The following is a 144179-nucleotide window of genomic DNA, read 5'->3' as shown; positions in this document are numbered from 1 at the left end:
CTATAGAAATAAAATTTTGGCAAAATTTCCTATAGAAATAAAATTTTGGCAAAATTTCCTATAGAAATAAAATTTTGACAACATTTTCTATAGAAATAAAATTTTGACAGAATTTTCTATAGAAATAAAAGTTTGACAAAATTTTCTATAGAAATAAACTTTTCACAAAATTTTCTGTAGAAATAAAATTTTGATAAAATTTTCTATAGAAATACAATTTTGACAACATTTTCTATAGAAATAAAATTTTGACAGAATTTTCTATAGAAATAAAATTTTGACAGAATTTTCTACAGAAATAAAATTTTGACAAAATTTGCTTTAGAAATAAATTTTTGAGGAAATTTTCTATAGAAATAAAATATTGAGAAAATTTTCTATAGAGATAAACCGTTCAGAAAATTTTCTATAGAAATAAAATTTTGAGAAATTATTCTATAGAAATAAAATTTTGACAAATTTTCTATAGAAGTAAAATTTTGACAACATTTTTTGTAGAAATAAAATTTTGAGAAAAATTTCTATAGAAATAAAATTTGGCATCAATTTTCTATAGAAATAAAATGTTGACAAAATTTTCTATTGAAATAAAATTTTGATAAAATTTTCTATAGAAATAAAATTTTTACAAATTTGTCTATAGAAATAAAATTTTGACAAAACTTTCTATAGAAATAAAATTTTGACATAATTTTTATAGAAATAAAACAATTTTGACCACTTTTTTATCCTATCCTAGTCTGTACTTTCCCATTAACTTGGATAAAGCACAATTTTCTGGATTGGTTTCGAATATAATCACAATATAGCCAAAAAGTACGCCCTTTCTCCTGATACCAATATATCATGGACAGGATTGCACTGTGGGACATTTTTCCTTATTATAATCCATCCAAGGTATTCTTTTTCCATTAAATTGGATAAAACACAGTGTGCTGGATTGGTATTGAATATAGCGACCTAGTACTTTGACAGAAAGTACTTCGTACTTTCTCCTGATACAAAAATATCCTGGGCATGATTGCACAGTGGTCCGATTTGATAAGAATTACAATTGTTATTGTGTTTTTCTTCTATGTGATTTTATTTTCTCCGCCTTTGTTATGGTATCAAACTTGTCTCATAGTCAATGTATTACTGGTCAAGAAGTAGTCAAAATATATATAACCATGTTTTGGTCGCCTTAGTATAACCCAATTAACACACTCGGTGCGTGACTAAATCTGTCTGGTTTGTGTCTTAGCTATTAAGAAATAACTTCACGTACATGTAAAATATTCACAAAATTTTCTATAAAGTCAATATTAATTCACTATCATTGTTGTTGTTTGTTTGATTTCAGCTTAAAACCATACATTGACTAAACTACAAGTGTAGCTCACTATCTTTACAAAAAATTAATTTTCGTTTCTGGTCATACTATCAAAGTTTCCATTTTTATAGTTGTAGTAACTTTCTCAAGTTGGTACAAGCAAAAAAATTAAAACCGACACATTTCCAATTCAAGGAATATTTGTACACCAAACAAAAAAAATTGTCGCTAATAGGAGGACTACAAAATAATAAACAATTCCTTTACAGAAAAAAAAAATATTTTTTGTCTTCAATCACGAAATTAATTGATCCAATTAATTTTCTAATTGAAATGTCTTTAATCACCGAAATGATAGTATCAATTAAACAATTAATTAAAAGTCAATTAAAAAATTAATTGATCCAATTAAAAAATTTATTGATACTATTAATTTCGGTGATTGATTTTTGTTTCAATTCAAAAAAATTGTTGAATCAATTAAAGTTTTAATTGAATATTTTTTAAAACTCAATTAAGACTTCAATTGGAAAAATTTTCGTGAATTTTGTTTCTTTGTCAGACGAATTTTTTTTTCATAATACCACAAAAATTTGATCAAACTCTGCAAAATAAGATTTTTTTGGTATTTTTTTAGCTACAAAGCTAATCTAGAATAATTTGATATTATATCGAAAAAATTTTGACTGATTAACTAAATTCTTTATTTCTTTCCAGGTATTGCACATTTTCATATATTTTCAAGGTATGTTTATTTATTGATTGCATTAGAAAATTGTCGTATAAATGAAATCTTTTAAATATGATAAAGTTTTACGATCTTTGTTACCGTTCACAAATGGAAAACTTAAAATAGAAATAAATATTCACAGTCACAAATGTAAATTGGAGATTTTTTTAAGCAAACAACTTTGGGGAACAGTGGGATTTTCATAATTTCGAATCTATTTCTTTGGATATTAAACCAGTTATATTCACAATTACACGGGAGTGATACACTTCAAAATAAATTAAATAAAATTAACAAATAAAATTTAAATGAAATTTTAGACTATATATTTATGTTGTAAAAACATATATTTAGTTTAATTAAAATAATAAAATATTTATTTATTTATGTGATTAACTCAAAATTAAAATTTTTAACTAATTGAAAGCAAGGAGCTATACGAAGCCAGAAGGAGCAGTCTCATACCCGTCGTACTAAGTTAGTATAAAAGAGTTCCCCTCTTATCTATAATATTTTTCTGTTTTTACTTTGAGTCACTGTACTTTGTTGAAAATATCACTTAGTTCGACATAAAACATGTCGTTACATTTGATTAGACGGGCTTAGTGAAGGTGGTACAGATGACGGCATCGAGAAGATTTCAGAACTTTTTGGTGCTTCTATTGGTTTTGGTGATTTTGGGGACCAATGGCATAGAGTTTCCCAAGAAAAAACGTAATTTCAATAAAATTTTTTTATTCATATAGAATTTTTTGTTTGTTTCTAAATACCTCTTTTTTGTATTGTTTAGCAAAAATGATATATTGTTACTTCACTGTAAACGCCACTATACGAGTGAATTATAGGATGGAACCAGAACACATTCCCGCCGATCTTTGTACACATTTGGGTTATGGTTTCTTTGATGTAAATGAGGAAGGAGCTATAAGCCTTCAAGCTATGCAAGCAATTCATAGAGGGAGGAGTAAGATTTATTACTTGCCAATTGTTTTATAAATAACTGCGGTGGTGGTGGGATAAGTAACATATTTAGTTTACAAAACAATGAAAGCCATTTAGTTTTCACTCATTGCCCATGGCTAAGCGATTCGTCTACTTTTTTAACCGGTCGGGAAAAATACGAATTCTCGCGGAGTATTAAATAGGCTTCCGTGATATTCTCATTGGCCTGATAGTCAGTGTGAAAATTAAAGAAAATCGTGTGGGGCCAAAGTAGGAGAATCCACAGGAATTGACCAGAAGTTCCTGGCCCTATTGGATAAATTTGGCCGTGCTAAGGCGGTTAAGAATTTGTTCTATAGAAAGAAAATTTTGAGAAAATTTTCTAGATGAATAAAATCTTTAAAATTTTCTATAGAACTAAAATTTTGAGAAAATTCGAATAAAATCAAATTTTGAAAATGTTCTATTCTTAATAAAATTTTAAAAAAATATTCTCTAGAAATAAAATTATCAAAAAATTTTCTATAGAAATAAAATTTTGAGAAAATTTGCTATAAAAATTAAATTTTGAGAAAATTCTCTATAGAAACACAATTTTGAGAAAATTTCCTATAAAAATAAAATCTTGAAAATTTTCTATTCACAATAAAATTTTAAGAAAATTTCCTATAGGAATAAAATTTTGAGAATTTTTTTTTATAATTCAATATCAGTATGGAAATAAAAGAAAATTGTACAGAGCCAAAGTGAGAAAATACGGAGGAATGGACCAAAAGTTCCTGGCCCAATTGGATAAATTTCTTCAATTCATCGTCAATTCGTCACAATAATTGGCTATAACATAGTATCCGTGTCTTAGCTAGGTTAGGTTAGGTTATTATAGGCAGCTCATCGCTAAACCCCCTTAGGGATTGCAAGCACTGTTGCCACAGTTGGTAGAATTCTACCAAATATAGTAGATTTTTTACTGTTGAGTAGATTGGTAGAATTCATGATCTTTTGGTAGATTTTGCAAAACATTTCGCTCTCAACTTTCTGTATAAATGGAATTTTGAGAAAATTTTCTATAGAAATAAAACCTTGAGAAAATTTTCTAAAGAAATACAATTTTGAAAAACTTTTCTGGAGGAATAAACTTTTGAAAAAATATTCCATACAAATAAAATTTTGAAAATTTTTTCTATAGAAATAAAATTTTGAGAAATTTTTCTAGAGGAATAACATTTTGAAAATATGTTCTATACGAATACAATTTTGAGAAAATTTGCATAGAAATAAAATTTTGAGAACATTTTCTATTTTTTCTCAATTAAATTTTTAGAAAAGTTTCTATATAAATAAAATTTTGATAAAATTCTTAATAGAAAAAAATGTTGAGAAAATTTTCTATAGAAATAAAATTTCGATATAATGTTCTATAGAAATAAAATTTTGAGAAAATTTTCTATAAAAATAAAATTTTGACAAAATTTTCTGTAGAAATAAAATTCTGACAAAACTTTCTATAGAAACAAAATTTTGACAAAACTTTCTATAGAAATAAACTTTTGAGAAAAATTTTCTACAGAAATAAAATTTTGTAGAAGAATAGAATTTTGAAAATGTTTTCTATACGAATAAAATTTTGAGAAAATTTGCTATAAAAATAAAATCGTGAAAATTTTCTATACTCAATTAAATTTTTAGAAAATTTTCTATAGAAATAAAATTTTGATAAAATTGTCAATAGAAAACAATGTTTGACACAATTTTCTATAGATATAAAATTGTTGCAAAATTTTCTATAGAAATAAAATTTTGACAAAATTTTCTATAGAATAAAATGTTGGCAACATTTTCTATAGAAATAAAATTTTGACAAAATTTGCTATATAAATAAAATTTTGACAAAATTTTCTATATAAATAAAATTTCGACAAAATTTTCTATATACATAAAATTTTGACAAAATTTTCTATACAAATAAAATTTTTACAAAATTTTCTATAGAAATAAAATGTTGAGAAAATTTTCTTTAGAAATAAAATTTTGAGAAAATTTTCTTGAAAAATAAAATTTTGAGAAAATTTTCTTTAGAAATAACATTTTGAGAAAATTTTCTATAGAAATAAAATTTTGGGAAAATTTGCTATAGATATAAAATTGTTGCAAAATTATCTATAGAAATAAAAGATTGACAACATATTCTATGGAAATAAGAATTTGGCATTATTTTCTATAGAAATAAAATTTTGAAAAAAATTTCTAAGAGATAAAATTTTGAAAAAAATTATATAGAAATAAAATTTTGACAAAATTTTTTATAGAAATAAAAATTTGACAAAATTTTCTATAGTTATAACATTTTGACAACATTTGCTATAGAAATAAAATTTTGACAAAATTTTTTATAGATATAAAATTTTAACAACATTTGCTATAGAAATAAAATTTTGACAAAATTTTCTATATAAATAAAATTTTGACAAAATTTTCTATATAAATAAAATTTTTACAAAATTTTCTATAAAAATAAAATTTTTACAAAATTTTCTATAGAAATAAAATGTTGACAAAAGTTTCTATAGAAATAAAAATTTGAGAAAATTTTATATAGAAATAAAATTTTGAGAAAATTTTGTATAGAAATAAAATGTTGAGAAAATTTTCTTTAGAAATAAAATTTTGAGAAAATTTTCTTTAAAATTAAAATTTTGAGAAAATTTTCTATAGAAATAAAATTTTGAGTACATTTTCTATAGAAATAAAATTTTGAGAAAATTTTCTATAGAAATCAAATTTTTACAAAATTTTCTATAGAAATAAAATGTTGATAAAATTTTGTAGAAGAATAGAATTTTGAAAATATGTTCTATACGAATAAAATTTTGAGAAAATTTGCTATAAATAAAATTTGAAAGACAATTTTGATAAAATTGACAATAGAAACCAATGTTTGACAAAATTTTCTATAAATATAAAATTATCTATAGAAATAAAAGTTTGACAAAATCTTCTATAGACTAAAATTTTCTATAGAAATAAAATTTTGACAAAATTTTCTATATAAATAAGATTTTGACAAAATTTTCTATATAAATAAAATTTTGACAAAATTTTCTATAGAAATAGAATTTTGACAAAATTTTCTATAGAAATAAAATTTTGACAAAATTTTCTATAGAAATAAAATTTTGAGAAAATTTTCGATAGAAATAAAATTTCTTCAAAATTGTCTATATAAATAAAATTTTAACAAAATATTCTATAGAAATAAAGTTTAGCAAAATTTTCTATATAAATAAAATTTTTATAAAATTTATAAAATTAAAATTTTGAGAACATTTTTTGTAGATATAAAATTATAGCAAAATTATCTGTAGAAATAAAATTTTGACAAAATTATCTATAGAAATAAAAGTTTGATAAAATTATCTATAGAAATAAAAATGTTGACAAAATTTTCTATAGAAATAAAAATGTTGACAAAATTTTCTATACAAATAAAATTTTGAGAACATTTTCTATAAAAGTAAAATTTTAAGAAAATTTTCCATAAAAGTAAAATTTTTACAAAATTTTCTATAGAAATAAAACTTTGAGAAAATTTTCTTGAAAAATAAAATTTTGAGAAAATTTTATATAGAAATAAAATTTTGAGAAAATTTTCTTTAGAAAGAAAATGTTGAGAAAATTTTCTATAGATATAAAATTGTAGCAAAATTATCTATAGAAATAAAATTTGTCAAAATTATCTATAGAAATAAAAATTTGACATTTTCTATAGAAATAAATTTTTGAAAAAAATTTCTATAGAAATAAAATGTTGACAAAATTTTCTATAGAAATAAAATTTTGAGAAAATTTTCTATAGGAATAAAATTTTGAGATTTTTTTGTTATAAATCAATATCTTTAATAAATTAAAAAATAAATTTTTAATAAGTCGACTTATGTGAAATTCATTTTCATTCGACTGTTTAAAAATTAAAAAAAGTTAAATCTTCGACTTTTTTCAAAATTTGTCTTCTTTGGAGTATTCGAGTTTTGCATTGCCCGTTCGTGTGACAAATGACTTCGTCATTTTTATTAACTATCCTGATATCATGAAAAAAGTATTCTTTATTTTCATCACATTGTAATTAACGATATTATATGAAATCAAGCAAATATCTTCTGAACTTCAATCCAAATAATGTTTTTATCATGTTTGACCTCTCCGCAGACTGGATCAACCGTGTGATTGATGTGAAGAAGAGAGATCCCAAATTATTGGTGCTAGCTGTTGTTGGTAGTGACCACTTCAAAGAAAGATCAGAGTTTTATAAGAGTATGGTTAATAATACTGAAAAACATGATATTTTTGTAGACTCAACCATAAGACTCCTTCGGCGATTCAATTTCGATGGCCTAGATATGGCTTGGATTATACCAGTTCTAGAGAATGACGATGAAATTAAATGTCATTTTGTCAAATTGGTGAAAAAATTAAAGGAAGCGTAAGTTATATTCCGATGGATGTGTGAGAAAGAGTTAAAGTCATATGGAGATCCTCCTAGGGGCGAGTATTTCCTGCACCAACTGGAGATTGTAAAGACATTCAAAATGTCGACATTCTGACATTTCCAAAATTTGATCTTGTGAAATTTTCAATTTTTTTAAAATATGAAAAAAGTCGACTTTCGTGTTTTTCCAAAGCTTTATAACAATTTGAAAATGTTGACTTGCGACTGCACAACAATTTGACTTTCCGAAATTTTCTGAACTTGAAAAAGTCGATTTTTCGACTTTTACAAATTTGAAAAATCCAACGTTTCGGTCTCTTTCCAAATTTGGACAAACTCAACCTTCGACTAATCCAATTTTGAAAGAGTAGTTTCCAAAGTAGATATTCCGACATTTTCAAAAAATTTGACGTTTTAAAAAATTATCTTCACATATTCAATTTTTCTAGATTATCAGCTAGGAATTTACTTTTGGGAATTTCGGTGTCTGCCATGGCAAAAAATTACAATGTGAAAGCTCTAGCAAAATCAGTTGATTTTATCAATGTCTTGACATTCAATTTGGGAAGTCCTTTCTTTGCTACATTTTCATCACCACTCTATGGACAGGGTAAATTTAATGTCCATGACTCATTAAAATACTGGGTCGATAAAGGTATAACACCCACATATGGCATGGTCAATAGGCTCTATATGTAATCTCTAAATTATTTCTAGGTGCCCCTAACTTAAAAATAAATATGGGTATATCGTACTATTCCATGGATCTACAGTTGTTTCATGCGGAGCATAATAAGCCTGGTCATACTACAGCGAAACTTTTAAGTGAACGTGAATATTTTGACTATTGTCAGGAGTTGCGTAGTGTAACATCAACTTTTCATAAACCAACTGGCGGTATTTATTGGACCCGTGGAAATCGATGGACTTCATTTGAAAATGGTCAAACTCTGGAAATGAAATATGATTATCTCTTGGAAAAATCTCTGGGTGGTGTGGCCATATATTCATTGGATGCTGATGATATTGTACCAAAATGTGGTGAAGTTTTTCATCTCACGAAATATACGAAAAGAAAACTCAGCGGTAACTTTGAAAGTCATGATGGGGTGTCCTGTAGTAAAACTAGAGGTGGAAGAGTTTGCTATACAGAATATGAAATTCCGAAAACGAAAATAAAAGAACTTGCCGATAATATGGCCAGTAATGTACCAATTAGATATCAAAAAGTTTAATAAAAATTTTTAGATTTGAATAATTTGCAAGGAATTTGTTAGTTTTATTGTTTAAATAAATCAGAGAATACCAGTTAGGTCTTAAGTGACCTAAATTTTAGTTTCATAGAAACATTTTAGATATATAGAATTTTTAAAATTTTATTTCTATAGAAATTTTTGCAAAAATTTTATTTTTATAGACAATTTTGCTAATATTTTATTTCTAAGAAAATTTTGTCAAAATTTTAGTTCTATAGAAAATTTTATAAAAAAAAAATAATTTCTATAAAAAGTTTTGTAAAAAATTGATATCTATAGATTTTCTCAAAATTTGATTTCCATAAAAAATTTTGTCAACATTCTATTTCTATAGAAAATTTTGTCAAAATTGTATTTCTATAGAAAATTTTGTCAAAATTTTATTTCTATGGAAAATTTTGTCAACATTTTATTTCTATGGAAAATTTTGTCAAATTGGAGCATTATGGTCCATCGCTGTGTCAATCTTGGTGGTATAGTTGTAGGCCAAGAAAATTTTGCAAAAATGTTATTTCTAAGAAAATTTTGGTAAAATTTTACTTCTAAACAAATTTTTGTAAAAGTTTCATTTCTATAGAAAATTTTGCAAAAATTTTATTTCTATAGACAATTTTGCTAATATTTTATTTCTAAGAAAATTTTGTCAAAATTTTAGTTCTATAGAAAATTTTATAAAAAAATTTGATTTCTATAAAAAGTTTTGTAAAAAATTTATTTCTGTAGAAGATTTTCTCAAAATTTGATTTCCATAAAAATTTTAGTCAACATTTTATTTCTATAGAAAATGTTGTTTCTATAGAAAATTTCGTCAAAATTTTATTTCTATGGAAAATTTTGTCAACATTTCATTTCTATGGAAAATTTTGTCACAATTTTATTTCTATAGAAAATTTTGTTAAAATTTTATTTCTATGGAAATTTTTGTCACAATTTTATTTCTATAGAAAATTTTCTCAAATTTTTATTTCTATAGAAAATTTTGTCAAAATTTTATTTCCATAGAAAATTTTGTCAAATTGTTATTTCTATAGGAAATTGTGCCAAAATTTTATTTTCATAAAAAAGTTTGTAAAATTATTATTTCTACAGAAAATGTTATCAAAACTTTGTTTCTATAGAAAATTTTGTAAAATTATTTCTATAGAACATTTTGTAAAATTATTATTTCTATACAAAATGTTGTCACAATTTTATTTCTATAAAAATTTTGGTCAAAATGTTATTTCTATAGAAAATTTTGTCAAAATTGTATTTCTATAGAAAATTTTGTTCAAATTTTATTTCTATAGAAAATTTTGTTCAAATTTTATTTCTATAGAAAATTTTAGCAAAATTTGATTTCTATACAAAATTTTAGCAAAATTTGATTTCTATAGAAAGTTTTGCAAAAATTTTATTTCTATAGAAAAATTTGGTGAAAATTTTATTTCTATAGAAAAATTTGGTGAAAAATTTATTTCTATAGAAAATTTTGTCAAAATTGTATTTCTATAGAAAATTTTGTCAAAATTTTATTTCTATAGAAAATTTTGTCAAAATTTTTTTTCTATAGAAAAATTTCGTCAAAATTTTATTTCTATAGAAAATTTTTGTCAAAATTTTATTTCAATAGAAAAGTTTTGTCAAAATTTTATTTCTATAGAAAATTTTGTCAAATTTTTTTTTTCTATGGAAAATTTTGTCAAAATCTTATTTCTAATTAAAATTTTGCCAAATGTTAGTTCTATAGAAAATTTTGTCAAAATTTTAGTTCTATAGAAGATTTTGTCAAAATGTTATTTCTGTAGAAAATTTTGTCAAAATGTTATTTCTATAGAATATTTTGTACAAAATTGGAGAAAATTTTTCTCAAATTTTTATTTCTATAGAAAATTTTGTAAAATTTTTATTTCTATAGAAAATGTTGTCACAATTTTATGTTTTTTATTTCTATACAAAATTTTAGCAAAATTTGATTTCTATAGAAAGTTTTGCAAAAATTTTATTTCTATAGAAAAATTTGGTGAAAATTTTATTTCTATAGAAAAATTTGGTTAAAATTTTATTTCTATAGAAAATTTTGTCAAAATTTTATTTCTATAGAAAATTTTGTCAAAATTTTATTTTTATAGAAAATTTTGTCAAAATTTTATTTCTATAGAAAAATTTGTCAAAATTTTATTTCTATAGAAAATTTTGTCAACATTTTATTTCTAAAGAAACTTTTGTCAAATTTTATTTCTATAAAAATTTTGGTCAAAATTTTATTTCTATAGAAAATTTTGTCAAAATTTTATTTCCATAGATTATTTTGTACAAAATTGGAGAAAATTTTCTCAAATTTTTATTTCTATAGAAAATTTTGTAAAATTTTTATTTCTATAGAAAATTTTGTAAAATTTTTATTTCTATACGAAATTTTTGCCAAAATTGTATTTGTCAAAAGTTTATTTCCATAGAAAATTTTGTCAAAATTTTATTTCTCTAGAAAATTTTGTCAAAATTTTATTTCTATAGAAAATTGTGTCAAAATTTTATTTCTATACAAAATTTTAGCAAAATTTGATTTCTATAGAAAGTTTTGCAAAAATTTTATTTCTATAGAAAAATTTGGTGAAAATTTTATTTCTATGGAAAAATTTGGTTAAAATTTTATTTCTATAGAAAATTTTGTCAAAATTGTATTTCTATAGAAAATTTTGTCAAAATTTTATTTCTATAGAAAATTTTGTCAAAATGTTATTTCTATAGAAAATTTTTGTCAAAATTTTATTTCAATAGAAAAGTTTTGTCAAAATTTTATTTCTATAGAAAATTTTGTCAAATTTTTTTCTATGGAAAATTTTGTCAAAATCTTATTTCTAATTAAAATTTTGCCAAATTTTAGTTCTATAGAAAATTTTGTCAAAATTTTAGTTCTATAGAAGATTTTGTCAAAATGTTATTTCTGTAGAAAATTTTGTCAAAATGTTATTTCTATAGAATATTTTGTACAAAATTGAAGAAAATTTTCTCAAATTTTTATTTCTATAGAAAATTTTGTAAAATTTTTATTTCTATAGAAAATGTTGTCACAATTTTATTTCTATAAAAATTTTGGTCAAAATTTTATTTCTATAGAAAATTTGTCAAAATTTTATTTCTATGGAAAATTTTGTCCAAATTTTATTTCTATAGAACATTTTGTCAAAATTTGATTTCTAAAGAAAACTTTGTAAAAAGTTTATTTCAATAGTATTTTTTTTCTATAGAATTTTTGTCTAAATTGTATTTCCATAGAAAATTTTGACAAAATGTTATTTCCATAGAAAATTTTGTCAAAATTTTATTTCCATAGAAAATTTTGAAAAAATTTTATTTCCATAGAAAATTTTGTCAAAATTTTATTTCTATAGAAAAATTTATCAAAATTTTATTTCTACAGAAGATTTTGTCAAAATTTTATTTCTATAGAAACTTTTGTCAACATTTTATTTCTATAGAAAATTTTGTCAAAATTTTATTTCTATAGAAAATTTTGTCAAATTTTGTTTCTATATAAAATTTTGTCAAAATTTGATTTCTATAGAAAATTTTGTCAAAATTTTATTTCTATTGAAAATTTTGTCAAAATTTTATTTCTATAGAAAAACTTTGTCAAAATTTTAGTTCTATAGAAAATTTTGTCAAAATTGTATTTTTATAGAAAATTTTGTCAATATGTGATTTCTATAGAAAACTATGTGAAAAGTTTATTTCAATAGAAAATTTTGCCAAAATTTTATTTCTATAGAATATTTTGTAAAAAAATGGAGAAAATTTTCTCAAATTTTTATTATATAGAAAATTTTGTAAAATTTTTATTTCTATAGAAAATTTTGTACAATTTTTATTTCTATAGAAAAGTTTGTAAAATTTTTATTTTTATAGAAAATTTTGTCACAATTTTATTTCTATAAAAATGTTTGTCAAAATTTTATTTCTATAGAAAATTTTGTCAAAATTTTATTTCTATAGAAAATTTTGTCAAAATTTTATTTCTATACAAAATTTTGTCAAAATTTTATTTCCATAGAAAATTTGTCAAAATTTTATTTCGATAGAAAATTTTGTCAAAATATTATTTCCATAGAAAATTTTGTAAAAAAAATATTTTCGATTTAAAAATAATTACATTAATTAATTTCATGATTGAATCTAAAACATATTTGTTCCTGTGTAATTTTAAAATAAAGGGTGATTCTTTTGAGGTTAGGATTTTCATGCATTAGTATTTGACAGATCACGTGGGATTTCAGACATGGTGTCAAAGAGAAAGATGCTCAGTATGCTTTGACATTTCATCATGAATAGACTTACTAACGAGCCACAACGTCGAATTTTCAGTGAATGGGCCCTAGAAAAGTTGGCAGAAAATCCGCTTTTTTATCGACAAATTTTGTTCAGCGATGAGGCTCATTTCTGGTTGAATGGCTACGTAAATAAGCAAAATTGCCGCATTTGGAGTGAAGAGCAACCAGAAGCCGTTCAAGAACTGCCCATGCATCCCGAAAAATGCACTGTTTGGTGTGGTTTGTACGCTGGTGGAATCATTGGACCGTATTTTTTCAAAGATGCTGTTGGACGCAACGTTACGGTGAATGGCGATCGCTATCGTTCGATGCTAACAAACTTTTTGTTGCCAAAAATGGAAGAACTGAACTTGGTTGACATGTGGTTTCAACAAGATGGCGCTACATGCCACACAGCTCGCGATTCTATGGCCATTTTGAGGGAAAACTTCGGAGAACAATTCATCTCAAGAAATGGACCGGTAAGTTGGCCACCAAGATCATGCGATTTGACGCCTTTAGACTATTTTTTGTGGGGCTACGTCAAGTCTAAAGTCTACAGAAATAAGCCAGCAACTATTCCAGCTTTGGAAGACAACATTTCCGAAGAAATTCGGGCTATTCCGGCCGAAATGCTCGAAAAAGTTGCCCAAAATTGGACTTTCCGAATGGACCACCTAAGACGCAGCCGCGGTCAACATTTAAATGAAATTATCTTCAAAAAGTAAATGTCATGGACCAATCTAACGTTTCAAATAAAGAACCGATGAGATTTTGCAAATTTTATGCGTTTTTTTTTAAAAAAAGTTATCAAGCTCTTAACAAATCACCGTTTAGAATGTGATTTAGTTGTTCTAAGCAATTTTTAATTATGCAATATCATGGCCACAATGACTTAGTTTTAAATGGTTTAAAAATTAAAAAAATATATTTATCTAAAAGCACAACTAAGTAGGACCACAGGCAACTTTCTTGTGGGAGTTGTAAATCTATTTAGACTTAGATTTATATTCTAAGAAAATTTGGATATCCCGGTTGCTGTAAAAATTTGTTTAACCCTTAAGCATAAAATATGACACTCTTTATTATTTATTTGCTAATAATATCATGTGCAGTTCCGATAATCTATGGCGAACAGAGTTTGTAGCGAAAATTTTCCTATCATAAAATTCATAATATCATCCGTGTAATTTACAGAAAAAATGGTCAATTGTTTTATTGATGCCTGGGCTCTAAGTAATATCGATAGATTTGCTACGAAACAATACCCTACACTTCGAGATCTGTGTACTCATATAAGCTACTCTTTCATTGGTATAACAGAATCTGGAGTTGTTGATGAAGAAAGTTTTAGAAATCACACAGGCCTTGGTAAGAGTTGGAAAAACGAGACGTTTGCCAACGATAAAGCATGCATGTTGCTTTATGGTTTTCTTTCAGATTTGCTAAGAGAAAAACAACCGTATACACCTATTATAGCTGTAATCCGTGATACAAATCATAATAAAAAACTGTATTCATCGATAGCGTCGAATTATAGAAGTCGTGAAAAATTCATTGCAAGCGTATTGCAATTTGTCGATAATAACGATTTCTTTGGTGTAGATTTACACTGGCTGTACCATAATGAAGATTTTGGAAATACGATTCAGGAAAAGCGACAATTTGTGCAGCTATTAAGACCTTTGCAAGAAATGTAAGTCACTCTAGTCAAGACAATGTTTGCAGTATCTATTGAGATGGGAAATTTAAAATGCGAGATTTTATGAAATGCTTGAGATTTTATTCCCAAAAAAATATAACAGACTGATCAATCGAAGTATTGTCTATCGCTAGCCACTACTTTTTGACTGAATCCGCTGAATCGATACAATTTTTGTCTTCCTCATAAGAACGAAAATATCCTTCAGGTATCCGTGAATATATTCATGTTCTTTGGTCTCATGTTATTGCTGGGACATTTAGCATATTCCGCATTGACCGCATCGGCAATCGGATTGTTATCCTGATGTTTGGACCCACCACATCTTTACCAGACTCACCCTCTTTCTCATCTTCGATTCATCAGTGTAGCAACTTTTCCACCTGATATTTTGTTCTTGGCTTCCGAACTCCCAAGACAGATTTAACACTCAGCGGTCATAGTCACTTTGATTATAAGATCGTAGATTGCCGCTGCATCAGTCACTACTCTCCCCGTTTCCCCTAACATCCTTTAAGGGTTTGTCATATGTTGTATTCTCGACCATAATGGCGGAATCTCCATGGGTTTGGACCACGGTTGCTAGAGGTGGGAACCACGGTGGTGCAATGGTTAGCAGATATGATGGATCTCGACGTTTGGATCCTCCATACCTTCAACAGACTGTCACCGATTCTTTGAACCCCCCTCCAGGGTAGCAACTTTTTACAACTGGTATTTGTTCTGGACTTCCGAACTCCCAGGACAATCTTTCTAGTGTCAAAATTTCACACTCAGCGGTCATAGAGACACTTCGAGTAAAAGATCGTTGCTTGTCGCTGAATTGGTCACTACCCTCTCCGCTTCCCCGAATATCCGTTGTGGGTTCGTCATATTTTGCGTTCTCCACCATTCTCCCAAAATAATCAGTCCTATCGGTGGCATGGCTACCTCGTTTTTGATCGTTATTGCGATGGGTCCTAAGGTGGGAACCACCATGGTGCAATGGTTAGCAGATATAAACGATCTACACGTTTGGATCCTTCACGTCTTCACCAGACGATGCCCCCTTTCTCATCTTCGATCCATCAGTGTAGCTTCGATTTTCCAACTGGTATTTGTTCTGGGCTTCCGAACTCCCAGGACAGTCTTTCTTGTGTCAACATCTCACACTCAGCGGTCAGAGTCGAGTATAAGATCGATGATTGCTGCTGGATCTGCCACTAATCTCTCCGTTTCCCCTAATCTACTTAGGTGTTTTGTCATATTTCGTATTCTCGACCATTCTCCCACTATCCTTAGTCCTATCGGCCTCGCTTTTAATTGGCATCTCTATGTATTTGTAGCATGATTGCCACATTTGGTAGAAATCTGCCAAAACTGATAGATTTATTACTGTTTGCTAGGTTGGCAACCCATGGAAAAACTTTTGAACGGCGTGCACGTTTCTAAATGATCCGTTCATGAAAGTGAATCAACACACATGTGGTGTCAAACGGAGAGCTGACACCGTCTCCGACACCCATAAAATGACACTATGCATTCTCAAAACGACCACCAGCGTTCATTTCGAAGAATTTTCGTTCTTTTCCCTTTTGGGTCCAAAGATTTTTCGTCCCTTCCCTACTTCCTTTTTAAGACTTCAGAGATGCTGATAGTGTATTGCAACAAACTTCAGGTTGATATCAATTCTAAAGCGGTCTTTTGATAGCGGCCAGATTAATTTCAGAGACAGCTCATTTTATTGTTTACAAAAGTATTTTGATCTATTGCATTCAGAAACAAAATTATTCGTGATGGAATTCAGGCGTCATAGTTTGATTGTTATACCCTGCGCCACACTGTGGAATAGGGTATTATAAGTTAGCGCATATGTTTGCAACACCCAGAAGGAGACGAGATAGGCACATGGTGTCTTTGGCAAAAATGCTCAGGGTGGGCTCCTGAGTCGATATAGCCATGTACGTCTGTCCGTGAACACATTTTTGTAATCAAAGTCTAGGTTGCAGTTTTAGTCCAATCGACTTCAAATTTGCCTCAAGTATGTGTTTTGGCTTAGAATAGAACCCTATTGATTTTGGAAGAAATCGGTTCAGAAAAAAATCTGCTCCCTTTTTCTTTTCTTAAAAAAGTGCCACATTTTTAAAATAAGTTCTCCATCTTTTATTGCGAATGATGGCTTTATCGGCCACTCTTTAGAAATTCTCAACGTTAACGCTGTGGTGGAGTTGACTCCTATTTGGACCTTTTTTTAGAAAATAGAAGGACAAGAGTGGTGACCCAGCCGGATTAATGGTACCGTTGTGCCACTTTAGTAATAAATTTGCCACTTTTTCTAAGCGGTGATACTTTTGTGCCACTTTTTTTCTTGTGGCACTAAATTTGTGTCACCTTTTCGCCATAATGCGCCACATTTTAAATTGTTTTACGTTTTATACATTTTGATCCCAAATATTGTTAATCGAATCCCAGCAAAAAAGCTACGCCTAAAAATCAGTGAAAATGTTCTTTCTGGATGCGGAAGTGGTGCAAATTTGATGCAGAAGCGATGAATTTAACATGGGCTTGTCATAGGACGGATGTCCACCATTTTAATAAACGTTGCACAGAATTTACATCACTTCCAAAATCAGTTTTTGGATGTGGATTAAAAAATTTTGTAGTATTCTGACAAATAAACAATTTTTATATTTATTTTATCATTTTTAATATGTTAACGCTTGTCTGGAACGTGTGACCTAAAAAATTCGCATTTTTTCTACAATGGATTCAGCACTTTTTTCGAAAAAAAAATTAAATAATTTGTACCATTTTATTAATTCTTGCTTTATTTTTATCCTATTTGAAAAAAGAAAAAATTAAAAATATGCATTAAAAATTTGGAAAAAAGTTTAAAAAATTGTATGTACAGGACTTCCTACACTCAAAAAAAAAAAAGAAAAAAGTTTACTTGGATCCAAAGATTTTGACCTTCCCTTAAGGATTTTGGTATTGTTTCCGAGCTAAAGATGCGGCTTCTTTAAAATAAAGAAATTTTTTAGCGACCTGTCTGGCTTAAATTCTAGGACCAATAAATCTAAAATTTGGATACAGATCTCATTTATCAAATTTTCATACTCTTGTCGTGGTTTATAAATAAAGGTACTCACGTAGAAACAAATACCAGTTTAAAAATCCAAATTATAACGGATAAGTTATATTAGTCTTAGCCTATATTTGAAGCGTTTTTATCTTAAATCTAAAGTTTCAATATTTCATTTAATTTAAGGACAATTTCTTTAAATCAAACATGTGTTTCTTTACTTTAGCCTTATTTCAAAGACATGCGACTTTAACGGAGGGACGCAAATTTACAAAATTTGTGTCCTAAATTTAATGAAATTTTTTTTTGAAACAAAGATTATAAACTTTATTTTAATTAAAATTTCATTATTTTAAAGAAATTTGTCCTTAATATTTAGTAAATTCCGCATCGTAAAATTTAGGTTGCGTAATCTTTAATATCATGTAAATATTTTTGTCACTGTATGTAGTTAAAATTAAGAACATCTTTGGGACCACATTTTTGGAAGTTTTTTAAAGTCGTGCCTGTAGAAGAATTTTTTTTGCTGGGATACTAAAGCCGCCTAAAAGTATGCAATAGAAAATTTTCTATTGCAAAAAACCGTGTTAATCTTCTTTATATTAAATTTCAAGGAATGATTTTAAATAAAATGGATGTAAAACGATTGTTAGGTTTGTGAGGATAAAAAAATTTACTTTACAATTCTATATAAAGCACTGACATAAATGCGTTTAATTGTTACTTTTTCTTTATAACAATATGTGTACCCCTTTTTTCAAATGAATGCGCTACCTTTTATTGAGAATGACACTTTTTGTGCCACTTTTCAGAAATTTTCAACGGTAACGCTGGGCCAGATGATGTGGGTCTAACAATACCATACAAAAAAACCCTACGGATGGTTTGGAATTGGAGAACCGTTTCGAAGTAACTTACTTAACTTAGATTAAATATTTTCATTTCTTACGGTCAATTTCATGTAGCTCCTTTTGGGCTTTAACTGCCAGTTAACAGAATGTAAATTACAAATATCTTATCTCCGGCTAACTTTAACTGAAACATTTTCCACAGTTAAATTCCTAACTGGCTATGGAATATACAGGCAATATGATCGATATGTCCATAGTACGTTTTAAAAGTTCGTTAGCTTACATAGCACTAACGGAACTTCATGAAAATGGTGGTTAATCGCGGTATTGTAAATTTAACAAGTATATACGGCCGTAATTTCGGCCAGGCCGAATCTTATGTACCCTCCACCATGGATTGCATAGAAACTGTCATCCACAATCGAATTACTTGGGTTGTGGTATCTTAAAACTTCTTAACATCGTTTTCTAAATTGTGAGTTAGTCCACGTATGGACAAAGGGTGATACGGTCAAAATTTGGTCAATATAAACTTGACGTATTTCTTTCAATTTTGCATTTAAAAAACCTGAACACCCCTCATTTTGAAGGTGTGTGTGTACAATGTTTTGCAATTCATTCTTCAGTTGTCAAAATGCCGTCCAAGCAAGAAGAGCAGCGTATCAAAATTTTGCTCGCGCATGGCGAAAATCCGAGCTACTCGCACGCAAAGCTGGCAAAATCGCTAAAAATTGCCAAATCAACCGTTACAAATGTAATTAAAGTGTTTGGGAAAGTTTGTCGACAGCCAGGAAGTCTGGTTCGGGGGGAAATCGAAAACCGGAAGCCGCTGAGACGACAAAGAGAGTTGCCGGTAGTTTCAAGCGAAACCCTAACATCTCTCTCCGAGATGCCGCAAATAAGCTGGGTGTATCGTCTACAACCGTGCATCGAGCCAAAAAACGAGCCGGACTATCGACTTACAAGAAGGTAGTGACTCCAAATCGCGATGATAAACAAAATACGACGGCCAAAGCGCGATCCCGGAGGCTGTACACGACGATGCTGACGAAGTTTGACTGCGTGGTAATAGACGAAGAAACCTACGTCAAAGCTGACTACAAGCAGCTTCCGGGACAGGAGTTTTTTACGGCAAAAGGAAGGGGAAAGGTAGCAGATATTTTCAAGCACATAAAACTGTCAAAGTTCGCAAAGAAATATCTGGTTTGGCAAGCCATCTGTACCTGTGGCTTGAAAAGCAGCATTTTCATAGCTTCCGGGACTGTCAACCAAGAAATTTACGTGAAAGAGTGTTTGAATAAACGTCTGCTGCCTTTCCTGAAGAAACACGGTTGTTCCGTACTGTTTTGGCCGGATTTGGCATCTTGCCATTACGGTAAAAAGGCCATGGTGTGGTACGCTGCCAACAACGTGCAGGTGGTTCCCAAGGACAAGAACCCTCCCAACACGCCAGAGCTCCGCCCAATTGAGAAATACTGGGCTATTGTCAAGCGGAACCTAAAGAAGACCAAAAAACTGCTAAGGACGAGCAGCAGTTCAAGGCAAGCTGGCTTTCTGCGGCGAAGAAGGTGGACAAGGTGGCTGTACAAAATCTGATGGCAGGTGTCAAGCGTGAGGCCCGGCAATTCGGATTTGGAAAAGCGAATGCCTAACCGAATATTTTTCCTGAATTTTATGCTAATTGAACTTGAAAAAGAAATTTAATTTGATTTTTTAAATAAACGATTTCACCGATTTACACGCGTTTTCCCTTGACCAAATTTTGACCGTATCACCCTTTATGGGGGTCGCTTATATGGGGGCTATATACAATTATGAACTTGATATGGACCAATTTTTGTGTGATTGGGGATCGATTGATCTGAGGGCTATATATAACTATAGACCGATATGGACCTAGTTAGGCATGGTTGTTAACGGCCATATACTAGCACAATGTACAAAATTTCAACTGACTCGGATGAAATTTGCTCCTCCAAGAGGCTCCAAAACCAAATGTCGGGATCGGTTTATATGGGGGCTATATATGATTATGGACTGATTTGGACCACTTTTGGCATGGCTGTTAAATATCATATACTATCATCACGTACCAAATTTCAATTTTGGACCGATTTCGACCAATTTTTGCATGGGTGATTGAGGCCATATATTAACACCACGTACCAAATTTCAACTGAATCAGATGAATTTTGGTCTTCCAAGAGGCTCCGGAGGTCAAATCTGGTGATCGGTTTATATGGGTGCTATATATAATTATGGACCGATGTGGACCATTGTTTGCATGGTCATTAGAGACCATATACTAACACCATGTACCAAATTTCAGCCGGATCGGATGAAATGTGCTTCTCTTAGAAGCTCCGCAAGCCAAATCGGGGGATCGGTTTATATGGGGGCTACATATAATTATTAACCGATCCGGACCAATTTTTTCATAGTTGTTAGAGACCATATACTAACACCATGTGCCAAACTTCAGCCGGATCGGATGAAATTTGCTTCTCTTAGGGGCTCCGCAAGCCAAATCGGGGGATCGGTTTAAATGGGGGCTATATATAATTATTAACCGATCTGGACCAATTTTTGCATAGTTGTTAGAGACCATATACCAACACCATGTACCAAATTTCAGCTGGATCGGATGAAATGTGCTTCTCTTAGAGGATCGGCAAACCAAATTTGGGGGTCCGTTTATATGGGGGCTATACGTAAAAGTGGACCGATATGGACCGATTTTTGCATGGTTGTTAGAGACCATATACTAACACGCTGTACCAAATTTCAGCCGGATCGGACGAAATTTGCTTCTCTTAGAGTAATCTCAAGCCAAATTTGGGGGTTCGTTTATATGGGGGCTATACGTAAAAGTGGACCGATATGGCCCACTTGCAATACCATCCGACCTACATCAATAACAACTACTTGTGCCAAGTTTCAAGTCGATAGCTTGTTTCGTTCGGAAGTTAGCGTGATTTCAACAGACGGACTGACGGACGGACATGCTCAGATCGACTCAGAATTTCACCACGACTCAGAATATATATACTTTATGGGGTCTTAGAGCGGTATTTCGATGTGTTACAAACGGAATGACAAAGTTAATATACCCCCATCCTATGGTGGAGAGTATAAAAACATTCTTAATTGTTGCTTAAGTCAAAACGGCTGCTACTTCACTATTTTGTTGTCGTTAAAATTTTTAACATGTTTCCAAATTACAGGGACTACAGCAAGAAAGTTTTTTATTCTAATTTTTGTTTTTAATTCCTAGACTACATGTTCATAATAAGTTTCTTGGAATCTCTGTATATGGATCCGTAAAGTCTGCCCATTTGCACTACGAACTTTCTCAAGTGTGGAAGAATGTTGATTTTATTAATGTCTTGGCCTACAACTATACCACCAAGATTGACACAGCGATGGACCATAATGCTCCAATATTTTCGATTGATAATAAAAATATTAAATCTACTATAGAATTTTGGCTTAGAACTGGTATGTGTTTGTTTGTGTGATATATCATCCTTCAAAAAAGGATATTGTATATGAAAAAAAATCCATGCAAAATTCTTCTAATATTCTATAAAAAATCTTTCCCAAATTTAGTTCCATCGGAAAAACTCAATTTAGGTGTGGCCTTATTTGGTCGCAACTACACTTTAACAAATGATAGTTCAACGAATGGTTACAAAAGAACAGGACATGTTACATATCACTCATACAATGAAATTTGTCGAGTTTTACCTCAATATGAAAATGAATTATTTTATGATTCTTTTGCTCAAGCCTCTTATATTAATCACAAAAATAAATGGTGGATGAGTTTGGAGATAGCAAAAAGTTTGGCACCAAAATTGGATTTTGTAGAACAAATGAAATTGGGTGGCATCGCAATTTGGTCTCTGGAAAATGACAACTATCAGAATGATTGTGGAGAGACCATGCATTTGTTGACTTACATATCGAGGAAATTGGATTCATGGTTTCTAAAAATCGGAAAGTTCTCTTGTGAAGTTCTGCATGCTAATAAAGCCCGCTGCTATAAAGAGTATTAAAATGAAGAAAAGTTTTTGTTCCATTGTAAATATGATTTTTAGAAAAATAAAGCAGAGTGAATAAAAAATGGTAAACGAGACTCTTGTAAATTTTCCTTCTTTGATTAAAGTGCATATTTAAAAAAAAAAATAGTGAAAGAAATTAAAAGAATTATCTTAAGTGTAAATTATCACTATCTTCATAACCCGTGAATTTTGTATGGCCGGACATATTTTTATAATGTAGTATTGTCAAATCATTCCAATATTTCGAACAGCATCGTTGTCCGTCCGTTTTCAGGGAATTTTAATTTTTGTCAATATTTTATGTCTATAGAAAATTTTCTCAAAATTTTATTTCATAGAAAATTTTCAGAAATTTAAAATTTTTATTTTTATTTCTATAGAAATGTTTTTCAAACGTTTATTTCTATAAAAAATTTGCTCAACATTTTATTTCTAAAGAAAATCTTTTCAAAATTTTATTTCTATAGAAAATTTTCTCAAAATGTTTTTTCTATAGAAATTTTTTTCAAAAAAATATTGTCAAAATTTTATTTCTATGAAAAATTTTGTCAAAATTTTATTTCTATAGAAAATTTTATTTCTAAAGAAAAATTTCACAAAATTTTATTTCTGTAGAAAATTTTCTGAAAATTTCCTGTTCTTTTTATTTCCAAATTTTTTTTTTTCAAAATTTTATTTTTATAGAACATTTTCTCAAAATAAAAAATTTACCAAACATTTTTTTTCTATAGAAAAATTTATCAAAATTTTATTTCTGTAGAAATATTTCTCAAAATTTTATTTCTATGAAAAATTTTGTCAAAATTTTATTTCTATAGAAAATATTCTCAAAAGTTTATTTCTAAAGACAAATTTGCCAAAATTTTATTTCTATAGAAAATTTTCTCAACATCCTGTTCTTTTTATACCTACAGAAAATTTTCACAAAATTTTATTTCTATAGCAAATTTTCTCAAAATGTTTTTTTTTCGATAGAAAATTTTCTCAAAATTTTATTTCTATAGAAAATTTTCTCAATATTTCCTGTTCTTTTTATTTCTAATTTTTTTTTCAAAATTTTATTTCTATAGACAATTTTCTCAAAATATCATTTCTGTAAAAAATGTTCTCAAAATTATATTTCTATAGAAAATTTTCTCAAAATTTTTTTTCTAAAGGAAATCTTTTCAAAATTTTATTTCTATAGAAAATTTTCTCAAAATGTTTTTTCTGTAGAAAATTGTTTCAAACAATATTGTCAAAATTTTATTTCTATAGAAAATTTTCTTAAAATTTTGTTTCTAAAGAAAAGTTTCACAAAATTTTATATCTGTAGAAAATTTTCTGAAAATTTCCTGTTTTTTTTAATTTCCAAAGAATTTTTTTTCAAAATTTTATTTTTATAGAAAATTTTCTCAAAATTACATTTCTATAAAAAAAATTTACCAAACCTTTTTTTTCTATAGAAAAATTTATCAAAATTTTGTTTCTATAGAAATATTTCTCAAATTTTTATTTCTGTAGAAAAATTTCTCAAAATTTTATTTTTATAGAAAATTTTCTCAAAACGTTTTTTTTTTTCGATAGAAAATTTGATAAAAATTTTATTTCTATAGAAAATGTTCTCAAAAGTTTATTTCAAAAGACAAATTTGTCAAAATTTTATTTCTATAGAAAAATTTCTCAAAACGTCCTGTTCTTTTTATACCTACAGAAAATTTTCACAAAATTTTGTTTCTATAGTAAATTTTCTCAAAATGTTTTTTTTTTATAGAAAATTTTCTCAAAATTTTATTTCTATAGAAAATTTTCTCAAAATTTCCTGTTCTTTTTTTTCTAATTTTTTTTTCCAAAATTTTATTTCTATAGAAAATTTTCCCAAAATATCATTTCTGTAAAAAAATTTTCTCAAAATGGTTTTTTCTATAGAAAATTTGTTCAATATTTTATTTCTATAGAAAATTTTATTTCTAAAGAAAATCTTTTCAAAATTTTATTTCTATAGAAAATTTTCTCAAAATGTTTTTTCTATAGAAATTTTTTTCAAAAAAATATTGTCAAAATTTTATTTCTATGAAAAATTTTGTTAAAATTTTATTTCTATAGAAAATTTTGTTAAAATTTTGTTTCTGAAGAAAAATTTCACAAAATTTTATTTCTGTAGAAAATTTTCTGAAAATTTCCTTTTCTTTTTATTTCCAAAGAAATTTTTTTCAAAATTTTATTTTTATATAAAATTTTCTCAAAATAACATTTCTATAAAAAATTTACCAAACATTTTTTTCTATAGAAAAATTTATCAAAATTTTATTTCCGTCAAAATATTTCTCAAAATTTTATTTCTGTAGAAAAATTTCTCAAAATTTTATTTTTATAGAAAATTTTCTCAAAAAGTTTTTTTCGATAGAAAAGTTGATCAAAATTTTATTTCTATAGAAAATGTTCCGAAAAGTTTATTTCTAAAGACAAATTTGTCAAAATTTTATTTCTATAGTAAATTTTCTCAAAATTTCCTGTTCTTTTTATACCTACAGAAAATTTTCACAAAATTTTATTTCTATAGAAAACTTGCTCAAAATGTTTTTTTTTTCGATAGAAAATTTTCTCAAAATTGTATTTCTATAGAAAATTTTCTCAAAATTTCCTGTTCTTTTTATTTCTAAATTTTTATTTTTCAAAATTTTATTTCTATAGAAAATTTTCTCAAAATATCATTTCTGTAAAAATTTTTCTCAAAATGTTTTTTTCTGTAGAAAATTTTCTCAAAATTTTATTTCTATAGAAAATTTTCTCAAAATTTTATTTCTATAGAAAATTTAATGAACATTTTATTTCTAAAGAAAATTTTCTGAAAATTTTAGTTCTAAAGAAAATTTTCTGAAAATTTTATTTCTAAAGTTTTTTTTTTTCAAAATGTTTTTTCTATAGAATTTTTTTTCAAAAAAATATTGTCAAAATTTTATTTCTATGAAAAATTGTGTTAAAATTTTATTTCTATAGAAAATTTTCTTAAAATTTTGTTACTAAAGAAAAATTTCACAAAATTTTATTTCTGTAGAAAGTTTTCTGAAAATTTCCTGTTCTTTTTATTTCCAAAGAAATTTTTTTTTTCAAAATTTTATTTTTATATAAAATTTTCTCAAAATAGCATTTCTATAAAAAATTTACCAAACATTTTTTTCTATAGAAAAATTTATCAAAATTTTATTTCTGTCGAAATATTTCTCAAAATTTTATTTCTGTAGAAAAATTTCTCAAAATTTTATGTTTATAGAAAATTTTCTCAAAATGTTTTTTTTTTTCGATAGAAAAGAAATTTTTCACAAAATTTTGTTTCTATAGTAAATTTTCTCAAAATGTTTTTTTATAGAACATTTTCTCAAAATTTTATTTCTATAGAAAATTTTCTCAAAATGTCCTGTTCTTTTTTTCTAATTTTTTTTTCCAAAATTTTATTTCTATAGAAAATTTTCTCAAAATATCATTTCTGTAAAAAATTTTCTCAAAATGTTTTTTTCTATAGAAAATTTGTTCAATATTTTATTTCTATAGAACATTTTCTCAAAATTTTATTTCTATAGAAAATTTAATGAAGATTTTATTTCTGAAGAAAATTTTCTGAAAATTTTATTTCTAAAGAAAATTTTCTGAAAATTTTATTTCTAAAGTTTTTTTTCAAAATGTTTTTTCTATAGAAATTTTTTTCAAAAAAATATTGTCAAAATTTTATTTCTATGAAAAATTTTGTTAAAATTTTATTTCTACAGAAAATTTTGTTAACATTTTTTTTCTGAAGAAAAATTTCACAAAATTTTATTTCTGTAGAAAATTTTCTGAAAATTTCCTTTTCTTTTTATTTCCAAAGAAATTTTTTTTTCAAAATTTTATTTTTATATAAAATTTTCTCAAAATAACATTTGTATAAAAAATTTACCAAACATTTTTTTCTGTAGAAAAATTTATCAAAATTTTATTTCCGTCAAAATATTTCTCAAAATTTTATTTCTGTAGAAAAATTTCTCAAAATTTTATTTTTATAGTAAATTTTCTCAAAATGTTTTTTTCGATAGAAAAGTTGATCAAAATTTTATTTCTATAGAAAATGTTCCGAAAAGTTTATTTCTAAAGACAAATTTGTCAAAATTTTATTTCTATAGTAAATTTTCTCAAAATTTCCTGTTCTTTTTTTCAAAATTTTATTTCTATAGAAAATTTTTTCAAAATTTCCTGTTCTTTTTATTTCTAATTTTTTTTTCACCTACAGAAATTTTTCACAAAATTTTATTTCTATAGTAAATCTTCTCAAAATTTCCTGTTCTTTTTTTCAAAATTTTATTTCTATAGAACATTTTTTTCAAAATTTCCTGTTCTTTTTATACCCTGCGCCACACTGTGGAACAGGGTATTATAAGTTATGGCATATGTTTGCAACACCCAGAAGGAGACGAGATAGACACATGGTGTCTTTGACAAAAATGCTTAGGGTGGGCTCCTGAGTCGATATATCCATGTCCGTCTGTCCGTCTGTCCGTGAACACATTTTTGTAACCAAGGGATTAGGTAGTAATTTAAGCCCAATCGACTTCGAATTTGGCACAAGTATGTGTTTTAGGTCAAAATAGAACCCTATTGATTTTGGAAGAAATCGGTTCAGATTTAGATATAGCTCCCATATATATCTTTCGCCCGATATGCACTTATACGGCCCTAGAAGCCTGAGTATTACCCCAATTTGGTTGAAATTTTGCACTAGGAGTACAATTGGTAGTATAGTCAAATGTGCAAAATTTTATTGAAATCGGTTCAGATTTAGATATAGCTCCCATATATATCTTTCGCCCGATATGCACTTATACGGCCCTAGAAGCCTGAGTATTACCCCAATTTGGTTGAAATTTTGCACTAGGAGTACAATTGGTAGTATAGTCAAATGTGCAAAATTTTATTGAAATCGGTTCAGATTTAGATATAGCTCCCATATATATCTTTCGCCCGATATGGACTAGGTTAGGTTAGGTTAGGTGGCAGCCCGATGTATCAGGCTCACTTAGACTATTCAGTCCATTGTGATACCACATTGGTGAACTTCTCTCTTATCACTGAGTGCTGCCCGATTCCATGTTAAGCTCAATGACAAGGGACCTCCTTTTTATAGCCGAGTCCGAACGGCGTTCCACATTGCAGTGAAACCACTTAGAGAAGCTTTGAAACCCTCAGAAATGTCACCAGCATTACAGAGGTGGGATAATCCACCGCTGAAAAAGTTTTTGGTGTTCGGTCGAAGCAGGAATCGAACCCACGACCTTGTGTATGCAAGGCGGGCATGCTAACCATTGCACCACGGTGGCTCCCAATATGGACTAATACGGTCCCAGAAGCCAGAGTTTTACTCCAATTTGGTTGAAATTTTGCACAGGGAGAATTAGCATTGTAGCTACGCGTGCCAAATTTGGTTGAAATCGGTTCAGATTTAGATATAGCTCCCATATATAGTTTTCGCCCGATTTACACTCATATGACCACAGAGGCCAATTTTTAACTCCGATTTAGTTGAAATTTTGCACAGGGAGTGGAATTAGCATTGTTGCTATGCGTGCCAAATTTGGTTTAAATCGGTTCTGATTGAGATATAGTTCCTATATATATATGTTTTTCTGATATCGACAAAAATGGTCAAAATACCAATATTTTCCTTATAAAATCGCCACTTCTTAGTCGAAAAATTGTAAAAATGACTCTAATTTTCCTAAACTTCTAATACATATATATCGAGTGATAAATCATAAATAAATTTTTGCGAAGTTTCCTTAAAATTGCTTTTTACTAGCATTGTGTTCCATCCTAGTGCATTAGCAGACTTAAATTTTGAGTCTATAGATTGTGTAAAAATCTATCAAATTCTGTCCAGATTGAGTGATATTTAAATGTATGTATTTAGGACAAACCTTTATATATAGCACCCAACACATTTAACGGATGTGATATGGTATCGAAAATTTAGATCTACAAAGTGGTGCAGGGTATAATATAGTCGGCCCCGCCCGACTTTAGACTTTCCTTACTTGTTATTTATAATTTTTTTTTTCAAAATTTTATTTCTATAGAAAATTTTCTCAAAATATAATTTCTGTAAAAAATTTTCTCAAAATGTTTTTTTTTTTTTATAGAAATTTGTCCAAAATTTTATTTCTATAGAAAATTTTCTCAAAATTTTATTTTTATAGAAAATTTTTTCAAAATTTTGTTTCTAAAGAAAAATTTCACAAAATTTTCTTTCTATACAAAATTTTCTCAACATTTTATTTCTATACAAAATTTTCTCAAAATTTTATTTCTATAGAAAATTTTCTCGAAATTTTGTTTCTAAAGAGAAATTTCACAAAATTTAATTTCTATAGAAAAATTTCACAAAATTTCATTTCTATAGAAAAATTTCTCAAAATTTTATTTTTATAGAAAATTTTCTCAAAATTTTATTTTTATAGAAAATTTTCTCAAAAAGTGGAACACAATTTAGTAAAATTTTCCAACGACATCGTTGATTTTTCCCATCAAAAACTGAATTTTTTTCTGTGCAGTTAAGAAACAGGCGAGTACAGATAAATCTCGAGTACACACAAAAAAATATGTTTTGTCTTAAATCACGAAATCAATTGATCCAATTAATTTTTAATTGAAATGTCTTCAATCACAAAAATCATAGTATCATTTTAAAAATTAACTGAAAGTCAATTAAAAAACTAATCAATCCAATTAAAAAATTAATTTATGCGATTAATTTATTTTGCCAGGTATGATTACTTAATAATCACTTACCTCTAATGGTATATGTTTCGTTGGCCATATTTCTTTTATATTGGCCTAATTTGCATGCCTAGTAGTTTTTTGTGTCCCCGAGTACCAGTAAGCCTTTAGAGAGTTTTATAACCCCTTATCCCTCGAATTTATTGCCCCATTTCTCATAATTAAAAGAAAAAGTTGCCATAGGTCCAATATTAAATTACTTATATCTATATGGGTAACCCATTACCTTTTAAACCTTTGGTAATGGTAAGGTTAGGTTAGGTTATGTGGCAGCCCGATGTATCAGGCTCACTTAGACTATTCAGTCCATTGTGATACCACAGTGGTGAACTTCTCTCTTATCACTGAGTGCTGCCCGATTCCATGTTAAGCTCAATGACAAGGGACCTCCTTTTTATAGCCGAGTCCGAACGGCGTTCCACATTCCAGTGAAACCACTTAGAGAAGCTTTGAAACCCTCAGAAATGTCACCAGTATTACTGAGGTGGGATAATCCACCGCTGAAAAACTTTTTGGTGTTCGGTCGTAGCAGGAATCGAACCCACGACCTTGTGTATGCAAGGCGGGCATGCTAACCCATTACGGGAGCCACCGTGGTGCAGCGTAGGAAAATTTTGATTGTTGGTTATGATTAATGACGATTTTTTGAGTTCTTGGGGATTTGATGTTAAAAACTGCAAATTTTTGAAAACGAAAGCACCCTAAATTGGGGACACGAGTTATAAAAAGACTGACAGCCCTGCCTTATACCGGAATTTGTTTTAGAGAACTAGTAATGCTAAATGAGTGATATGCTGTTTCCCTGTTTTGACTAAGACGAGATATCGTTCTCCTCTCTTTAGTATTTGTCGAACCACCCTTGTACTTATGTCTCTGAAAATTTTCAAGTAAATCTGTTCGGTTAAAATATTTATCCAATGTAACGTTAAACAATTACATCTGATTGCAAATTTAATGCAAAAAAAATTATGGATACACATGAACAGTGATTTAGTGATTAGTCGAAGTTGATCTTTAAGGAAATTTGTTACAGATTTTGTTACTATTATCATTGTTTTTCGAAAGTTTACATTCTATTTGCTTATACCCTTGGAAATGTTTAAATGTGTCTATCTTTTAGTGATATTTTCATTTTTACTTCATATTGAGGCATTTGAAAATGGTAAATAAAATCAATTTTGAAATGCTTCAAAATACACCGTATTACATTTACATTGTTACAGAGAAAATGATAAATTGTTACTTTAGCCTATGGCGAGATGATAGGCGGCAAAATGCCTTTCATCCGGATGGAATCGTTGCCGACATATGTACCCATATCAGTTATGCCTTTTTTGGTTTAGACAATAATGGAAAATTTGCATTTCTCAATACTTCGATGGGTGTCATAGAACGTAAGGTTTAATTTGGCATCAGATTTGATTAATACAATCATGGATTGCTTGCTTTATTTGTCTTTCTTGTTCAAACCCTTTTGTTAAGATCTGCAACGTGACAAGGATGTTTTGAAAATTATGAATCCCAAAACAAAAGCAATTGCAGTTATCGGTGGTGAGGGTGTCAGCACGGAACATTTCTCTCAAATGGCTAGAGATAAACAAAAAAGGATATTGTTTCGTGAATCGGTTATTGAATTTATGTCACAGTATGATTTTGATGGCATAGATTTGCATTGGTTACACAAAGAGTATGCCATGGATCGTGAAAATTTTATATCGGTTTTGAGAGACTTGAAAATGCAGTAAGTATTACGCACAAAGAATATTGTATTAAAATTGGTCCAACGAAAATTTTTCATTAGAGTAAGTAAAATGTTCCTTTATAGAGAAACACATATCGTTATTTAATAGAAAATTCATCACAATAACGAAAAATGTCAATATTTTCGTTGCCACATTTTTGTAAAGGGTGATACGGTCAAAATTTGGTCAAGGGAAAACGCGTGTAAATCGGTGAAATTGTTCATTTAAAAAATCAAAATAAATTTCTTTTTCAAGTTCAATTAGTATAAAATTCAGGAAAAATATTCAGTTAGGCTTTCGCTTTTCCAAATCCGAATTGCCGGGCCTCACGCTTGACCCTGCCATCAGATTTTGTACAGTCACCTTGTCCACCTTCTTCGCCGCAGAAAGCCAGTTTGCCTTGAACTGCTGCTCGTCCTTAGCAGTTTTTTGGTCTTCTTTAGGTTCCGCTTGACAATAGCCCAGTATTTCTCAATTGGGCGGAGCTCTGGCGTGTTGGGAGGGTTCTTGTCCTTGGGAACCAGCTGCACGTTGTTGGCGGCGTACCACTCCATGGCCTTTTTACAGGGAGCCACCGTGGTGCAATGGTTAGCATGCCCGCCTTGCATACACAAGGTCGTGGGTTCGATTCCTGCTACGACCGAACACCCAAAAGTTTTTCGGCGGTGGATTATCCCACCTCAGTAATGCTGGTGACATTTCTGAGGGTTTCAAAGCTTCTCTAAGTGGTTTCACTGCAATGTGGAACGCCGTTCGGACTCGGCTATAAAAAGGAGGTCCCTTGTCATTGAGCTTAACATGGAATCGGGCAGCACTCAGTGATAAGAGAGAAGTTCACCACTGTGGTATCACAATGGACTGAATAGTCTAAGTGAGCCTGATACATCGGGCTGCCACATAACCTAACCTAACCTAACCTAACCTTTTACCGTAATGGCAAGATGCCAAATCCGGCCAAAACAGTACGGAACAACCGTGTTTCTTCAGGAAAGGCAGCAGACGTTTATCCAAACACTCTTTCACGTAAATTGCTTGGTTGACAGTCCCGGAAGCTATGAAAATGCTGCTTTTCAAGCCACAGGTACAGATGGCTTGCCAAACCAGATATTTCTTTGCGAACTTTGACAGTTTTATGTGCTTGAAAATATCTGCTACGTTTCCCCTTCCTTTTGCCGTATAAATCTCCTGTCCCGGAAGCTGCTTGTAGTCGGCTTTGACGTAGGTTTCGTCGTCCATTATCACGCAGTCAAACTTCGTCAGCATCGTCGTGTACAGCCTCCGGGATCGCGCTTTGGCCGTCGTATTTTGTTTATCATCGCGATTTGGAGTCACTACCTTCTTGTAAGTCGATAGTCCGGCTCGTTTTTTGGCTCGATGCACGGTTGTAGACGATACACCCAGCTTATTTGCGGCATCTCGGAGAGAGAGAGGTTAGGGTTTCGCTGGAAACTACCGGCAACTCTCTTTGTCGTCTCAGCGGCTTCCGGTTTTCGATTTCCCCCCGATCCAGACTTCCTGGCTGTCGACAAACGTTCCCCAAACACTTTAATTACATTTGCAACGGTTGATTTGGCAACTTTTAGCGATTTTGCCAGCTTTGCGTGCGAGTAGCTCGGATTTTCGCGATGCGCGAGCAAAATTTTGATACGCTGCTCTTCTTGCTTGGACGGCATTTTGACAACTGAAGAGTGAATTCCAAAATCAAAATAGGAGCAACATTCTACACACACACACCTTCAAAATGAGGGGTGTTCAGGTTTTTTAAATGCAAAATTGAAAGAAATACGTCGAGTTTATATTGACCAAATTTTGACCGTATCACCCTTTATTGACAAAGTTCGTTAATATTCATTATTCAACCGTCGAACTGAACGGACGTGTTTTCTAATAGCGGAGTATTTCATCGTAATAAGTACTTATTACGAATTTCAAGTGTGGTGGAAATAATAAACCACCATGCAGCGAAATTCAAAGTCATCCACTGGGTTGCTAACTTCAGGGCCCAGTGGACGGGTAACGACTGAAGTTATAAATTTGGGCAGCGACCAAGAGTCAGGCCCAATTAGTCGACCTGTAGACGGGACGACTGGCGATGACACTTTGGCAAGTCGAACCTTTTCTAAGGTGACGACATCAAAAGCAGGCAATCCCTCTCGAAAGAGATTCAAGGAACGAAGAAATGCTTTGTTTATCCTAAAGAAATTAGGATCAGTCGACCCAAGCACGTTGTCGGCTAAGCAAAGCGATTCCTTAAAATGGGCTCAAGGAATTCTTGAAGCTGGAAAACGGGAACGATCACCGGATGAGCTGACATCCTCTAAACGGGATCAAAGATCGTTTGCCTCAGTTGCAAAAGACAGCCTTGTGATGGCTATTATTAATAAAGGAGCATTGGACGGTATGATTCCAAGGCAAAAATGGGGGGAAATTGAGAACGCGATGTCTTGTGTCTACTCAGAGGTGCGAAAAAAGTTTCCCGGACCAAGTTCTCGACGGCAAGATGCTGGATGGTATCAAGGACGATATAAGTTAATAGCTTTTGCGGACCAGAGGTTTTTAGGATTGCTAAAAACCTCTGGTCCGCATTGGTGCTAATTGGTGAAGTTTGGGAAGGAGCCGCTTTGGAGTTAGTCGATAAAAAAAGACATACCGGCTAAACCTAGAGCACATGCATGGATACCGGCAAACCCTCCTGATCCTGAGTCAGTACTAGAGAGACTAAACGAATGTAACCCAGACCTTCCCACCGCCGATTGGAAGGTTGGTCGTTTGGATGACGTGGATGGACCAAGACGACATGCGGTGTTTATATTAAACATAGAGTCGCTGCCACATCTAGCCCAGACCCAAGGACGTGTAAGTTATGGCTTTCATGATATCCATATGAAGGTATACAAAAGCGATCAGCCAAAGGATTCCGAAACGGACAAGCCTCCCTCCAGTAGAGTCAGCAGTGAAAAAATCTTCTAGCGAAGCCGAAGGAAACATAAAAACTGCAGACTATGACGAAAATCGTATGCGGGAAGTTTCTACAGGCTCGAACCTCACCAAAGCTGAACCGCGGATTGTTGCGGGAGTCACCGAGATCTGTGAAGAGGAAGCGGCTGATGTGACGGTGGTTGAAAATTCGGATGGTTCTACGGTTCCTCCAGATAAATCTTCACCATTGTAAGACCGCTTGTGCTGCCTTACAATGGTGAATTTTTTCTTCAAAATCTTAATTTAAAAATCTGTAAATTACCTAAACCCCATAGTTGTCATGGTGTAATAACTTTATGCCAACACTCAAAACCTAGTGAAGGACAATTTTGGTTTATTTAGGAAAATGTAAGTCATTTTTAGAAAAATTTAACTAAACTGTGTTACAAACGCTGATATAACACAAATTGCTAAAAACAAATCAAGAAAATTTATTAGACATATTCTTTTTTCACTTGTTAGAAATGCGAAGTCCAATGCTTGTGCATTTGTGACAAAATTTAATTTTGAGAATTTCGGAGCAATTTTGTGGGAAATACGAATTTAGTAAATCTTTATGTTTCCTTTGCGTATAAAGTCAAGGAAATTTTTTCAAAACATAATAATTCCATGAACTATAACACAGTTTTATTGGCTTAAGTAATCTAGTGGGTTCAGTTCTTTTTGTGTATCAGACATATTGACTGTAGATCCCATAAACTATATATCGATCGGCTCAGAATCATTTCCTGGGTCCATCTAGCCCTTGGTGTCAGTCCGTACGAAAATTTTCATCTGCTTTAGTTCACATTGAACTTATGTGTACGGTCATTGAACTTTATACCCACATTCGAAAAAAAATAAAATTAACTAAAAACAAATAATTTTTTGCAATAAACATAACAACGAATTCTTCTTGAAGTGTGGTTGCGACAAAAGTGTAACGTGTTCGTTCAAAAGTAGCATTTGCTTTTGAAACATGTGTGAGCTGATCATATTTCGTGCGATTTTGATGAAATTCAGACCAGAATAGTTATTGGCACAAGGGTGCTATTCAATTTGTACGCCATATTCACGGTAGCCACAGTTGGTAGAATTCTATCAAAAATGCTAGAAAATTTTCTATAGAAATAAAATGTTGACAAAATTTTCTATAGAAATAAAATGTTGACAAAATTTTTTATAGAAATAAAATTTGACAAAATTTTCTACAAAAATAACATTTTGACAAATTTTTCTATAGAAATAAAATGTTGACAAAATTTTCTATACAAATTAAATTTTGACAAAATTTTTTTTTATAGAAATAACATTTTGAAAAAAAATTTCTACAGAAATAAAATGTTGACAAAATTCTGTATAGAAATGAAATTTTGACAAAAATTTTTTATAGAAATACAATTTTGAAAAAAATTTCTATAGAAATAAAATTTTAACAAAATCTTTTATAGAAATAAAATTTTTTGGCAAAATCTTCTATAGAAATAAAATTTTTACAAAAATTTCTATAGAAATAAAATTTTGACAAAATTTTCTATAGCAATAAAATTTTGACAAAATTTTCTATCGACATAAAATTTTGACAAAATTTTCTATAGAAATAAAATTTTGACAAAATTTTCTATGGACATAATATTTTGACAAAATTTTCTATAGAAATAAAATTTTGACAAAAATTTCTATAGAAATAAAATTTTGACAAAATTTTCTATCGACATAAAATTTTGACAAAATTTTCTATAGAAATAAAATTTTGACAAAATTTTCTATGGACATACTATTTTGACAAAATTTCCTACAGAACTAAAATTTTGACAAAATTTCCTACAGAAATAAAATTTTGACAAAATTTCCTACAGAAATAAAATTTTGACAAAATTTTCTACAGAAATAAAATTTTGACAAAATTTTCTATAGTAATAAATTTTTGACAAAATTTTCCATAGAAATAAAATGTTAAAAAATTTTCTATAGAAATAAAATGTTGAAAAATTTTCTATAGAAATAAAATTTTGACAAAATTTTCCACAGAAATAACATTTTGATAAAATTTCCTATAGAAATAATTTTTTTTATAGAAATAAAATGTTGACAAAATTTTCTATAGACATGAAATTTTGACAAATTTTTTTTGTAGAAAAAATTTTTTGAAAAAATTTACTATAAAAATAAAATGTTGAAACATTTTCTATTGAAATAAAATTTTAACAAAATTTTCTAAAGAAATAAAATTTTGACAAAATTTTCTATATAAATAAAATTTTGACAAAACTTTCTATAGAAATAAAATTTTTACAAAATTTTCTATAGAAATAAAATTTTGATAAAATTTTCTATAGAAATAAAATTTTGACAAAATTTTCTGTAGAAATAACATTGTGACAAAATTTTCTATAGACATGAAGTTTTGACAAAATTTTCCACAGAAATAAAATTTTGATGAAATTTTCTATAGAAATAAAATTTTGACAAAATTTTGTATAGAAATAAAATTTTGACAAAATTTTCGATAGAAATAAAGTTTTGACAAAATTGTCTATGGAAATAAAATGTTGACAAAATGTTCTATAGAAATAAAATTTTGACAAAATTTTCTGTAGTAATAAAATTTGGACAAAATTTTCTATAGTAATAAAATTTTGACAAAATTTCCTATAGAAATAAAATTTTGACAAAATTTTCTATAGAAATAAAATTTTGACAAAATTTTCTATAGAAATAAAATTTTGACAAAATCTCTATAGAAATAAAATTTTGACAAAATTTTCTATAGAAATAAAATTTTGACAAAATTTTCTATAGAAATAAAATTTTGACAAAATCTTCTATAGAAGATTTCGATAGAAATAAAATTTTGACAAAATTGTGTAAGGAAATAAAATTTTGATAAAATTGTGTAAGGAAATAAAATTTTGATAAAATATTCTATAGAAATAAAATTTTGACAAAATTTTCTATAAAAATGAAATTTTGAAAAAATTTTGTACAGAAATAAAATTTTGACAAAATTTTCTATAGAAATATAATTTTGACAAAATTTTGTATAGAAATAAAATTTTGAAAAAAATTTCTATAGAAATAAAATGTTGAAAAAATTTTCTATAGAAATAAAATGTTGAAAAAATTTCTATAGAAATAAGATTGTGACAAAATTTTCCTCAGAAATAAAATTTTGACAAAATTGTCTATAGAAATAAAATTTTGACAAAATTGTCTATGGAAACAAAATTTTAACAAATTTTTCTATAGAAATAAAATTGTGACCAAATTTTCCACAGAAATAAAATTTTGACAAAATTGTCTATAGAAATAAAATTTTGACAAAATTGTCTATAGAAATAAAATTTTGACAAAATTGTCTATAGAAATAAAATTTTGACAAAATTTTCTATAGAAATAAAATTTTTCTAAAATATTCTATGAAAATAAAATTTTGACAAAATTTTCTATAGAAATAAAATTTTGACAAAATTTTCTATAAAAATAAAATGTTGAAAAAATTTTCTATAGAAATAAAATTTTGATAAAATTTCCTACAGAAATAAAATTTTGAAAAACTTTTCTACAGAAATACAATTTGGACAAAATTTTCTATAGACATAAAATGTTGACAAAATTTTCTATAGAAATAAAATTTTGACAAAATTTTCTAAGTAATAAAATTTTGACAAAATTTTCTAAGTAATAAAATTTTGACAAAATTTTCTAAAATTTCACAAAATTTTCTGTAGAAATAAAATGATGACAAAATTTTCTATAGAAATGAAATTTTGACAAAAATTTTTTATAGAAATAAAATTTTGAAAGAATTTTCTCTAGACATAAAATTTTGACAAAATGTCTATTGAAATAAAATTTTGACAAAATTTTCTATAGACATAAAATTTTGACAAAATTTTCTATAGACATAAAATTTTGACAAAATTTTCTATAGACATAAAATTGTGACAAAATTTTCTGTAGAAATAAAATTTTGAAAAATTTTCTATAGAAATAAAATGTTGAAAAAAAATTCTATAGAAATAAAATTTTGAAAATTTTTCTATAGAAATAAAATTTTGACAAAATTTTGAAAAAAATTTGTACGGAAATAAAATTTTGACAAAATTTTCTACAGAAATAAATTTTTGAAAAAAAAAAATTCTACTGTAATAAAATTTTGACAAAATTTTCTATAGACTAAAATTTTGACAAAATTTTCTATAGACTAAAATTTTGACAAAATTTTCTATAGAAATAAAATTTTGACAAAATTTTCTATAGAAATAAAATGTTGAAAAAATTTTCTATAGAAATAAAATTTTGAAAAATTTTCCACAGAAATACAATTTTGAAAAAATTTCCACAGAAATAAAATTTTGACAAAATTTTCTACAGAAATAAATTTTTGAAAAAAAATTTCTATAGAAATAAAATTTGGCAAAATTTTGTATAGAAATAAAATTTTGACAAAATTTTTTTTATAGAAATAATATTTTGACAAAATTTTCTATAAAAATAAAATATTGACAAAATTTTCTACAGAAATAAAATATTGACAAAATTTTTTATAGAAATAAAATTTAGACAAAATTTCCTATAAATTAAAATTTTAAAAAAATTTTACTGTAGAAATAAGAATTTTACAAAATTTTCTATAGAAATAAGATTTTGACAAAATTTTCTATAAAAATAAAATGTTTGCAAAATTTTCTGTAGGAATAAAATTTTGATAAAATTTTCTATAGAAATAAAAATTTTGACAAAATTTTCTATAGAAATAAAATTTTGAAAAAATTTGCTATAGAAATAAAATTTTTGAATCTCCAATTTTACATTGATGTCCAAATTGTAATGTTTAATTTACTTTAAATACTTTAGCTCTTTCTCTTCTGTTCCCATAATTATTTGCTTATTGCTTATAGTTTTAGCCAACATAATTATGAGTTAGGCATAACGGTGGATAACAACATTACCTATGCTCGAATATGGTATGAAATTCCCAGAATTGCAGAGACTGTTGATTTTATCAATGTCATGACATTCGGCTATACAGATGGTGGTTCTGTAGCAACCCATGATGCCCCACTTCGTAAACATTATGGCAGATATAATGGAAATGTAGAAGATACTATTAACCATTGGATACATTTTGGTAAATATCGAAAAACAATAATAACATTAATTTAATTATTACTATTAGTTCAGTCATAGATTTAAACGATTCAATTAATTGGTTAATTGGTTTCAATCAATATCTGCTTTAAGGGGAAAATATTGAATAATTAGAGTGAAATCTCTCAGAAGTGGAGATCCACTGTCATGTAAATTAAGCCCATGTTTGGGAGGTGTCCACTTATGAGAGGTTAATATTAATGTGGTGACATATCAATTATTGAGATCGAACTTCAAAACCCAATAAGTTAAAAGAAAAAAAAAAACAAGGAATAAATAAATAGATAATAAAATAGAAACAAAATATCTTGCAGATACATCATATTTATATTTTCTCTTAAAGCAGAAACTTAAATGCACAAGCCAAGCTTCTTTTGGATCAAAATTTCGTGTAGGAGAAACCGTTTGTTTTTGTTTTAATAATTCCTTCTCCTTCCCTTCTGATTTAGGTGCACCAGCTTCCAAACTAAACTTGGGTGTTACGTTTACTGGACGATTTTTTCTAAAACATACCGATGAACATTCTCATTCTAATGACAAAACTTATATTAGAACAGAGAAAATTTCTGCTGGAAAAGAGTTCTATACGTATAAGGAAATATGTCTTCTTAGAAAAAGGGATATTCATAACAAGTCAATTCATTATGAATTCGATGAAGTGGCCAGTGCATCCTATATAGTAAAGGATCCAAATAATTGGATTAGTTATGAATCTCCTCGGTCATTGGAAATGAAAATGGATTTTCTTCTCAAGAAGGGTCTCAAAGGCGTTATGATATGGAAAATTGAATATGATGAACATACTGGACAATGTACCGAAAAATATCCTCTATTAAATGTGATCTATAGGAAATTGAGTCCTCTCTATGAATGTTATCCAGGATTATGTTGCCTTCCATCGGAACTTATACAACATATCTGTTATTTCATTTAAAATATAAAATCAATAAAAGTCTATCAAAGTGTGTGTGAATTAATTTGAAAAATAAACGGGTTGGATGTGCTTATTTGTTTAATAAAAAAAAACGTCTATTGAGTCCAATCACTGGAAAATGTATTTCAATTAAAATTAATTTTTTTAATTATTAATTAGAATTTTTATAATGTACATTTTAAAATATCTTTTATAAATTATATATTATCTTTTACTTTCAGGTATGTCGAGCTAATATATTGTTAATGTAAGTCATTAAAATTAATTAAAATTAAAGTAAAATATTAATTTGCTAGTAATTTATTATGTATTTATAAAGCTTTTTCCTAATTTTAGACATAAAAAATATTATCGTAAGCTTAAAGATATCTTGTCGTCATACTGTGTAAGCTTTTGTTTCAGTGTAGTGGTGGGTAATCTGCTCTCGGTAATGTTGACAGAATTTCTGAGCGTTTCAAAGCTTCAAACTCGGATATATGATTTCTTGGAATTACAAGTTTGAACGAATGTAATTTGCCGCAATTTTAAAGTACAATAAATGTCGTAGTTCTTATTGCGGAATCTAGCGAGCAATTTCAAAAAGAAAGATTCGGCTTCGATTAATTGGCGTCATAGCGCCGATTTATAACCCTATGCCAAAGCCAATTCTTCGGTCCAACTCTATTGTTCGCATTCCAACTACTCCCGTTCACGAAAGTGAACCGACGCCAGAAATATTCGGCACACCCTAAACATCATGAAATCAGATTTGGTACCCAGCAAAAAAAGCGTCGCCGGAAGTGGTGCAAAATTGGCACAGAATCGATGAATTTTACATGGGCTTGTCATAGGACGGATGTCCATTTTCATTACTTTTGTAGCAACGCTTTTGTTGCTGACCACATATTTTCGGTTTTAAAAATATATCAGATGATCAGTTAACTTCTCCATCATAACTACTTTCCCATACCCAAAAGCTTTAAAAATTGCCAAAATAATCACCATTCCAAAGGGAACAGGAATCAAGAATAGCGCTGATTACAAACCTACTGCGCTGTTATCTTCGGTTGATAAGATTTTTTCGAGAATGTTGTATAGCCAAAAACATCGTCTGTGAGGGAACATAAGATGGTTCAAGATTTTCAATTTGGATTTAGAAATGTCCTCTGGTTGGATGTTTTAAATAACTTCAAGGAAGACGAATAAATGGCAGTTCTTGAGCGACTTTAAAGGAGACCACCACAGGGAGAAGAACCCAACAAAAAAAATTTGGAAGTTCTTCTAAACGCACGACTTTAAAAGCACTTCCAACAATGTTCTCACAAAGATGTGTTTTAATATAGTTTATCTACAGAGGATTTTTTTAATCAAATGTTCTATAACTGTACTAATAGAAAAAATTACGTTCCATAGTTGTGAACGGACGGTGACAAAATGAAGCGGAAACGTTCACAAAAAATCAAAATGTTCACAATTTCGTTCACGGGCGTTGAGGATTTCATGAACGGCATTCGTTTTTCTTTGGCCATGAAATGTCTTAAAATAATCGTTAGACGCTGTTATGGCAACTCCCTTGGTGGTGCAATGTGCTAAGGCGACTGTTAACGCGTATGGTGCAGAAAACACAGGTTCGAGTCACGCCAGCGGAAATCGTTTTTTAATTTTGTTTATAAAGTCGTAACCATAACGTTTTCAGATCATAAACGCTGGTTATTGTTTTGACTACGCATGGTGTCATTTTATTGTGGTCAGATTGACACCGCCTGTTCTCAGTTTGACACAGTTTGTGTGTTGATTCACTTTCATGAACGAATCGTTTTGAAATGAGCACGCCGTGCATGACTGTAGACTTTTTATACCCTCCACCATAGGATGGGGGGTATATTAACTTTGTCATTCCGTTTGTAACACATCGAAATATTGATCTAAGACCCCATAAAGTATATATATTCTGGGTCGTGGTGAAATTCTGAGTCGATCTGAGCATGTCCGTCCGTCCGTCCGTCTGTTGAAATCACGCTAACTTCCGAACGAAACAAGCTATCGACTTGAAACTTGGCACAAGTAGTTGTTATTAATCTAGGTCGGATGGTATTGAAAATGGGCCATATCGGTCCACTTTTACGTATAGCCCCCATATAAACGGACCCCCAAATTTGGCTTGCGAGGCCTCTAAGAGAAGCAAATTTCATCCGATCGGGCTGAAATTTGGTACATGGTGTTATTATATGGTCTCTAACAACCATGCAAAAATTGGTCCATATCGGTCCATAAATATATATAGCCCCCATATAAACCGATCCCCCGATTTGGCTTGCAAACCCTCTAAGAGCAACAATTTTCATCCGATCCGGCTGAAATTTGGTACATGGCGTTAGTATATGGTCTCTAACAACCATGCAAAAATTGGTCCATATCGGTCCATAATTATATATAGCCCCCATATAAACCGATCACCAGATTTGACCTCCGGAGCCTCTTGGAAGACCAAAATTCATCTGATTCAGTTGAAATTTGGTACGTGATGTTAATATATGGCCTCAAACACTCATGCAAAAATTGGTCGATATCGGTCCATAATTATATATAGGTGCCATATAAACCGATCCCCAGAGTTGACCTCCGGAGCACCTTGGAAGAGCAAAATTCTTCCCATTCGGTTTAAACTTGGTACGTAATGTTAGTATAGGGTATCCAACAACCATGCAGGAATTGGTTCCTCTCAGTCCATAATAATATATAGCTCCCATATAAACCGATACCCAGATTTGACCTCCGGTGCCTTTTGGAGAAGCAAAATTCATCCGATCTGGTTGAAATTTGGTACGTGGTGGTAGTATATGATATTTAACAACCATGTGGGTTGAAATTTGTGGATGACAGTCTTTCGTAGAAGTTTCTACGCAATCCGTGGTGGAGGGTACATAAAATTCGGCCTGGCCGAACTTACGGCCGTATATTCTTGTTCATATTTCTAATGAGTAATTTTAACTTTTTTTGTTTCTAATAAGTTAAAAACAGTGTAAGAATTAATAAAATGGTACAAATTATTAAAATGCGCATCCCAAAAAACGGAGGCCATTACTTTGCCAGTGGACTTTTGAGTCTTTCCACGCTTCGGAGACGGTTCACCGGTCGCTGTCCGACTGTCGATTGGACTCAAGAGTGTAGTGAAGGAGCCATGTTTCATCCATTGTCACATATCGACGGAAAAACTCGGGTGTATTACGAGTTAACAGCTGCAACCACCGCTCAGAATCATAAACACGTTGTTGTTTTTGGTCAAATGTGAGCTCGCGCGGCACCCATTTTGCACGAGCTTCCGCATATCCAAATATTGATTAATGATATGACCAACACGTTCCTTTGATATCTTTAAGGCCTCTGCGATCTCGATCAACTTCATCTTAGGTCATTCAAAATCATTTTGTGAATTTTTTGGATGTTTTCGTCGGTAACCACCTTTTTCGGGCGTCCACTGCGTTCACCGTCCTCCGTGCTCATTTCTCCACGCTTGAATTTTGCATACCAATCAATTATTGTTGATTTCCCTGGGGCAGAGTCCGGAAACTCATTATTAAGCCAAGCCTTTGCTTCCACCGTATTTTTTCCCTTCAGAAAACAGTATTTTATCAAAACACTAAATTCCTTTTTTCCATTTTTTTCACAATAACAAAAGTTGCTTCTATCTCACAAACTAATTGACTTGCAGACGTCAAATTTTGACACGAATCATTTGAAGGTTGGTACTATATAAAAATAATATGCATTTAATACTAGCGACGCCATCTATGTGTCAGACCGGGGACTTATCAGCCAACCTGTTACGTTGTGCAGACAAACTACAGCGCTGTGACTTCACATAACACATCTATACCTTCCTTGGTCTATGGTATCGTGTAAATTCAGAAGATTATATTTCATTTCGGAAGCATGTCTTTTTCATTTACTCAAAATTTTCCATTAAACACTGCTTTCTTAAAATCTCTATATTTATTTGCGATAACAAATGTACTCATTTCTTCACAAAATAAAAATCACAATTTACAGTCATTCAGAAAAATTGCGAACTTTTGCTATTACCTAAAGGTAATCTCCAAGTGCAAATTAATTTTAGATTTTTTCCAATTCTTTTTCCACATTACGAATTATAGTCAATACTGGACGATTTATAACTTCCCTTATATTTGAGGCCCAAATAAAATCGATATGGGCAAAATGTTTCAAATCAATAAAATGACTTATGCTACTATTTCCCAATATCTCTGCAAGTATTTCAACATCTTTTAGTGCTGACAACTGATCATCTCTGCTATAAAATAAATGTATAGGAAATCTGAGATTTAAATTTCTCAAATTATATTCCGGAGGGATAGAGTGATTGTAATGTAAGAGATTTCCTTCGGGACCAAAATCATATTGACGAAACATTCGACTCTGATGAATTTGAGCATAATGCAATATTTGACGAATTGAACATGTGGCTGGATGAGTGTCGTATATTTCTGGGAGCATAGACTAAAATAAAAGAAAAAAGAAAACACAATTTTAGTATTAAAGATGTCACCATCTGGCTTATAGAGAAATTTACCCTATTAATGTAGGCTGAGTATCCACCAAAAAAATTGTATACAAAAAATGAACAATATTTTGAAGTTGCTCCAACTCTACGACATCTCTCCATTCCCAGTAATTTACGAACAATCATTGGCCTAAATAGGGCCCAATCTTCAAAAGTCGAATATAATGGTCTACCCATGATGGGTGAAATATACCTTAAAGGTGTTGTAACAAAAGTCAAATTAGCACTGGGAGCCAACATTGTTATGGATTTAAATTTGCGATTATATTCACCATTCGTAGAGAGTAAGATTAAAGCAATTGTAGTACCCTGTGAGTGACCCACATAATGCAGAGAGTCTGCTTGTGTTTCAGTCAAAATAAAATCCATGATATGTGGCAAATCAATGGTACCCACTTCATGAAGCGAAAATCTCCAAAATTCTCTATCATACGAGGACATATGTAAGTGCATCTGGCCATAAGTATTTCCACGGGTATTACCCAGCCACACATCATAGCCACTATTGACCAAATCATAAGCCAAAGGATGTGTTAAACTCTCTAAAATCCAACAATCTGCAGAAGTTGTCATGCCATGCATTAACAATACAATAGGTCGTGTTGAGATTTGAGCGGCATCTTCCCATGATGAAGAAGAATTCCTTAGACGAAATATTCTTATACCATAACCATCTTTGGTATAGACATCATAGCTTTTAGATGCATAACCTGCTCTTTCGATTCGATCAAACTGGAATTGAGGATCATAATTTCGTATTCCGTAATATAATAACAGGTTGGCTGATAAGTGCCCGGTCTAACAAAGAAAAACACAAATTTTTTGTCAAAATTCGTTTTTATTATTCAACATAGTTCCTTTCAAAGGCGATACAACGATAATAACGACCTTCCAATTTTTTGATACCATTTTGGTAGTACTCCTTCGGCTTTGCCTCAAAACAGGCCTCAGTTTCGGTGATCACCTATTCATTGCAGCCAAATTTTTTCCCAGCGAGCATCCTTTTGAGGTCTGAGAACAAGAAAAAGTCGCTGGGGGCCAGATCTGGAGAATACGGTGGGTGGGGAGGCAATTCGAAACCCAATTCATGAATTTTTGCCATCGTTCTCAATGACTTGTGGCACGGTGCGTTGTCTTGGTGGAACAACACTTTTTATACCCTCCACCATAGGATGGGGGGTATATTAACTTTGTCATTCCGTTTGTAACACATCGAAATATTGCTCTAAGACCCCAAAAAGTATATATATTCTGGGTCGTTGTGAAATTCTGAGTCGATCTAAGCATGTCCGTCTGCCCTTCCGTCCGTCTGTTGAAATCACACTAACTTACGAACGAAACAAGCTATCGACTTGAAACTTGGCACAAGTAGTTGTTATTGATGTAGGTCGGATGGTATTGCAAATGGGCCATATCGGTCCACTTTTACGTATAGCCCCCATATAAACGGACCCCCACATTTGGTTTGCGAGGCCTCTAAGAGAAGTAAATTTCATCCGATTCGGCTGAAATTTGGTACATGGTGTTAGTATATAGTCTCTAACAACCATGCAAAAATTGGTCCATATCGGTGCATAATTATATATAGCCCTTTTTTCTTCTTCATATCCATCCCATCCTATGGTGGAAGCCCCCATATAAACCGATCCCCCGATTTGGCTTGCGAGGCCTCTAAGAGAAGCAAATTTCATCCGATCCGGCTATATTTGGTACATGGTGTTAGTATATGGTCTCTAACAACCATGCAAAAATTCGTCCATATCGGTCCATAATTATATATAGCCCCCATATAAACCGACCCCCCGATTTGGCCTGCGAGGCCTCTAAGAGAAGTAAATTTCATCCGATCCGGCTGACATTTGGTACATGGTGTTAGTATAGGGTCTCTAACAACCATACAAAAATTGGTCCACATCGGTTCATAATTATATATAGCCCCCATATAAACCGATCCCCCGATTTGGCCTGCAAGGCCTCTAAGAGAAGCAATTTTCATCCGATCCGGCTGAAATTTGGTACATGGTGTTAGTATAGGGTCTCTAACAACCATACAAAAATTGGTCCACTTCGGTTCATAATTATATATAGCCCCCATATAAACCGATCACCAGATTTGAACTCCGGAGCCCCTTGGAAGAGCAAAATTCTTCCCATTCGGTTGAAATTTGGTACGTGATGTTAGTATATGGTATCCAACAACCATGCAGGAATTGGTTCCTATCAGCCCATAATTATATATAGCTCCCATATAAACCGATCCACAGATTTGACCTCCGGTGCCTTTTGGAGAAGCAAAATTCATACGATCTGCTTGAAATTTGGTACGTGGTGATCGTATATGATATTTAACAACCATGCCAAAAGTGGTCCATATCAGTCCATAATCATATATAGCCCCCATATAAACCGATCCCGAGATTTGGTTTTGGAGCCTCTTGGAGGAGCAAATTTCATCCGAGTCTGTTGAAATTTGGTACATTGTGGTAGTATATGGTCGTTAACAACCATGCCTAACTAGGTCCATATCGGTCTATAGTTATATATATCCCTCAGATAAATCGATTTCCTATCACACAATAATTGGTCCATATCAAGTTCATAATTGTATATAGCCCCCATATTTCAATTCTGGCTCTCTACGTACCGTGCAAAAAGTCCATATCGATTCGTAATTATTTGTAGACTTAACTGTACATAACTTTTTTGTCTAATATACCACGTATGGGCTAACTCACAATTTAGAAAACGATGTTAAGAAGTTTTAAGATACCACAACCCGAGTATTTCGATTGTGGATGACAGTCTTTCGTAGAAGTTTCTACGCAATCCATGGTGGAGGGTACATAAGATTCGGCCTGGCCGAACTTATGGCCGTATATACTTGTTTCTTCTTCATATGAAGCCGTTTTGCCGCGATTTCGACCTTCAAAAGCTCCAATAACGCCATATAATAGTCACTGTTGATAGGTTAGGTTAGGTTAGGTTAGGTTAGCAAAAGCAAAATGTTATTTTTGTGTGGTGACCATGTAACATGTTTGTCACTAAAATATTATTTTCTCGCCAAATATAACCTGCTTGCCGAAATCAGATACATGATTTCCGAGAAAATAACATGGTTACGAAAACCATGTTACATGGTCACCACCCAAAAATAAAATTTTGTTTGATGTGATCATATTCCTTCTCTGGGTGTATTCAGTCCATTGAGATACCGATTCCATGTTAAGCTCAATGACAAGGGACCTCCTTTTTATAGCCGAGTCCGAACGGCGTTCCACATTCCAGTGAAACCACTTAGAGAAGAAATGCCACCAGCATTACTGAGGTGGGATAATCCACCGCTGAAAAACTTTTTGATGTTCGGTCGTAGCAGGAATCGAACCCACGACCTTGTGTATGCAAGGCGGGCATCCTAACCATTGCACCACGGTGGCTCCCTGTTGATGGTTTTTCCCTTCTCAAGATAATCGATAAAAATTATCCCACGCGCATCCCAAAAAACAGAGGCCATTACTTTGTCAGCGGACTTTTGAGACTTTCCACGCTTCGGAGACGGTTCACCGATCGCTGTCCACTCAGCCGACTGTCGATTGAACTCAGGAGTGTAGTGATGGAGCCATGTTTCATCCATTGCCACATATCGACGGAAAAACTCGGGTGTATTACGAGTTAACAGCTGCAAACACCGCTCAGAATCATCAATACTTTGTTGTTTTTGGTCAAATGTGAGCTCGCGCGGCACCCTATTTGCACAGAGCTTCCGCATATCAAAATATTGATGAATGATATGACCAACACGTTCCTTTGATATCTTTAAGGCCTCTGCTATCTCGATCAACTTCATTTTACGGTCATTCAAAATCATTTTGTGAATTTTTTTGATGTTTTCGTTGGTAACCACCTCTTTCCGGCGTCCACTGCGTTCACAGTCCTCCGTGCTCATTTCACCACGCTTGAAATTTGCATACTAATCAATTATTGTTGATTTCCCTGGGGCAGAGTCCGGAAACTCATTATCAAGCCAAGTTTTTGCTTCCACCGTATATTTTCCCTTCAGAAAACAGTATTTTATCAAAACACGAAATTCCTTTTTTTTCATTTTTTTTCACAATAACAAAAGTTGCTTCACAAAAGACGCTCTATCTCACAAACTAATTGACTTACAGACGTCAAATTTTGACACGAATCATTTGAAGGTTGGTACTATATAAAAATAATATGCAATTAATACTAGCGACACCATCTATGTGTCAGATCGGGGACTTATCAGCCAACCTGTTATTCCAATATTACTTACTATTGTTTTTGTGTTTGGTTCTGGCGGATATTGTAATTGAACGACTATTATTAATATTGGTATAATCAATAGACTATTCAAAATTACTGATCTGTTCTTTATGCTATCCATAGATGTTGACTTGGACGCTATTGGAAATGTTGTGGCCACCGATTAAACTAAGTATATATATTTAAAGCTAAATATAACGGTGCGAGACTGCATTATGTTCAGTTCAAAAGATCGTAATTGTTTAATATTAATACGGGCGGAAGTTCAACTCTGTCGAGAAGTAAATCGCAATAATAGTAGATGGAAATTTCTAGCATAAAAAAACTCTAGCAATTATAGATATTACAATGGTTTGACATTTTATGCAATTAATGTTTATTACGTATACGAGGGCAGTTCGGAAACTTCTTAGCCTAGCACAAAAAGCGCGGTATAAACAGAAAAAAAGTTAAGTGTTTCCATCTCTGTTATGAACACATGTTCAATTTTGTTTCGATCTGGCACCTCCTTCATATAGAAACAGGTGTTCAAAAAAGACGCATCCGCAATTTTTTTTACAATGAAAAAATTAGAAATGCGTGCTGTCATTAAATATTTACATAAAAAAGATTTATCGGGACAAGAAATTCATAATGATATGGTGAATGTGTTAGGTGATAGTGCTCCTTCATATGCAACAGTAAAAAATTGGGTTGCTGAATTTAAACGTGGTCGTACCTGCATTGAAAATGAACCACGTAGTGGACGTCCAAAAACAGCAACACCAACAGAAATTGTAGCCAAAGTGCATGATACGGTATTAAAAAGTGCGTGAAATTGCTAATATCATGGGCATCTCAAATGATCGAGTCCATTTAATTTTACATGAAGACCAACAGATGAAAAAGCTTTCTGCAAGATGGGTGCCACATTTGTTAACAGTCGATCAAAAACGCATAAGAATGAACATTTATCAAGCTTGTTTGGATCGTTTTAAGCGAAATAAAATGGATTTTAAGCGTCGTTTCATAACTGTTGATGAGACCTGGATCCACCACTATACTCCAGAGACAAAAGAACAATCCAAACAATGGACTGAGGAAGTGCCCCAAAGAAGGCCACCAACAATTCAATTGGCTGGTAAGGTTATGGCAACGGTTTTTTTGGGACTTCAAAGGTACTATCTGCAAAAGGGTAAAACAATAAATTCAGAGTACTATTGCAACCTTTTGGATCAATTAAATGTATAAATTCGAGAAAAACGTCCTGGCTTACAACACAAAAAAAAAATAATTTTTTTCATCAAGACAACGCATCAGCGCACAAGAGTGTTTTAACAATGACTAAAATCAATGAATTAAAATACGAGTTGCGTGACCACCCACCTTATTCTCCTGATTTAGCTCCCAGTGATTTTTACTTGTTCCCAAATCTAACAAAAAACAAGTATATACAGCAGTAAGTTCGGCCGGGCCGAATCTTAAATACCCACCACCATGAACCAAATGTTAGGGTTTCCTTTGAAATTTCAGGAGGGCTTGAAGCCTTGAGGACACTTCTCAAAGACAAATTTAAAGAATTCACCTATGAGGACTATATCAGATTCTAGATTTATAAGAACCATTGTAGTTTGAGTTTTAGAGGAATCATTAACATCTCTTGTAAGTGTGCAAGAAAATTATAAATTAACGTCTTGATTTGAAATCTTAAATCTGTACATTTTCACCCGAGAAGTAAAATCTGGAAATTTTACATTGAGTTTCAAGCAACTTTCATGATAAGTGCGCCTTCTATACACTCAAGAAGTGAAGTCGGTCTATATGGATGCATTACCAAATGGACCGATAAAAACTTGATCCGATACACGTTTTTGTGAGCCAGAATATTTACAATTTTAGGCAAATCGGATAAAAACTACGGTTTCTAGAAACCCAAGGAGTTAAATCGGGAGATCGTTCTTATGGGGGCTATACTAAACTATGGACCAATACTCACCGTTTTCGGCGCACCTCTTTATGGCCCGAAAATACCTCTAGATTTCCAATTTCAGGCAAATTGGATAAAAACTTCGGATTCTAGAAGCCCAAGAAGTAAAATCGGGATATCGGTCTATATGGGGGATATACCAAACCATGGACCGATACTCACCATTTGTGGCATACCTCTTTATGGTCCTAAAATACCTATAAATTTCCAATTTCAGGCAAATTGTATATAAACTACGGATTCTATAAACCCAAGATGTAAAATCGGGAGATCGGTCTATATGGGGGCTATACCAAAACATGGAACGATGCGGACCATTTTCGGCACACCTTTTGATGGTCCTCAAGTACCTCTAGATTTTCAATTTCAGGCAAATTGGATAAAAACTACGGTTTCTATAAGCCCAAGACCCCAAATCGGGAGGTCGGTTTATATGGGGACCATACCAAAACATGGACCGATGCTCACAATTTTTGGCACACGTATTTGTGGTCCTACAATACATCTAGATTTCCAATTTCAGGTAAATTGAATAAAAACTGCGGTTTCTATAAGCCCAAGAAATAAAATCGGGAGATCGGTCTATATGGGGGCTATACCAAAACATGGACCGATACTCACCATTTTTGGCACACATCTTTATGGTCATAAAATACCTCTAGATTTCAAATTTCAGGCAAATTGGATAAAAACTACGATTTCTATAAGCCCAAGACCCCAAATCGGGAGGTCGGTTTATATGGGGACTATATCAAAACCTGGACCGATATAGGCCATGTTCGAACTTGACCTGCCTGCAGACAAAAGACGAGTTTGTGCAAAATTTCAGAACGATTGCTTCATTATTGAAGACTGTAGCGTGATTACAACAGACAGACAGCCAGACAGACAGACAGACGGACATCGTTATATCGTCTTAAAATTTCTCCCTGATCAAGAATATATATATTTCGATGTGTTACAAACGGAATGACAAACTTATTATACCCCCGTCACCATTATATGGTGGTGGGTATAAAAATCCTTGCTGGCAAGCAAGTTGTAAACCACTATTTTGAAGACCTTGAGTAAAACTATTTTAATCAAGGGATAGAATTACTAGAAAAGCGTTCGACTAAGTGTATTGAAGTTTCAGGAGATTATATTGAAAAATAAAAATATTTTTGAAAAACTAACTATTCCTTTTCATTGATAGGCTAAGAAGTTTCCGAACCGCCCTCGTAGACGGTTTTTATTGTACTGTACAATATTTTATATAATTTTGTCAAATTAATATTTCCGTCATTTACAATGGATGACTATTGTGAATTAGGTTAGGTTAAATTTGAATAAAATTCTACCAAAAATGTACTAAATTAAAAAAAAAAAAATAAATAAATATAATTTTCCTTTGTTTCTTCGAAAGATATGTTTTTTATTTCTATTTTAGAACTTTTTTTCAATATTTGCAATATTATATATTATGATCTCCTCTCCTACACTGAAAAAACAGTGAACCCACCAGGAAGAAAACATTTAGTTAATTTTAGAAAATTTTAACTAAACCGTATTACAAACGCTGACTTCACGCCGATATCACAAAAATAAGTAAATATTTTTTGACAAATTCAAGAAATTTATTAGACATAATTATTTTTTTTTCAACTGTTAAAGAAAATTTTGTAGTTTGAAAGAAAAAATTGGAGTTAAAAATTGCATGAATGTCTTTAGTGACATACGAAGTTCATGATGGACGAATTTGTAGTAAAATTTACAAATTTAAAGAAATAATGAATTATTTGGTGAGAAGTACGAATTTAGTAAAACTTTTTACTTCATTTGTGTATAATTTTTTTCCCCGTTTTTTAGTTCATTTAACTAACGTACGCAAAAAAATTATTAGAGTAAACGAAACTTTCTCCATATATAATAATTCCATGATCTAAAACAAAATTAAATTGGCTTTAGTGAAATAGAGAGTTCACTGTTTTTTGAGTGTATTAGAGTCAAATTTGTATTTCTAAATTGCCTCAAAATTTTATTTCTATAGAACTTTTTTGTCAAACTTTTATTTTCATAGAATATTTTAGCAAAATTTTATTTTTATAGAAAATTTTGTCAACATTTTATTTTCATAGAATGTTTTTGCAAAATTTTATTTCTATAGAAAATTTTGCCAAATTTTATTTCTATAGAAAATTTTGTCATAATTTTATTTTTATAGATTATTTTAGCAATATTTTATTTCTATAGAATATTTTAGCAAAATTTTATTTCTATAGAAAATTTTGTCAAAATTTTATTTCGATAGAAAATTTTGTCAAAATTTTATTTCCATATAAAATTTTGTCAACATTTTGTTTGTATAGAAAAATTTTGTCAAAATTTTACTACTGTAGAAAATTTTGTCAATATGTTATTTCTATAGAAAACTTTGTCAAAATTTTATTTTTATAGAAAATTGTGTCAAAATTTTATTACTGTAGAAAATTTTATCAAAATTTTATTACTATAGAAAAATTTGTCAAATTTTTATATCTATAGAAAATTTTGTCAAAATTTTATATCTATAGAACATTTTTTTCAAAATTTTATATCGATAGAAAATTTTGTCAAAATTTTGTTTCTATAGAAAAATTTTTCAAAATTTTATTTCTATAGAAAATTTTGTCAAAATGTTATTTTTATAGAAAACTTTGTCAAAATTTTATTTTTATAGAAAATTGTGTCAAAATTTTATTACTATAGAAAATTTTGTCAAAATTTTTTTTCTATAGAAAATTTTGTCAAAATTTTATTTCTATAGAAAATTGTGTCAAAATTTTATTTCTATAGAAAATTTTGTCAAAATTTTATTTCTATAGAAAATTTTGTCAAAATTTTATTTCTATAAAATATTTTAGCAAAATTTTATTTTTATAGAATATTTTAGCAAAATTTTATTTCTATAGAAAATTTTGTCAAAATTTTATTTTCATAGAATATTTTAGCAAAATTTTATTTCTATAGAAAATTTTGTCATATTATTATTTCTATAAAATATTTTAGCAAAATTTTATTTTTATAGAATATTTTAACAAAATTTTATTTCTATAGAAAATTTTAGCAAAATTTTATTTCTATAGAAAATTTTGTCAAAATTTTATTTCTTTAGAAAATTTTGTCAACATTTTATTTCTTTAGAAAATTTTGTCAACATTTTATTTCTATAGAAAATTTTGTCAACATTTTATTTCTATAGAAAATTTTGTCAAAATTTTATTTCTATAGAAAAGTTTGTCAAAATGAATTATATACTTATTTAATCGGCCTTGTTTTATTTTTGCTTAATATATACCCCGTATGGACTAACTTACAATTGAGAAGACGGTGTTAACAAGTTTTAAGATACCTTGCCATCGGCATGTGTTACCGCAATCCAAGTAATTCGATTGTCTTCAGTAGAAGTTTCTACGCAATCCATGGTGGAGGGTACATAAGCTTCAGCATGGCCGAACTTACGGCCGTATATACTTGTAATTTTTTTTATTTTATTTTGCTTGTTATACCCTGCGCCACACTGTGGAACAGGGTATTATAAGTTAGTGCATATGTTTGTAACACCCAGAAGGAGATGAAATAGGCACATGGTGTCTTTGGCAATAATGCTCAGGGTGGATCCCTGAGTCGATATAACCATGTCCGTCTGTCCGTCCATCCCTCCGTCCGACTGTCTGTGAACACATTTTTGTGATCAAAGTCTAGGTCGCAATTTAAGTCCAATCGCCTTCAAATTTGGCACATGTTCCTAATTTGGGTCGGAATAGAACTCTATTGATTTTGGAAGAAATCGGTTCAGATTTAGATATAGCTCCCATATATATCTTTCGCCCGATATGCACTAATATGGACCCAGCAGCCAGAGTTTTATACCGATTTGCTTGAAATTTTGTACAAACATAACACTTAGTTGTATAGTCTAGTGTGCAATTAGTGTGCAAATTTGATTGAAATCGGTTCAGATTTAGATATAGCTCCCATATATATATTTCGCCCGATATGGACTTATATGGCCCCAGAAGCCAGATATTTGGCCAAATTTGGTTGAAATTTTGCACAGGGAGTAGAATTAGCATTGCAGCTATGCGTGCCAAATTTGGGTGAAATCGGTTCAGATTTAGATATAGCTCCCATATATATCTTTCGCCCGATATTGACTAATATGGTCCTAGAAGCCAGAGTTTTGGCCCAATTTGTTTGAAGTTGTGCACAGGGAGTAGAATTTGCATTGCAGCTATGCGTGCCAAATTTGGTTGAAATCGGTTCAGATTTAGATATAGCTCCCATATATATCTTTCGCCCGATATGCACTTATATGGACCCAGAAGCCAGAGTTTTATCCCGATTAGCACAAGGAGTACAATTGGTAGTATAGTCATGTGTGCCAAATTTGATTGAAATCGGTTCAGATTTAGTTATAGCTTCCATATATATTTTTCGCCCGATATGGACTAATATGGTCCTAGAAGCCAGAGTTTTGGCCCAATTTGTTTGAAGTTGTGCACAGGGAGTAGAATTTGCATTGCAGCTATGCGTGCCAAATTTGGTTGAAATCGGTTCAGATTTAGATATAGCTCCCATATATATCTTTCGCCCGATATGCACTTATATGGACCCAGAAGCCAGAGTTTTATCCCGATTAGCACAAGGAGTACAATTGGTAGTATAGTCATGTGTGCCAAATTTGATTGAAATCGGTTCAGATTTAGTTATAGCTTCCATATATATTTTTCGCCCGATATGGACTTATATGGCCCCAGAAGCCAGAGTTTTGGCCCAATTTGGTTGAAATTTTTCACTAGGAGTTCAATTAGTAATATAGTCATGTGTGCCAAATTTGATTGAAATCGGTTCAGATTTAGATATAGTTCCCATATATATGTTTTTCGGATTTCGACAAAAATGGTCAAAATACCAACATTTTCCTTGTTAAAGCGCCACTGCTTAGTCGAAAAGTTGTAAAAATGACTCTAATTTTCCTAAATTTCTAATACATATATATCGAGCGATAAACCATAAATAAACTTTTGCGAAGTTTCCTTAAAATTGCTTCAGATTTAAATGTTTCCCATATTTTTTTTTACTAAAATTGTGTTCCACCCAAGTGCATTAGCCAGCTTAAATTTTGAGTCTATAGATTTTTTAAAAGTCTATCAAATTCTGTCCAAATCGAGTGGTATTTAAATGTATGTATTTGGGACAAACCTTTATATATGTTATAGTCCCCAACACATTTGACGGATGTGATATGGTATCGAAAATTTAGATCTACAAAGCGGTGCAGGGTATAATATAGTCGGCCCCTCCCGACTTTAGACTTTCCTTACTAGTTTTTTTATTAGCTTTCTACCTAGATTTTCACAATCTATTGTATAATAAATGTATATTTCTTCACGAAAGGAAGATTAGACTTCAGCATACCGTTTTTGTAATTTTAAATTACTACATATCTTTGGTGACTCCAATACAATTGAAATAGCAATCAATGACTTTATGAGATCCAAAAAGTTTTTAATTAATTTACATTGTTTTCCAATTTCTTTCCCACATTGCCGATTATATCCAATACAGGTCGATTGATAATCTCCTTTATATTTGAGGCCCAAATAAAATCCATATGGGCAAAATGTTTCAAATTAATAAAATGAGTTACACTGCGATTTCCCAATATCTCTGCCAGCATTTCAACATCCTTTTTTGAAGCAATCTCATCATAGTCACTGTAAAATAAATGTATGGGCCATCTAGGATTTACATTTGCTAAATTATATTCGGTAGGCGTAGATTGATTGTAAATTAGGAGATTTTCTTTAGGACCAAAATCATATTGACGAAACATTTGGCTATTATGAATTTGCATAAAATGTATTGTTTGGCGAAATGAAGACGGCTCGGGATGGGTATAGAATATCTCTGGTAGCAGAGACTACAAGGAGAGAAAAATTCTATTAGTTTCAAAATTAAAATTATAGATATGATTGCTGCAATTTACCTTATTAATATAGGCTGAATAACCACCTAAAGCATTGAATAAAAGAAATGAACAATATTTTGAAGTTGCTCCAACTCTACGACATCTTTCAATTCCCAGCAATTGCCGAACAATCTTTGGCCTTAATAGGGCCAAATCTTCAAAAATCGAATGTAATGGACTACGATTGCCTAAGAGTAGTGAAATATGCCTCAACGGTGATGTGGTAAAAGTTAAATTTGCACATGGACTAAACATTGTTATTGATTTAAATTTTCGATTATATTCCGTATTCATAGAAAGTAGGACCAGAGCAATTGTAGTACCCTGTGAGTGACCCACATAATGAAGAGATTCTTCCTGAGTTTCATTCAAAATAAAATCTATGATATGTGGTAAATCAATGGTACCCACTTCATGAAATGAAAATCTCCAAAATTCTCTATCATACGAGGACATATGTAAATGCTTCTGACCATAAGTATTTCCACGGTTATTACCCAGCCACACATCATAGCCATTATTGAGCAAATCATAAGCCAAGGGATTTGATAGATCCTCTAATACCCAACTATCTGAAGAGCTTGCTATGCCATGCATTAATAGAACAACGGGTCGTTTTGTTATTGATGAGGTTTCTGATGATTCTTCCAACGATGAGGAGGTGTTTTTTATACGAAATATTCTCAAACCATAACCATCCTGGGTGTAGAAATCATAATTTGCACATTTGTATCCTGCTCTTTGGACTCGATCAGTCTGTAATTGAACCACGTATATTTCTCTTCTTTTCAACTTAAGTAACCATAATGTGTTAATATTCCTATGTTACCTACCGTTGTTTTTGTATTTTCTTCTGGTGAATATTGTAATTGAACGACTATTATTAATATTGGTATGATCAATAGACTTTTAACAATTGCCGATCTCTTTATTCTGTCCATAGGTGTTTGCTTAGGCTCTATTGAAAACGTTATGACCAAAGATTAAATCTAATCTTTTCTATATTCAAAGCTAACTGGAAAGAATAAACTTACTTCCGTTTGATTTAACAGCAGTTTTCAGACAGTACAAGTTCGGATTTTATTAGCATATTAAATATATGTTTCCTGTTATGCCATTAGAGAATTATTACGACATAATTATATTGCTCTATTGACGTCACGCAGAGAAGGAATATGATCACCTCAAACATGTTTCAAGAGCAAAATTTTTGTATGGTGACCATGTAACATGTTTGTCACTAAAATATTATTTTCTCGTCAAATATTACCTGCTCGCCGAAATCAGATACATGATTTCCGAGAAAATAACATGGTTGCGAAAACCATGTTACATGGTCACCACCCAAAAATAACATTTTGCTCTTAAAACATGTTTGAGGTGATCATATTCCTTCTCTGGGTGTATAGATTTTTCCCAAATTCATGTATAATCGATTCACAATAGCATATTACTGTGAATGCATTTTGGCTATACATTGACATATTAATTATTTTAAGTATACAAGTTATTTATTTAATATATTTTAAAACTAATATTTTTTCAATTAAAAATACAATTGGTATCCATAAAAATAAACAAAATCAAAAGTCTGAGTTGTTTATTATTATTTATTTTTACATCATAAATACTGTTCTTTAAGTTAAGAAAAATTTGACTTGTCTTAAAGACATAATTTCAAAGATTTGAATCCTTCAATTCATGGATTTTCCTTTAAACAACGATTATAAACTTTCCTGTAGTAATAATGCATTTATTTCAAAAATAGTTATTCACATTTTGTGTCCGATTACCTCAATGATAATTGTTTTCAATGTAACATCCTCACCTTTTGCAACTTGAAGTATCTTTTCCCTAGATAATTGTATGCATTTATTATTGAATTTGTTAACTTAACTAGAGGATATTTCCGTCCGCATTTCCCCTTATAATCATCGTTTTCCAAAGACCATAACATTACACCACCTAGATTCTCCCCGATGACATAGTTCAATTTCATCTTGAGTGATTTCAAGGATTCATAATATATCCATACGTCAAAAAATATCGTATAACTCTCGCCCAATTCGTAATTGAAATACAATGTAAATAACATCTGCATGGCTTGTTCATATTCACACATCTCAAAATAGGAGATATTTTTTAGTTCATGATTTGCACCTGGATATTTATCAAATGCACGACCAATGAAAGCAATGCCCAGATTCAATTTTTCACGAGGAGCACCTAAATAAGAGAGAAAAAAATATTATGAAAAAAAAAAAAACAACGAAACAAAAATTTTCTTTCTATAGAAAATTTTGTCAAAATCGTATTTTATTTCCAAAAAAATTTTGTCAAAATTTTATTTCTATAGAAAATTTCAAAATTTTATTTCTATAAAAAAAATTTGTCAAAATTTTATTTCCATTGAAAATTTTGTCAAAATTTTATTTCTATAGAAATTTTTTTCAAAATTTTATTTCTATAGCAAATGATGAATTATGGAAGGCTCCTTCAATGTCAGAATTATGTAGCCATTGACAGGTAGTCAGCTTTCAATAAAGCCGACTACTTCATGCAAGATGGTCTCAGTAGCACGGTTACCACTCGAGCCAAAAATAATCTACCAAAATTGTGGGAAAATTGTGCCAAAATTTTATTTCTAAAGAAAATTTTGACAAAATTCTATTTCTAAAGAAAATTTTGCCAAAATTCTATTTCTAGAGAAAATTTTGTCAAAATTGTATGTCTATAGAAAATGTTGTCAAAATTTTATTTCTATAGAAAATTTTGTCAACATTTTATTTCTATAGAAAGTTTTTTATTTTTATTGAAAATTTTGTTAAAAAAAATTATAGAAAAATTTGTCAAAATTTTATTTCTATAGAAAATTTTGTCAAAATTTTATTACTATAGAAAATTTTGTCAATATTTTATTTCTATGGAAAATTTTGTCAAAATTTTATTTTTATAGAAAATTTTGTCAAAATTTTATTTTTATAGAAAATTTTGTCAAAATTTTATATCTATAGAAAATTTTTTTCAAATTTTTTTTCTTTCGAATTTTTTTTCAAAATTTTATTTCTATAGAAAGTTTTTTCAAAATTTTATTTCTATAGAAAGTTTTTTCAAAAGTTTATTTTTATGGAAAATTAAGTTAAAAAAAAAATTATAGAAAAATTTGTCAAATTTTATTTCTATGGAAAATTGTGTCAAAATTTTATTTCTATACAAAATTTTGTCAAAATTTTATTTCTATAGAAAATTTTGCCAAAATTTTATTTCTACAGAAAGTTTTTTCAAAAGTTTATTTTTATTGAAAATTTTGTTAAAAAAAATTATAGAAAAATTTGTCAAAGTTTTATTTCTATAGAAAATTTTGTCAAAATTTTATATCTATGGAAAATTTTGTCAAAATTATATTTGTATAGAAAATTTTGTCCAAATTTTATTACTATAGAAAATTTTGTCCAAATTTTATTACTATAGAAAATTTTGTCCAAATTTTACTTTTATAGAAAATTTTGTTAAAATTTTATTTCTATAGAAAATTTTGCTCAAATTTTATTTCTGTAGAAAATTTTGTCAAAATTTTATTTTTATAGAAAATTTTGTCAAAATTTTATTTTTATAGAAAATTTTGTCAAAATTTTATATCTATAGAAAAATTTTTTTCAAATTTTTTTCTTTCGAATTTTTTTTTTTAAATTTTATTTCTATAGAAAATTTTTTCAAAATTTTATTTCTATAGAAAGTTTTTTCAAAAGTTTATTTTTATGGAAAATTTAGTTAAAAAAAATTATAGAAAAATTTGTCAAATTTTATTTCTATAGACAATTTTGTCAACATTTTATTTCTATAGAAAATGTTGTCCAAATTTTATTTCTATAGAAAATTTTGTCCAAATTTTATTTTTATAGAAAATTGTCAAAATTTTATTTCCATAGAAAATTTTGTCAAAATTTTATTTCTATAGAAAATTTTGTCAAAATTTTATTTCTACAGAAAATTTTTTCAAAAGTTTATTTTTATTGAAAATTTTGTTAAAAAAAATTATAGAAAAATTTGTCAAAGTTTTATTTCCATAGAAAATTTTGTCAGAATTTTATTTCTATAGAAAATTATCAAAATTTTATTTCTATAGAAAATTTTGTCAAAATTTTATTTCTATAGAAAATTTTGTCAAAATTTTATTTCCATAGAAAATTTTGTCAAAATGTTATTTCTATAGAAAATTTTGTCAAAATTTTATGTCTATTGAAAATTTTGTCCAAATTTTATTTCTATAGAAAATTTTGTCCAAATTTTATTTTTATAGAAAATTTTGTCAAAGTTTTATTTCTTTGGAAATTTTTTCAAAATTTTATTTCTATAGAAAGTTTGTCAAAATTTTATTTCTATAGAAAATTTTGTCAAAATTTTATTACTATAGAAAATTTTGTCAAAATTTTATTTCTATAGAAAATTTTATCAAAATTTTATTTCTATGGAAAATTTTGTCAAAATTTTATTTCTATACAAAATTTTGTCAAAATTTTATTTCTATAGCAAATTTTGTCAAAATTTTATTTCTATAGAAAATTTTGTCAAAATTTTATTTCTATAGAAAATTTTGTCAAAAGTTTATTTCTATAGAAAATGTTGTCAAAATTTTATTTCTATAAAAAATTTTGTCCAAATTTTATTTTTATAAAAAATTTTGTTAAAATTTTATTTTTTTCGATTTTTTTTCAAAATTTTATTTCTATTGAAAATTTTGTCAAAATTTTATTTCTATAGAAAATGTAAAAATTTTATTTCTATAAAAAATTTTGTCCAAATTTTATTTTTATAGAAAATTTTGTTAAAATTTTATTTCTTCCGAATTTTTTTTCAAAATTTTATTTGTATAGAAAATTTTGTCAAAATTTTATTTCTAATTTTGTCAAAATTTTATTTCTATAGGAAATTTTGGCAAAATTTTATTTCTATAGCAAATTTTGTCAAAATTTTATATCTATAGAAAATTTTGTCAACATTTTTCTATAAAAAAATATTTCAAAACTTTATTTCTTTAAAAAATTTTATCAACATTTTATTTCTATAAAAAGTTTTGTTAAAATTTTATTTCTATGGGAAATTTTGTCAAAATTTTATTTCTATAGAAAATTTTGTCAAAATTTTATTTCTATAGCAAATTTTGTCAACATTTTTTTTTCTATAGAAAATTTTTGTCAAAAGTTTATTTCTTTCGAAATTTTTTCAAAATTTTATTGCTATAGAAAATTTTGTCAACATATTATTTCTATAGAAAATTTTGTCAACATTTTATTTCCATAGAATATTTTGTCAAAATTTTATTTCTATAAAAAATTTTGTCAAAATTTTATTTCTATAGAAAATGATGAATTATGCAAGGCTCCTTCAATGTCAGAATTATGTAGCCATTGACAGGTAGTGAGCTTTCAATAAAGCCGACTACTTCTTGCAAGATGGTCTTAGTAGCACGGTTGCCACTCGAGCCAAAAATAATCGACCAGAATTGTAAGAAAATTGTGTCAAAATTTTATTTCTAAAGAATATTTTGACAAAATTATATATCTTTAGAAAATTTTGTAAAAATTTTACTTCTATTGAATATTTTGTCAAAAGTTTATTTCTATAACAAATGTTGTCAAAATTTTATTTCCATAGAAAATTTTGTCAAAATATTATTTCCATAGAAAATGCTGTCAAAATTTTATTTCCATAGAAAATTTTGTCAAAATTTTATTTCCATCGAAAATTTTGTTAAAATATTATTTCCATAGAAAATGTTGTCAAAATTTTATTTCGATAGAATATTTTGTCAAAATTTTATTTCTATAAAAAATTTTGTCAAAAGTTTATTTCTATAGAAAATGATGAATTATTTCTATAGAAAATGATCAATGTCAGAATTATGTAGCAATTGACAGGTAGTGAGCTTTCTATAAAGCCGACTATTTCATGCAAGATGGTCTCAGTAGCACGGTTGCCACTTCGGTCAAAATTTTATTTCTATAGAAAACTTTGTCAAAATTTTATTTCTATAAAAAATTTTGTCAGAATTTTATTTCTATAAAAAATTTGGTCAAAATTTTATTTCTATAGAAAACTTTGTCAACATTTTATTTATATAGAAAATTCTGTCAAAATTCTATTTTTATAGAAAATTTGGTTAAAATTTTATTTCTATAGAAAACTTTGTCAAAATTTTATTTATATAGAAAATTTTGCGAATACATCAAAAATTCTACCAATCTACCTAACAGTAAAACAATTTTTGCTAAAATTCTACAAACTGTGGCAACCGTGCTCAATGTCCTTCGAGTATGCATGTTAGAATACCTCGTGGACATAAATGAAATTTGTAATACAAACCTTTTAATAGGAAGTATATTCTTCATACATACCTTCTTTGATCCAGTAACTGATGGTCGATTCTACTGTGTATTTGGCATTACCAAACAGAGGAGCATGATATTCCATTTCATTGGTATTGGTATAATTGTAGGCCATGACATTAATGAAATCCACATATTTCTGAAGTTTAGGAATATCATACCATTCACGAGCATGGTCCGTTCTACCAGTAACAGATACACCAAATTTAATCTCGTAAATTCTTAATCTGAAAGTAAACATGAGAGTGAGAATATATGGGAAACTTGGCGCACAGATGGTGTGGAATCGTTATGGCATAGAGAAGCACATTTCCGTACCCAGATGCTATGAAAGATTCCTGCTAAGTGCTGTGTCAGTTTCTAGCACTATCGTTTAGCGAAACCAAACCACAGTGAAACCACTGAAAATTGGACAATCTTAAAAACTAATATAAACAAAAATTATATATTTCGAACTCCAATTTTTAACACATTATTTTTAAGTACAAGCATATAATGTTCATAAACTAGTATAATATGTTATGTTTCGCGTACCTCAGTTTAGAGATTAAAAGTTTATAAACAGATTTATAAAAAACGATATGCTCAGAGTGAAACATTATATGTTTGCACAGTACAAACAATTTTTTGTTTGAACAAATTTTTAAAACAATATATATGCTTGAAGCGGAATAAGTTTGGGAGCATATGTTAAAGAGGCGATTTTTTTTGAGGGTGTACTGAATCGAATTAAAGACCTCGACGATGGAATTTTTGAGGCATTGAAGACATTGCTGCCAATTTGCGATTTTGTTATAAAAAAATGCATGAAAATATGATATTGTCCTGATGATCATTTGGCTTATACTGTTTTTCGTTATTAACGGCATGTCTTAATTTTTCTTATAAAACGAATATTCGATAATCTATCACAAAAGCTGAAATTTTTCTTTAAATACCAAAAAGAAACCTTCTTAGGAAAATCCTTTGCATCAAACTTCTCATGAAAAAATGTCCACTTATAAGAGCATTCCGGTTTTCACTTCACCTATCAGGGATGGAAAATACAGTAATATAGTACTTTTTCAATACTTTTCCCCCTGGTAAGTACCGTACTATTCACGCGAATTAGTTAGTACAGGTTTGAGCCGATATCAGATTTATGGTACAATAGTTTGGACGAAATATTTTAATATTTTGTGAAGGTCTTTAACAAACTTATTTTATAATGGTCTTTTACAAATTTGGCAAAACAGGCAATGTCATGCGGGAAGAAAATCTTGATTTTATAGACAAAAACACAATTTTCTTGAATTTCAAGAATGTTTCGGTCGGAAAAAGAATGTGAGTTTATATTACGCTTCCTCACGAACACTTTTTCAATGAGAAGTTATCGATCGCGTACTAAAACAATGCGAACCATTGCGGTTGAAACATGAGACAAAAATAATCTACCAACATTTGGAGAAAAACTTACCAAAAACTACTAAAAATATATTATTTCTATATAAAATTTTATTTCTATAGAAAAATTTTATTTTTATAGAAAACTTTGTCAAAATGTTATTGCTATAGAAAAATTTTGTCAAAATTTTATTTTTATAGAAAATTTTGGCAAAAGTTTATTTCTATAGAATATTTTGCCAAATTTTATTTCTATAGAAAGTTTTGTCAAAATTTTATTTCTTTAGAAAATGATCTATACAAATTATGGAAGGCTCCTTCAATGTTAGAATTATGTAGCCATTGCCAGGTGGTGAGCTTTCAATAAAGCCGACTACTTCATGCAAGATGGTCTCAGTAGCACGGTTGCCACTCGAGCCAAAATAATCACCAAATTTGTGAGAACATTTTGCCAAAATTTTATTTCTAAAGAAAATTTGGCCAAAATTCTATTTGTATAGACAATTTTGTCAAAATTTTATTTCTATAGAAAATTTTGTCAAAATTTTATTTCTATAGAAAATTTTGTCAAAATTTTATTTCTATAGAAAATTTTGTCAAAATTTTATTTCTATAGACAATTTTGTCAAAATTTTATTTCTATTGAATATTTTGTCAAAAGTTTATTTCTATAGCAAATGTTGTCAAAATTTTATTTCCATAGAAAATTTTTCCAAAATATTATTTCCATAGAAAATGCTGTCAAAATTTTATTTCCATAGAAAATTTTGTTAAAATCTTATTTCCATAGAAAATGTTGTCAAAATTTTATTTCTATAGAAAATTATGAATTATGGAAGGCTTCTTCAATGTCAGAATTATGTAGCCATTGACAGGTAGTGAGCTTTCTATAAAGCCGACTACTTCATGCAAGATGGTCTCAGTAGCACGGTTGCCACTCGAGCCAAAATAATCACCAAATTTGTGAGAATATTTTGCCAAAATTTTATTTCTAAAGAAAATTTTGTCAAAATTCTATTTGTATAGCCAATTTTGTCAAAATTTTATTTCTATAGAAAATTTTGTCAAAATTTTATTTCTATAGAAAATTTTGTCAAAATTTTATTTCTATAGACAATTTTGTCAAAATTTTATTTCTATTGAGTATTTTGTCAAAATTTTATTTCCATAGAAAATTTTGTCCAAATATTATTTCCATAGAAAATGCTGTCAAAATTTTATTTACATAGAAAATTTTGTCCAAATATTATTTCCATAGAAAATGCTGTCAAAATTTTATTTCCATAGAAAATTTTGTCAAAATTTTATTTCCATAGAAAATTTTGTTAAAATCTTATTTCCATAGAAAATGTTGTCAAAATTTTATTTCTATAGAAAATTATGAATTATGGAAGGCTTCTTCAATGTCAGAATTATGTAGCCATTGACAGGTAGTGAGCTTTCTATAAAGCCGACTACTTCATGCAAGATGGTCTCAGTAGCACGGTTGCCACTCGAGCCAAAAATAATCTAATAATAATTTGTATAGAAAGTTTTGTCAAAATTTTATTTCTTTAGAAAATGATCTATACAAATTATGGAAGGCTCCTTCACTGTTAGAATTATGTAGCCATTGACATTTCTATAGATAATTTTCTTAAAATGTTATTTCTAAGAACATTTTGTCAAAATTTTATTTCTATAGACAATTTTCTTAAAATGCTATTTTTATAGAAAATTTTGTCAAAATTTTATTGCTATAGAAAACTTTGTCAAAATTTTATTGATATAGAAAAATTTTTTCAAAATTTTATTCTTATAGAAAATTTTGGCAAAATTTTATTTCTATAGAAAAATGTTGCCAAAATTTTATTTTTATAAAAAATTTTATATAAATTTTATTTCTATAGCAAATTTTGTCAAAATTTTATTTCTATAGAAAATTTCCTCAAACTTTTATTTCTATACAAAATTTTCTGAAAATTTCATTTTTATAAAAAAATTTATTTCTATAGAAAATTTTCCAAATTTTTTTTTTTATATAGAAAAATTTCTCAAAATTTTATTTCTACAGAAAATTTTATCAAAAATTTCTTTTTATTTATCTATACATAATTTATGAAGTACCATGAATTCTACCAATCTACCAAACTAAAAAAGTACCATGTTTGGTAGAATTCTACCAACTATGGCAATCGTGATTACAATACTTTCTTGACAATAATCTTCCAATGGAATTTTTGCTGAAAAGTACTTTTTGTACTTTTTTAAAAATAGCATTTTCAATCCCTGCTGCCTAGTCCCAAATAATGTTTCTAAATGTTTTCTACATTTCTTAGAATTTTCCTATATTTCGTACAATTGTTAGATATTAGAGTTGCATGGTTTTTAAATAACTTTATTGGAAATTTTAACATCTGGCTATTTTCTTATACATAATCACTATCCCCAATATCCTCAAAATTAAGATCTATGTTAGTCGCATCCTCTATTAAATATTCAGTTTTCGGTTGATACGATGGACCAATTATTTTCGCCGTTACTGTCAGTAGGGGATATGGTTGACCGCAAATTCCCACAATATCATCGTTGTTCAACGACCATAACATTACACCTCCAAGATGTTCTTCGAGAACATAGTATAATTTCATTTCAAGTGATTGTGCGGACTCGTAGTATATCCATTTGCCAAATACGACCATCTGACTTGTTCCCGAGTTACCATCGAAAATGTTACCGAAGGTATCCTGTAATCGACACACATTTCTATACGAATCCTTTCTAATCTCTTTCTGGACACCGAAGGTTTGTGCTATGAAAGCGATTCCCAAATTTATGATATTTCTCTTAACACCTATATATAAAAAGGGTTCATATTAAAGTTATTCTGGAGAACTTTTCAAGTGGATAGGATATATGAGAAATAAAACTATATTTGGTGTTGTATATATTTGGTTGTGGTATTGTGAATTTCAAAAAAAAAATCCAATCAAAATTATAGAAAAGGTTTAATACTTTAAAAAAAAAATCAAAATTAATATTAAACTTGCAGTTGATTGTTAATGTAGTAAAAAAAATTAAATATGAAACAACTAAAATATTGCTGAGGCTCAGCGTTAAATTTTTACTTTACCCGATAAAAAATTTAGGGGAATTTAATTAATTTTTTAACTTTAATTTAATTTATTTAATTTTTTTAACTTTAATTCAATTTGTTTACTATTTCTTTTTTTAGGTTTAGCTTAAAAAAAGTATTCTAAAGCAATTATTTATTTATTTTTTTTCCTTTACAGGTATTTGAATTGAACTTTACTGGTTACTCTATGAGTGTAAGTTTTTTTTATTAATTCTATTTAAAGGCTATACAGGGTCTTAAAATAATAATATTTTTACCTGATGGCAATTTTCTGGAATTATTACAAGCAATATCATTTTAATTAATGGCAAATAAATACGTGCTGCCTTGTAAAAATTATAAATGTTGTCTGCATAGACATTTTAGGCAAACGAAATTGTCCTTTGGTATTATAATATCTTTTTTGTAATGGATAGCATATAAGCCCGAAGTTATGACAAGTGAAGCACCGATAGTCTCTATTAAGAATAAAAACAAAAGACTTAAGCGACAAAAAAATTTGTTTATGTCAAAGTTTGTTTTTAAGAGTCTAAAACTCTTCTTTACGTGTAGTATATAATTAAATTAGTTTAAATTTAAATAAATAGAGTTTTATTTGAATCACTCTTGTCTAATTTAATTTGAGCAAACGAATAGCTGGTGAGTAGGGTTGCTACAATTAAAACGAAATTTGGAAAAAATCTACTAAAAATCTAATAAGTTAAAAAAAATTATATTTAAAAATTTTGATATTTGAACAAGTGAACTTCGTCGTAAAACAAAGTTTTCAATGCACTCCATAAAAAATAAATGCATTTAGCTAAAATAAAATATGCTAATTATAGTCCTCTTTCTCATATAAACATTCATCTTCTTTGACATACCCGCTTTTATCCAATAATTAATGGTCGATTCTACTGTATATTTAGCTTCCCCACGCAGAGGAGCATGATATACCATGTCAACTTTATTGGTATAATTATAGGCCATAACATTTATGTAATCAACAGAATCCCTAAATTTGGGTATGTCATAATATGCACTAGCGTAATCAGTTCTTCCAGTAACCGAGATACCACTCTCATAGTTGTATACCTTAAGTCTGAAAGTAGATTTTATTTAGAGATATTTTTGTTAAAAAAAATTTGAGAATTTGGGGGGCGAGAAATAATGGTTAGTCGAACTGGGCTTGATGATCACGCAGCCCATACGAATATTTAATTATATTTGTAATATCATCGTGATATCAGCGTTTGTAATACTTTTTAGTTAAAATTTTCTAAAATTAACCAACATTGTTTTCCTGGTGGGTTCTCTGTTTTTTTTTTAGTGTACCATTATAAAGATTTATTATGCGGTACATAAACATCTACACTCTCAATTACTCCTGCAAACAAACAATTATTTGTAGTACTCCAGGGTTGCCTTCATACATTAACAAGCGCATGTAAACGTTGATGAAAGGTTTTAAGCTTGAGAAGAGACTTCATCTGTTTGGTAGTGGTCGTTACATAAATTAAATGGCGCCCAACGTGGGGCTACATCGGTGAGCATTACTATGAAAATATGATCGGGCAGCGGTGTTTTAAAGTGAAAGTTCTGAAACCCATATTTTTTGCATCCGTTTCAATTTAAAAAATAAATTATATATATTTTAATCTTAAGTACAAAAAAAAAGTAATTAAAAAATATCAGAGTATGACAAGTATATACGGCCGTAAGTTCGGCCAGGCCGAATCTTATGTACCCTCCACCATGGATTGCATATAAACTGCTACTAAAGACTGTCATACACCATCGAATTACTTGGGTTGCGGTAACACTTGCCGATGGCAAGGTATCTTAAAACTTCTTAGTTAGTCCATACGGGGTATATATTAAACAAAAAAGGCCGATTAAATACTTAGCTTGACAAAATTTTCTATAGAAATAAAAATTTTGACAAAATTTTCTATAGCAATAAATATTTGACAAAATTTTCTATAAAAATAAAATTATGACAAAATTTTCTATAGAAATAAAATCTTGACAAAATTTTGTATAGTAGTAAAATTTTGACAAAATTTTCTATAGAAATAAAATTTTGACAAAATTTTCTATAAAAATAAAATGTTGAAAAAATTTTGTATAGTAATAACATTTTGACAAAATTTTCTATAGTAATAAAATTTTGGCAAAATTTTCTATAGACCGATATGGACCAATTTTGGCATGGTTGTTAGCGGCCATATACTAGCGCAATGTACCAAATTTCACCACATACCTAATTTCAACGGGATCGGATGAATTATGTTCCTCCAAGAGCTCCGGAGGTCAAATCTGGGGATCGGTTTAAGTGGGGGTTACATATAATTAAGACTGCTATGGACAAAGTTTCTCATGGTTGTTAGAGACCATATACTAGCACCACGTGCCAAATTTCAACCGGATCGGGTGAATTTTGCTTTTCCAAGGGGCTCCAGTTGTCAAATCTGGGGATCGGTTTATATGGGGGCTACATATAATTATGGACCGATATGGACCAATTCCTGCATGGTTGTTAGAGACCATATACTAACACCACGTACCAAATTTCAACCGAATCGGATGAATTTTGCTCATCCATGAGGCTTCGGAGGTCAAATCTTGGGATCGGTTTATATGGGGGCTAGGTTAGGTTAGGTGGCAGCCCGTTGTATCAGGCTCATTTAGACTATTCAGTCCATTGTGATAATTATATGGGGGCTATATATATTTATGTATCGATGTGAACCAAGTTTTTCATGGTTGTTATAGATCATATGCTGACGCCATGTACCAAATTTCAGCCGGATCGGCTGAAATCTGGGGATCGGTTTATATGGGGGCTATAACAGGTTGGCAGATAAGTCCCCGGTCTGACACATAGATGGCGTCGCTAGTATTAATTGCATATTATTTTTAAATAGTACCCACCTTCAAATGATGCGTGTCAAAATTTGACGTCTGTAACTCAATTAGTTTGTGAGATAGAGCGTCTTTTGTGAAGCTACTTTTGTTATTGTGAAAAAAAAATGGAAAAAAAGGAATTTCGTGTTTTGATAAAATACTGTTTTCTGAAGGGAAAAAATACGGTGGAAGCAAAAACTTGACTTGATAATGAGTTTCCGGACTCTGCCCCAGGGCAGTCAACAATAATTGATTGGTATGCAAAATTCAAGCGTGGTGAAATGAGCACGGATGACGGTGAACGCAGTAGACGCCCGAAAGAGGTGGTTACCGACATCAAAAAACATCAAAAAAATCCACAAAATGATTTTGAATGACCGAAGTGAAATGAAGTTGATCGAGATAGCAGAGGCCTTAAAGATATCAAAGGAACGTGTTGGTCATATCATTCATCAATATTTGGATATGCGGAAGCTCTGTGCAAAATGGGTGCCGCGCGAGCTCACATTTGACCAAAAACAACAACTTGTTGATGATTCTGAGCGGTGTTTGTAGCTGTTAACTCGTAATACGCCCGAGTTTTTTCGTCGATATGTGACAATGGATGAAACATGGCTCCACTACACTCCTGAGTCCAATCGACTGTTGGCTGAGTGGACAGCGACCGGTGAACCGTCTCCGAAGCGTGCAAAGACTCAAAAGTCCGCTGCCAAAGTAATGGCCTCTGTTTTTTGGGATGCGCATGGAATAATTTTTATCGATTATCTTGAGAAGGGAAAAACCATCAACAGTGACTATAATGGTGTTATTGGAGCGTTTGAAAGTCGAAATTGCGGCAAAACGAAAAGAAGAAAAAGGAATTGTTCCACCAAGACAACGCACCGTGCCACAAGTCATTGAGAACGATGGCAAAAATTCATGAATTGGGCTTCGAATTGCTTCCCCACCCACCGTTTCCTCAGATCTGGCCCCAGCGACTTTTTCTTGTTCTCAGACCTCAAAAGGATGCTCGCAGGGAAAAAATTTGGCTGCAATGAAGAGGTGATCGCCGAAACTGAGGCATATTTTGAGGCAAAACCGAAGGAGTACTACCAAAATGGTATCAAAAAATTGGAATTGGTCGTTATAATCGTTGTATCGCTCTTGAAGGGAATTATGTTGAATAATAAAAATGAATTTTGACAAAAAAAAATGTGTTTTTCTTTGTTAGACCGGGGCTGGCTGATATGTCAACATGTTATATAATTATGGATGTGGACCAATTTTTGCATGGTTGTTAGAGACCATATACTAACACCATGTACCAAATTTCAGCCGGATGGGATGAAATTTTCTTCTCTTAGAGGATCCGCAAGCCAAATTTGGGGGTCCGTTTATATGGGGGCTATACGTAAAAGTAGACCGATATAGCCCATTTACAATACCATCCGACCTACATCAATAACAACTACTTGTGCCAAGTTTCAAGTCGATAGCTTGTTTCGTTCGGAAGTTAGCGTGATTTCAACAGACGGACGGACGGACATGCTCAGATCGACTCAGAATTTCACCACGACCCAGAATATATATATACGTTATGGGGTCTTAGAGCAATATTGTTGTGTTACAAACGGAATGACAAAGTTAATATACCCCCATCCTATAGTGGAGGGTATAAAAATATTTGTGTATAAAAAAAGGTAAAATATTATACAAGGTTTGGTATAAGTAATAAGTATCATCTTTCAGCAAATAACTCTTCCACTATCAATACCAGGGAACTGCAATGTACATAGGGATTGTACCCACAATGTTGTATAAAAAATTCGCATTATCTTACCCTACGTCTATCATATATGTATCCCCACGTTGGGCGCTAATTTATTTATGTAACGTATCTCTACAAACAAACAAATATTTGTAGTACTCCAGCTTTGGCATCATACCTTACGATTGAGAAGAGTCAGTACACTTCGGCGATGGTCATTACATTAATTAAATGGCGTCCAACGTGGATCTATATCGGTGAAGATATATTATTCGCAAGAGAAATTTCTGAAGCCCATACTTTTGGATAAAGGGTGATAGGTCAAAATTTGGTCAATATAAACTTGACGTATTTCTTTCAATTTTGCATTTAAAAAACCTGAACACCCCTCATTTTGAAGGTGTGTGTAGAATGTTGCTCCTATTTTGATTTTGGAATTCACTCTTCAGTTGTCAAAATGCCGTCCAAGCACGAAGAGCAGCGTATCAAAATTTTGCTCGCGCATCGCGAAGCACGCAAACCTGGCAAAATCGCTAAAAGTTGCCAAATCAACCGTTACAAATGTAATTAAAGCGTTTGGGGAACGTTTGTCGACAGCCAGGAAGTCTGGATCGGGGGGAAATCGAAATCCGGAAGCCGCTGAGACGACAAAGAGAGTTGCCGGTAGTTTCAAGCGAAACCCTAACCTCTCTCTCCGAGATGCCGCAAATAAGCTGGGTGTATCGTCTACAACCGTGCATCGAGCCAAAAAACGAGCCGGACTATCGACTTACAAGAAGGTAGTGACTCCAAATCGCGATGATAAACAAAATACGACGGCCAAAGCGCGATCCCGGAGGCTGTACACGACGATGCTGACGAAGTTTTACTGCGTGGTAATGGACGACGAAACCTACGTCAAAGCTGACTACAAGCAGCTTCTGGGACAGGAGTTTTATACGGCGAAAGGAAGGGGAAAGGTAGCAGATATTTTCAAGCACATAAAACTGTCAAAGTTCGCAAAGAAATATCTGGTTTGGCAAGCCATCTGTACCTGTGGCTTGAAAAGCAGCATTTTCATAGCTTCCGGGACTGTCAACCAAGAAATTTACGTGAAAGAGTGTTTGAATAAACGTCTGCTGCCTTTCCTGAAGAAACACGGCCGGATTTGGCATCTTGCCATTACGGTAAAAAGGTCATGGAGTGGTACGCCGCCAACAACGTGCAGGTGGTTCCCAAGGACAAGAACCCTGCCAACACGCCAGAGCTCCGCCCAATTGAGAAATACTGGGCTATTGTCAAGCGGAAACTAAAGAAGACAAAAAAAAACTGCTAAGAACGAGCAGCAGTTCAAGGCAAACTGGCTTTCTGCCGCGAAGAAGGTGGACAAGGTGGCTGTACAAAATCTGATGGCAGGTGTCAAGCGTGAGGCCCGGCAATTCGGATTTGGAAAAGCGAAAGCCTAACTGAATATTTTTCCTGAATTTTATACTAATTGAACTTGAAAAAGAAATTTAATTTGATTTTTTAAATAAACGATTTCACCGATTTACACGCGTTTTCCCTTGACCAAATGTCAGTGTGAGTGTTTTGAAATGGTCCTTTCGATTCATTGAAATGATTAGATTCATTCAAAATCTTATGAAACTTCTGGCGATTTCCTACACTGATCCGTTCTTCTTTTTAAAGGTCTCGTCCTTTACGCAGCAGAATGTGGATCCATCAATTAAACGAAAAAAAATCAATTACTCACCTTTCCGATAGCTCTTGTAGAAGTATCGAAAAATTATCTTTGTCATTGACATTTCCACTGCTGCCTGGATACGTCCAATATAAATCCAATCCATTTATATCATTTCTATTTAGATATTCCACAGTCGTGTCTATAAAAATCTGACGTGATTCCCCATTGGAAGCCATTTGAGAAAATCTCTCAGAACTCACAAGTGTACCTCCAACAACGGCAATTATCTTCAATGCGGGATTTGCAGTTCTCAACTCAATCAATCGTTTAAGCCAATCTATGGATTATTATAAGAGATTATCATGGAGTTTGTGTGGAACCATAATAGGCTTACCATTCTGGGGTCCAAAATACGTTTTGCTATCGTCAAAAGCGTAAGAGTCACTTATGCCAAAGAAGGCATAGCTAATATGGGTACACTGAAATGGATTAATCGAATCGATTGTAAACAATTCCCATTTTTCACGGTTATCATTAGCCCAGGATCCCAAATAGCAATTTATGACTTTATCTATGAAAGAAATTTGAAAATACTGATTAGGTTTATTATACGGATTAAGTTTATTTATTGGAGAATGTAGTATTTTTGTTGAATTACAAGTTAGTCCTGGTTTGGGAACAGCATATAAGAATGCTACGAACAAAATATAGCCCAAATAATTCATTTTTCTAGTGGGTTAGTATAGATGGGATCTCCTAGACTAGTAATTCATTTGAATCTTTTGTGGCTTGATCTTCCGAGATGGATGATTTCAAAATCCATGATTCTTTATAAAAACGAATTCCTTATCACGTACTCCAACCGTGGTCTTACATATTTTAATTAAATTCCCTTATTGTTGCCAAATGAGTGTTTAAACATTTCTCATATGATTTAAAACGATGTAGATTCGATATTTCGGTCGTCTTAGACTATGGACGTGTCAACAATAGCCAGACTTATTACAGAGCTACAGCTTAAACAATCACACTATAGCTATCCGATACGCTGAATATGAATCCAATGGAATTTTGTTTTTTTTCGGTCTTTTTCGAAAAACCAAAATCCAATCCAGAAATGGATGAATATACTGACAGATTACATTTGTGGAGCGAACAGTCCAGCAATCCTATAAAAAAAACTATACAGTCAGAGTGAATGGAAGGTTTCCTATAGAAAACCCAATTCAGCCAAGCTGAATACAAGAAAACTCTATGTTCAAATCTCTATACAGCCGGGAGGAGTAGACATTTAAATTTAGCCTGGCTGAATGGAAGTTTACCCATATAAAAATTAATTCAGCCTGGCTGAATAGAAGATTTCTAATAGAAAACTCAATTGAGCCTGACTGAATGGAAGTTTTCCTACAGAAAACACTATTTAACCTGGCTAAATTGCTATTGAAAACTCAGTAAATTCCTATTGAAAACTCAATAAAAGTTTTTCTATAGAAAACTCAATTCAGCCTAACTGAATAGAAGTTTTCCTATAGAAAACTCACTTAAGCCACGGTGAGTAGACATTTTGTTATTGAAAACTCAATTCACCCTGGCTGAATAGAAGTTTTCCTATAGAAAACTCAATTCAGCCTGGTTGAATAGAAGTTTTCCTATAGAAAAGTCAGTTTAGCCTAGCAGAGTAGAAGTTTTCCTATAGAAAAGTCAGTTTAGCCTAGCAGAGTAGAAGTTTTCCTATAGAATAGAAATTTTCCAATAGAAAACCCAATTCGTCCTGGCTGAATAGAAGTTTTGATATCAAAAACTCAATTCAGCCTGGCTAAGTAGAAGTCTGCCTATAGAAAACTCAATTCTTCCTATGTTAATAGAAGTTTTCCTATAGAAAACTGAATTCAGCCTGGTTGAATAGAAGTTTTCCTATAGCAAACTCAATTCAACCTGGCTGAATAGAAATTTTCCAATAGAAAACTCAATTCGGCCTGGCTGAATAGAAGTTTTGATATAGAAAACTCAATTCGGCTTGGCTGAAGATAAGTCCTCCTCTAGAAAACTCAATTCGACAGGCTGAATAGAAGTTCGCCAATAGAAAACTCAATTCAAGAAGTTTTCCAATGGAAAATTCAATTCAACCTTGCTGAAAAGATGCTTTCCTATAGACAACTCAATTCATCCTTACTCAATAGAAGTTTTGATATAAAAACTCAATTCAGCCTGGCTAAGTAGAAGTCTTCCTATAGAAAACTCAATTCAGCCTGAAGTTTTCCTATAGAAATCTCACTTAAACCACGATGAATAGAAATTTTCCTATTGAAAACTCAATTCACCCTGGCTGAATAGTAGTTTTCCAAAAGAAAACTAAATTCAGCCCGGATGAGTTGAAGTTTTCATGTAGATAACCTGGCTGAATAGAAGTTTTTCTATAAAAAACAAACTCAAATCAGCCTGGCTGAATGGAAGTTGTACTATAGAAGGCACAATTCAGCCCGGCTGAATATAATAGAATTCAGACCAATTCACCCTGGCTGAATAAAAGTTTTGCTATAGAAAACTCAATTCATCCTGGCTGAATAGGAATTTTCCTTCAGAAAAGTCAATTCAGACAGTCGGAATAGAAGTTTTCCTCCACAAAACTAAATTTTCAGTCTGGCTTAATAAAAAACGATGAATATAAAAACTCAATTAACCACAAAAAGAGCAGTTTTTTTTCTATAGAATACTCAATTTAATCTGGCTGGATAGAAGTCTTCCGATGGAAAACCCAGTATAGCCTAGCTGAGTAGATGTTTTCCTATAGAAAACTCAATTCAGCCTGGCTGAATAGAAATTTTCCAATAGAAAGCTCAATTCGGCCTGGCTGAACAGAAGTTTTGATATAGAAAACTCAATTCAGCATGGCTGAAGATAAGTCCTCCTGTAGAAAACTCAATTCGACAGGCTGAATAGAAGTTCGCCAATAGAAAACTCATTCAACTTGGATGAATAGAATTTTACCAATGGAAAACAATTCAACCATGCTGAAAGGATGCTTTCCTATAGACAACTTAATTCAGCCTTACTGAATAGAAGTTTTGATAAAAAAACTCAATTCAGCCTGGCTAAGTAGAAGTCTTCCTATAGAAAACTCAATTCCTCCTATCTTAATAGAAGTTTTCCTATAGAAAACTCAATTCAGCCTTACTGAATAGAAGTTTTTCTATAGAAATCTCACTTAAGCCACGATGACTAGAAATTTTCCTATTGAAAACTCAATTCAACCTGGCTGAATAGTAGTTTTCCAAAAGAAAACTCAATTCAGCCTGGATGAGTTGAAGTTTTCCTGTAGATAACCTGGCTGAATAGAAGTTTTCCTATAAAAAACTCAAATAACCCTGGCTGAATAGAAGCTGTACTATAGAAGAGACAATTCAGCCTGGCTTAATATAATAGAATTCAGACCAATTCACCCTGGCTGAATAAAAGTTTTGCTATAGAAAACTCAATTCATCCTGGCTGAATAGGAATTTTCCTTCAGAAAAGTCAATACAGCCAGACCTAATAGAAAACGATGAATGTAAAAACGCAATTAAAACACAAAAAAGAGCAGTTTTTGTCTTTAGAAAACTCAATTCAATCTGCCAGGATAGAAGTCTTCCGATAGAAAACTCAATTCAGCTTGGATGAATAGAAGTTTACCTATATTAAATTTCATATAGACAACTCAAGTAAACCACGATGATTAGTTTTCTTGAAGAAAACTCAAAAGGACAAACATTTGCGGTTTTTAAAGATACCGGTAGTACTCTTTTATATGTACCCTACACACGGCCGAGAAGGAATATGATCAGCCCAAACATGTTTTAAGGGCAAAATGTTATTTTTTGACGGTGAACATGGAAAATGTTGTCTTCAAGGGGAACATATATATGGTTGCCGAAATCATATACATAGTTTTCGAGAAAATGACATGGTTGCGGAAAACATGTTCCATGTTCACCGTCCAAAAATATCATTTTGCTCATGAAACATGTTTGGGGTGATGATATTTCTTCTCTGGGTGCAGTCAACATTTTTGACTGCAAATCCAAAAATGTATCGTCAACTAAACAGTTGTGATTTTCGAGAGAGTTCAAATGCATGTATTTAGTTTTTTTTTCAGGACTGGAGTACCCAGTGGATCCAAAAGTAAAAATTTCCTCTGGGTGTACTTACCAATTTTGTACTCTGATGACTTTAATATTATTTGGTAATGAGAGTTTCTGCTGGGTTAGTAAGATAAAAAAAAAACTTTCTCCTTATAGTTTTTTTTTTTTTTTTTTGAATAACTTTATTGTCAAATGGCTTTGAATTTTTATTAACACATTTTAACATCTACCTATATTATTCTCCTTCTTCATCCTCATATTCATTGTCCTCACTATATGCTATAAAACAGACAATTGGTTTAGTTTTATTCTCTATTAAACATTGCATTTTTAGTCCATACGTAGGACCAATTTTTTGTGAGATTGATGTCAACAGAGGATATTGTGTACCGCCGCATTTGCCTTCGTAATCGTCGTTGTTCAATGTCCACACCATTACACCGCCTAGATTTTGTTCAAGAACATAGTCTAATTTCATTTGAAGCGTTTCCGAAGACTCATAGAATACCTTAGTGGTATAGATGACCGTTTGTATTATTCCCAAATTACTATCGATTTGTTGCTCATCGGACAGTAGGGGACACACAAAATTATACGGTAACGTAAACTCACCGCGCCTATTAAAATTTCGCGCAATAAAGGCAATTCCTAAATTTAAAATTTCACGACGAACACCTGAAACAAAAAGAATTTTGTGTTAATATTTTTTTTTGTGTAGAGAAATCTTGAAGTGTATGTTATATGGGTAGTAAATTTCAGTATTATGAATGTGAGTTTACTAAATATTAAAGTTTTGAAAATTTCGTTTTGTCTCTCCTTTGCAAGTTGAAAGCATGGATGGAAAATGCCAACAAATACAAAAAAATATTTTGCTAAATTTTCTTTTTGTCAAAATTTTATTTCTATAGAAAATTTTGCCCAAATTTTATTTCTGTTGAAAATTTTATCAAAATTTTATTTCTATAGAAAATTTGTCAAAATTTAATACTTAGAAAATTTTGTCAAAATTTTAGTTTTATAGAAAAATTTGTCAAAATTTTACGTCTACACAAAATGTTATCAAAATTTTATTTCTTTTCCTCTGTTGGTTAAGCTACACTTGTAGTTTAGTCAATGTATGGTTTTATATTATTTTTTATTTCTATAGAAAATTTTATCAAAATTTTATTTCTATAGAATATTTTGTCAACATTGTATTTCTATAGAAAATTTTGTCAAAAATTTATTTCTATAGAAAATGTTGTCAAAATTTTATTTCTATAGGAAATGTTGTCAAAATTTTATTTCTATAGAAAATTTTGTTAAAAGTTTATTTCTATTGAAAATTTTGTCAAAATTTTATTTCTATAGAAAAATTTGTCAAAATTTCATTTCTATAGAAAATTTTGTCCAAATTTTATTTCTATAGAAAATGTTTTAAAATGTTTATTTTTATAGAAAGTTTTATCAAAATTTTATTTCTATAGAAAATTTTGTCAAAAGAATTTGTCAAAATTTTATTTCTATAGAAAATTTTGTCAAAATTTTATTTCCATAGAAAAATTTGTCAAAATTTTATATCTATAGAAAAATTTGTCAATTTTTTATTTCTATAGAAAATTTTGTCAAAGTTTTATTTCTATAGAAAATTTTGTCAAAATTATGCGTCTAAAGAAAATTTTGTCAAAATTTTATTTATATAGAAAATTTTATCAAAATTTTATATATATAGAAAATTTCTCAAAATATAATTTGATCAAAATTTTATTTCTATAAAAAATTTGCAAAAATTTAATACTTAGAAATTTTTGTCAAAATTTTATTTCTATAGAAAATTTTGTCAAAATTTTATTTCTATAGAAAATTTTGTCAAAATTTTATTTCTATAGAAAATTTTGTCAAAATTTTATTTCTATAGAAAATTTTGTCAACATTTTATTTCTATAGAAAAATTTGTCAAATTTTTATTTCTATAGAAAATTTTGTCAAAATTTTAGTTTGTATAGAAAATGCTGTCATCATTTTATTTCTATAGAAAATTTTGTAAAAATTTTATTTCTATCGAAAATTTTGTAAAAATGTTATTTCTATAGAAAATTTTGTCAAAATTTTATTGCTATAGAAAATTTTGTCAACATTTTATTTCTATAGAAAATGTTCTCAAAGTTGTATTTCTATAGAAAATTTTGTCAAAATTTTATTCCTAGAGAAAATTCTATCAAAATTTTATTTCTATAGAAAAATTTGTCAAAATGTTATTCCTAGAGAAAATTTTGGAAGAAAAAAATCTATAGAAAAGTTTCTCAACATATTATTTCTATAGAAAATGTTGTAAAAATTTTATTTCTATAGAAAATTTTATCAAAATTTTATTTCTATAGAAAATTTGTCAAAGTTTTATTTCTTAGAAAATTTTATCAAAATTTTATTTCTATAGAAAATTTGTCAAAATTTAATTTCTTGGAAAATTTTGTCAAATTGTTATTTCTATAGAAAATTTTGTCAAAATGTTATTTCTAAAGAAAATTTTTTCAAATTTTTTTTAGAGAAATTTTGAAGTGTATGTAGTAAAGTGGGTAGTAAATTTCAGTGGGTAGAAATTTCGTTTTGTCTCTCCTGTGCAAGTTGAAAGCAGGGATGGAAAATGCCAAAAACTAAGCATCCTCTACTTGCAGCAAAACTATCAACCAATTATCAGAATAAATTCGGGTAATTCACTCAACCCAATGTGAACTACACTTGAACCTTCCGAAAAAGGGTTTGATAGTCGGCTACTGCCTAAACAAATTTTGCAAGCATATCTCTTTTCCTTTGCCAAACTGAAATACATTCAAATCGATGATTTGAGTTTGGCAAAGGAAAAGTGATATGCTTGCAAAATTTGTTTAGGCAGTAGCCGACTATCAAACCCTTTTTCGGAAGGTTCAAGTGTAGTTCACATTGGGTTGAGTGAATTACCCGAATTTATTCTGATAATTGGTTGATAGTTTTGCTGCAAGTAGAGGATGCTGATGAGAAATGTGGTAATTCCGAAACAGCTGTACATCCAACCATCTTGCAGTCTATAGGGCTTTGCCCAAATAAATTTGACAAGCATATTTTTCCTCTGTTGGTTAAGCTACACTTGTAGTTTAGTCAATGCATGGCTTTAAGCTGAGATCAAAGACAATAATAACGATTGAAGAGAAGCCAACAATAACAAACAAAACGAAATTTTATTTCTATAGAAAATTTTGTCCAAATTTTATTTTTTTTAAAAATTTGGCAACATTTTATTCCTATAGAAAATTTTAAGTAAAATTTTATCAAAATTTTTTTCTATAGAAAATTTTGTCCAAATTTTATTTCTGTTGAAAATTTTGTCAAAATTTAATTTCTTAGATCATTTTGTCAAAATTTTATTTCGATAGAAAATTTGTCAAAACTTAATTTCTTTAGAAAATTTTGTCAAAATTTTATTCCTATAGAAAATGTTGTCCAAATTTTATTTCTTTTGAAAATTTTGTCAATATTTTATTCCTATAGAAAATTTTAAGAAAATTTTATTTCTATAGAAAATTTTATCAAATTTTTTTTTCTATAGAAAATTTTGTCCAAATTTTATTTCTGTTAAAAATTTTGTCAAAATTTAATTTCTTAGAACATTTTGTCAACATTTTATTCCTATGGAAAATGTTAAGAAAATTTTATTCCTATGGAAAATGTTAAGAAAATTTTATTTCTATAGAAAATTTTGTCCAAATTTTATTTCTGTTGAAAATTTTGTCAAAATTTAATTTCTTAGAACATTTTGTCAAAATTTTATTTCTATAGAAAATTTTATCAAAATTTTATTTCTATGGAAAATTTTATCAAAATTTTATTTCTATAGACAATTTTATCAAAATTTTATTTTTATGGAAAATTTTATCAAAATTTTATTTCTATAGAAAATTTTGTCAAAATTTTATTTCTATAGAAAATTTCTCAAAATATAATTTGATCAAAATTTTATTTCTATAGAAAATTTGTCAAAATTTAATTTCTTTAGAAAATTTTGTCAAAATTTTATTTCTATAGAAAATTTTGTCAATATTTTATTTCTATAGAAAGTTTAGTCAAAATTTTATTTCCATAGAAAATTGTGTTAACATTTTATTTCTATAGAAAATTATCGTCTTTTAGACAACGACAAAAACTTTATATCATAGAAATGCGTCTTATAGGCTAACCAAACTTCGCATTCGTTTTTTTTTTAGCGCATGAAATCTTTTGTCTCATGGCAATATGTTTTTCAGTGTAGATATTAACATTGTTCAACATACCCGATTTGATCCAATAATTCATGGTCGATTCTACCGTGTGTTTAATATCGCCACGCAGAGGAGCATGATATCGCATTTCAACACCATTGGTATAATTGTAGGCCATAACATTAATATAATCAACATTATCCTTAAATTCGGGTATGTCATAAACCACACGTGCGATATCGAGTCTTCCAATCACCGAGATACCAAGCTCGTATCCATATATTTGAAATCTGAAAGTAAAATATTCATATAAATATATATATATATATATTGAAAAATGAAAATTGTGAATATCATCAAGACGAATGGCGACGAGTTGGTAAAATCAATAAAGTCGGTCGGAGAGGTCCTAATATATGATGTTCTTTATAAAGGCCTCGCCATCCTTAATGTGTGAATGTATGGTGTGGGTTATGGTTAGACATGGTCATTAGACCATACATTTTACGGGTCAACCGTTATGATAAATGATTTACGCTATCAAGAGACTATTAAATCTGGACAACGTTGTGCTGTACACACTGAAATAAGATTTTTCTTTTCTGAGGAACGAAATTTTAGACAGACTAAGTATTCTTTCGATGCTAAAAAATTGGCTATTGAAGTAAATTGGATAAAATCGTTGCAACACTTGTCACAAATTCGGTTTGACTTGCTCTTTAAGAAAATGATTTATAACAAAAGGGAATTTCGTTTCTCTAAACTTTCGTTCCTGAGGAAAGATCTTCTTTTGTAGTTAGAAAAATGAACATCATTGGGAGGATATTTTTGGACATGCTTTTAATGTTGTGCCTTTAGAAGTTTCTTTAGGTGTTTATACTTTCATAAAAAAAGTATAAACACTTAAAGGTACATAATTATAAATAAATACAATAAACAATTGAATGCCTTATTAAAAAAATTTAAATAAATGGAATGAAAATGCTATTTTTAGGCCTCTAAAAATAAAAAAAAAAACAGTACCTCCTCACCTTTCTGATAGCTCCTGTAAAAGAATTGGAAAATTTTCTTTGTCCTTGACGTTACCAGTACTACCTGGATACGTCCAATACACATCCAATCCATTTATATTATTGCTATCCATATACTCCACCGTGGTGTCTATAAAATGTTGCCGTGATTCCTCATTGGAAGCCATTTCAGAAAATCTTGCAGAACTCACAAGTGTTCCTCCAACAACTGCAATAATCTTCAATGAGGGATTCGTAAATCTCAAATCAACCAATCGTTTGAGCCAATCTACAATAGTAAGAGTAAGAGATTATCATAGTGTTTATTTGCAACCATTATAAACATACCATTGTCAGGTCCAAAATACGTTTCATTATCGTCAAAAGCATATGAGTCATTTATGCCAAAGAAGGCGTAGCTAATATGGGTACACTGGAATGGATTAATAGAATCCATATCGAACCAATAGTATTTTGGTACCATATCATTGGCCCAGGATCCGAAATAACAATTTATAGTTTTATCTAAGAAATTAAAAAAAAAAATAATAATTTTAATAAATATTATTTTAAAATAAGTTTGTTTTTGTGGTTTACGTGTTAGCCCAGGTTTTAGAAAGACCATTAGGAGCACATACAAAAAATAGCCCAAAGAATTCATTTTTGCTGTTAGTTTTATTTTGGGTCCGGATAGATTTTGGCCTTTTTGGGCTAGTATGTCACTCAAAATTCTAGTACCATCTTATTGTGCTTACATTTTGAGTGATGTGATCTTCAGAGATTAATTATATCTTTGTAAAATTTATTCCTCATCACGTAATACGATCGTGTTCTTTCATATATTTACGAAAATAAAATTTTCATATATATTTTCATAGTTGAAAGAACTCAAAGGACATCAACTCTTAACCTAGCATTACGGAAATTTAGCAATTTCTTAATTCCCTTTTAGATTTGTTTGGTTCTTCGTAAAACATTTAATATTTCTTACAATGTTCAAATTTGGATTTTTATTGTGCATCGGTCTATGGACTGTGGTGAAAGCAATTGAAACTGGTAAAATTTAAATAACTTCAAGAAAACGAAAACATAATGTAACTTACTATTATAATGTTAAAGTAATAATATTTATATAACATATATCCATAATTTAATGTTTCTCAAAAAAAAAAAAAAATGATTTTTCTGCTAAACACGGTTAGTCTGAAGTTGCGAGCTGCTATTATGCAATTGTTTCGTGGACACCACACTTAAATTAATTGATTTGATTTATTTTAGTGTAATTTAATTTTAATAGAATATTTTTTTATTAATTTGATTTAATATAATTAATTTTTTTGCGCGTAAGGTAGAAAAATGCTGTATGCACCTGACAGGTTGGCTGATAAGTTCCCGGTCTAATAAAGAAAAACACTTTTTTTTTGTCAAAATTCGTTTTTATTATTCAACATAGTTCCCTTCGAGAGCGATACAACGATTATAACGACCTTCCAATTTTTTGATACCATTTTGGTAATACTCCTTCGGTTTTTCCTCCAAATAGGCCTCAGTTTCGGTCACCTCTTCATTGCTGCCAAATTTTTTCCCTGCGAGCATCCTTTTGAGGTCTGAGAACAAGAAAAGTCGCTGGGGGCCAGATCTGGAGAATACGGTGGGTGGGGAAGCAATTCGAAGGCTAATTCATGAATTTTTCCCATCGTTATCAATGGCTTGTGGCACGGTGCGTTGTCTTGGTGGAACAACACTTTTTTTTCTTCATATGGGGCCGTTTTGCCGCGATTTCGACCTTCAAACGCTGCAATAACGCCATATAATAGTCACTGTTGATGGTTTTCCCCTTCTCAAGATAATCGATAAAAATTATTCCATGCGCATCCCAAAAAACTGAGACTTTGGACTTTTGAGTCTTTCCACGCTTCGGAGACGGTTCCCCGGTCGCTGTCCACTCAGCCGACTGTCGATTGGACTCAGGAGTGTAGTGATGGAGCCATGTTTCATCCATTGTCACATGTCGACGGAAAAACTCGGGTATATTACGAGTTAACAGCTGCAAACACCGCTCAGAATCATCAACACGTTGTTGTTTTTGGTCAAATGTGAGCTCGAGCGGCACCCATTTTGCACAGAGCTTCCGCTTATCCAAATATTGATGAATGATATGACCAACACGTTCCTTTGATATCTTTAAGGCCTCTGCTATCTCGATCAACTTCATTTTACGGTCATTCAAAATGGATTTTTTTGATGTTGTCGTCGGTAACCACCTCTTTCGGGCATCCACAGTCCTCCGTGCTCATTTCACCACGCTTGAATTTTGCATACCAATCAATTATTGTTGATTTCCCTGGGGCAGAGTCCGGAAACTCATTATCAAGCCAAGTTTTTGCTTCCACCGTATTTTGTCCCTTCAGAAAACAGCATTTTATCAAAACACGAAATTCCTTTTCCATTTTTTTCACAATAACAAAAGTTGCTTCACAAAAGCTCTAGGTTAGGTTAGGTTAGGTTAAAGTGGCAGCCCGATTAAATTTCAGGCTCACTTAGACTATTCAGTCCATTGTGATACCACATTTAACTAAAAGTACCTATTACATATGGGCACTTCTAGTCTTAACCACTGAACCTTCTCTATTATTTACTTTTGTGGAACCAACCAGATTGCTCCAAAAACATTAACAAACTGCTTAAGTTAACGTTTTCCAGGTCAGCCAGTAATCTAAAGCTATATGCTCCTAAAATTCGCTTACGCCTTACACAAAAAGCAGGACACTCACACAAGAGGTGTTTAATTGATTCCTTTTCCTCCACGTCATGACAGCTTATACAATAGTCATTATACTTCGCACCTATAGTTTTTGCAAATTCGCCTATCAGGCAGCGACCCGTTATAGCAGATATTAGGAGTGCTATCTGACGCCTTGAGAACACTAGCATATCTAGTGTGCGGTTTAAGTTTAAATGGGGCCATATTTGCTTGGTGTCGTTACAACCCTTGCAATTTTCCCATCGAATATTGGCCATCATAACAGCCTTCTCACGCAGTAAGAGCTTGCAGGTGGCCAGAGGCATACCAACAGATTCTAGTTCCCCTGGAATATGTAAGGTAGTTCCTAGCCTTGCTAACACATCTGCTTCATAGTTCCCCGGTATGTTCCTATTACCAGGCACCCATATTAGGTGAATATTGTACTGCTCAGCCATCTCGTTGAGAGATTTGCGGCAGTCGATGGCCGTTTTTGAGTTAAGGAACACAGAGTCCAAGGATTTTATTGCAGGTTGACTGTCTGAGTATATATTAATGCCAATATTTGTTGGAACATTACTTCTCAGCTAATTGACCACCTCTCTTATTGCCAATATTTCAGCCTGAAAAACACTACAGTGATTAGGTAATCTTTTCGCTATTCGAATTTCCAGATCTTTAGAATATACTCCAAACCCCACTTGTCCATTCAATTTGGAGCCATCAGTATAGAAATCTATATATCTTTTATTCCCCGGGGTCTGTGTACACCACGCCTCACTGTTGGGAATTAGAGTTTCAAACTTTTTGTCGAAAAGTGGTTTTGCCAGGGTGTAATCCACTACGTTAGGCACATCTGGCATTACTTTGAGGACCGAACTATGACCGTACATTTTTTTCGACCACAGCGATAGCTCGCGCAACCGCACAGCCGTTGTTGCAGCTGACTGTTTGGCCAAAATGTCTAAAGGCAATAGATGTAGCATGACATTAAGGGAGTCTGTTCCTGTCTTACTAAATGCGCCTGAGATACATAAGCTCGCCATACGCTGAACTTTATCTAAACAAGTCGGTTTCTGAAGTGCCGGCCACCAGACTACAACACCATATAGCATTATAGGTCTAACCACTGCCGTGTATAGCCAATGCACAATTTTTGGTCTTAGTCCCCACTTTTTCCCTATTGCCTTTTTGCACGAGTACAAAGCTACCGTGGCTTTTCTCGCCCTCTCTTCAATATTAAGCCTAAAATTCAGCTTCCTGTCCAAAATAACGCCAAGGTATTTTGCACACTCACCAAAGGGAATTTCAGTACCCCCTAAGGAAATGGGCCTAACCTTGGGAGTTTTGCGATCTTTGCAGTACATGACTATTTCTGTCTTTGCTGGATTTACACCAAGACCATTATCTTTCGCCCATTTCTCAGTCATCCGGAGAGCTCTCTGTATAATATCTCTGATTGTGGATGGGAATTTTCCCCTGACTGCTAGCGCCGCATCATCTGCGTATGCCACCACTTTTATCCTTTCTTTTTCTAGAGAAACCAGAAGGTTGTTTATAGCAACATTCCAAAGAAGAGGTGATAGAACTCCTCCTTGGGGAGTGCCTCTGTTCACATACCTTTGTATGTTTGCTTGCCCTAGTGTGGCTGAAATACGTCTCTTCATTAGAAGTTCGTCTAACAGCCTAAGTATACCTGGATCAACATTCAGAGTTGTCAGTCCCTTTAATATCGAGCTCGGATGGACATTATTGAACGCCCCTTCGATGTCTAGAAACGCCACGATTGTGTATTCTTTGACAGATAGTGAGCTTTCAATAAAGCTGACCAGTTCATGCAATGCGGTCTCAGTAGACCTGCCCTTCGAGTATGCATGCTGTCGTTTCGAGAGCAAACCTGAATCCACGCTAGTTCTAAGATACATGTCTATCATCCTCTCCAGGGTCTTAAGTAGGAATGAGGATAAGCTGATTGGTCGGAAATCCTTCGCACTCGAGTGAGACGCTTTTCCTGCTTTAGGTATGAAGACGACTTTTGTTTCCCTCCACTTTTCTGGAATATATGCTAAGTTTACACATTGTTTATATATCACCGTCAACCAGGGGATAATTCTTTCAGCCACTGCCTGTAACTCCGCCGGAGTAATTCCATCAGGTCCGGGGGATTTGAATGGTCCAAAGCTATTTAAAGCCCATTGTATTCTAGATTCCGACACAATTTCCTCGATAGGAAATGATCGCTGAGCCTCTGTTACACCGCCGGAACATGGTTCAACCGTCTGATTTCCAGGGAAGTGTGTGTCCAAAAGTACCTCCAACGTCTCCTCACTGGAGGTTGTCCAATTTCCCTCCGATGTTTTAATGAAACCTGGAGCGGAGCTCGTGGATGCTAATACCTTCCGTAGTCTGGAAGCCTCTGACGTATTCTCAATACACACAAAAGCTCTATCTGACAATCTAATTGACTTACAGACGTCAAATTTTGACACGAATCATTTGAAGGTTGGTACTATATAAAAATAATATGCATTTAATACTAGCGACGCCATCTATGTGTCAGACCGGGGACTTATCAGCCAACCTGTTATGTCCACCCCTGTACCGCACTCCATCACAATCGACCGGATACCGGTTTAAAACCTATCCCTCTTTCCGTTGGGTATGATTAACACCTCAGAACCGCCTTCGTATTACTTCAAGGTGGACCCCACGTTACGTTGTCCTTGATCATGTCCTTCGAGTCCGCATCCAGATTCAAGCTTACATTACTCATGTCGAAGTGTCCATGTCAACCTTTTTCCTGCGTTTCCTGAGTTCTACAAATCGCCCTACGGCCTCCAAGTTCCTCTCACCTTGTACCATCTTGTGGATTATATATCTCGGAGAGGCATTTAATCTTCTAGCGTGTTCCGTCGTTCTGCCCACCGGCAACATCTAAAGAATGTTTATTCGGCATCATCCTCGTCCCCTTCTTCTTCGAAAATTCAGTTTTATAATCTACATTTTCCTATACAATGCAGATACTTTCCAGCCATCTGCCCTCTGTCTCGTTCCTCCATCGTTTCTGAAATTTATCTTTGGTCTCTTGTCGAATGTCTGTCGCGCATTGTTGTTTGGTCTCGAAAACGCTTTGCCGCTCTATCTGGAGGTCTACTGGGATCGTTCAGGCTTCCCCTTATACTGTGCAGTATCCTGAAGTTATTCTCAGAGCTGCATCTGTACTGAAAGCAGCTTTTTCGCTTTAGTTAGTCTCTGTAGGATCGACGCCCAGATCTCATATCGTTAGAGGAATATACTGTTAGTCATCTCCATGGTTATCCTGCTTCTGCTTGAAAGAGGCACTGCTATATTTGCCATCAGCCTGCTCATGGCTACGGCGTTATCGTAGCGGCTTTCTCCGTTGCGTAATATTTCTGCTTGGTGTACGTTAGTTTCGAGTCCAGCCTTAGTCCCAAATATTTGATTGATTGTCTTGTTGTCGTCTATGTGTATCTGTATCTATATCTAGAGGCATATGCTCTCTCTTTGCCTCTCAATCGCTTGGGGGTCTATTGGGATCGTTCCTATTATTACTGATACTGTTCGTTATGCTGAAGTAATCTGCCATAAGAGCTGCCGTTCTCTGTCATTTATCTTTGGTCTCTTGTCGGATGTTCGTTATCAAGTCTGTCGAGCCTTGTTGTTCGGCCTCGAAAACCTTTTGGCGCTCAATCGCCTGGAGGTCTGCTGGAATCGTTCCTGCTATTACTAACGCAGCTTCGCCTGATACTGTGTGAAATGGTGATTCAATTCTCAGAGCTGCCATTGTATGTACTGAAAACAGCTTTTTCGCTTTAGTTCGTCTCTTTAGGGCCGACGCCCAGATTGATAGAGGAGTATACTGTTAGTCATCTCCATGAGTATACTTCTTCTGCTTGGAAGAAGCCCTGCTCTATTTGCCATCAGACGGCCCAGTCGCGACGTTATCGTAGCAGCTTTCTCCGCTAGTTGGAGTATGTTAGTTTCGAATCCAGCATTAGTCCGAAGTATTTAAATGAAGTGGTGGTGAACTTCTCTCTTATCACTGAGTGCTGTCTGATTCCATGTTAAGCTCAATGACAAGGAACCTCCTTTTTATAGCCGAGTGCGAACGGCATTGCAGTGAAACCACTTAGAGAAGCTTTGAAACACTCAGAAATGTCACCAGCATTACTGAGGTGGGATAATCAACCGCTGAAAAACTTTTTGATGTTCGGTCGAAGCAGGAATCGAACCCACGACCGTGTGTATGCAAGGCGGGCATGCTAACCATTGCACCACGGTGCCTCCCGTACCATGGTTTGGCGGAGTTTGTGTTAAGCCTCTTCAGTATTTCTCGCCCCTTATCAAAGAGTCTAGTCATCAGCGCAAAAATCCCCAACAGTCCTGATAGCCTCGCCCAGTCTTGGTTTGACGAGCCGTTGGAATAGTATTCCAGATGTGTCCAGCATACACAATGACCTGTCGACGATGGCGATGTTTTGTCGCCCTTGCTAATAAGAACTTATTTTTTCAACACATTAGGGAAGATACCTTCTTTAGGTAATTGTTGTACATAGCAAGTAGGGTCTGGGATCGCTTGGTTGCTATGAGTACGAGAATGCCGTCAGGACCAGGAGCCTTCTTGTCCTTGAGGCTTTTGGCGGTCCATTGCAGTTCCTCTGTTGTAAAGACCGAGATGTTTTTGAGCGCTTCAATCTCGTTCTCGTCTTCTCTGATCTCATTTCATGGGAATAAAGTTTCCACGATGTTTCGCATTTCATTCTCGTCCATCTTGTCCACCGGACTTCTCGCGCCGACTTCTTACATAACTATTTGATATCATAGTCCCCAAAGATTATAGTTTATGTCTGATCTTATCTCTTCCCATTTATCTCTCGTGCTCTTACTTACGATGTCTTTGGCTCCTTCTATTGATGTTAGTTATGTGAGTTTATTCCTTTTATGTTATGCGCTTAGGTATTTCAGCTTGTGTCCAGATCAACGAACTCTGAAACAAGGATGGGATTTGGCAGGGCAAGATGGGACACACGTCATCTACGCTGCTATCAATCACTTATAGGTATGAATTGAGGCGGCTGCATTTGCTTGATCTTAATTGGGCCAAAACTACCCGCGGACTGCCGCGGGAGGTATCTTTCCTCTAGTGCTATGGTCGATGGGCGAGCTCCGAGAACAGGATTATCCTTCTCACCCCTTCAGCTCCAGTATCCTCATGGATCCTGTTCGGATCTCTCTGGTATGTTGCTTGATCTCGAGGCTGGATCTCGCGCCCTAGTAGGTGAAGATCAACTTTTACATTCCTGTGTGGTGGTTGCCTATCCACAAGATGGTGTTTTGGATGGTAACTGCGATAGCATACCAGGAGGTACTGCTTAGACAACGTGTAGTTGTGTCTACGCACTGCGATGATCTTGATCTCCGCATAAAAGTGACCCAGGTGTCTACTACAAAGGCAAATCCAATCCCACGGCGGCGGGTTCTACGCACCGGATTGACCCAATGGGTCCAGCTCATCGTGTTGTTTCCTCCTTGTATTGTGTTCTGTCTCTGCCTCACCCCTACGCCTTGTCCTGGTGCATCTTCTTCTCGTCTTTATGCAGTGTCCAGATCAACGAACTCTGAAACAAGGATGGGATGTGTCCAGGATGATCTGGTGATGAGTCCAGTAAGTTTGGCAGGGCAAGATGGGACACATGTCAGCTACGCTGCTATCAATCACAGATAGGTATGAATTGAGGCGGCTGCATTTGCCTAATCCGCGGGAGGTATCTTTCCTCTGGTGTTATGGTCGATGGGCGAGCTCCGAGAACAGGATTATCCTTCTCACCCCTTCATCTCCAGTATCCTCATGGATCGTGTTCGGACCTATCTGGTATGTTGCCTGATCTCGATGCTGGATCTCGTGCTCTAGTAGGTGAAGATCAACTTTTACATCAGTCTGTGTTTGACAGCGATCGTGTACGGTCATTATTCGCGCATCATTTGGAGTTGGCAGGAATCCCGTTTTTATTCTGTGCGATTTACCGTTATATTTCATCAGTGAAGTTTTTGTGAATATAGACAATTTGTACATAAATAAATTACTCTCTAGTTATTTGTGAAATTTCGAAAACAAAAACAAAACTAACTAATTTCATTTGCTAAATAAATATACATATATAATACATTTAATTAACGAGAGAATATAAATTTCCTTTTGTTGTTATATGTGACATAATAAAGGCAAAATGACGGAGCCACCTGATCGACTTCTGTCAATGAGGATCGACAAAACAAAAACTTTGAAGAACACCTCGTTATTTCCAAAATATTTAATTATGTCCAGAAGAAATAGTGAAAATAATTTAGCTCAAGTGTCCCCATTCTTACTTAAGAAAACTATTGATTATGTATGTGGTGGAGAAATTGACATTTGTAAAAAGTTAAGAAGTGGCAACATTCTACTAAAAACGAAGACTTATTTACAAGCAACAAAATTAATACAGTTAACTGCTTTAACACCAGAAATTGAAGTTGAGATTATGGAACATGAATTTTTGAATACTTCTAAAGGTGTAATTTATGCCAGAGATTTAATTGGTACAGACAATGAAGAAATATTGCGTGAAATGAAACCCCAAGCTGTTTCAGAAATTAAAAAAATAATGAAGAAATATGATGAAAAACTTGTGGAGACTGGTTTGTTAATCCTCACATTCTCTAAACCTGATCAACCCGAGGAAGTTAAGGTCGGTTATGAAATCACTCCAGTTAGACCATTTATACCATATCCTCTACGATGTTTTAATTGTTTCAAATTCGGACATTCCACAAAATTTTGTACTAAGGATAAGATTTGCTGCAATTGTAGTCTACCTTTTCATACTAATCCAGAATTAAATGAACTATGCCAAAATGATAAGAAGTGTGCAAATTGTGACGCATTAAACATGAAAGACATAAACCATAATACAATGGACAAAAAATGTCCAGTCTTCCTAAAAGAAAAAGAAATACAAGCTATTAAAACAAAAGAAAAAGTAGACAATAAAAAAGCACGAGAAATTTACAATTCCAGACATCAAACCCAATCGACATTCGCTTCTGTTACTAGACCAACTGTAAACTACAACACATTGGATATGTTTGATATCTGCACACCAACAACAAACACAGTAGTGCTCCCAAACACTTCCAATCATACATGTATGAACGTTACCCCATCACCCACTTCAGCAAATGCTCCAACGACACCCATCAACAAAAACAAACAACAAACTAAGCCTGCTAGTTCATCCACACCTGCATCGAAATCAACAAAAATTCAAATAGTGCCCAAGAATTTATCAAAGCGAAAGAAGATGGAGTTGAAAGCAAAATTAAGAAAGACCACGGGTAGGAACACGAGCACGAGAAGTGAAAAAACATCGATGTCCATGGAAACTAACTCTTCCGACACAGAAGAGTTGTATTGTATCACGTAGTTATTTTTTTTTTTACTCTCTTAAACTTAAGTATATAGAATTCTCTTTGACTTTTTTTTTTATTTTTATCTATTTTAATGTCTTTGAAAATAATCCAATGGAATATGAGAGGTTATCTTAACAATTATCTTGAGCTACAAGTGATCATAAGAGAACACAGTCCTCATGTTATCATGCTACAGGAGACACACTTGGAGTCCATTAGTGGAGTTCCAGTGCCTATAAATTATAATCTTTACAACCGAAACAGTTCTGGTAGTCCTTTTGGAGGGGCCGCTATTCTTATACATAAACGAATTGAACATTCTGTTATTGATGATATAATGAATTTTGATTTTATTTCAGTTCGCATAGAATCTCAGTCAAGTATCGTAGTGACTTCTGTATATCTATCCCCAAGCTTAGACATAAATGAGAATGACCTTTATGGTATGTTTCCCGACACTACAGTACAGAGGCTTGTAGCTGGTGACTTTAACGGTTGGAATCAGCTTTGGGGTTCGCCAAGACAGAACAAGAGAGGCAATATCATAGGTAGATTCTTGCAGAACTCATGCTACACACTTCTAAATGATGGGAGTGCCACCCACTTCAGTACTCATGGTTCTTTTTCACATATCGATTTGACTTTTTGTTCACCAGATATAGCATTAGGAAGCGTATGGAAGCCAATGGATGATACCCATGGTAGTGACCACTATCCAATATTCATATCTCTTTTCCCTGGGAGGAAAACCTCTACTATTAAGATCACACCTAGATTCCATACAGATAGAGCTGACTGGGAGAAGTATTCTGAGAAAATAAGTAGGTTTAGCTTAGAAAGACCAGTTTCTGATGAAGTTAATAAGGAGGCTGCTAATATAACAAGGATTATTCACCAGGCTGCCAATGTATCAATCCCTCAGAATAGGGGAAGTTTCACCAAGTTCCAGGTTCCCTGGTGGAACAAGGAACTGCAGAATCTTAAGATTGAGAGGAATAGGGCGTGGAACGTATTGAGACGAGATATTTCTAGTATAAATATTTCGAATTTCAGACAGGCTAATTCTAAGTTTAAAAGACTTTTAAAAATATCAAAAAAGTCAAGCCTTGAAAATTTTACGGCTGAGATTAACCCCCAATCTCCACCATCGAAGGTGTGGTCGAACATAAGACGTTTTTGTGGGATCAACAATATTTCAGGAATTCATTGCGTAAAGTCTTTAAATGATTCTGGAACTTCGATCACAGATCCGGCGTTGATCGCCAATGAGTTGGGCCAGTATTGGTCGGAGGAATCTATGGATTCCAAGTTTCCTCGAAGTTTTAATGAGTCTAAGCTAGCGACGAACATTACCTTGAATTATGCTCCTTCGCGGTCTGCATTGGCTATAGAGGAAGATATAACCTTTTTGGAATTGAACTCAGTACTGAATCATTTCAGAGGGAAGACTCCAGGGGAGGATCGTGTGAACTATTCTATGCTGAAGAATATGCCAAGAGAACTTAAAGTAAGGGTGAATAATTTATTCAACAGGATTTTCCATACCAACATTCCACAGGCATATAAGCGTAGCCTCATTACCCCTATTCACAAATCAAACACAGATAGGTGTTACCTTACTTCCTATAGGCCTATATCCTTAAATCCCTGCTGTTCTAAAGTTCTAGATAAGATCATTGCCAACAGGCTATGGTGGTTTATTAACAAAAATAGACTCATTAATAGCCAGCAAATTGCCTTCAAACAAGGGAAATCTGTAGCAGATAATCTATTATACTTAGACAATTTGATTACAGATTCACTTTCAAATAGAGGCCATTTATCAGTTATTTCGTTGGATTTTACAAAGGCATTCGACAAGATTGGCATTCACACGATTATCGATCAACTAAAAGAATGGAAACTAGGTCCTAAAATTATTAGATATATTTTCAATTTCATGAAGAACCGGCAGTTTAGAGTGAGAGTCGGATCACAGATTTCTCGCACCTTTGTCCTAAATAATGGAATTCCTCAAGGGTCACCCATATCAGTAGTGCTTTTCTTAATATCATATGAGAAACTTTGTGGAAGACTGAAAGTTCATAAGGAAATATCTTTCTGCGCATATGCTGATGATTTTTTGATTATAAAGCAATTGGCTAGAACTGCCGACTCTTTCGATATGAGCCCTATTTTTGAGGAAATATCCGAATGGTGTGACTATTCCGGTGCTAAGCTCTCGATACCCAAATGCAAACATCTTCATATATGTCGAAGGCGTTGTTGTACATTTCATCTATCCTTGGGTAATAATTCTATTGAAGAGGTTGAATCTATAAAGATACTAGGTATTTTCTTCGATTCAGATTATAGGTGGACCAGCCACATAAATTACTTGATTTCGTCGTTGTCCAAGAGAGTGGACATTGTCAAATGTCTTTCAGCTAGGAAATTTAAGACTAGTATTTTATCAATCCTTACAATTATAAGGTCACTGATAGTAAGTAAGATTCAATATGGACTATACATTTATGGATACACATCTAGGAGGAATTTACACAGAATTGAGGTTGTATATAACAATGCGATTCGCACAGCCTTAGGTGCCTTTAGAACAACACCTATACATAATTTGCTTTTTGAAGCAGATATGCCAACCATAGAGAATTTGCGTTCCCATGCAATAGCAAAGATGTACAAATCAATATTATCAAGCCAATGGACGCCAAATTTTTCACAAATTAGAAAAACTCTCAAGAGAACCAGGATGCTAAAAGTAGAATCTACTAATCATAAAATAATTGAGATTGCTAAACAACTCGATATACCTCATACACCAATTAGACCAGTTAAGTTTAACAACCCACCATGGCATTTAAAAGATTCGATAATCGAATCACTACGTATTCACAATAAGAAACACACATCGCAAGAAATATATAAACGTAAATTTTATGAAATTTATAACAAATTACCAGATTATGACTTCTTATACACGGACGGATCCAAGAACCAAGACTGTACTTCATACAGCGTGACCACTAGGGACTCTACCTTAATAACATCTTTACTACCTAGATATAGTTCTATATTTTCTGCTGAGATTATAGCGATTTCAAAGGCGGTTGAGTACTCTAAGCGCTCCCGTAGCAAACATGTTATTTGTACTGATTCTTTGGCAGCTGTGGACGCAATCACCAATATTAGTAATACAGACTACTATCCAAGCTATATCAGAGCTGAATTAATTGACAATTATCCTAATATTAAGTTACTATGGATTCCAGGACATGTAGGTATTACTGGCAACGAATATGCGGATGGCATAGCCAAGGACTCATTGTATTATCCGCTAGAAGTTACTTCAAATTATAACTGCAGGGATATTGATAGACATCTAGTAAAGCAGTTACAGCTTAGACATTTAGATGACTTTGAGAAAACATCTGTCTGGTATCAGAGAGCAAACTCAGCTAGGAACTCAGTTAAGCAGCTGCAACAGTTAAGAAATGTGTCGAGATACGATTTATGCGGTGTTATACGACTGAGACTAGGGCACACTAAGATAACACACCAGCGATATTTAGATGGGACAGTGTCCTCAAACTGTCCATTTTGTAATTTTTCTGAGAATGATGTAGAACATGTACTTGACCTTTGTACCCATTTTGAGGCAATCAGAACTGATTTATTTGGAAATACTAGACCATCAACTCTACTTAATTATAACGATCCTTTGCGTGTAGAGGAACTGATGACATATCTTAAAAGGACTAATTTAATTAACTCTTTATAAATAGTTGTTAAAATTAATCTCATTTATTCTATTGCGCTTAAGGCCTTTGCTGCCATAGCCTTTCTTTTTTTTTTAGCTTTTAATTTCTAATTATAAGTTAAATTTTTTAAATAAATAAATAAATAAATAACTTTTACATTCCTGGGTGGTGGTTACCTATCAACAAGATGGTGTTTTGGATGGCTACTGCGATAGCAGAACAGGAGGTACTGCTTAGACAACGTGTAGTTGTGCCTACGCACTGGGATGATCTTGATCTCCGCATAAAGGTGATCCAGGTGTGTACTACGAAGGCAAATCCAATCCTACGGCGGCGGGTTCTACGCACCGGATTGACCCGATGGATCCAGCTCATCGGTCAGCGGCTGCCACGTCAGTGTACGTGTTGTTTCCTCCTTGTATTGTGTTCTGTCTCTGCGTCACCCCTACATCTTGTCCTGGTGCATCTTCTTCTAGTCTTTATGCAGTTACGACTGCATTTGTCAATGCCGGTATACTGCCTTGCGAACAGTGTTATTTTGCTTATTTGCAATTATATTAGCTTAATTTAATTGAATTTATTATATTATAATTTTAGTTAAAATAACTTAATATATATATATATATATATATATATATATATATATATATATATATATATATATATATATATATATATATATATATATATATATATATATATATATATATATATATATATATATATATATATATATATATATATATATATATATATATATATATATGTTCTTAAAATGGTATAAAGTTCTGCAATTTCTCATCATCAAATTTAGATAAAATGATCAACTGCTATATTCTTCCGTGGTCCAATGCTAAACATAGTTCAATAAATTTCCAACCGGAAATGGTCAATGCATCATTGTGTACTCATGTTAGCTATGGTTACTTTGGTTTCGATGAACGAGGGAATTTTGATTCATCGACGACAAATTTGGGTAAGGAAATGATTCTGAAGGGATTCCCAATATAAAGATTCGTTCATTACATATTCCGCAGCTTTGGTGAGACGCCTTACTAAGTTGAGAACCTCAAATCCAAAATTAAAACTCATAGCGGTTGTTGGTGGTCCAGCTCAAAGCTCTAAAAAATTTTCAAAAATGGTTGAAAATTATTTTTTCCGTTGGACTTTCATTGATACCTGTTTGACGTTCTTGTTGTCGAAACTATTAGATGGTCTCGAAATACATTGGCTTTATCCCGGCAGCGATCCATCACGTCCAAGCGATAGGGAAAATTTTGTAACTCTTTTGAAAGAAATGAATGAGACGTAAGTGTGATAGAAGATTTGTGGATTCTACGAGAAGTTGTCGTAAAAAGCTCTTGCGATTATTCAAATCAAATATGCTTAAAATTTTAGCAATTAGTTTTCCGAATTATTGCCACCGAAATTTCTTAAGATATTGCAAAGCATTAAGGGTGGGATTTCTTTCGGTTGGACTTGCGTACACAGAAAAAAATATCACCAAAATATTTCCAATTAAAATGTTAATTGAAGTTGAAAATTTTTTCAATTAATAAATTAATTGATACAATTAACTTTTTAATCATGATAAAAACATTAAGTTAATTAAGTCAATGATTGAAAATTTTAAAATTTTTAATTAAAAAATTAATTGATACAATTATTTTTTAATCAAATTCTGAAGACTAATTCAGTTAAAAAAAGTGCTGATTTTTTTTAAAATTTTTAATTAAAAATGTATTTCAAACAATCATTTGTTAATCCAAATAAAAACTCTAAGCCAATTCAGAGAGTAACTAAAAATATTTACCTTTTTTAATTAATAAATTAATTGAGTTTGGCAATCAGCATCAATTAAATTTTTAATTGAATCAATTAAAAACTAATTGACATTTGCTGAAAAAATCAATTAATTTTTTAATCAAGAATTTTTTCTATGCCCAATTAAAACTATGATTGATACTATCATTTTCGTGATTGAAGACATTTCAATTAAAAAATTAATTGGATCAATTAATTTGGTGATTGAATCAGAAAAAAATTGTTTGTGTGTATCCATGTTTAAAAATTCGTAAAACTTTTTCGTAGACTCAAACCCCATAACTTTGATTTTGGAATCTCGGTGCCTGGTAATATCGGTAATATTCGTGCATGGTATGATGTCCCCGAAATTGTGAAACATGTTGATTACATCAATGTTATGGCCTATAACTATACCGTTAATGCAAAATATCCATATCATTCTCCGCTCTATGGCCCTCCAGAGTCTACAGTAGAGGGTAGCATGCAATATTGGCTTGATAGTGGTATGTATGGGCTTTTCAAACTCCAGCTCTTTGTCATAAGAAAAATTGTATGCATTTCATGTTTCTATAGGAGCCCCTGCCAATAAGTTAAATTTGGGTGTAGCCTTAACTGGTCACATACTTGATAATCAAGATGGAACCAATATTGTTGAATATATGTCCCTATCGGATATATGTTACAAATTTAACTATGGCCTCAGACCTGAGTTTGATCCTATGAGGGGTGTTAGCTATGTAGCTATTCCAGATTTAACCATCAGCTATGAGAGTATTGCCACACTTGAAATGAAATTGGATTTTGTCAATAGACTTGATCTGAAAGGTGTAATGCTATGGACCCTGGGTCATGATGACTATGATGGGATGTGCGGTGAGAAATTTCCTCTATTGGAACTTGTTGCTGTAAAATTAGCAAAAGAAAATTAAAAGTCTGAATAAAGTAATAAAATGAAATGAAATATAGACTTACGGAAAGATCTAAGATTTTTATTTGTAAAATCTCTTTTTTATACAGTTCATTATATTTTTTACAAACCAACAAAAGCATGTGAGTCTGTGCATTGTTAATGTTTGTGTTTTGCACTATAAATTGTTATAATGATACTGGAAGAGTTGCCAAGCGTCATTATGGACATTCAAATGTAACTGCATCAACATCTGAAATGGTTCAGCGAGAAAACGAGTCAATGAGCCATTCGTAAACACCAACAAGTTTATGGTGTTTACGTACAAGAGTGGGAGAATAATATGTTACTAAATATTTTCTCTTAGGCCGAAAAAAGATAATTTTGAATGATTGATCCAATTAATTTTTAATTAAAGTTACTTATAAATCACCAACGTTAAATAAGAAATTAATTGATACCATTAAGTTTTTAATTGAATTTTATTTTAATTAAAATAATTGTTAAATCCATCAAATTTTTAATTGAACATAATAAGGTGTGCCAAAAATAGTGAGTATCGGTCTATGTTTTGATATAGCTCCCATATAGACCGATCTCCAAATTTTACTTCTTGGGCTTTTAGAATCCGTATTTTTTATCCAATTTGCCTGAAATTGGAAATCTAGAGGTATTTTAGGACCATAAAGCGGTGTGTCAAATATGGTGAGTATCGGTCCATGCGTTAGTATATCCCCCATATAGACCGATCTCCTGATTTTTCTTCTTGGGCTTATAAAATCCGTAGTTTTTATCCAATTTGCCTGAAATTGGCAATCTAGAGGTATTTTTGGACTGTAAAGAAGTGTGCCAAAAATGGCAAGTATCGGTCCATGTTTTGATATAGCCCCTATATAGACGGATCTACCGATTTTACTTTTTGGGCTTTTAGAATCCGTAGTTTTTGTCCAATTTGACTGAAATTGGCAATCTAGAGGTATTTTAAGACCGTAAAGAGTTGTGCCAAAAATGTTAAGTAACGGTCCATGTTTTGATATAGCCTCTATATGGACCGATATCCTGATTTTACTTCTTGGGCTAATTGAATCCGTAGTTTTTATCCAATTTACCTGAAATTGGAAAACTAGAGGTATTTTATGACCATAAAGAGGTGTGTCAAAAAATGGTGAGTATCGGTCCATGTTTTAGTATAGCCCCCATATAGACCGATCTCCTGATTTTACTTCTTGGGCTTATAGAAACCGTAGTTTTTATCCAATTTGCCTGAAATTGGAAATCTCGAGGTATTTTAGGACCATAAAGAGGTGTGTCAAAAATGGTGAGTATCGGTCCATGCGTTAGTATAGCCCCCATATAGACCGATCTCCTGATTTTACTTCTTGGGCTTATAAAATCCGTAGTTTTTATCCAATTTGCCTGAAATTGGCAATCTAGAGGTATTTTAGGACCGTAAAGAGGTGTTCCAAAAATGTTAAGTAACGGTCCATGTTTTGATATAGCCCCTATATAGACCGATCTCCCGATTTTACTTTTTGGGCTTTTAGAATCCGTAGTTTTTATCCAATTTGCCTGAAATTGGAAATCTAGAGGTATTTTAGGACCTAAAGAGGTGTGCCAAAAAGGTGAGTATCGGACCATGGTTTGATATAGCCCCCATATAGACCGATCTCCCGATTTTACTTCTTGGGCTTATAGAATCCGTAGTTTTTATCCAATTTTCCTGAAAATGGCAATCTAGAGGTATTTTAGGACCGTAAAGAAGTGTGCCAAAAATGTTAAGTAACGATCCATGTTTTGATATAGCCCACATATAGACCGATTTTCCGATTTTACTTCTTGGGTTTATAGAAACCGTAGTTTTTATCCAATTTGCCTGAAATTGGCAATCTAGAGGTATTTTAGGACCGTAAAGAGGTGTGCCAAAAATGTTAAGTAACGGTCCATGTTTTGATATAGCCCAATTATAGACCGATTTTACTTCTTGGGCTTATAGAATCCGTAGTTTTTATCCAATTTGCTTGAAATTAGCAATCTAGAGGTATTTTAGGACCGTAAAGAAGTGTGCCAAAAATGTTAAGTAACGGTCCATGTTTTGATATAGCCCACATATAGACCAATTTTACTTCTTGGGCTTCTAGAATCCTTAGTTTTTTTGGAATTCGCTTGAAATCGGAAATCTAGAGGTATTTTAGGACCGTAAAGAGGTGTGCCATAAATGGTGAGTATCGGTCCATGTTTTGATATAGCCCCTATATAGACCGATCTCCTGATTTTACTTCTTGGGCTTATAAAATCCGTAGTTTTTATCCAATTTGCCTGAAATTGGCAATCTAGAGGTATTTTAGGACCGTAAATAGATGTGCCAGAAATGGTGAGTATCGGTCCATGTTTTGATATAGCCCCCATATAGACCGATCCCCAGATTTTACTTCTTAAGCTTCTACGGTCCGTGTATCGGATTTAGTTTTTATCAGTACATTTGGTAAGGCCTCCATATAGACCTGTTTCTCTTCTTGAGGGTATAGAATGCGCACTGATCATGAAAATTGGTTGAAACTGAATGTAGAATTTTCAGATTTTACTTCTCGTAATCATTTAAATAATGGGGGTAAAAATCTACAGATTTTAGATTTCAAATCAAGGAGTTATTTCATCATCTTCTTGCACACTTACAAGACATATTTATGATTCCTCTAAAACGCAAACAAAATTGGTTCTTATAAATCCAGAATCTGATATAGTCTTCGTAGGTAGAACCTTTGGAATTTATGTTATCTTCGGGAAGTTTACTGGTTGAACTGCTCTGGTTGGGAACATCTGTCATCAACATCCCCTGAAATTTTCAAAGGAAACTATAGTATTTGGTGGTGGGTATTTAAGATTCGGCCCGGCCGAACTTACTGCTGTATATACTTGTTAACATTCAATTCAAATTTTAATTGAAAAAATGTGCACAGAAAAAATAATTAAAATATTTAAAACACGAATTGATAAGATTAATTTTTTAATCTAACTAGAAACATTAACCCCCATTTTCATGAAGCCCCGTTAGTGCTACGTTACCTAACGAACTTCTATGTACATATCTGCCCTCTTGCGTATATATTCCACTTAGGAACATAACTGCTGAAAATTTTTCAGTTCAATTTAACCGGAGAAAATATATGTCCATTTTTCTTTCTGTTAACTGACAGTTAAAGCCTAACGGAGGTATGTTATTGCTGTATATACTTGTTCAAAAAGAAATTGAGTCACTTGAGTACGCAATTGAGTGCAATGACTGCGCACTGGAAATAAACAAAATCATTGTGAATTATCAAAAGACGTCTATACCTTCCTTGGTCTATGACAGCTACATTCACAAATATGTCTCAAAATTTTGTCAACATTTTATTTCTTTTTGTTTGTTATTGTTGGCTTCTCTTCAATCGTTATTGTTGTTTTTGATCTCAGCTTAAAGCCATGCATTGACTAAACTACAAGTGTAGCTTAACCAACAGAGGAAAAGTATGCTTGTCAAATTTATTTGGGCAAAGCCCTATAGACTGCAAGATGGTTGGATGTACAGCTGTTTCGGAATTACCACATTCCTCATCAGCATCCTCTACTTGCAGCAAAACTATCAACCAATTATCGGAATAAATTCGGGTAATTCACTCAACCCAAAGTGAAATTCACTCAACCCAAAGTGAACCACACTCGAACCCTCCGAAAAAAGTTTTATGATAGTTGGCCTTTGTCTAAATAAATCTTTGTACAAACATTTCTCGTTTCCTTTGCCACCGTCATATAATCAATGTGAGCGCAGTTGGTTGGGTTTATTTTGAGCGTGCTTCCTCTTACTTCACTCGTTTTTGTTTTTTTATTGTTGGTTTGTACTTCAATCATATTTGTTGTTTTGATCTCAGCTTTAAAACCATTGCGTTGACTAAACTACAAGAGTAGCTTAACTAACAGAGGAAAATAATGTTTGTCAAATTTATTTGGGCAAAGTTCTATAGACTGCAAGATGGTTGGATGGACGCACATTTCGAAATTACCACATTCCTCATAAGCATCCTCTACTTGCAGCAAAATTTTATTTCTATAGAAAATTTTGTCAAAATTTTATTTCTATAGAAAATTTTTTCAAAATTTTATTTCTATAGAACATTTTGTCAAAATTTTAATGCTATAGAAAATTTTGTCAAAATTTTATTGCTATAGAAAATTTTGTCAAAATTTTATTTCTTTAGAAATTTTTGTGAAAATTTTATTCCTATAGAAAATTTTGTGACAATTTTATTTCTATAGAAAATTTTGTCAAAATTTTATTTCTATAGAAAATTTTGTCAACATTTTATTTTTATAGAAAATTTTGTCAAAATTTTATTTATATAGAATATTTTGCGAAAATTTTATTTCTATAGAAAATTTTGTCAACATTTTATTTCTGTAGAAAATTTTCTAAAAATTTTATTTCTATAGAAAATATCTCAATATTTTATTTCTATAGAAAATTTTGTCAAGATTTTATTCCTATAGAAAATTTTCTAAAAATATTATTTCTATAGGAAATATCTCAATGTTTTATTTCTATAGAAGATTTTGTTATAATTTTATTTCTATAGAAAATTTGTTCAAAATTGTATTTCTATAGAAAATTTTGTCAAAATTTTATTTCTATAGAAAAATGTCTAAAAATGTTATTTCTATAGAAAATTTTGTCACAATTGTATTTCTGCAGAAAATTTTGTCAAAAATTTACTTCTATAGAAAATTTTGTAAAAATTTTATTTTTATAGAAAATTTTGTCAAAAATTATTTCAAAATTATATTTCTATATCTATTTGTCAAAATTTTATTTCTATAGAAAATTTGGTCAAAATTTTATTTCTATAGAGATTTTTGTCAAAGTTTTATTTCTATAGAAAATTTGTTCAAACTTTTATTTCTATAGAAAATTTTGTCAAAATTTTATTTCTATAGCAAAATGTCTAAAAATGTTATTTCTATAGAAAATTTTGTCAAAATTGTATTTCTGCAGAAAATTTTGTCAAAAAATTACTTCTGTAGAAAATTTTGTCAAAATTTTATTTCTAAAAAAATTTTGTCAAAAATTATTTCAAAATTGTATTTCTATAGAAATTTTTGTCAAAGTTTTATTTCTATTGACAATTTGGTCAAAATTTTATTTCTATAGAAGTTTTTGTCAAAGTTTTATTTCTATAGACAATTTGGTCAACATTTTATTTCTATGGAAAATTTTGTCAAAATTTTATTTCTATAGAAAATTTTGTCAAAATTTTATTTCTATAGAAAATTTTGTCAAAATTGTATTTCTATAGAAAATTTTGTCAAAATTGTGTTTCTGCAGCAAATTTTGTCAAAAATTTACTTCTATAGAAAATTTTATCAAAATTTTATTTCTATAGAAAATTTTGTCAAAATTTTATTTCTATAGAAAATTTCGTCAAAAATTATTTCAAAATTATTTTTCTATAGAAAACGTTGTCAAATTTTATTTCTATAGAGAATATCTCAACATTTTATTTCTATAGAAATTTTTGTCAAAATTTTATTTCTATAGAAAATTTTGTCAAAATTTTATTTCTATAGAAAATTTTGTCAAAATTTTATTTCTATAGAAAATGTTGTCAAAATTTTATTTCTATAGAAAATAAACAGAAAGCTTGAAGCCTCATGTGTGTGGGCTTTTTTTGTTTGTGCTGTTATATCAAAATATTTTACGAGCAAAGACTTCTCATAAATTATTGCTTGAAGAGAAAACAATTAAATATAGCTCCGATTGTACGTGTTATTGGAAACTAAAATATTAATGAAGAAATTTTAGCCAACATTTGCTTAGCAAACGTATTTCCATTTACGTAAGGTCATTTTATCTAATAGGCTACGGTTGGAGAACAGGACTACGAAATTATGTTAAAATTAAAGCTTAATATTTTGTTTATATCCGTTTTGGAAATTGCCATTGTTTTGGTATTTTGTGCCACTTCAACAGTTGCAGAAGATGAGGGTGAGTAATTAACAATTAACTACAGCCTTACATAATAGTCCTATAACTACATATAATGTTAAATTAAATTTAAATAATTAAGTTTAATGTGAAAATTAAATTAATAATTACAAGCTTATTGCTTGATTATTAAATCCAGTTTTGCTACCACTTCAAATGAATTTCTCATTATTTGTTTGGCAAATGATAGATTCACCCTTTGCACCTAGATTGATCAACTGCTATATTGGACCGTGGGTTAATGATAATCGTAAACCCGAAGAGGCTTTTCGACCAGAAATGATAAATGCCTCAGCTTGCACTCATGTCAGTTATTCTTTCTTTGGATTTGATGACCAAGGAAATTTTGATTCTTCGACTACAAGTCTGGGTAAGGATGATGATATGTCCAGAATATATTTCGATTTTGGGGCCTTTTCTTTAGAATAAGTAAAAGTTTGGGATTGCATTGAGACGGGAAGAGCATTCTTCAAACAGTTGTGCCAATCGAGAGGCACATAATATTTTTCCTACGTATTTCGTCTAATCTCGCTACTTCTTCGATTTTGCCTAATCTATAGAATGGATGAAACAAGGTTCGCTGTTAAAAGCTTCCAATCGTAATTTGAAAATCATAGCTGTGGTTGGTGGTCCTGTTCGAAGTTCTCAACAGTTTTCCAAAGTAATGGCCAATGAAAGATTCCGTCGGAATTTAGTTGAGACATGTACATTGTTTGTGCGTTCCAAACGCATAGATGGTATCGATATACATTGGATATATCCTGGCAGCGATGGACAACACGATGATAAGGAAAATTTTGTAATTTTTCTGCGTGAACTAAAAGCGAGGTAAGTGTGATGGATTCATGGATAGAGTACAGAGTCAAATTGAAAAATGATTGGGTACATATAAATTGAAATCAACTATAAATAGAATAATTAGCCATTAAAAATTTTTGGAACATCACTCACCATCTATTAACCTGTGCCACACTGTGGAACGGGGTATTATAAATTAGTGCATATGTTTGCAACACTAAGAAGGAGACCACATAGACATATGGTGTCTTTGACAATATTGCTCAGGGCCGGCCCCTGAGTCGATCTAGCCATGTCCGTCTGTCTGTGAACACATTTCTGTGATCAATGTCTAGGTCGCAATTTTAGTACAATCGACTTCAAATTTGGCACAAGTTTTGGGTCTGGATGGAACCCTATTGATTTTGCAAGAAATCGGTTTAGTTTTAGATATAGCTTCATATATATCTTTCGCCCGATATCTACTAATATGGCCCTAGAAGCCAGAATTACAGCCTGATTTGCTTTAAATTTTGCACAAGGAATACAAATTATAGTATCCTAAAGTGGGCCGAAGTTGGTTGAAAGCGGTTCAGATTTAAATATAGCCTGCACATATATCTTTCTTCCGATATGCACTTATATGGCTCCAGAAGCCAGAGTTTTGCCCTGATTTGCTTTAAATTTTGTACAGGGGGTAGAATTAATGTTCTCGATATATGTAACAGGTTGGCTGATAAGTCCCCGGTCTAACAAAGAAAAACAAATTTTTTTTGTCAAAATTCGTTTTTATTATTCAACATAGTTCCTTTCAAGAGCGATACAACGATTATAACAACCTTCCAATTTGTTGATACCATTTTGGTAGTACTCCTTCGGTTTTGCCTCAAAATATGCCTCAGTTTCGGTGATCACCTCTTCATTGCAGCCAAATTTTTTTCCCTGCGAACATCCTTTTGAGGTCTGAGAACAAGAAACAGTCACAGGGGGCCAGATCTGGAGAATACGGTGGGTGGGGAAGCAATTCGAAGCCCAATTCTTGAATTGTTGCCATCGTTCTCAATTAACTTGTGGCACGGTGCGTTGTCTTGGCGGAACAACACTTTTTATACCCTCCACCATAGGATGGGGGTATATTAACTTTGTCATTCCGTTTGTAACACATCGAAATATAGCTCTAAGACCCCATAAAGTATATATATTCTGGGTCGTGGTGAAATTCTGAGTCGATCTGAGCATGTCCGTCCGTCCGTCCGTCTGTTGAAATCACGCTAACTTCCGAACGAAACAAGCTATCGACTTGAAACTTGGCACAAGTAGTTGTTATTGATGTAGGCCGGATGGTATTGCAAATGGGCCATATCGGTCCACTTTTACGTATAGCCCCCATATAAACGGACCCCCCAAAATTGGCTTGCGATTGCTCTAAGAGAAGCAAATTTCATCCGATCCGGCTGAAATTTGGTACATGGTGTTAGTTTATGGACTCTAACAACCATGCAAAAATTGGTCCATATCGGTCCACTTTTACGTATAGCCCCCATATAAACGGACCCCCAAAATTGGCTTGCGATTGCTCTAAGAGAAGCAAATTTCATCCGATCCGGCTGAAATTTGTTACATGGTGTTAGTATATGGTCCCCAACAACCATGCAAAAATTGGTCCATATCGGACCACTTTTACGTATAGCCCCCATATAAACGGACCCCCAAAATTGGCTTGCGATTGCTCTAAGAGAAGCAAATTTCATCCGATCCGGCTGAAATTTAGTACATGGTGTTAGTTTATGGTCTCTAACAACAATGCAAAAATTGGTCCATATCGGTCCACTTTTACGTATAGCCCCCATATAAACGGACCCCCCAAAATTGGCTTACGATTGCTCTAAGAGAAGCAAATTTCATCCGATCCGGCTGAAATTTGGTACATGGTGTTAGTTTATGGTCTCTAACAACCATGCAAAAATTGGTCCATATCGGTCCACTTTTACGTATAGCCCCCATATAAACGGACCCCCAAATTTGGCTTGCGATTGCTCTAAGAGAAGCAAATTTCATCCGATCCGGCTGAAATTTGGTACATGGTGTTGGTATATGTTCTATAATGACCATGCAAAAATTGGTCCACATCGGCCCATAATTATATATAGCCCCCATATAAATCGATCCCCAGATTTGTCCTCCGGAGCCTCTTGGAGGAGCAAAATTCATCCGATCCGGTTGAAATTTGGAACATGGTGTTAGAATGTGGTCTCTAACAAGCACGCAAGAATTGCTCCATATCGGTCCATAATTATATATAGCCCCCATATAAACCGTTCCCCAGATTTGATCTCCGGAGCCTCTTGGAGGAGCAAACTTCATCCGATCCGGTTGAAATCTTAGTATAAGGCCGCTAATAGCCATGCCAAAATTGGTCCATATCGGTCTACAGTTATATATAGCCGATCCCCAATCACACAAAAAGTGGTCCATATCGGTTCATAATCATGGTTGCCACTCGAGCCAAAAATAATCTACCAAAATTTTATTTCTATAGAAAATTTTGTCAAAATTTTATTTCTATAGAAAATTTTGTCAAAATTTTATTTCTGTAGAAAATTTTTTCCAAATTTTATTTCTATTGAAACATTTTTCCAAATTTTATTTCTATAGAAAATGTTGTCAAAATTTTATTTCTATAGAAACTTTAAACTTAATTATATACGTATTTAATCGGCCTTTTTTAGTTTAATATATACCACGTATGGACTATGTGGTATATATTACGGTGTTAGGAAGTTTTAAGATACCTTGCCATCGGCAAGTGTTACCGCAACCCAAGTAATTCGATTGTGGATGACAGTCTTCAGTAGAAGTTTCTACGCAATCCATGGTGGAGGGTACATAAGATTCGAGCCTGGCCGAACTTACGGCCGTATATACTAGTTTTACTTAAAAATGTCTGGAAGAAGCCTGTGGGAAAAATCATAAAATTATGTACCGAGTTCCCATTTATCGACAATCCTCTACTTTCTACTTTCAAAAAATCAGGCAAAGGGTAAAGCCCCTCCTTCGCTCGTCCCCGACGAGATATCGTAAATTCACGTACTCTATATTCATTTCACAAACAACCCAACTTCACTATTCCCCTTCCCCTTAATCATCTTCCCTAAATTTCAAGTAAATAGGAGTAGGTTAAATTTTCCTCTATTTTTTGTAAAGGGACGTAATTTTCTTTGAAAATTCCAAGAAAATCTATAAACTTTCCTTCAAGTTTCATAGTGTGGAGCAAGGAGAAGGTTCCCGTCCAAATACCCAAAAATCAAGTACAACATAATGATTTTATAACCTTCCCCTACGGCCTTTGCAAATTTCAAGTAAACTTGAGAATTTTAGTTTTTTTTTCAATTTTAGAGGAGGTCTCCCTCCCCGTCCCAATATCGAAAAATGATAGAGCGTATATTGTCTAGACGTCCCAGAAAACATCAAGCTAATTATAAACCCAATTTTTAAACACCATGGCAAGGGGGGTACCTTTATCCTTCCGAATATCACAAAATCAGATATCGGCCTGGCCGAACTTACGGCCGCATATACTTGTTTCTTCTTCATATGTGGCCGTTTTGCTGCGATTTCGACCTTCAAACGCTCCAGTAACACCATATAGTAGTCACTGTTGATGGTTTTTCCCTTCTCAAGATAATCGATAAAAATTATTCCATGCGCATCCCAAAAAGCAAAGGCCATTACTTTGCCAGCGGACTTTTGAGTCTTTCCACGCTTCGGAGACGGTTCACCGGTCGCTGTCCACTCAGCCGACTGTCGATTGGACTCAGGAGTGTAGTGATGGAGCAATGGTTCATCCATTGTTACATATCGACGGAAAAACTCGGGTGTATTACGAGTTAACAGCTGCAAACACCGCTCAGAATCATCAACACGTTGCTGATGATTATTTTTTGCACAGAGCTTCCGCATATCCAAGCCAAGGTTTTGCTTCCACCGTATTTTTTCCCTTCAGAAAACAGTATTTTATCAAAACACGAAATTCCTTTTTTTCCATTTTTTTTTTCACAATAACAAAAGTTGCTTCACAAAAGACGCTCTATCTCACAAACTAATTGACTTACCGACGTCAAATTTTGAACATAGATGGCGTATGTTTCAGACCGGGGACTTATCAGCCAACCTGTTAAAAGAGCATTGATGAGTGTTCATTACAAGTACTAACTTAGATTAGAACTTAAATTTTTTGTGCTGGAAATAACAACATGTTATCGGACAAAACGATATATATTTGGCCTAAATCATGCCTTCAAGTAATGGATTTAATTTTACTACACCCGATATATGATATAAAGACCCCCCCAAACGGTAGAAGAATATCATCAATACAATTCACTTCAGGAACCATTTGATTATTAATGAAAATTTGTAGATTGTCTCTCGTTTCCCATGTCTTTTTCTCTGTCTTTCTCACTTTCGCAGACTCAAATCCCATGAATTGGGAATATCAGTGCCTGGCAATGTTGACATTGAAAGATCAGGGTATAATGTACGCGAAATAGTAAAACATGTCGATTACATAAATGTCATCGCCTTTAATTATACCTTGAGTTATAAATATCCTTACCATGCTCCATTGCGTGTAATGAACCGTTTGACTCCTAGTGGTATGTATAGCCTATAATGATATTATTGATTTCCAAAATTCCAATTATCCAAATCCAATGTGCTTCTCTCTAAACAGAGTTTTCTGTGGGTGTATCTATTCATAATTGGCATTCGAATGGTATGTATAGATAGCATTATCCAAAAATCTTTTCTCCTTTTATTATTCTTTTAATCTTAAGGAGTACCGTATAACAAAATGATCCTTGGTGTGGCCTTCATGGGTCATGAATATATTCGTCCTGAAGGGATCGATGTTATTACATACAAATCTTATATGGATTTATGTCAACTATATGGTCATGAACCTCAAATCAATGTTGAAGATGGAATTAACTTTGTTAAAATTCCAAATGGAATTGCTAGCTATGAGACTCGCAGCACACTTGGCATGAAATTAAATTTTGTCAATCAATGGCGAATCAGAGGTGTGATGATATGGTCACTTGGATATGATGATTATCTTGGCAAATGTGGTCGAAAATTTCCTCTATTTGATTTGGTGGTACGAAAAGTCGGTGGAAAATTTGCATGCGGCGGTATAACATGTTGCCCCAAAAAACTCAAAGATTTTAGCGAGTGCGTGAAGGATGCGAATTAGGGGATATCAAAAATCCTTGAAAATAAAATTAGCTATAACTGGAAAAAATATAAAGAGTTTTTCTAATTGTCTCAACAGCTTTTGTGATCGAAGAAATTTCTGCCTGAAAGATATTGCAATTGCTATCTAACGTATACGACTCTCGTATTCATAGTTCAATGCAGTAAACTTATTTCAATAGATCATTTTGTCAAAATTTTATTTCTATAGAACATTTTATTTCTGTAAATAATTTTGCCAAAAATTTTATTTTTATAGACAAGTTTGTCACAATATTATTTCTTTAAATATTTTATTTCGATAGAAAATTTTTGTAAAAGTTTTATTTCTATTGAAAAAAAAAAACTGTCAAAATTTTATTTCTATAGAAAAAATTTTGTCAAAATTGCATTTCTATAGAAAATTTTGTCAAAATTTTATTTCTATAAAAATTTTTGTCAACATTTTATTTCTATAGAAAATTTTATTTTTATCAAAAATTTTGTCCAAAATTTTATTTCTGTAAATATATTATTTAGAAAATTTTGTAAAAGTTTTATTTCTATTGAAAAAATTTTGTCAAAATTTCATTTCTATAGAAAATTTTGTCAAAATTTTATTTCTAAAGAAAATTTTATTTTCATAGAAAATTTATTCAGAATTTTATTTTTATAGAAAATGTTGTAAAAAATGTTTATAGAAAATTTTTGTTAAAATGTTATTTCTATAGAAAATTTTGTCAACATTTTATTTCTATAGAAAATTTTGTCAAAATTTTATTTCTATAGAATATTTTGTCAAAATTTTATTTCTATAAAAATTTTTGTCAACATTTTATTTCTATAGAAAATTTTGTTTTCATAGAAATTTTTTTCAGAATTTTATTTTTAGAAACTGTTGTAAAAAAAATGTTTATAGAAAATTTTGTCAACATTTTATTTCTATAGAAAATTTTATCAAAATTTTATTTCTATAGAGAATTTGTCAAAATTGTATTTCTATAGAAAATTTTGTCAACATTTTATTTCTATACAAAATTTTGTCGAAATTTTATTTCTATAGTCAATTTTTTTCTAAATTTTTAATTCTATAGAAAATTTTGTCAAAATTTTATTTCAATAGAAAATTTTGTAAAAATTTTATTTCTATAGAATATTTTGTCACAATTTTTTTTTATAGACAATTTTGTCAAAATTTTATTTCTATAGAAAATTTTATCTCTATAGAAAATTTTGTCAAAATTTTATTTCTATACAAAATTTTGTCAACATTTTATTTCTATAGAAACTTTTCTCGAAATTTTATTTCTATAGAAAATTTTGTCAAAGTTTTATTTCTATAAAATATTTTGTCACAATTTTTTTTTCTATAGAAAGTTTTTTCAAAATATTATTTTCATAGAAAATTTTTTCTGAATTTTATTCTTATAGAAAATGTTGTCAAACAATTTTTATAGAAAATTTTGTCAAAATTTTATTTATATAGAAAATTTTGTCAAAATTCTGTAAAAAGTTATGTCAAATTTTCTTTAGAAAGTTTTATCAAAATTTTATTTCTATTGAAAATTTTGTCACATTTTTTTTCTATATAAAATTTTGTCACAATTTTTTTCTATAGCAACATTTTGTCAAAATTGTATTTCTATAGAAAATTTTATCTCTATAGAAAATTTTGTCAAAATTTTATTTCTATAGAAAATTTTCTCGAAATTTTATTTCTATAGAAAATTTTGCCAAAATTTTATTTCTATAGAAAATTTTGTCAAAATTTTATTTTTATAGAAAATTTTGCCAAAATTTTATTTCTGTAGAAAATTTTGTCAAAATTTTATTTCTGTAGAAAATTTTATCAAAATTTTATTTCTATAGAAGATTTTTTCGAAATTTTATTTCAATAGAAAATTTTGTCAAAATTTTATTTCTAAAGAAAATTTTGTCAAAATTTTTCAAAATTTTCTTTCTATAGAAAATTTTGTCAAAATTTTATTTCCATTAAAATGTTCGTGACAATTTTTGTTTCTTTAGAAAATTTTGTCAGAATTTGATATCTATAGAAAATTTTGTCAACATTTTATTTCTATAGAAAATTTTGTCAAAATTTTATTTCTATAGAAAATGAAGTATCTTTTAGTTGAGGAATATTTTTGCAAGATCAAAGACACCCAAACGATGGAAGAAAATCATCAGGATAAATCACATCATGATTATCAATGGAAATTCGTGAACTCTTTCTCGATTATTATATCTTTCTTTCTTATTCTCTCCATCTAACTCTCTTATAGACTCAAATCCCATGAAGTAGGAATATCAGTTCCTGGCAATGTTGACATTGATAGATCAGGGTACGATGTACGCGAAATAGTGAAATATGTCGATTTCATCAATGTCATGGCCTTTAATTATACCTTGAGTTATGAATTCCCTTACCATGCTCCATTGCTTGTAATTAACCGATTGATTGCTAGTGGTATGTATAGCCTATAATGGTACCATGGATTTCCAAAATTCCAATTATATCTTTTGGCTTTCTCTCTAAACAGAGCTTTCGGTGGAGGTATCTATTTATAATTGGCATTCTAATGGTATGTATAGTGATCCAAACAGCGTTCGTTTTTTTCCCAATAATTTTTTTTGTTTTTGGTTTTTTGATCTGTAGGAGTTCCATATAATATAATGAACCTGGGTGTAGCCTTCATGGGTCATGAATATATTCGTCCTGAAGGGTACGATATTATTACATACAAATCTTATATGGATTTATGCCAACTATATGGTCATGAACCTCATATTAATGTTCATGGTGGAATTATCTTCGTTAAAATTCCATACGGCATTGTTAGCTATGAGACTACCAGCACACTTGGCATGAAATTGAATTTAGTCAATCAAAGGTGTATGAGAGGTGTTACAATATGGTCACTTGGATATGATGATTATCTTGGTAAATGTGGTCGAAAATTCCCTCTAATGGAATTGGTTGTAAAAAAAGTAGGTGGAAATGTTACTGCCCTAAAAAGTTAAAAGATTTTAGCGAGTGTTTGTTTACATGATTAGAATAAGAATGTAAAAAATTAGTGAATTTCAAAATAAATAAAAAAATATTTAACTGGAAATAATATAAAGAGATTGTTTAAAATTGTATTTAATCGAATATGAACAATTTTTTGTAATTTTTTGGTTGTAACGAACTCGTAGTGACCGGTATTTTCGGTGACAAAGTTTCCTTCGTCTTTTCAGGCCTATTGGATATTGTTTTGGCTTGCAAACTCGAAGGTTAGGTTATGTATCAGGCTCACTTAGACTATTCAGTCTATTGTGATAACACATTGGTAAACCGAAGGTTAGTGGTTAGTGGTCATTCTCCATCCGGTCAAAGATTAAGTTTTTTAGTGTGTACACATGTCATGACTAAAAACTTGTTGTAGCTCCACTTGTACGTGATATGGAAAAAGAAAACTTTAATTTATAAATTGTAGCTAAATTTTGCAAAGATAATATATTCACTGCATCTTATAGAAGATTGTAGAAAATAATTCTGCGGTGATTTGTGAAAGGGTAGTTATAGAATTCTGTTTAACCGAATCTATGTCGAGGTTACTTAATTTCTTGGTTCCGACAATTTTTGGAAATGTGCTACTCTTGATAGTTTATGCTACTTTGACAACTGCTGAAGAAGGTGGTGAGAAAGAAGCATATATACGAGGATAAGTTTAATCCTGAATAAATTTAAAATAACTGAATAAATATTTAATTACATATTTATATAAATTAATAATTTTAATTAAATAAATTTAGATTGAAGTGGATTTATTTCAATTAATTAATTAATTAAACTAATTAATTTTAATTGAACTAAATTACATGCAATCTAAACTGAATTACATTAATTCAAATTAAATTTAATTCAATTCAATTCAATCAATTTAATTTAAATTATATAGAGTTCAATTGAATAAAATAAATTACATTAAAATCAATTAAATTTTAATTGCAGTAAATTATATAAACTAGATAATTATATAAACTAGATTGCATTAATTGAAATTAAATTCAATTCAAACAAATTAATTTAAATAAAATCAAAATTAAATGAAGTAAATTACATTAATATCAAATAAATTAAATTAATTCACTTTAAATTATATTAATAATGAAAGCCCATACAATTTGAATAAATGAAATTAGTGAAATGAATTTAAACTAACTTAGTTATTTTCATATTCTACAGCTAAAATGATAAACTGCTATGTCGGTCCATGGGTCAATGATAATCGTAAACCGAAAGAGGCTTTTCGACCAGAAATGATAAATGCCTCAGCATGCACACATATCAGTTATGCTTTCTTTGGCTTCGATAAGCAAGGAAATCTTGATTCGTCGACTACAAATCTTGGTAAGGATGATATTTTACGTGAATTCAAAGTTTGCGGTTTTTCCACGGAGTGAACAATAGATTACCATTGCATCGGAACAGGAAGTGCAAGTTGTTTTGGCAATCAATTGCTTTTCATTGCGTTGGCCCCCCCTGCTTCCCCGATTAAGGAACAGGAATGGAAAATTCAGTACTATAGTACTTTTTGCAATACTTTTTCACCCTGGTCAGTGCCGTAATACCACCGCGTATGATTTAGTACCTTTTGTGTAGGCATTTTTGAGCCGATATCAGATTTATGGTGCAATAGTTTTGAAATTTTTTTTTACTATTTTTAGAAAGTCTTTAAAAAACTTATTTGCTAATAAATAATTGTTAACAAATTTGGGGAAACAGACAAGTTCATGCGTGAAGAAAATCTTGATTTTGTAAAAGCCATGGTAAAAAAAAAACACGAAGAATGTTTTTGTTGAAAAACGCATGTGATTCTATATTACGCTTCCACACGAATACTTTCTAGATAAGAGGTACTAAAATAATGCGAACCATTACAGTCACGGTCAAAACTTGAGACAAAAATAATCTACCAACATTTGGAGAAAATCTTACCAACAAAAAATATTATCTTACAAAAATTTATTTATTCAGAAAGTTTTATCAGTTTATTTCTGCAGAAAATTTTGTTAATTTTTTTTTTATTTTGGAAAATTTTGTCAAAATTTTATTTTATTTTTTGTCAACGTTTTATTTCTATTGAAAAATTTTATTTCTACCGAAAATGTTGTCAAAAGTTTATTTCAATAGAAAAATTTATTAGTATTTTATTTCTATAGAAAATTTTGTCAAAATTTTATTTCTATAGAAAATTTTACAAAATTTTTTCTATCGAAAATTTTCAAAATTTTACTTCTATAGAATATTTTCTCAAACTTTTATTTTTGTTGAAAATTTTTGTCAAAATTGTATTTCTATGAAAATTTTGTCAAAATTATATTTTTATGGAAAATTTTGTCAAAAAGTTGTGTCTTTATTTCTATAGAAAATTTTGACAATTTTTTTCTCTAGAAAATTGTGACAAAATTTTATTTCTATAGAAAATTTTGTCAAAATTTATTTTTATAGAAAATTTTGTCAAACTATTATTTCTGATGAAAACATTTTCATAATTTTATTTCGGTAGAAAATTTTGTCAAAACTTTACTTCTGTAGCATCTTTCATCAAGATTTTATGTCTGTTGAAAATTTTTTCAAAATTTTATTTCTATAGAAAATTTTGTCAAACTTTGATTTCTATTGAGAACTTTGTCAAAATTAGATTTCAATAGAAAATTTTTCCAAAATTTTATTTCTATAGAAAATTTTGACAAAACTTTATTTCTAAGAAAAATTTGACAAAATGTTGTTTCTATAGAAAATTTTGACAAAATTTTATTTCTATAGAAAATTTTGACAAAAATTTTTTTCTATAGAAAATTTGGACAAAATTTTATTTCTATTGAAAATTTTGATAAAATTTATTTCTATGGAAAATTTTACAAAATTTTTTCTATCGAAAATTATCAAAATTTTCTCAAACTTTTATTTCTGTTGGAAATTTTGTCAAAATTGTATTTCTATGAAAATTTTGTCAAAAAGTTTTGTCTTTATTCTCTGTTGTCTCTGTTGAAACTTTTTTTCAAATTTTATTTCTATAGAAAATTTTGTCAAACTTTGATTTCTATCGAGAATTTAGTCAAAATTAGATTTCTATAGAAAATTGTTCCAAAATTTTATTTCTATAGAAAATTTTGACAAAACTTTATTTCTAAGAAAAATTTGACAAAATTTTGTTTCTATAGAAAATGTTGACAAAATTTTATTTCTATAGAAATTTTTTTAAGCGGATGTAAAACTGAAAAGAAAGTAAAATTGAGGAGTGTTGTCTCTGTTGAAATTTTTTTCAAAAATTTTATTTCCATAGACAATTTTGACAAAATTTTATTTCTATAGAAAATTTTGATATAACTTTATTTATAAGAAAAATTTGACAAAATTTTGTTTCTATAGAAAATTTTGACAAAATTTTATTTCTATAGAAAATTTTTCCAAATTTTTTTTTGCTATAGAAAGTTTTGACAAAACTTTATTTCTATAGACATTTTTTAAGCGGATTTAAAACTGAAAAGAAAGTAAAATTGAGGAGTGTTGTCTCTGTTGAATTTTTTTTTTCCAAAATTTTATTTCTATAGAAAATTTTGACAAAATTTTATTTCTATAGAAAATTTTGTCAAACTATTATTTTATTTCGGTAGCAAATTTTATTAAAAGTTTGCTTCTGTAGCATCTTTTATCAAGATTTTATGTCTGTTGAAAATTTTTTCAAAATTTGATTTCTATAGAAAATTTTGTCAAACTTTGATTTCTATCGAGAACTTTGTCAAAATTAGATTTTTATAGAAAGTTTTGACAAAACTTTATTTCTAAGAAAAATTTTACAAAATTTTGTTTCTATAGAAAATTTTGACAAAATTTTGTTTCTATAGAAAATTTTGACAAAATTTTATTTCTATAGACATTTTTTTAAGCGGATTTAAAACTGAAAAGAAAGTAAAATTGAGGAGTGTTGTCTCTGTTGAATTTTTTTCCAAAATTTTATTTCTATAGAAAATTTTGACAAAATTTTATTTGTATAGAAAATTTTAACAAAATTTTATTTCTATTGAACATTTTTAACAAAATTTTATTTCTATAGAATTTTTTAAGCGGATATAAGACTGATAGAAAGTAAAATTGAGGAGTGTTGTCTCTGTTGAATTTTTTTTTCTTCTAAATTTTATTTCTATAGAAAATTTCGACAAAATTGTATTTAAAATTTTACTTCTCTACAATATTTTCTCAAACTTTTATTTCTATAGAAAATTTTGTCAATTTTTTTTTATGGAAATTATGCTATAGAAGTAAACTTTTGACAAAATTTTCTACGGAAATAAAATTATGACAAAGTTTTCATCAGAAATAAAAGTTAGACAAAATTTTCTATAGAAATAAAATTTTATCAAAATTTTCTATAGAAATAAAATTTTATCAAAATTTTCTATAGAAATAAAGACAAAACTTGTTGACAAAATTTTCCGTAAAAATACAATTTTGGCAAAAAGTTTTGTCTTTATTTCTATAGAAAATTTTGACAAAATTTTATTTCTAAAGGGTGATACGGTCAAAATTTGGTCAAGGGAAAACGCGTGTAAATCGGTGAAATCGTTTATTTAAAAAATCAAATTAAATTTCTTTTACAAGTTCAATTAGTATAAAATTCTTGAAAAATATTCAGTTAGGCTTCCGCTTTTCCAAATCCGAATTGCCGGGCCTCACGCTTGACACCTGCCATCAGATTTTGTACAGCCACCTTGTCCACCTTCTTCGCCGCAGAAAGCCAGTTTGCCTTGAACTGCTGCACGTCCTTAGCAGTTTTTTTGTCTTCTTTAGGTTCCGCTTGACAATAGCCCAGTATTTCTCAATTGGACGGAGGTCTGGCGTGTTGGGAGGGTTCTTGTCCTTGGGAACCACCTGCACGTTGTTGGCGGCGTACCACTCCATGGCCTTTTTACCGTAATGGCAAGATGCCAAATCCGGCCAAAACAGTACGGAACAACCGTGTTTCTTCGGGAAAGGCAGCAGACGTTTATTCAAACACTCTTTCACGTAAATTTCTTGGTTGACAGTGCCGGAAGCTATGAAAATGCTGCTTTTCAAGCCACAGGTACAGATGGCTTGCCAAACCAGATATTTCTTTGCGAACTTTGACAGTTTTATGTGCTTGAAAATATCTGCTACCTTTCCCCTTCCTTTTGCCGTATAAAACTCCTGTCCCGGAAGCTGCTTGTAGTCGGCTTTGACGTAGGTTTCGTCGTCCATTACCACGCAGTCAAACTTCGTCAGCATCGTCGTGTACAGCCTCCGGGATCGCGCTTTGACCGTCGTATTTTGTTTATCATCGCGATTTGGAGTCACTACCTTCTTGTAAGTCGATAGTCCGGCTCGTTTTTTGGCTCGATGCACGGTTGTAGACGATACACCCAGCTTATTTGCCGCATCTCGGAGAGAGAGGTTAGGGTTTCGCTTGAAACTACCGGCAACTCTCCTTGTTTTCTTTCGATTTCCCCCCGATCCAGACTTCCTGGCTGTCGACAAACGTTCCCCAAACACTTTAATTACATTTGTAACGGTTGATTTGGCAACTTTTAGCGATTTTGCCAGCTTTGCGTCCGAGTAGATCGGATTTTCGCGATGCGCGAGCAAAATTTTGATACGCTGCTCTTCTTGCTTGGACGGCATTTTGACAACTGAAGAGTGAATTCCAAAATTAAAATAGGAGCAACATTCTACACACACACCTTCAAAATGAGGGGTGTTCAGGGTTTTTAAATGAAAAATTGAAAGAAATACGTCAAGTTTATATTGACCAAATTTTGACCGTATCAACCTTTAGTGAAATCTGTAAATATGGCCATGGCCACCTCTTATACCCTGCACCGCACTGAGGAAAAGGGAATTTAAATTAAGTTAATGCAACGTTTGCAAACACCCAAAACGGGACGAAATAGAGAAATTGTGTCTTTGACCACTCCCTGTGTCAATTTATCGATGTCAATCTGTCTGAGAGCACATTTTCGTTATCAAAGTCAAAGACCCAGTCAGAATAGAGGTCTATTGAATCACCTACATCAGATTTCGATATAGCTCCCATATATAGGCATATATCTTTCACCCTAACATATATGCACTTAGTTGTCCGCGGAAGATAGACTTTCGCCTAAATTTGTTTCCATTTTTGCACAACAATTACAAGTGGATCAGTCAATTAATTGAAGATAAAGACATTTTTGCTGTGTTCAATGGCATCCAATATATCAGCTGGCCTCTCTGATTATTTTACTTTTTAACCTTCGAAATTTATAGATTGGGTGAAGCGCAGTACAATGTTGAGATCTTCAAATCGCGATTTAAAAGTCATAGCGGTTGTTGGTGGACCAGCTCGAAGTTCTCAAGAATTTTCCAAACTGGTTGCAAATGAAAAATTTCGTCAGAATTTGGTTGAGACATGTGCCATATTCGTGCGATCAAAACGTATAAATGGTATCGATATACATTGGATATATCCCGGTAGCGATGGCCAGAAAGATGATAAGAAAAATTTTGTAACACTTCTGCGAGAAATGAAGGCGAGGTAAGTGTGGTCAAATTAGGGTATTTTCATATGTCAGAACCTGGGCAATTCCTCAATACTTGGTTCTTGGCCTAGCTCTGGGATGCCACGGTAGTTTGTTTCTCAGGCAGTACCAAAAATTTTTTAATCCTGTTCAGAATGCATAAAATCTCTCTCTCTCGTAGACTCAAATCCTATGAATTGGGAATATCAGTGTTGGGCAATACTGACTTTGCTCGATCAGGTTATGATATACCGGAAATTGTGAAATATGTCGATTATGTCAATATCATGGCCTTTAATTATACGGTGAATTATGAACATCCTTATCATGCTCCATTGAGTGCATATAACAAATATGTAGATGATGGTACGTAAAGCCTATAATATAATAATCCTAGGAATTGCAAACATTTCAATCATGTCTTCGTTTGGTTTTTATATACAGAATTTTCAGTGATGGATTCTGTTTATAATTGGCATGGTAATGGTATGTAAAAGTTCTATATTTGGTTTTATTTTTATAACATTTTTCCCGTCTTTCCATGTAGGACTTCCTTATGAAAAATTAAATCTGGGTGTTGCCTTTATGGGTCATGAATTTATTCGTCCCGATGGTATCGATGTTATTACATACAAATCTTATATGGATTTATGTGTAAAATATGGTCACAAACCTCAAATTCATCTTTCTGATGGTATTGTCTACATTAAAATACCAAATGGTATAGTTAGCTATGAGACTACTAGCACACTTGGCGCGAAATTGAATTTTGTTAATCAAAAGTATATGAGAGGTGTTATGCTATGGTCTCTGGGCCATGATGATTATCTTGGCAAATGTGGTCCTAAATTCCCTCTATTGGATGTGGTTTTACGGAAGCTGGGTGGTAATTTTGAATGCGAACGAAATAAATGCTGTCGTAAAGCCAATCTCAGTGATTGTGTTTATGACTAGTATTGGGATTTTAAACAATATGGTTATATATGTTGCAAAATAAAGGATGTAAAAATTAAAAAAAAAAGGAAACCATTTTTGCACAAATATATAATACAAAAAGTGTTGTTTTAATTGCGCTTTTATGAAAGGTAAAGTAAGTCAAAAATTAACATGAGTTTCCAATGAAAAAATTATGTCGAAAACTTACTGATTCTCTCTCCCTTTCCCACCGTCTTGTGCTCATCCCTTTTGGGAGTTAAACCAGTGACGCAAGTACAGCGATAGACCAATGGTCCTAATCAATCGTCCCCCACAACAAAAAAAAATACTCTATGGAATAGGCGTTAAACCTCACGATCTAGGCGGGCAATTGACCGGTCCCGAACGTCAAATAAAATTATCATCTAACTCGACTCTCAATGTCTCCATTGTTACGGGTGCTGTGTGACACAGTGTTGTTGAAACCTCATGTCATGCAAGTCAAGCTCCTGCATTTTGGACAAAAAAAAATGTTGGATATCATCTCATGGTAGGGCTCACCATTCACAGTTACGTTATGATTCGAATCTTCTTTGGAAAAGCATGGTCCAATGATACCACCAGCCCATAAACCACACCAAACTGTGACTTTGCCTGATATTCGTACCAAAATCGACAATTCTGTTTATTTACGTACCCAGCAAAAAACAATTGGAAGTTCTTCTGAAAGCACAACTTTAAAAGCACTTTAAAAAATGACCTCTCAAAGAAGTTCTTTATTTTAGCTGCACATGAAGTTCATTCGAGTCAATTTTGTTTACAACTCGCTTTTTTCATATGTTTAATGAAAAAAGTGAGTTTTCATAAATTTTATTTTTTTTTTTTGTTTCATATAGGTTAAAAAAGATTAAGAATTAATAATATGGTAAAAATTATTTAAATAGTGTCGAAAAAATGTTGGTATTGATTCCGAGCCAAAGAAGCGGAGAATACAAGTAAGGATACTTTTAAGACACAATTCTCTTTTAAATTTGGGTTTTGTGTACTTACTTCTAGGAAGCTAATTTTAACTTTTCGCTTTTTCAGCTTTTTTTCTTCATATGCTTTCAAAGTCCTTTAAAAACGCGTTAACGAGAACTTTATTTTCCAAATTAAGACACGACTTCCAGTAGAAGTTATGGTATTTTTCAAGTAAAAACGTCTTTAAAAAAAGTGTTGAAAAACATGTCCGATATTTGAATGATTTTTTACTTTGTAGTCAAGATGCAAAAAGACAACAAATTTAAAGACAATTTCATTAATTTTAAAGATTTTTTTCTGAATCATTAAAGACAAGTTGACCTTACAGCAAAAAAATTTTCTTTCGTCTTATGATACCCATTTTTAAGTCAAATCACTTAATTATAAGGACAATACGACTTCATTGAAAAGTTTATCGACAAAATTTACATTCGTATTTTAAAGGCATGAAATCTTTGACCCCACGGCAATATATTTTTCAGTGTAGAAAAATTGCGAATTTTTAAAAATATTTGATGTCAAATGTTCCACACAAGCGTAAATGCATTTTTTTTTTAATTATTTATTTGTCAAAATATCACAGAATTTCTTAATTCACATCTAAAACACTGAATTCGCATCACACCTTAAGAAGTCATGCAAATTCAGTGCAACAGCTGTAAAATGGTGGACATCCGTCCTATAACAAACAAGCCCATGTTTAATTCATCGCTTTTGCGCCAATATTGCACCACTTCCGGATCCAAAAAGAACATTTTCACTACTTTTTTGGCGACGCTTTTTCTTGCTGGGTACCTATCAATTCAAAAATAAGCTATGTCGCTAATCACAATGTTGTGTTTTCTTTTTTAACTTTCTCAAGGAAGCACAGGTTGTGATAATAAAATTCAATGATTTGCAAGCGTTGTTCCTTTGTAAGACGATTCATGGTTAATTTATAGGCCACTCTGAGAATGTTTGACAGCGGTTTAAACCAGTGTTGCAGACGAGGAGATGAAAAACATGTATTGGAAAAAACATAGATAAAAAACAAAAGACTTAAGACACAAACCCCGTATGGCCAAATATGTATCGACAAGCTGGCTGGTAAGTTCTTTTTTTAAGAGTGCTGCATGTTAGTATATCTCACAGTCACTTCATTTCATGAAAAAATTAGCTTCTGCTGATTTCTTTTTGGAGGAGCAAAATTCATCCGATCCGGTTGAAATTTGGTACCACGTACCATGCCAAAGTTGGTCCATATCGGTCTATAGTTATATATAGCCGATCCCCAAAAATAATCTACCAACATTTTATTTCTATAGAAATTTTTTTCAAAATTTTATTACTATACAAAATTTTGTCAAAATTTTATATCTAAAAAAAATTTTGTCAAAATTTTATTTCTATACAAAATTTTGTCAAAATTTTATTACTATACAAAATTTTGTCAAGATTTTAATTCTATACAAAATTTTGTCAAAATTTTATTGCTATAAAAAATTTTGTCAAAATTTTATTTGACTGAAAGAACTTCCTGGGTAGTTAAAATAAAGAACATCATTGGGAGTGCATCCTCTGGAAGTGCTTTTAAAGTTGTGCCGTTAGAAGAACTTCCAAATTTTTTTGCAGGGTAAATATATTCTGGGTCGTGGTGAAATTCTGAGTCGATCTAAGCATGTCCGTCCGTCTGTTGAAATCACGCTAACTTCCGAACGAAACAAGGTATGGACTTGAAACTTGGCACAAGTAGTTGTTATTGATGTAGGTCGGATGGTATTGCAAATGGGCTATATCAGACCACTTTTACGTATAGCCCCCCTATAGACGTACGCTCAGATTTGGCTTGCGGAGCCTCTAAGAGAAGCAAATTTCATCCGATCCGGCTGAAATTTGGTACATGGTGTTAGTATATGGTCTCTAACAACTATGCAAAAATTGGTCCACATCGGTAAATAATTATATATAGCCCCTCATATAAACCGATCCCCCGATTTGGCTTGCGGAGCCTCTAAGAGAAGCAAATTTCATCCGATCCGGCTGCAATTTGGTACATGGTGTTAGTATATGGTCTCTAACAACCATGCAAAAATTGGTCCACATCGGTCAATAATTATATATAGCCCCTCATATAAACCGATCCCCCGATTTGGCTTGCGGAGCCTCTAAGAGAAGCAAATTTCATCCGATCCGGCTGCAATTTGGTACATGGTGTTGGTATATGGTATCTAACAACCATGCAAAAATTGGTCCACATCGGTCTATAATTATATATAGCCCCCATATAAACCGATCCCCCGATTTGGCTTGCGGAGCCTCTAAGAGAAGCAAATTTCATCCGATCCGGCTGCAATTTGGTACATGGTGTTAGTATATGGTCTCTAACAACCATGCAAAAATTGGTCCACATCGGTCTATAATTATATATAGCCCCCATATAAACCGATCCCCCGATTTGGCTTTCGGAGCCTCTAAGAGAAGCAAATTTCATCCGATCCGGCTGAAATTTGGTACACTGTGTCAGTATATGGTATCTAACAACCATGCAAAAATTGGTCCACATCGGTCAATAATTATATATAGCCCCTCATATAAACCGATCCCCCGATTTGGCTTGCGGAGCCTCTAAGAGAAGCAAATTTCATCCGATCCGGCTGCAATTTGGTACATGGTGTTGGTATATGGTATCTAACAACCATGCAAAAATTGGTCCACATCGGTCTATAATTATATATAGCCCCCATATAAACCGATCCCCCTGTTTGGCTTTCGGAGCCTCTAAGAGAAGCAAATTTCATCCGATCCGGCTGAAATTTGGTACACTGTGTTAGTATATGGTATCTAACAACCATGCAAAAATTGGTCCACATCGGTCAATAATTATATATAGCCCCTCATATAAACCGATCCCCCGATTTGGCTTGCGGAGCCTCTAAGAGAAGCAAATTTCATCCGATCCGGCTGCAATTTGGTACATGGTGTTAGTATATGGTCTTTAACAACCATGAAAAAATTGGTCCATATCGGTCCATAATTATATATAGCCCCCATATAAACCGATACCCAGATTTGGCTTGCGGAGCCTCTAAGAGAAGCAAATTTCATCCTATCCGGCTGAAATTTGGTACACGGTGTTATTATATGGTCTCCAATGACCATGCAAAAATTGGTCCACATCGGTGCATAATTATATATAGCTCCATATAAACCGATCGCCATATTTGACCTCCGGAGCCCCTTGGAAGACCAAAATTCATCGGATTCGGTTGAAATTTGGTACGTGATGTTAGTAAATATATGGTATCCAACAACCATGCATGAATTGGTTCATATCAGTCCATAATTATATATACCCCCATATAAACCGATCCCCAGATTTGACCTCCGGTGCCTTGTGGAGAAGCAAAATTCATCCGATCTGGTTGAAATTTAGTACGTGGTGGTAGTAAATGATATTTAACAACCATGCCAAAAGTGGTCCATATCAGTCCATAATCATATATAGCCCCAATATAAACCGATGCCGAGATTTGGTTTTGGAGCCTCTTGGAGGAGCAAATTTCATCCGAGTCAGTTTAAATTTGGTACATTGTGCTAGTATATGGCCGTTAACAACCATGCCTAACTAGGTCCATATCGGTCAATAGTTATATATTGCCCTCAGATAAATCGATCCCCAATCACACAAAAATTGGTCCATATCAAGTTCATAATTGTATATAGCCCCCATAAAAGCGACCCCCATATTTCAATTTTGGCTCCCTACGTACCGTGCAAAAGACCATCTCGATTCGTAATTATTTGTAGACTTACATACCTTTTTGTCTAATATATACCACGTGTGGACTAACTCACAATTTAGAAAACGATTTAAGATACCACAACTTAAGTAATTCGATTGTCTATAACAGTCTTTCGTAGAAGTTTCTACGCAATCCATGGAGGAGGGTACATAAGATTCGGCCTGGCCGAACTTATGGCCATATATACTTGTTTTGTTTAATATATCCCCCGTATGGACTCACCTACAATTAAGAAGACGGTGCTAAGAAGTTTTAAGATACCTTGCCATCGGCAAATGTTACCGCAACCCAAGTAATTCGATTGTGGATGACAGTCTTTAGTACACGTTTCTATGCAATCCATGGTTGAGGGTACATAAGATTCGGCCTGACCGAACTTACGGCCGTATATACTTGTTATTGGTCTAACCCACCCAGAAAACAGAGTCATCATTTTTCCGGGCGTAGTGTACTCCTTGTCTGTTCTTCAGTGGATTTGAGAGTCATGTGTGGTGCGTTTAACATATTGTCCTGAGTTAGCTAACCCAGTACAAAACAGCTTCAATGATGCTGACATCTTTCCCATGATCACAATTTCAATTCCCCTGGGTATTGCAAATAGATATATTCACTTTATAATACTATTTCTTCAGTAGTGGTTCAGGGTACAAAATTAAAAATAGACTCACATCTACGTGACATTGAAATCGAAAACTTTAATTAAGAAAATATTAGAGGCAATTTGCATAGCAATGAGTATGTACTTTGTATCCCTGTGACTATCTCCAATAAAAGAAAGCTAAAGAGAAAACAATTATTTTATACAGCAGGGTTTTTTTCAATATTCATTTTTTTATATCGGGTCATGATTCCTGTGGGAATTTTATTAACTATGGCATTATATGCCACCTCGGAGGCTGTTGAAACTGGTAAGATCTGGAAAACCAAAATGCGCTTTTAAAGAAACTTTTGTGGTACAACATCCATTTTTTTTTGCTGGGCGCATACATATTTTCTACTATTATTTACATGACCATGTTTTATTCCCATAAAATAAACTTGTTCTCGGTGATTATGTTAATATTGCTGCAAACGTGTTGATAATTTTTGTTCTTATTTTTCCCAATTTCTTATAGATAAGATGATCAACTGTGTTTTTGATGACACTACCGGCAATAGACATTTCCAGCCAGAAATGATTAATGCCTCTCTATGTACACATATCACTTATGGTTTCTTTGGTTTCAATGAAGATTTGTATTCTACATCGATCAAATCTGGTAAGGCAAAACAGCGTAACGACAGTGTATGTCTCTCATCTGAAGTCTAATATCCAACATTTCTCAGATTTTATGGATCGTATTAGACGCTTGCAATCACTAAAACCGCAAATAAAACTCTTAGCTGCTATTGGTGGTCCACAGGAGAATTTTGCAAAATATTGGACAATTATTAAGAGCAATATGGCACGTAGAAATTTCATATCCAACGTCATGCAATTGGTAAAATCCAAATATTTCGATGGAATTGTTTTACACTTGTTACTGCCAGGAAATGATGTAGAACTGGAAGATAGGATTCATTATGCAGCCTTAGTCGAGGATATGGGATACAAGTGAGTCGTTTGTTTGCTTCCTGTCTATCTATTCAGATACAGGTGATATTTTTATCAGCTCCATGGAAATAGATGCATCGTAGAGACTCATGAATGGGTTTAGGGAAATTTCGAATGAGATTTAGACACCTTCCTTAATATGATATTTGAGACAAATTCGATTTTTTGCCTTCAAGCTGGTCAATCTAGAAGATGAGCTAAATCGATCCAGGTTTTGATATATCTTCTACCCCATATGCCTTCCTTAGAAGGCATATAAATTTTTATCCGATTTGCTTTAAATTGGAAACACAGAGGTTTTTTGTGGACCTAAAGTGTGATAAAACCAGTAAGGAAAGTCTAAAGTCGGGCGGGGCCGACTATATTATGCCCTGCACCACTTTGTAGATCTAAATTTTCGATCCCATATCACATCCGTCAAATGTGTTGGGTGCTTTATACAAAGGTTTGCCCCAAATACATACATTTAAATATCACTCTATCTGGAAGAATTTGATAGACTTCTACAAAATCTATAGACTCAAAATTTAAGTTGGCTAATGCACTAGGGTGGAACACAATGTTAGTAAAAAAATATGGGAAACGTTTAAATCTGAAGCAATTTTACGGAAACTTCGAAAAAGTTTATTTATGATTTATCGCTCGATATATATGTATTAGAAGTTTAGGAAAATTAGAGTCATTTTTACAACTTTTCGACTAAGCAGTGGCGATTTTACAAGGAAAATGTTGGTATTTTGACCATTTTTGTCGAAATCTGAAAAACATATATATGGGAGCTATATCTAAATCTGAACCGATTTCAACCAAATTTGGCACGCATAGCTACAATGCTCATTCTACTCATATGTGTGTAAATCGGGCGAAAGCTTTATATGGGAGATATATCCAAATCTGAACCGATTTCAAGCAAATTTGGCACGCATAGTTACAACGCTAATTCTACTCCCTATGTAAAATTTCAACTAAATCGGAGCAAAAAATTGGCCTCTGTGGGCAAATGAGTGTAAATCGGGCGAAAGCTATATATGGGAGCTATATCTAAATCTGAACCGATTTTGCTGATATTTTGCAAGTTTTTCGAGACTCATAAAATATTCGGATGTACGGAATTTGAGGAAGATCGGTTGATATACACGCCAATTATGACCAGATCGGTGAAAAATATATATGGCAGCTATATCTAAATCTGAACCGATTTTTTCCAAAATCAATAGGGATCGTCTTTGAGCCGAAACAGGGCCCTATACTAAATTTTAGAACAATCGGACTAAAACTGCGAGCTGTACTTTGCACACAAAGATACATCAACAGACAGACAGACAGACGGACAGACAGACGGACAGACAGACAGACAGACAGACGGACATCGCTAAATCGACTCAGAATTTAATTCTAAGCCGATCCGTATACTAAAAGGTTGGTCTATGATTACTCCTTCTTGGCGTTACATACAAATGCACAAACTTATTATACCCTGTACCACAGTAGTGGTGAAGGGTATAAAAAATGCGCATAAAACGATAATATTTAAGGTTTTGTTTGATTTGTGAATGTTTACATTTGTTTAAAACAAGGTCTCATTTGATTTGAAAAAGGTTTCTTTTGGTGTGAAAAATATTTAATTTGAAGAAAAAATGTTATATTCGCCAACTTATTATAACATATTAATATGTGCGTCCCAAACATTTGCTGCTGATTTCATGCAAATTTTAAATTTTCAATTAAATATTTGATCCCTGTGCTTATCTGAATAAAATAAGGGAATTGTATGGTTGCCACAGTTAGTAGAATGGCAGATTTTTTGATAGATTTTGAAAAATATTCCTCCTCAACTAAGATGTACTTCACAAATTTTCTAAAGAAAAAATTTTGCTATAGACATAAAATTTTGACAAACTTTTCTTTAGAAATAAAATTTAAAAAAATTTTCTAGAAATAAAATTTTTACAAAATTTTCTATAGATATAAAATTTTGACAAAAATTTCTACAGAATTAAAATTTTGACAAAATTTTGCTACAGAAATAAAATTTTGAGAAAATTTTCTATAGAAATAAAATTTTGACCAAATTTTCTATAGAAATAAAATTTTGAGAAAATTTTCTTTAGAAATAAAATTTTGACAAAATTGTCTTTATAAATAAAATTTTGACAAAATTTACTAAAGAAATAAAATTTTGACAAAATTTACTAAAGAAATAAAATTTTGACAAAATTTTCTATAGAAATAAAATGTTGACAAAATTTTCTACAGAAATAAAATGTTAACACAATTTTCTATAGAAATAAAATTTTCACAAAATTTCTATAGAAATAAAATTTTGACATAATTTTATATAGAAGTAAAATTTTGACAAAATATAGAAATAAAATTTTAACACAATATTCTATAGAAATACAATTTTGACAAACTTTTCTTTAGAAATAAAATTTTAAAAAATTTTCTAGAAATAAAAGTATTACAAAATTTTCTATCGAAATAAAATTTTGACAAAATTTTGCTATAGAAATAAAATTTTTACAAAATTTCTATAAAAATAACATTTTGACAAAATTTTCTATAGAAATATCATTTTGACAAAATTTTCTATAGAAATAAAATTTTGACAAAGTATACACAGAAAAAAATATCACCAGAATATTTCCAATTAAAAAGTTAATTGAAGTTGAATGTTTTTTCAATTAATAAATTAATTGATACAATTAACTTTTTAATCAAGATAGAAACATTAGGTTAATTAGGTCAATGATTGAAAATTTTAAAATGTTTAATTAAAAAATTAATTGATAGTTAATTAACTTTTTAATCAAATTCAGAAGACTAAGTCAGTTAAAAAAAGTGATGAACATTTCTTAATCAAAATAAAATCTCTAAGCCAATTCAGAAAGTAGTTGAAAATAGTTACCTTTTTAAATAAAAAATTAATTGGATGCAAACCCAAAATCAATTAAATTTTTAATTGAATCAATTAAAAAATTAATTGAAAATTGCTAATGACATCAATTAATTTTTTAATCAAGGATTTTTTCTATGCCCAATTAAAACTATGATTGATACTATCATTTTCGTGATTGAAGACATTTCAATTAAAAAATTAATTGGATCAATTAATTTCGTGATTGAATCAGAAAAATATTTTTTTGTGTGTAGAAATAAAATTTTAAGACAATATTCTATAGAAATAAAGTTTTTACAAAATTTTCTATAGAAATCAAATGTTCACAAAATTTTACAGAAATAAAATTTCGAAAAAAAAATGATAAAACTTTCTATAGAAATAAAATTTTGACAAAATTTTCTATAGAAATAAAATTTTGACAAAATATAGAAATAAAATTTTAACACAATATTAAATAGAAATAAAATTTTTACAAAATTTTCTTTAGAAATCAAATGTTCACAAAATTTTCTATAGAAATCAAATGTTCACAAAATTTTAGAGAAATAAAATTTTGACGAAATTTGCTATAGAAAAAAAACTGATAAAATTTTCTATAGAAATTAAATTTTGACAAAATTTTCTATAGAAATAAAATTTTGACAAAATTTTGTACAGAAATAAAATGTTGACAAAATTTTCTACAGAAATAAAATTTTGACAAAATTTTGCTATAGAATTAAAATTTTGACAAAATTTCTATAAAAATACCATTTTGACAAAATTTTCTATAGAAATTACATTTTGACAAAATTTTCTATAGAAATACAAATTTGATAAAATTTTCTACAGAAATAAAATTTTGACAAAATTGTCTTTAGAAATAAAATTTTGACAAAATTTACTAAAGAAATAAAATTTTGACAAAATTTTGTACAGAAATAAAATTTTGACAAAATTTTGTACAGAAATAAAATTTTGACAAAATTTTCTATAGAAATAAATAATAAAAAAAATCTGGAAATAAAATTTTTAACAAAAATTCTAGAAATAAAATTTTTAAAAAATATTCTATAGAAATAACATTTTGAGAAAATTTTCTACAGAAATAAAATTTTGAGAAAATATTTTACAAAAATAAAATTTTGGATAAATTTTCTATAGAAATAAAGTTTTCTATAGAAATAAAATGTTGAGAAAATGTTATGTAGAAATAAAATTTTGAAAAAATTTTCTATAGAAATAAAATTTTGCCAAAATTTTCTACAGAAATAAAATTTTGACAAAATATTCTATAGAAATAACATTTTAAAAAAATCTAGAAATAAAATTTTTAAAAATTTTTCTACAGAAATAAAATTTTGAGAAAATTTTTTACAGAAATAAAATTTTGAGAAAATTTTTTACAGAAATAAAATTTTTATAGAAATAAAAATTTGACAAAATTTTCTATAGAAATAAAAGTTTGACAAAATTTTCTATAGAAATAAAATTTTGACAAAATTGTCTTTAGAAATAAAATTTTGACAAAATTTACTAAAGAAATAAAAGTTTGACAAAATATTCTATAGAAATAAAATTTTGACAAATTTTTGTACAGGAATAAAATTTTAACAATAAAATTTTGACAAGATTTTGTACAGAAATAGAATTTTGACAAAATTTTCTATAGAAATAAATAATAAAAAAATCTGGAAATAACATTTAAAACAAAAAATCTAGAAATAAAATTTTTAAAAAATATTCTATAGAAATAACATTTTGAGAAAATTTTCTACAGAAATAAAATTTTGAGAAAATTTTTTACAGAAATAAAATTTTGGCAAAATTTTCTATAGAAATAAAGTTTTGAAAAAATTTTCTATAGAAATAAAATTTTGCCAAAATTTTCTATAGAAATAAAATGTTGAGAAAATGTTATGTAGAAATAAAATTTTGAAAAAAATTTCTATAGAAATAAAATTTTGACAAAATGTTCTATAGAAATAACATTTTTACAAAACTTACTATAAAAATAAAATTTTGATAAAATTTTCTACAGAAATAAAATTTTGACAAAATATGCTACAGAAATAATATTTTGAAAAAATTTTCTAGAAATAAAATTTTTAAAAAAATTTTCTAGAGAAATAAAATGTTAAGAAAATGTTCTAGAGAAATAAAATTTTGAGAAAAATTTCTACAGAAATAAAATTGTGAAAAAAAATTTTTTTACAAAAATAAAATTTTGATAAATATTTCTATAGAAATAAAATTTTGAGAAAATTTTCTATAGAAATATATTTTTGACAAAATTTTCGATAGCAATAAAATTTTGACAAATTTTTCTACAGAAATAAAATTTTGACAAAACTTTCTATAGAAAAAAAATTTGACAAATTATTCTATAGAAATAAAATTTGGACAAATTATTCTTTAGAAATAACATTTTGACAAAATTTTCTATAAAAATAAAACTTGGACAAATTATTCTATAGAAATAACATTTTGACAAAATCTCTATAGAAATAAAATTTTGACAAAATTTTCTATAAAAATAAAATGTTGACGAATTTTTCTACAGAAATAAAATTTTTACAAAATTCTTTATTGAGATACAATTTTGACAATATTCTCTATTGGAATAAAAATACCTTTCTGCATCATGAGGATTTTTTGTATGCCTATATTAGTGAAGGGTTTCTAAAATTTGTTTCTAGCGAACTTTGTTGAAAGTTTTTTTGTTGTTGTTTTAATCCTGTACCATATGGAGTACTTACTTCTATCTAAATTGTTTATATATTTGTTTTTATTTTATTAAAAAAACACTCTAGTCTAAGAAATTCAAAATATGGACATTTTGAATTTGGCATATCCGTTTCAGGGAATATCAGTTATTCCCGTCAATGGTATGATATTCCGGAAATTGTGAAATATGTGGATTTCATTAATGTTTTTGCCTATAACTACACAATTAATTTACCGCATCAGAAATATGCTCCTCTTTACGATTATGAAGATTATTCCGTACAAAATACAATTGACTATTGGCTGGTAAATGGTTTGTATTTTTTTCGTAATTTAGATATTAATTAGTATATATAAAGATTTCGATTTTAACATTTTTTTCACATTTTAGGAGCACCTGCTACAAAACTCTTATTGAGTATAGCCTTCGTAGCTCGAATTTCAACTAATTCCACAGTTTCCTATGTCCCATACTCGGATATGTGCCCTTATGAGAATCTTGTGAAATCCATTAATGGTCTGGAGTTTGATGAGAAGACTGCCACTAGCACAACCTATTATGATGACAAAGTTATTGATTACGAATCCATTTATAGTCTTAGTAAGAAATTGGATTTTGCTAATGAAATAGGCCTAAAAGGTGTTACGATATGGTCACTGGATACAGATGATTACTTGGGCATATGTGGACGAAAATATCCTCTATTGAAGCTTGTGGCACGTAAATTCGATAAACGATATGTATGTCTACCAGGTGAATGTTGCCATGCAAATAATGTAATGAATTGTGTTAAGGATGATGAAGATGAATAATAAAATAATAGAAAAATAATAAAAAATAAATCGATTCATATAAACACAAAGAAAAAATACTTGTTTCTACATGAAATCTTAGAATATATGACAAAATATTTAATGATTGTCTTTTATATATTTTATTTGGTTGACAGAAAACTAGCCGAATGTAGCACACTTCGCTGCACCTTCCTGATTTTTTAAAACTGAAAACCTATTTGAAAAAAAAAAATATCGTAACATTTTGCGTTAGCCAATATATTTGGAAGGATAAGATAATACGGAAAAAATCCAAAGCATTTGAAGTTGTTTTAAAAATTCGCAACAATATGGATCTCAATCTATTGGTGGAATTGATTACGTTTTTTTTTGTTTGACGTTAAGGAAGAAGATAAAATACTACGGTTCCGGGAGAATACTTTTCTTCCAACTGTAAAAAAAGCTTTCAATTAAAAAAAAAACGGGCAAGGAGGGTGTATCCTTAATTTAATCACCTTCTCCCACATATCCTGTAAATTTCAAGTAAATCAAGGAATTCTACAATATTTTCTATTCTTCCAAAAAACAGACGTCCCCTTCCCTGGGACATCAAACATCGACAAATAAAGCAGAAGATTTTTGACTTGAGACCACCCTAAAAATTTCACGAAACTCTGGGAACATTTCTGCACGTTTCAAAATGTCGAGCAAGGAGGAAGTACGCTCCCCCCACCCCAAATATTAAAAAATCAGGTACCCAAATAAATTTCATAATCTGTTCCCACGTCCTTAGTAAATTTAAAGGAAATTGGAGAAGTTTGGTTTTTCCACTGTATTAAAAGTCCGGTAAATGGGGAGGTCCCCCTTACCGACCGAATATCCAAAGATAAATTAGGAGATCTTTGTTTAGACGACACCCTCAACCTTCCATGAAAATTTCAAACAAATCGGAAAACTTTGGCCCAGTTTTCAAAAAGGCGGATAAGGGGATGTCTACACGGTTGAAAAAGACTGTTTTTCATATGTTTGGCTATAAACATTATATGTTTGGAACACAAATTTTTAAACACAATATTTTTGAGTGCAAGCATATAATGTTCATAAACTAGCATAACATGTTTGGGACATATATGTTAATATGTTAGAACATATTATGTTTGGGACATAAAATGTTTGTAAATATAATATGCTTGGATGCAAACATGTATTAATTTAGAAATAGTCTATAAACATATATGTGTTTAGTAGCTTGGAGCGCTATTTAACAGGGAGCGAAATTGAATTAAGTTGGTGGTTGTTGCTTGTTATTACAAAATTAACATTTTATTTTTCCTTGGGCAATTGATCAGCTAATCACTGTAGTGTTTTTCAGGCTGAAATATTAGCAATAAGAGAGGTGGCGAATTGGCTGAGAAGTAATGTTCCAAAAAATGTGGGCATTAATATATACTCAGACAGTCAACCTGCAATAAAATCCTTGGACTCTGTGTTCCTCAACTCGAAAACGGCCATCGATTGCCGCAAATCTCTCAATGAGATGGCTGAGCAGTACAATATTCACCTAATATGGGTGCCTGGCCATAGGAACATACCGGGGAACTGCGAAGCGGATGAGTTGGCAAGGCTAGGGACTACCTTACATATTCCAGGGGAACTAGAATTTGTTGGTATGCCCCTAGCTACCTGCAAGCTCATGCTGCGTGAGAAGGCTGTTATGATGGCAAATGTTCGATGGGAGAATTGCAAGGGTTGTAACGACACCAAGCAAATATGGCCCCATTTCAACTTAAACCGCACACTAGATATGCTAATGTTCTCGAGACGTCAGATATCACTCCTGATATCTGCTATAACGGGTCGCTGCCTGATAGGAGATTTTGCAAAAACTATTGGCGCGAAGTATAATGACTATTGATGAGCTGTCATGATGCGGAGGAAAAAGAATCAATTAAACACCTCTTGTGTGAGTGTCCTGCATTTTGTGTAAAGCGCAAGCAACTTTTAGGAGCATATAGCTTCAGATTACTGGCGGATCTGGAAAACGTTAACTTAAGCAGTCTGCTAATATTTTTGGAACAATCTGGTTGGTTTTAAAAAGAAAAATAATCAAGAAGGTTCAGCGGTTAAAACTAGAAGTGCCCATATGTAATAGGTACTTTTAGTTAATGTGGTATCACAATGGACTGACTAGTCTAAGTGAGCCTGAATCTTAATCGGGCTGCCACTTTAACCTAACCTAACCTAACCTATCAGCTACTTCTTTGATCCTTACAAACTGTGTGGTCCGCTGTTCGAATCCCCGTCCGGCAAAAGGTAAAATTAAAATAAATAAAAAATCATACAATTGAATAATTTCTTCTACAATGTTTGTATTACAGAAAAAGGTGCTAAGAACTAAAAAATCTCGTGGAAGTGAGAAAGATATGGGGGAATATACTATTGGGCAGAAACAAAATTTTGAGCATTCAGGTCGAAAACCTATGTTGTTAGCACCTATATTACCTGTTTATTTTCATAATTCATTCATATAAATAAATAAATAAAATTTTGAGCACAATATTGTTTGGGAGAATTTTTTAAGCATATAATATTTTTGGGTGCAAAATGCTTCCAAATATATTATATGTTCACATAATAACATATTGTTTTTTAGAAGACAACATTATTGAATTTGGATGCAAAAATACAAAATGTTTGGAACTTAGACTACCCAAACATATATTGTTTAGACCAATATGCTTTCAAACATATTATATATTGGAAGAGATCAAACATATAAATGTTTGGGCAATACCCAAAAATATATATGCTTGAAGCAAAATATGTTTGGGAGTATATGTTACAGAAGCGATTTTTTGTGAGCGTGTACGTTCTCTGAAAATTCAAAGGTAATAAATACTCGTATATAAATTTGTCATAGAAACTTTATTTTCTTGTAACTTTGTTCCTGCACTGAAAAAAATAATATCAAAGATTACGCAACCTTTAGTATGCTCAATTTACAAAAATATTAAGGACAAATTTTTTTAAAATAATAAAATTTTAAATAAAATAAAATTTATAATCTTTGCTTCAAAAATTTTGTTCATTAAATTTTGAACACAAATTTTGTAGAGAATTTGACATCATTGGTTTAAATTTTTTTTAGAACTAAGCAAATATTTTTTACTGTGAAGTGCCCGTTATAATTTGGATTTTTAAAATGGCATTTGTTCGTACTTAAATATACCGCGAAAAGAGAATGGAAATTCGATAAATGAGATCTGTATTCTAATTTTATTTTATTGATCCTAGATTTAAAGCTAGATATGCCACTAAAATGTCTTTATTTTAAAGAAACCACATCTTTAGTTGGGAATCAATACCAAAATCCTTAAGGGAATATCAAAATCTTTGGATCCAAGTAAACTATTGTGTTTTTTTAGTGTAGAGAAAATTTTTGAACAATGGATGTTTTTTATTTTCGTTGAAAATTGCCATGTCCTAATCATTTGGGCACTTTCTCAACATTATTAGTCCAGCTTGAAAAATAATCCTTATTTATTTGTATTCAAAAATTAATATAATTTTATTTATTAATTTATTATATTTTTCTTACAGGTTAGTAACATGGCATTAATTGTATTGTCGGGGTATGTATAAATAATAATTTCTACTAGATCACTCGATCAAAAAATTCTTTATACACAAAAAGGTCTTTTAAAGGGAAATCCAGAGAAACTTTAGGAACATCAATAGGTATGGCAAACATGACGTGTATTGGTCCATCTTTAGGGACAACCGCCATATAGACCCATCTTCTTGGGCTTCTAGAAATCGCAATGTTTTTTTGATTTACATGACATTCAAAATATTTTAGATCCAAAAGGTTGCCGTACCGAATTTGGTGTATTACGGGTTCATGTTTTGGCATATCCTCCATATAGACCAATCTCCGTATTCGGCCCGCCCGAACTTAAGGCCGTATATATTGGATTATTCTCTCTCCGTTATTCAGGTGATATTTCTGAGTGTTTCAAAACTACTCTAAGTGATGAACAATAAATAGCTGCAGTCTCGTAATCAAATTTGTATCTATCGATAGATTTTTTTATCAGTTATTTATAAGAAATATAAACTTATGTTTTGGAAAACTTTATTTCAAAGATGTTTTTTACTTGAAACATAGCATAATTTCTACTTGAAATCGAGTCTGAATTTGGACATTTGAGTTTTCATTAAAGAACTTTGATAACACATTTAGAATAAAGAACTGAAAAAAGAATTATTTAAAATTAGTTTCCCAAAATCAAGTACTCAAAACTCAAATTTAAAACAAGTAAAGAAAGTCTAAAGTCGGGCGGGACCGACTATATTATACCCTGCACCATTTTTTGTCCCAAATACATACATTTAAATCTGACTCCATCTGAACAAAATTTATAACCTATAGACTTAAAATTTAAGTCGGCTAATGCCCTGGGACGGTACACTATGTTAGTAAAAACAAGTAAGGAAAGTCTAAAGTCGGGCGGGGCCGACTATATTATACCCTGCACCACTTTGTAGATGTAAATTTTCGATACCATATCTCATCCGTCAAAAGTGTTGGGGGGGCTATATATAAAAGTTTGTCCCAAATACATACATTTAAATATCACTCGATCTGGACAGAATTTGATAGACTTCTACAAAATCTATAGACTCAAAATTTAAGTCGGCTAATGCACTAGGATGGAACACAATGTTAGTAAAAAATATGGGAAACATTTAAATCTGAAGCAATTTTAAGGAAACTTCGCAAAAGTTTATTTATGATTTATCGCTCCATATATGTATATGTATTAGAAGTTTAGGAAAATTAGAGTCATTTTTACAACTTTTCGACTAAAGGGTGATACGGTCAAAATTTGGTCAATATAAACTTGACGTATTTCTTTCAATTTTGCATTTAAAAAACCTGAACACCCCTCATTTTGAAGGTGTGTGTGTAGAATGTTGCTCCTATTTTGATTTTGGAATTCACTCTTCAGTTGTCAAAATGCCGTCCAAGCAAGAAGAGCAGCGTATCAAAATTTTGCTCGCGCATCGCGAAAATCCAAGCTACTCGCACGCAAAGCTGGCAAAAGCGCTAAAAGTTGCCAAATCAACCGTTACAAATGTAATTAAAGTGTTTGGGGAACGTTTGTCGACAGACAGGAAGTCTGGATCGGGGGGAAATCGAAAACCGGAAGCCGCTGAGACGACAAAGAGAGTTGCCGGTAGTTTCAAGCGAAACCCTAACCTCTCTCCTCGAGATGCCGCAAATAAGCTGGGTGTATCGTCTACAACCGTGCATCGAGCCAAAAAACGAGCCGGACTATCGACTTACAAGAAGGTAGTGACTCCAAATCGCGATGATAAACAAAATACGACGGCCAAAGCGCGATCCCGGAGTCTGTACACGACGATGTTTGACTGCGTGGTAATGGACGACGAAACCTACGTCAAAGCCGACTACAAGCAACTTCCGGGACATGAGTTTTATACGGCAAAAAGAAGGGGAAAGGTAGCAGATATTTTCAAGCACATAAAACTGTCAAAGTTCGCAAAGAAATATCTGGTTTGGCAAGCCTTCTTTACCTGTGGCTTGAAAAGCAGCATTTTCATAGCTTCCGGGACTGTCAACCAAGAAATTTACGTGAAAGAGTGTTTGAATAAACGTCTGCTGCCCTTCCTGAAGAAACACGGTTGTTCCGTACTGTTTTGGCCGGATTTGGTATCTTGCCATTACGGTAGAAAGGCCATGGAGTGGTACGCCGCCAACAACGTGCAGGTGGTTCCCAAAGACATGAACCCTCCCAACACGCCAGAGCTCCGCCCAATTGAGAAATACTGGGCTATTGTCAAGCGGAACCTAAAGAAGACCAAAAAACTGCTAAGGACGAGCAGCAGTTCAAGGCAACTGGCTTTCGGCGGCGAAGAAGGTGGACAAGGTGGCTGTACAAAATCTGATGGCAGGTGTCAAGCGTGAGGCCCGGCAATTCGGATTTGGAAAAGCGAAAGCCTAACTGAATATTTTTCCTGAATTTTATACTAATTGAACTTGAAAAAGAAATTTAATTTGATTTTTTAAATAAACGATTTCACCGATTTACACGCGTTTTCCCTTGACCAAATTTTGACCGTACCACCCTTTAAGCAGTGGCGATTTTACAAGGAAAATGTTGGTATTTTGACCATTTTTTTTCGAAATCAGAAAAACATATATATGGGAGCTATATCTAAATCTGAACCGATTTCAACCAAATTTGGCACACATAGCAACAATGCTTATTATACTCCCTGTGCAAAATTTCAACTAAATCGGAGCAAAAAATTGACCTCTGTGGTTATATGAGTGTAAATCGGGCGAAAGCTATATATGTAAACTATATCTAAATCTGAACCGATTTCAACCAAATTTGGCACGCATAGCTGCAATGCTAATTCTACTCCCTGTGCAAAATTTCAATTAAATCGGAGTAAAAGATTGGCCACTCTGGTCATATGAGTGTAAAGCGGGCGCACGATATATATGGGAGCTATATCTAAATCTGAACCGATTTCAACCACATTTGGCATAATTGACTACACTACTAATTGTACTCCTAGTGCAAAATTTCAACCAAATTGGGGTAAAACTCTGGCTTCTGGGACCGTATTAGTCCATATCGGGCGAAAGATATATATGGGAGCTATATCTAAATCTGAACCGATTTCAATAAAATTTGGAACACTTGACCATAATACTAATTGTTCTTCTTGTGCAAAATTTTAAGCTATATCTAAATCTGAACCGATTTCTTATCAATAGGTTTCTATTCTGAGCCAAAACACATACTTGTGCCAAATTTGAAGTCGATTCGGCTAAAACTGCGACCTAGACTTTGATTACAAAAATGTGTTCACGGACAGACGGACATGGGACTCGGGAGCCCACCCTGAGCATTTTTGCCAAAGACACCAGGTCTATCTCGTCTCCTTCTGGGTGTTGCAAACATATGCACTAACTTATAATACCCTGTTCCACAGTGTGGCGCAGGGTATAAAAACATTGGGGTTCGGTCAGAGCAGTGATTGAACCCACGACCCTTTGCAAGGCAGACATGCTAACCACTGCTCCACGTGGCCAAGAAATGTATGTTTCTGTTAAATAATGTTATGTTTGCATGGGCTCGTGGGCGCTGCAAACTATGCTATATAAATATAACTTATAACGATAATTGTCTATTGATGACTATAACAGTTACGTAGCCCAGTGGTAGTGTGTTGGCTTACAATTTGCATGGTTCCCGGTTCGATTCTCCGTCCAGGCGAAAGGTAAAATCTAAAAAATTATAAAACTGACTAATTTCTTCAACATTATTTGTATTACAGAAAAAGGTGCCAAGAACTAAAAAATTTCGTGGAAGTTAAAATTATGTGAGGGAATGAGCACAATCTTTTTGGGGAGAAAATTCTTCCAAGCATATAATATTTTTGGCCTCAAAATGCTTCCAAATATATAATATGTTCACATAAAACAAACATAATAATGTTTCGGCAATATCCAATAATATATGGGCTTCGTGCAAAATATGTTTGGAACATAACAGGTTGGCTGATAAGTCCCCGGTCTGACACTAGTATTAAATACATATTATTTTTATATAGCACCAACCTTCAAATAATTCGTGTCAAAATTTGAAGTCTGTAAGTCAATTAGTTTGTGAGATAGAGCGTCTTTTGTGAAGCAACTTTTGTTATTGTGAAAAAAATGGAAAAAAAGAAATTTCGTGTTTTGATAAAATACTGTTTTCTGAAGGGAAAAAGGGTGGAATCAAAAACTTGGCTTGATAATGAGTTTCCGGACTCTGCCCCAGGGAAATCAACAATAATTGATTGGTATGCAAAATTCAAGCGTGGTGAAATGAGCACGGAGAACGGCGAACGGTGATCGCAGTAAACGCCCGAAAGAGGTGGTTACCGACGAAAACATCTAAAAAATCCACAAAATGATTTTGAATGACCGTAAAATAAAGTTGATTGAGATAGCAGAGGCCTTAAAGATATCAAAGGAACGTGTTGGTCATATCATTTATCAATATTTGGATATACGGAAGCTCTGTGCAAAATGGGAGCCGCGCGAGCTCACATTTGACCAAAAATAACAACGTGTTGATGATTCTGAGCGGTGTTTGCAGCTGTTAACTCGTAATACATCCGAGTTTTTCCGTCGATATGTGACAATGGATGAAACATTGCTCAATCACTACACTCCTGAGTCCAATCGACAGTCGGCTGAGTGGACAGCGACCGGAGAACCGTCTCCGAAGCGTGGAAAGACTCAAACGTCCGCTGGCAAAGTAATGGCCTCTGTTTTTTGGGATGCACATGGAATAATTTTTATCGATTATCTTGAGAAGGGAAAAACCATCAACAGTGACTATTATATGGCGTTATTGAAGCGTCTGAAGGTCGAAATCGCGGCAAAACGGTCCCATATGAAGAAGAAAAAAGTGTTGTTCCACCAAGACAACGCAGCGTGCCACAAGTCATTGAGAACGATGGTAAAAATTCATGAATTGGGCTTCGAAGTGCTTCCCCACCCACCGTATTCTCCAGATCTGGCCCCCAGCAACTTTTTCTTG

At 31.4% G+C, this 144179-nt stretch overlaps 8 protein-coding genes across 10 annotated transcripts in view; 5 read left to right on the top strand and 3 right to left on the bottom strand.

The window, feature by feature from the left end:
• LOC142240012 (putative chitinase 10) overlaps positions 1 to 22759 on the top strand; it is a 33879-nt gene extending 11120 nt beyond the window's left edge. The window contains exons 6-10 of the mRNA XM_075311731.1: positions 14128 to 14151; positions 14210 to 14383; positions 14453 to 14708; positions 21901 to 22124; positions 22236 to 22759. Of these exons, the coding sequence (XP_075167846.1) occupies positions 14128 to 14151; positions 14210 to 14383; positions 14453 to 14708; positions 21901 to 22124; positions 22236 to 22684 (1127 nt within the window). The 3' untranslated portion in view covers positions 22685 to 22759. The remainder of the gene's footprint in view (positions 1 to 14127; positions 14152 to 14209; positions 14384 to 14452; positions 14709 to 21900; positions 22125 to 22235) is intronic.
• On the top strand, positions 2607 to 8736 carry LOC142237907 (chitinase-3-like protein 2). Its single transcript, XM_075309365.1, has 5 exons — positions 2607 to 2756; positions 2833 to 3006; positions 7188 to 7461; positions 7917 to 8122; positions 8185 to 8736. Exons 1-5 carry the CDS (start codon positions 2663 to 2665, stop codon positions 8700 to 8702), a joined length of 1266 nt encoding a protein of 421 aa, XP_075165480.1. The 5' UTR covers positions 2607 to 2662; the 3' UTR covers positions 8703 to 8736.
• A 7717-nt stretch (positions 22760 to 30476) lies between the features above and the next one.
• Positions 30477 to 40317, top strand: LOC142237908 (chitotriosidase-1-like). The gene is made up of 5 exons (XM_075309366.1): positions 30477 to 30635; positions 30697 to 30867; positions 30956 to 31214; positions 39078 to 39307; positions 39777 to 40317. Exons 1-5 carry the CDS (start codon positions 30569 to 30571, stop codon positions 40259 to 40261), a joined length of 1212 nt encoding a protein of 403 aa, XP_075165481.1. The 5' UTR covers positions 30477 to 30568; the 3' UTR covers positions 40262 to 40317.
• Positions 40318 to 44214: 3897 nt separating this feature from the next.
• Positions 44215 to 49285, bottom strand: LOC142241225 (lipase 3-like). The gene is made up of 3 exons (XM_075312969.1): positions 49120 to 49285; positions 44832 to 45554; positions 44215 to 44758 (listed from the first exon to the last, which is right to left on the bottom strand). Exons 1-3 carry the CDS (start codon positions 49228 to 49230, stop codon positions 44354 to 44356), a joined length of 1239 nt encoding a protein of 412 aa, XP_075169084.1. The 5' UTR covers positions 49231 to 49285; the 3' UTR covers positions 44215 to 44353.
• Positions 49286 to 56579: 7294 nt separating this feature from the next.
• LOC142238476 (lipase 3-like) lies at positions 56580 to 58060 on the bottom strand. 2 transcript variants are annotated; one of them, XM_075310134.1, is made up of 4 exons: positions 57901 to 58060; positions 57479 to 57823; positions 57086 to 57391; positions 56580 to 57019 (listed from the first exon to the last, which is right to left on the bottom strand). In XM_075310134.1, exons 1-4 carry the CDS (start codon positions 58006 to 58008, stop codon positions 56609 to 56611), a joined length of 1170 nt encoding a protein of 389 aa, XP_075166249.1. In that variant the 5' UTR covers positions 58009 to 58060; the 3' UTR covers positions 56580 to 56608. The 2 variants fall into 2 exon arrangements, with proteins under 2 accessions (XP_075166249.1, XP_075166248.1); XM_075310133.1 differs by having other exon boundaries at positions 57086 to 57823.
• A 739-nt stretch (positions 58061 to 58799) lies between these two features.
• Positions 58800 to 84321, bottom strand: LOC142240011 (putative chitinase 10). The gene is made up of 9 exons (XM_075311730.1): positions 84184 to 84321; positions 83935 to 84111; positions 83608 to 83875; positions 82649 to 82866; positions 78603 to 79040; positions 74642 to 74818; positions 74317 to 74584; positions 63463 to 63680; positions 58800 to 59293 (listed from the first exon to the last, which is right to left on the bottom strand). The coding sequence occupies exons 1-9, from the start codon at positions 84245 to 84247 to the stop codon at positions 58878 to 58880; spliced, it is 2244 nt and encodes a 747-aa protein (XP_075167845.1). The 5' UTR covers positions 84248 to 84321; the 3' UTR covers positions 58800 to 58877.
• Positions 84322 to 84474: 153 nt separating this feature from the next.
• Positions 84475 to 135645, top strand: LOC142240010 (putative chitinase 10). The gene is made up of 12 exons (XM_075311729.1): positions 84475 to 84642; positions 98372 to 98533; positions 98595 to 98865; positions 99649 to 99866; positions 99937 to 100283; positions 100381 to 100413; positions 115812 to 115974; positions 116524 to 116688; positions 128689 to 128832; positions 128900 to 129167; positions 134862 to 135088; positions 135167 to 135645. Exons 1-12 carry the CDS (start codon positions 84579 to 84581, stop codon positions 135586 to 135588), a joined length of 2484 nt encoding a protein of 827 aa, XP_075167844.1. The 5' UTR covers positions 84475 to 84578; the 3' UTR covers positions 135589 to 135645.
• LOC142238492 (chitinase-3-like protein 2) lies at positions 106099 to 115417 on the top strand. 2 transcript variants are annotated; one of them, XM_075310157.1, is made up of 6 exons: positions 106099 to 106286; positions 106477 to 106656; positions 106847 to 107114; positions 111534 to 111718; positions 111796 to 111837; positions 111899 to 112371. In XM_075310157.1, the coding sequence occupies exons 1-6, from the start codon at positions 106190 to 106192 to the stop codon at positions 112315 to 112317; spliced, it is 1191 nt and encodes a 396-aa protein (XP_075166272.1). In that variant the 5' UTR covers positions 106099 to 106189; the 3' UTR covers positions 112318 to 112371. The 2 variants fall into 2 exon arrangements, with proteins under 2 accessions (XP_075166272.1, XP_075166273.1); XM_075310158.1 differs by lacking the exons at positions 111534 to 111718; positions 111796 to 111837; positions 111899 to 112371 and adding exons at positions 114578 to 114762; positions 114836 to 114877; positions 114952 to 115417 and having other exon boundaries at positions 106105 to 106286.
• Positions 135646 to 144179: the final 8534 nt, after the last annotated feature.

This window comes from Haematobia irritans, chromosome 5, assembly GCF_050003625.1.
Source record: "Haematobia irritans isolate KBUSLIRL chromosome 5, ASM5000362v1, whole genome shotgun sequence".
In the NCBI taxonomy this organism is placed as follows: Eukaryota; Metazoa; Arthropoda; class Insecta; order Diptera; family Muscidae; genus Haematobia; species Haematobia irritans.
The sequence above is the reverse complement of the archived record's forward strand: the minus strand, read 5'-3'. Positions and strand labels throughout refer to the sequence as shown.

Bases quoted from the DNA above. Each gene is read 5' to 3' on its own strand.
- LOC142238476 (XM_075310133.1), bottom strand. From the start codon at position 58,008: ATGGACAGAATAAAGAGATCGGCAATTGTTAAAAGTCTATTGATCATA. The intron at 57,824-57,900 runs GTAGGTAACATA...GTTCAATTACAG, and splicing joins AAGAAAATACAAAAACAACG to ACTGATCGAGTCCAAAGAGC. The intron at 57,020-57,085 runs GTAAATTGCAGC...CTCTCCTTGTAG, and splicing joins ATTCAGCCTATATTAATAAG to TCTCTGCTACCAGAGATATT.
- LOC142241225 (XM_075312969.1), bottom strand. From the start codon at position 49,230: ATGGATAGCATAAAGAACAGATCAGTAATTTTGAATAGTCTATTGATT. The intron at 45,555-49,119 runs GTAAGTAATATT...CCTCAATTCCAG, and splicing joins AACCAAACACAAAAACAATA to TTTGATCGAATCGAAAGAGC. The intron at 44,759-44,831 runs GTAAATTTCTCT...CTTTTATTTTAG, and splicing joins ACTCAGCCTACATTAATAGG to TCTATGCTCCCAGAAATATA.
- LOC142238492 (XM_075310157.1), top strand. From the start codon at position 106,190: ATGTTAAAATTAAAGCTTAATATTTTGTTTATATCCGTTTTGGAAATT. The intron at 107,115-111,533 runs GTAAGTGTGATG...TCACTTTCGCAG, and splicing joins CTGCGTGAACTAAAAGCGAG to ACTCAAATCCCATGAATTGG. The intron at 111,838-111,898 runs GTATGTATAGAT...TTTAATCTTAAG, and splicing joins TCATAATTGGCATTCGAATG to GAGTACCGTATAACAAAATG.
- LOC142240011 (XM_075311730.1), bottom strand. From the start codon at position 84,247: ATGAATTCTTTGGGCTATTTTTTGTATGTGCTCCTAATGGTCTTTCTA. The intron at 83,876-83,934 runs GTATGTTTATAA...TTACTATTGTAG, and splicing joins GTATTTTGGACCTGACAATG to ATTGGCTCAAACGATTGGTT. The intron at 74,819-78,602 runs AATATAGGTAGA...TTTCTTTCATAG, and splicing joins TGAGGATGAAGAAGGAGAAT to ATAAAGTCATAAATTGCTAT.
- LOC142240010 (XM_075311729.1), top strand. From the start codon at position 84,579: ATGTTCAAATTTGGATTTTTATTGTGCATCGGTCTATGGACTGTGGTG. The intron at 115,975-116,523 runs GTGAGAAAGAAG...CATATTCTACAG, and splicing joins GACAACTGCTGAAGAAGGTG to CTAAAATGATAAACTGCTAT. The intron at 129,168-134,861 runs GTGAGTCGTTTG...AAAACACTCTAG, and splicing joins GTCGAGGATATGGGATACAA to TCTAAGAAATTCAAAATATG.
- LOC142237908 (XM_075309366.1), top strand. From the start codon at position 30,569: ATGTTTAAATGTGTCTATCTTTTAGTGATATTTTCATTTTTACTTCAT. The intron at 30,868-30,955 runs GTAAGGTTTAAT...CCTTTTGTTAAG, and splicing joins TTCGATGGGTGTCATAGAAC to ATCTGCAACGTGACAAGGAT. The intron at 31,215-39,077 runs GTAAGTATTACG...TATTGCTTATAG, and splicing joins TTGAGAGACTTGAAAATGCA to TTTTAGCCAACATAATTATG.
- LOC142237907 (XM_075309365.1), top strand. From the start codon at position 2,663: ATGACGGCATCGAGAAGATTTCAGAACTTTTTGGTGCTTCTATTGGTT. The intron at 2,757-2,832 runs GTAATTTCAATA...TGTATTGTTTAG, and splicing joins AGAGTTTCCCAAGAAAAAAC to CAAAAATGATATATTGTTAC. The intron at 3,007-7,187 runs GTAAGATTTATT...ACCTCTCCGCAG, and splicing joins AGCAATTCATAGAGGGAGGA to ACTGGATCAACCGTGTGATT.